The sequence below is a fragment of the Tachypleus tridentatus genome, chromosome 7, assembly GCF_004210375.1.
Source record: "Tachypleus tridentatus isolate NWPU-2018 chromosome 7, ASM421037v1, whole genome shotgun sequence".
In the NCBI taxonomy this organism is placed as follows: domain Eukaryota; kingdom Metazoa; phylum Arthropoda; class Merostomata; order Xiphosura; family Limulidae; genus Tachypleus; species Tachypleus tridentatus.
The window spans coordinates 12,251,511-12,373,406 of NC_134831.1; the positions used below are offsets into that span (position 1 = coordinate 12,251,511).

The 121,896-nt window shown below is 33.9% G+C and overlaps 2 protein-coding genes and 1 long non-coding RNA gene across 4 annotated transcripts; 2 read left to right on the top strand and 1 right to left on the bottom strand.

Moving 5' to 3' along the window:
* Positions 1-3,539: 3,539 nt before the first annotated feature.
* Positions 3,540-85,749, bottom strand: LOC143255125 (fasciclin-1-like). Its single transcript, XM_076510313.1, has 13 exons — positions 84,614-85,749; positions 29,758-29,905; positions 28,167-28,276; positions 25,604-25,785; positions 23,898-24,030; positions 22,216-22,366; positions 21,471-21,654; positions 16,170-16,320; positions 14,988-15,120; positions 12,490-12,637; positions 11,246-11,417; positions 10,067-10,181; positions 3,540-9,142 (listed from the first exon to the last, which is right to left on the bottom strand). The coding sequence occupies exons 1-13, from the start codon at positions 84,713-84,715 to the stop codon at positions 8,946-8,948; spliced, it is 1,926 nt and encodes a 641-aa protein (XP_076366428.1). The 5' UTR covers positions 84,716-85,749; the 3' UTR covers positions 3,540-8,945.
* Positions 59,733-62,893, top strand: LOC143255126 (uncharacterized). The gene is made up of 2 exons (XR_013030444.1): positions 59,733-62,158; positions 62,375-62,893. It is a non-coding gene; the product is annotated as an uncharacterized LOC143255126 (long non-coding RNA).
* A 5,690-nt stretch (positions 85,750-91,439) lies between the features above and the next one.
* Positions 91,440-121,506, top strand: LOC143255127 (disintegrin and metalloproteinase domain-containing protein 10-like). 2 transcript variants are annotated; one of them, XM_076510314.1, is made up of 14 exons: positions 91,440-91,656; positions 93,067-93,202; positions 98,414-98,535; positions 101,403-101,671; positions 102,499-102,831; positions 104,414-104,609; positions 107,372-107,556; positions 108,231-108,408; positions 109,917-110,091; positions 111,269-111,367; positions 112,274-112,464; positions 116,357-116,571; positions 118,078-118,242; positions 119,613-121,506. In XM_076510314.1, exons 1-14 carry the CDS (start codon positions 91,584-91,586, stop codon positions 119,898-119,900), a joined length of 2,625 nt encoding a protein of 874 aa, XP_076366429.1. In that variant the 5' UTR covers positions 91,440-91,583; the 3' UTR covers positions 119,901-121,506. The 2 variants fall into 2 exon arrangements, with proteins under 2 accessions (XP_076366429.1, XP_076366430.1); XM_076510315.1 differs by lacking the exon at positions 91,440-91,656 and having other exon boundaries at positions 93,069-93,202; positions 98,476-98,535.
* Positions 121,507-121,896: the final 390 nt, after the last annotated feature.

Here is a 121,896-nt window from a genome sequence, read left to right on the forward strand (position 1 = left end):
ACGAAGACTATTTGTGCTATCTGTCTCTTATTTAGCAATGTAAGACTAGAGGGAAAGGCAGCTAGTCATCATCACCAACCGCCAACTCATGGGCTACTCTTTTACTAACGAATAGTGGGATTGACCGTAACATTATAACGCCCCCACGCCTAAAAGGGCGACCATGTTTGGTGTGACAAGGATTCGAACCGTCGACCCTCAGATTATGATTCGAGCGCCCAAATCGCCTGGCCATGCTGGGCCTGTGTACTAAGGATAATAATCAACAGTACCTTCCCCTCCCACCTCAGCTCATAGCAAGACTTGAACATCAGTCTTACAACTCATTCACGGGCCCTATGGGATCTAAAACCATAATCCTTCTAGGTCTTTCAATTAATCTTCTTTCCTCTCATCAAAATGAAACTTTGCCGTGGAATCTCATTGTTATATTTTGGAAAGTATGAGCTTTCAGTAACCTTGAAGTAGGTAATAGAACCTCAAGGTTTGTAGAATATATAAGCTGATAATTCAAAAACATGAATTGTACTTTTCTTGTAAAGTATCTGTAGTTAAACTGTAGAGGATTCGTGGTGGCAGTATGAAGAAATAATTGAAATTATAGGTATGAAAACTGGGATATTTTATACGAAATAATTCAAGTAAATATGTATTTGTATGATGAATGTGACACCATTTTCCCTAGCAGTAATATACAGATACTATTAATATAGCAGAAGAATATGTAAATGTATGTTCACATGAGTTGTATTCTCGTGACCTATTCAGTGAATAAATACCCCGTCAGAAGCTTCACTGCGAGAGAGAGTTACGAGATAATTAGTAAATTATTGCTCTTTATCACTCGATTTTTTAATAATAAAACGTATTTATGTTACTGTATTTTTCTTTAAGTTAGGTTTTTTTCTAATTCCTTTCTCTCATTCCATTTTTTTTTTAATTATATATTTTTCATTAACATTAGTATCAAGTTCTGACCAAACACGTGTTTTGGTAAGTGTTGTATTTATTTCTAAGTGTTGTTACAGTTGAATAATTGATATTTTGTTGGTGAACCCTGGTAGTAGCGGCATATATATTTTAGACTATTATAATTTATAAAAATGTGGAACTAAGTTTAGTTTTATCATGTATTTTACCCGTTCCGAACAAATTTCTTCTAAAAAAATCTACAAGCACATTTATATGGCATAGATTCTACTCGGACCTTAATGCAGCAAACTTTCATCCATAAAGCATTACAGAGAGAATTGTTATGTTTAAAGAATCTGTAGTATTTACAAGAAAGTTGTAGTAAGTTATAACTAGAGAACAACAAACACAGTTTGGAGAATAATGGTCAAAATCACACTACCGATTTGATATTCCGACAGATAGCGGTCGGAGCTGTTGACTGTCTTCTTGTTAATCTATTGGTTACAAATTAGAACAGGCTGGTGGAGACATAGTCCTTAAATAGCTTTAACCGAATATATCAAACAAACGTTTTGTAATCATGTGTGAAAAAAGTTGCATGGAATGCGTTTTCCCTGTCAATCAATGCTTTTAGCTTTAGCAAAAACGTTTTACGTTTCCATGTCTTAAAAAGTTCTCGAAAAACAAATAAACCTAAGCTAATAAAATTTGCAGCATTTAAATGCAAGTAAAAAAAAAAAAGACCCACAACATCGTGAAGACACCAGAATACATATTCAGATAATATTGCATAATACGTTTGATGTTTCAGACTGTCACAAAGCTCAATGAAATAGGCTTAGCCCCACGAATTTGTCATGGCAGTGTTACATTGGATACGTGTTTATGATTTTCAATACTGTAATATTCATGTGGAGTATACTAGAGTCCTCTTTTAGTGGTGCTTCAGTATGAGACGTTAAGTGTAACATTTTTGCAGAGTATACTAAAGTTCTCGTCTAATGGCACCTCAATAATGGACATCTAAAGTGTCAGCAACTTTTTAATGATACATTTGAGTAGCTTATTCAACATTAATGTCAAATAGTTTTCTCAAGTTTTCGTTTTAAACTTCCATTAAAACAAAATATTAGAGTTGGTGTTTCTTTGTGATTTTTGTTAGAGCATCATTTATACTTCCATCTTGCTCTGTTATCCACACAGCCTTGACCATCTGATTTGTTTGTTTGGTTTGAATTTCGCGCAAAACTACACGAGGGCTATCTGCTCTAGCAATCCTTAATTTAGCAGTGTAAAACTAAAGGGAAGACAGCTAGTCATCACCACCCATCGTCAGTTCTTGGACTACTTTTTTAACCAACGAACAGTGAGATTGATCGTCACATGATAACGCCCCATGGCTAAAAAAGCAAGCATGTTTGTTGTGACGGAGATGTGAATCCGTGATACTCAGATTACGAGTCGAGCGCCTCCTAATCACCTGGTTATACCTTGCCCAGTCTGATTTGTATCCAACCTCTATAGGCTAGTTTTGGATACGTCATAAGGTCTAGAAAATATTTTGAAAAAATATTGACAAACTAAATTTGTTCTTTCGCTGAAGTTTCGTTTTATTTACAACTCTGTAATTCCACTAACAACACATAAGAAAGTCAATAAAAACTTAGCAAACTACTTTGCTACTAAACATAAACTTCAACAACGTAGTAAACAATGCAAATTCGTTGACTTTACGATGATTTAACATTTCATTAACATACCCCCAAATCCAGGTTAAAAACAAATTAGCTAAATTTGATAAACTCTCCAAAATGCCTGAAACTAAACTAGATATGTTATCTTGAAAATGAAGAATGTACCGTCAGTTGCACGTTAAACAAAAATACTGCACGTCAACTCTTCCCTACCCCAAAACAAGCATTTTAATAACGTAAGATGTGCGTTTAAATAGCAAAGACTGTTTATAGAATATAAAATCAGTTTTTCATCACTCGGAATTATCATCACACTTAATGAAAGTTATCTTTCTAAAACGAGCTTTCCGGTTTGTTTTGAATTTCGGGCAAAGCTACACGAGGGCTATCTGCGCTAGCCGTCCCCAATTTATCAGTGTAAGACTAGAGGGAAGCTAGCTAGTCATCACCACCCACCGCTAACTCGTGGGCTACTCTTTTACCAACGAATAGTGGGATTGACCGTCACTTTATAACGCCCCCACGGCTGAAAGGGCGAGCATGTTTGGTATGACGGAGATTCGAACCCGCGACTCTCGAGTCGCGCATCTTAACCACCTGGCTATGCCGGACCGAGCTTTCCGGCGACTTGACTCAATAAAAACCAAAAGCTAGGATACAAAGGTTTGTTTCAATCTATTCCTGCTAATGTATTCTAAAAACATAGCACGTTTAATATATTTAAAGAAGTCAGTAACTACTTAAGTACATTTAGGAAAACAGAAAATGGTGTTCAATAAATGTAGAATATTTAGAAACTATTCCATCGTATGATAAATACGTGTTACTGAATTGTGATTTGTTGAAATGTTTTTCATAATACTTAACCTTTGTGGAATATTCTTGCATTTTTCAACCTGGAATTAAACATTTACTCAAATTATCTCTAAAGTGGATATATATAATGTTTGCCTTTATTACTGAACGTAGGTACATTTCAGATATCCAAATGGAAATATTACACATCCAAAGGTCTGAGTCTGTAAAACATGTCAAGCCAGAAAAACTTTAAGGGCCTTTTATTTAATTCCGAGAGTATAAATTTGGAAAAAGAAACAAGAGCCTCAAATTTCAGTTTATGAAGTGAGTTATGAGTATTTGGAGAAAATATTGGTTTTTATATTTAAGTAATACGGTTGGGAGTTTAGAATGTTACAAATGCATGCTTCAAGAGTCAGTCCAATTCCTTTTTGTTTTTTCAGTTCATTATTGTATTATAGTCCTGATTTTAATCGTCTATGAACAATTAATGTATTGCATAGCTTTAGGTATATTGATTTATACATAATATTACAATTCGGTTGGAATACGTAAAGACTCAGATCTTTGGAGATGTTTACATCATAAGTTTCTAAAAAGACGAATAGTTTAAGCAACAAACTAATACGTACATCAACCAATACTTAATAATCATAAGAAAGCAAATATTTGTGGTTTAGTTGGTTACGTCGTTTCATCTACTTCTATATAAACACTGATATAGGACAAAGAGAAAACTGTTATCCATTTAAATAATTTCCAAGGAGGAATTTTGATTGGTGAAATCCGAACCGTTTCAGGAATTAAGATACCATATTTGGTGATTTGATGATTAAGCAATCTATAAAAATGTCGGTCATTTTCTAATGTTTTTATATTTCAGTTAGTAGGCTAACGGAAGTAAATAGCTTCGAAACACTTAAAATGTTTTTTGCACTACAATCTCTTCGGGCCCATAAGATGCGCCTCGAATCCATTTCTAAGACTAAAACATTATTTTATTTGAAGACGTAATTCAACGTTGATTTGAAAGGGCAGAGTCATCGATCAAACTGTTGATTTAGGAAAATTACTGAATTGAAATAACACTTCAGTAAAATCGAAGCAGTTAAAAAAGAATATTGTTAAAAACAACATAAAATTCAGCGTTTCTTTAACGTTAACGTCATCATTACCGTTAAAATAAGACTCTGGATAACTTATACTTCGAAAGACATTTCTTTAGTTTCAATGTCATTTCATTTTAATACAATATACTTTCTATTGCTCTACTTAATAAATAAACATTTGTATGGATAAAATTAGCTCGATCGAAGCGACACCTTAAATTTTATATAAAAAACTGACTTATTTGGTATTTTAAAATGGTTCACGATAAAAAAATAAATAAAACTATAAGAGAAATTAAAAAAAACTTTGAATATCATACTGTTCTTTATGATTTCCCTGAATGAATAAAAACTTGCTCGTCAGAATAATGTGCCCGTTTTTTGTTCAAGATAACAGATCGTTAGTTCGAGTCTGGTATTAGACATTCACAATATTTCCTTTAACGTTGAAATTTGCAAGTTCTCTACGTAAACACTCGTTTTAGCTATTTTTTAAAACTTAGAATACTGTGTTAAGTAAAATACGAAAGAAAAACGTTCATTGAAATGATTCGAGATGAGAAAATAGTATCTTAAAACCATTACCAGTAAAATAAAATATCTGTGTTTCGTCTTAAATTAACTGTTATCTAAATCATTTTATGGGTTTTAAATCAATACGATTGTGAACATACACTGAAAGCCATACGAAAGCAACAAATTCCCTTCGTAAGCCCACTGTTTTCCTCGTTTTTCTTTTTGCACCTACTAGCCCTGTATTCGAAAACATTAGGGTTGCCAACTGTTCAATATTACAAGATACGTCCTTTGTTTAAATATAAAATTGCCTGCCCCGTACTAAATTAGTATGGAAAGCCTTTTATCCCGTATTTCAACATGTTAAGAATGTAATGATTATGCAACGTCAGTTTTATTGTTACCATACTTCCAATAATATAGTTTGTACAATTGGACAACGTAGTAATATAATATCGGTCCCCGAGTTATTGAGTCAATGAATCTAACCAAAGCTGCGTGAGTAATATTTGAAACTCCTATCATTAACAACTATTAAAGTTTGAAGACGTTTTGAATAAGTAGTGAAATAAACGTTATTACAATAGTTCAACGTTTCGGCAAGATTTTGTCGCGCGCTATCCAAACGAATCTTTATTACAAATGCTTAACGTTTTGGCAAGGTTTTGTCATGCGCTACCTAAAAGAAACTTTACTAGAAATGTACAACGTTTTGTCTCCAGACCTAATTTTCTAAAAAGTGGATTCCTCCTGATTCTATTAACGTCACATATTAGTTGTGTCACTGTTTTAGACGTATTATATATTTAAAAACGGCTGGTAGTGGTAGAGAAAGGTCCTCTATTAGTGCTTACTCTATCCGTACCAGCCGTTTTTAAATAATATAATATTCTCTACAAGTGGGTTTTCTCGTCATCACGGATTATTGTTTTAGACGTGATTAGGAAAGGTTACATTGAATTATATATTAACCAGACGTGATTAGGAAAGGTTACACTGAATTATGTATTAACCAGACGTGATTAGGAAAGGTTACATTGAATTATGTATTAACCAGACGTGATTAGGAAAGGTTACATTGAATTATGTATTAACCAGACGTGATTAGGAAAGGTTACATTGAATTATGTATTAACCAGACGAAACCTTATACAGTCCTTCCACACGTAAACAGAAAGCGACGAAGACATCGTGTAGGTATAAAAGTGAATAAGGAAAGAAGTATAACCGGGTAAAATATGTCAGTTGCGATTCTGATTACGTCTGTTGTATTTTGTGTTGGCGGAAATCCTCAATCGGACATGAAGGAGAAACTGACCGGAAGTTCTTAGGTGCTGAAAGAAGCGCTGGCGAATGTGGACGAGGAATGCTTATTATTAATAGTAGTGATGACGATAACGATTGTAATTTTACCAGGAAGAAGGGTGCGGTAGGGTGCTACGAAAACAATCCCTTATTTTTGGCAGTGTTGGCAACCCTAGAAACCACATGTACAAAATATACCACAGAGACTATAAACACAAGAATTTATACTTCCACGATACTTATCAATAGATAGAGATTCAATACAACTCAAAAATACTTGTATCCATGTATCACACAAAAACCCTGGATGCATCATACACGTTTCGTGGACTAGCATATTTTACACATTTTATGTGTGAGAGAGACGTAAATATAGAAGCCTGACTAACATAATAGTGATTTCAGCGATAAAGAAAGGTTGTCAGAATATATATTTTTTTATCGATTTCGAGGACAGTTCCAGTACTCTTTAGACACACTATTATTTAACACACTTCACTTGAAATCTGGATAGTGAAAAGTTGAGATGTATAGAAAGCCTGAGGTCCTGGAATTACTGTTGGAAAACAGCATAGCTGTAATATTAAATACTAAACTCTTTTAAGTGTTAGCACTTCTTAACAATCCTTTCTATAATGCATTATTTTTGTGGTGGTTCCAGCACTGCGTTTTCACTGAACAATAGTGATTGTAATTCCAGTTCTATTGGTCACTAACAAAATCAGTTAACTTTGATACACGGCTATGAAAACCAGCTTTATTGTTATTGTTCTCATCGAACATTGCACTTCAGATGTGCCATCTCTTAATTGTTTATGTAACATTAAAAACATTTGCCTTCAATAATATTCAAAAATTCACAAGAATAATAAAAAACGAAACAAAAAATCACTCTTCAATTCACCGTTCTTCATTCACAAAACTTTAAAAACGAGCTCAAAACTTACTGGGTTCTTAATCTAAATTACTTAAAATTCGATCTAAACTTAGGTCGATTTCTTTGGGTTTTTTAGCCCAAAACTACGAAATAGGCTATCTCCACTCTCTCTTCTGCAGCGAACTGAACCCGAAATTTAGCGCGTGAGTTCGAAATTAGGGCAAAGATAATTTTACTCACACTGACTAATACGTGTACGTCTCATAATGAAAACACGAAACATTTAATAAATCTACATTACCACTGGTAGCAGTACGAATACTTAGACCAATTCATGAAAATGTATAGATTTTCACACAAAAAACACTTAGAAGTATTAAAGCACAACACTGTTAGGAACAAAAACTTGAACTAAATAAAAGTTACACGTAAAAGGAAGACTACACATTTGTAGGAAAGCTTAAGGTAGCATATACCCTTTAAATGCCAAATGATATCGCAATTTACTTGTTTTTTTCATATTCTGAATCCTTAAAATCATTACTTTTAGTAATCAGTGCAAAACAAAATCTTGACTAAAGTAAAAACCCTTTAACCTTAAAAAAAATAGAAAGTTTTCCATTTAAATGCCTGTAAACATGTTATTCTCAAAATCTGAAAACTGACATCCTCATAGTGTTTAACTCGTAACTTCAGATCCATTGATGCTATAAACTTCAAAATTGATATACATATGCATCATTAACGTATCTATAGTGTGTACTGAGGTATAGTTGATGGAAGGTTTGGTTTTTATCAAGCGATCGTTAACGAGCCACTGTAGCACATGTTCTACTCAGTGTCGTAATTTGAGCTTCAATTAATTCTAAGAAATTATGTCAGTTCGGACTAATTTTTCACATCCCATTAAAGTCTGAATGCACTTTCAGGAGCATCCAATCATGTTTGTAGAACATATGAAGAACATAAAGCACAGGTTTTGTATTTCTTTATTTTTATAAATAAATTAGTCAGAATGGTAATATCGCACGTGCCAGAATATATCTTTGTACTCATTTCAATAATAACGCATAGTAAGATGATATATTTCGCGGATAAAAAGACCAAAAACCTAGATAACATTATATAAATAATATATGCTACCTTAAGTAAAACTATACACCTGATAATAGAATTGTATAGTTGTGCACCATGAGCAGATGTTTCTTGAAATTCCTTTTACAGATGCTACATTATAGAAACCTTACATATTATGAGGTAACTTTATAAATGAAAAACAAAGGTTGAATTATGAGTTTTCATAATCTGCAATTCTCTTACAATGTTCAATTACATTATAATTATATGATGATCACCAAATTACACTTTCTTTGTTTAACAGACATAAAGACATGCATTTTACCATAATATCATGTCTCTATGAAACAACAGAATCTGCTGATATAATTGAAATTAGCTCCTAACGTCGTTGCGAAAAACCAATGTTCTTAAAAATCCCCCCTTTTTTCAATTCCACAACAAGTTATATTCTGGTCTTACAATTATTAACATTGGGTTTTGGGATTATTTGGCTGGTTTCGGACGAAATTTTGAGTTATAAAACCAAGTTACTCGAATGTTCACACGTCCGAAAAGAACAGACAAATATCCTAGAACCAGAATGTTGTCAAATGAGATCTCGGTGACATTATCGTTTTGTTTGGAAAGAAGTGAAATGGAGGTTAGAATAGCCTATATTCCACGCAAAAGCGCCAAGCTAACCAGAACTGTAGCTACAGAAAATGACAAGGTTGCAGCGCCCCCTGTCCTCGAGAGATCTCGAGGCTTCATCATAATACGATCGATGACGTGGATGATGCCATTTGTTGCTTGAACATCGGGGCGAACAATTGTAGCTCTGATATTTTCCCATTCGACGGAGAGTTCTCCTATTAAAATAAATTTGAGAAATAGATAAATATGTCTAAATTTGGAAAAATATGTTTAAGACACGAAATGGTTAAACTGTCGCGTACGTCTTCGTAAGTTCCGTGTTTAAAATGCACAAGTTTCTTTATACTTTCATTAACTATTTAACAATCAATAATCAATGGTTTTGAAGAAAAAACTTAGCAATTTTCATGCACACATCCTCCGTTAAAAATATTTGCTTCTACCTCTTAAAATTGTTTGACATGATTTAATACTTTATCAGTGCTTAAAATAAAGACATCTGGTTGATCAATGAAACATGACCTATAGCAAAACTGCATTTAGATATTATACTATGCCACTACAAGTTGGCTTCAATCATCACCGAAATAGGTGAGCGTAGCTATTCGTGTTTTCATTGTGACAGATCGATATACGAGCCAAAAGTAAACTGATTAGACTAACAGTTACGTCTGAAAAATATACAAGATAGTAGTATTTGTTTTTATCAAGTTAAACACAAAGCAATACAACTGGATATCAGTGCTCTGCTCACAACGGGTAACGAAACCCGGTTTCTAGCGCTGAAAGTCTGTAGACATACCACTGTAGTACTTGGGATGGCCAGTAGTAAGTAAACTTGTTAGGCTAACAATTACGTCTGATAATTATACAGGCCAGTCGTGAACCGATTAGACTAACAATTACGTCTGATAAACATACAGGCAAATAGTAAACCGATTAGGCTAACACTTACGTTTGGTAAATATACAGGCCAGAAGCGAACCGATTATGCTAACAATCGTTTCTGACTTACAGTCATGACTAAACAAACTTGCTTTCCTACATGTTCAATTCACTAGTTATTATTTATCAAAATAAATATAATTTCGCAGCAAATAATCTTTGTGCTTTATATTATTATTACAAGAAATTCTTACCATAACCATATCCTCTTTCGATTTTGAAAACGCCGTAAACTGTTTCGACAACGTTACGTCTCTCTAGATCCTGAGATGACAGTTCCTGTCCTACAACAAGATGGCGGTCCAATATCTGGGGGGAAAGAAGGGAGAAAAGAAGAGCGAATTATTTATTTTAATTGTTTAATTTACTATAGAATGACCGTCACTATTATACACCAATATTTATCATGAAATGCACCATTTCACTGATATTTATGTAGTTATATTAATACCATTAGTCAAGCATCTAAATGCATTAACCTTAAACCCAAAATCCGATATACAAAGAAAATTATCTTAAATCGATTTTTTGTTAGCAGTTAAAATAAACAAACTGAAAGTTGTATTATTGTTGTTTTAGTGTAAAGCTACACAATGGGTTATCAACGTTCTGTCCACTGTGGTTAATCAAACCCCGGGTTTTAGAGTTGTAAGTCTGTAAACGTACTCTTAACTCACAAAAAGACGACTGAAAGTTACACCGAATCGTATCAGAAATATTAAAATCAAAAATAGAAGGCTGAATAAACTACGATAACATAGTATGAAATTTTAGGGAACAAAAGATGTCAAAAGTCATAATGTTGAAGTTAGACCCAGCATGACCAGGTGGTTAAGGCGCTCGACTCGTAATCTGAGGGTCGCGGGTTCAAATCCCCATAGTACCAAACATGTTTACCCTTTCAGTCGTGAGAGCGTTATTATGTAATGGTCAATCCAAATATTCGTTGGTGAAAGAGTAGCCCAAGAATTGGCAGTGGGTGGTGATGACTCGTTGCTTTCCCTCTGGTCTTACTTACACTGCTAAATTAGGAATGACTAGTGCAGCTTTGTGCGAATTTCAAAACAAACATGTTGTAGTTATTCAAACGTTCTGGCACACACACACACACACATTGTACTATTCACCTTTTAAACAGGATTTTTTTATATGATAATTAAGGCTTTGTCTATAAATTGTATAACAAAATAGCATACCTCTTAGAAGCAACGTAAGTACTTCGTTTTAATTATAATACACAGCTAAAACAAAAATGGAATTCATGTATCACAGATAACCAGTAGTAGATGTGTAAACTAATAAGCTGAAATTTCCAATTACTTCGTTGTGCTACCGAGTGATTAAAAAGCATTAGTGGAAAACCTTGCTGTTACCTTGTTCACTTGGTTACTGTACATCTCCATATGCATCTTCTTGTGTTCAGATAAATGATCTGTTTTCAACCTCTCCCACGCCTCCTGGCTAGGCACAAAGAAACTAAAGTTCTGTTTCTTGTTCGCTAACTTTTCATTCCAGTTGTTCATCAGACTCAACTTGTAGGTTTCTCTAAAACAGTAAACAACGACACAGCTTTCACGTTATATTCACAGTATCACTCTTTCTTTTATCAGTACAGAGAAGCGAATATAAGTAGGTAAATAGAATTAATCCTAAATTAATAAACTAAATGCTACTTCATACAAATATATTTTTTTGTTAAATACCGTAGAATGAAGCCAGATTTTTTTTTCACGTTTTCGTTTTACTGATGTTTGAAAGGCAATTAAATTATATGCAAATGATATTAGAAATCACATGTAACTGTGTGAATTACAAATAATTTGCAGTAATACATTCAAAATTAGACTGTTTTAAATCTCTTGATTAAAAAAAAAACTTTGTTCAAGCACACTTTATTTGCATTTGGTAAAAGGTATGCGTACTATAGTTGTCACGAAAATGATACTAATTCTAATGTAAAAATATACTGTCAAGTCGGAAATACAAAACAAAAGACGTTACAGCTTAAAGCTTTACTTATAACTGAACCATCAAAACTAGAAGTAGATTAAAGTAAACTTTTACACAGTAAAATACATGTGACGCTTCAAAGCCATATGCTAAACTCTAGCTTTAATAAAATGGTTTAGAAAGGTATGATATTTCATGATAAAAAACACCTAAAGTTTAAAATATATTTACACTTGGTTGTTTTGTGGCATCCACATGAAAATTATAAGTCACAACATACGTGGAAAAACAAAATGGTGTATATCGTTCGATATTCTGTTCCAAAATTACAGGATTTATTTCTAATCAACACGACAGGTAAATAACTTCAAAAGAAAGTCTCTTTCACACCAGGTGTCACTTCTAAAATCACTGTTCCAGTAGAATTATGATCGAAAATCGCTCGAGCGCCTAGAAAAATGGTCTTTGTCTCATTTTTGCTCCAACTGAAGAAAAGGAGACTTAAGTCCACAGCGTTTAGCTTATGTCTTTTTTTTTTTTTAGTTTTCAGGTACTTCACAGAGACATGCGATACTATTTAAAATTCGAAACTTAGTAGGTTTTTTTTTGTAAGTTTCAATATATGTTACTCAGAAGTAGTGATAAAAATACACCAAAAAATATTTACCTCAGATCGGGATCCGCTGCCAGTTTTTCGTTCAGAGTCTGATATGGCATGCCTAGTACTCGATCGATTATATGGACAATACCGTTGGTGGCGCCAATGTCTGCTTGAACGGCAGTTGCGTTGACACCTCCTCCCTCTACCGTCAGGGCTGGAAAATATAAAATTATTTACTTTTAATAAACATATTAATTGTACTTACGTATCATTATTCATCTTCTCAACCTCAGTGATGCTACACAAGTTAGCACAAAGCTCACCGGTATATGAAAAGACAGAATCGATTTTGTAAATTAAACAGAAATCCTATATTATCACTTGCACAAAACTCAAAAATGGTTCTCTAACACTCATGATTTTAGCCATAATAACAGAAATACAATCAATATAAGTTGTATGTGTTTACAAGACAACTAAGTCAATGTTAATAAAAGTATATACTAGAAACCGAATTTCTTAAATTCAATATCGTCTGTCAGTTCGTTCATTCCTGAATAGAAGTTTTGGCTCAAAAACCAGAGACGTTCAGACATCGACAGATCTCTCTTCGCGACGTTCGTGGCTTGAAATGGTTTAATACGTCACCATGAAAGAGTGACCAATAAAATTAAACACGTGCCACCTCAAGTCTCAGTCTAGTAACCAGTAGACTTGTTTAGATTGAGGTTTAAGTTTATTGAATATTTTAACATAACTGGAAAATGAAATGAAGTTAAACTTGGTCGTGAGGTTGTTTCTTCTAATGACGTTAATTAAGTAAAACAAGATCAATCCTAAGCCTAATGCTGTACGTTGTTTGTCCACAAATCATTCTGCTAATGAACGAATTCCAACAATAGTTTAATCAGATCAAATGTTTAAATAATTTATTTTCATTCGTGAGTTGTGGCAATATTTATTCACTACATACAGTAAAGTGCTTTACTTAACACTAACTACAATCAGAAACATAAATTTGTTTTGAGGTTGTTGTATTTGACATTTGAATTAATACTAAAACAGTGAATAAGCAAGGTTTTGTTCAGTTTCTTCTAATAAATGCTTTATAAACGCCGTAACTCTTAATGAAATTAAAATATTAAAAACAAAATAGATACCTCGATAAAAATTTCAGATAAGAACCTCAAAACCAAACTTACAATCTGCTGCATATAATGATGGTGTAAAACATGGCTTTGATCAGTATTAATCATAATATAACGTGGTTATTAACTTATACAAGGAGATTAAGTAATGTAATACTGTAAAAAATATCGTTCACAGTTAGTGTACCAGCTGATGAAATAACATGTTCTAACCTTTATAAGTAGAAACGTAAGAGAAGTATATTCGATTAGCCATAATGATTCCCGGGTTAATTTTTAGTTGTGTTCTAAATACATGGCTTACTTTATTCGGAACTTAATACTATCATGAGCATTAATTTGCGTTGAGAGATTACGTAATACAACATGAATATCAACTTGTGTTAATAGAGCACATAATACAACATGAACATTGACTTATGTTAGTAGAGTACATAATACAACATGAACATTAACTTATGCTGAGCAAGTATAATCAAGTGCTAATTACTGAACGTTTTCCTTCCTCATGTTGCAACTTGAGTATTACTTTGGTAAGATATACTTTCCTACGAATAATGTAGTTATGTGTGTTGTTTTTTTAACTCACTCTCTAAACACAGAGATGATGACTCACGAAATCACCATGTCTGTTACGGGAAATCGTAGTGAGTTGATTTCCTTTTGACTTCCTTTAACAAACACGGCCAGCTTAACAAAAAAGGTGAGTAGTGTGGTAATGATTGTTTGGACTTAAGCATAAACTTACACAATGGACCATCTGAGCTCTGCAGACCACGGGTATCGAAACCAGTTTCTAGCAACGTGAGTTTAGCCATACCACTGTGCCACTGGGTGGGTAAGAATAGCAAGGGAGGCGAGCCACGAAATGAAGTACATCTAAGGCAAATAGAACCAGATTTCTTTCTCTCTCTGATTACAGGTATCGGGTGATGCAATACGAGTCATATTCTTATTAATACGGTTAAGCGATAAGTCTGAGGCTTGTAAAGCTATAACTTAGATTTCGATGCCCACGATTGGCAAGGCATAGATAGCCCATTATGTAGTTTTGCACTTAACACCAAACAACCCTATTATCGTTTCCCGATACTTTAAATATATAAATTTAAGATGCATTACTACAATATGAATATACCCTGGAGTCACGATTTGTTTTTTAGGAAAAGTCACACGTTATCAGTTAATGTCAAATCTAAACAAAACACTATTTATTAGAAAATTACTTGTGTTAATAATCACGTCTAAACACAATTTAAGATGTTTAGACAGTCTTTATTTTACCGTAAAGCTCAAATTTGACAAAAAAAACCGCATATTGAACGATATAATAACACAACCTGGTTCAAAGAATGGAATCAATGTAGAATTAACGAACACAAACAAAAGTACCATGTTTGGTTTAAAGACACTTACTTCTGTTTCTGTCTTCACCGACGACACGGAAGTACAGACTACGACGGTTGTCTGCCGCCAGGTGCTCTTTGACTCTTCCATTCCTTACGTCATCACTTGACACAGACTGCATCACCATGTGTAGTCGTAGCAACTAGTAATATGAACGACAAATCTGTGTCAAGTCGATCAAAAATGTAGCAACAAATAACAAGGATAACAGATCTGAGTCTAAGCAGTCTGAAACTTAGCAACTAATAACAAGAATAACAGATCTGAGTCAAAGCAGTCTGAAACTTAGCAACTAATAACAAGGATAACAGATCTAAGCCAAAGCAGTCTGAAACTTAGCAACTAATAATAAGGATAACAGATCTGAGCCAAAGCAGTCTGAACCTTAGCAAATATAAAGAAAATAATAAATCTGAGGCAAAGCAGTCTAAAACTTAGCTACTAGTAACAAGGATAGTAGATGCGAGTCAAAGCAGTCTGAACCTTAGCATCTATAAACTAGGATAACAGATCTGAGTCACAGAGGTCGTGAATCAATCACTCTACTTCTGAATACAGAGAACCACTCAATAGACATCTGAAAATGTGATTGATTATTCTCCCTGAACTTGTTATTCTAACACTGAATATGGTTAATTAGCTAACCTTTAAATTACCGACTTTTTTCCATATCATTCAGTACTGGTGGAGACCACATATTGCATCATAATGAATAAATTTATATTTTCGCCTATTAAACACTCAGTGTAAAGAACTGATCTCAAACAATTACGTGAAATCCATCAATTTCTATGTTAAAATATATAAAAAACCGAACATTAATTAACACAATTAATTGCAATACTGACAGAATTTTTTGCTGAAATTACTTTTTGTGGCACACGTGTTATTAGGGATTTTCCAACCATTAACAATTAACACGAATAAAAAAACATAAAAAGACACAACTACAGAGAATCAAATAACACGTAAGAATTTGCGCATCAAACATGAAAAATTAGAAAAAATTGCAATTATAACGAATTAATAATAATTTTAGTAATTTTGAGCGTACGTTTATTACATTAAGTTTTTGCTTCTGTATCCGTTTAATTTATGGTATTTTTATAACTATTCCAATAGAACAAGCTGCCCTCTAGTGACAAAGGAAAGAAAATATAATTAAAATAAAAGATAAATTAAAAGGCTGACATTTGTGATTGCCGTGATATTTCCCTTCAGAGACTGAACTTTCTCCAGTCGTTGTATAGCTTTATTTGTGGGCACAAAAACCGTCTTCTCCTGAGCATTGAACAGTTCGTATCGAAACTCTGGGGTACTGTTGACCAATCCCAAGAATTCACTGAAATTAGACAAGTTGTATTATGAACACAAACCAAAACATAAATTGCAATTCCCGCAAATTTCGTAAGAGAAAAATGAAACCAATTAATTTTCCAAAAACATATAACTTTGTGTAATTAAGCGATTGTCCTCGTGATTAGGGTGCTCGACCCAAAACCTGAGGGTCGCGGGTTCGAATATTCTACCAAACATGCTCGTCCTTTCAGCCGTAGGGACATTACAATGGTGCGGTCAGTCCCACTACTTGTTGGTAAAAAAATAGTAACCCAAGAACTGGTGGTAGTTGGTTATCACTAGTTGTCTTCCCTCTAGTCCTTCACTACTTAATTAGGGACGACTAGCATAGATAACTCGTGTGTAGCTTTGTGCAAAATTCTAAAACATACAAATCTAAACTTTATTTTTTCGGAACTAAACGCTGTAAGTAACAGAGAGATGAACTAAATGTACATGTCACATGGTATGGTTGATTTTTTGATTTTTTTTTGCAAATTCCTTTTACAGTTTAGACTCTTACATTTTTATTATTGAAGTTAAATGTAAGAAGTACCAATTTACGGAATTAAAATATAGAGTGCGCTTTGGCAAAGTTTTGATAGAAAAACCCGAAAACAGTAAACACCTTCACTATAAGTCTCCAAACGATTACCAATGTTCTACTTAAAGAATGCAGCTGTATTAAGAAAGTTTAGTCTCAATATCATAGATAGAGTTTTATTAAACTTCAGAACCGTAAGTGTTTTTACGCTAATACCAGCCGTTTCCCCGAACCCACTCCTAAAGGCACACCAGCGTGTCTGTAGACTTATGCTACAAGTAACCAGATTATGATTCCGGTGCTTTCTGCTCAATAACAAACAACAAAAAGTCTTTCCCCTATTGGAAACAAAATAAAACAAGTTTGCCTCATTTCCTTTTATGCTAGAAACTACCAATGAAAATATCGGTTTAATTTGCAACATTGACGTAAAAACTTCTTTCAAACCTTTACTCAAGATAACTGACAAAAATATATGTTGCAGATATGTATGTTTTCTTATAGCAAAGCCACATCGGGCTATCTGCTAAGTCCACCGAGGGAAATCGAACCCCTGATGCTAGCGTTGTAAATCCGTAGACTTACCGCTGTACCACAGAGGGGCTGTTGAAGATATGAAACAAGATGTATATACATATATATGTATGTATGATATTCTCTGTGAATGTACTAAGAAATATTATAAAGCAAACCCTATGTTTCTTGGAAATCACGTGTAAAACAACAGGGCAGAGGTTAAGATTTATCAGATTCAAAACTATGACACGATAAGTTTAGTATTATTGAAAATAATACGAAACTTATCGTGTCATAGTTTTGAATTATATTAGAATATACTCTGAAATATTTGGGATAAAGCCATTTGCATAAGCCAACCCCAAAAACAGAAATAAGAAAGACCATTTATTATATTATTAAAGCAAGCGAATTTCACTAAATAGATCCAATGTGGGGCATGTGCTCCTAAAATTATTAAATTTGGACACTTAAATATCGCCGACTTCCCGAAAACTCTTCCCTATTGATATTTTGCTAACAGTAATATCTGTTATTTAGTCGATTTCTATGCAGTCAGCTAACTTTACCGCCAACATCAGAGAAGAATACAGTTATTTGTCAATTTCTATACATTACGCTGTTAGTAATTTTTTCCGTATCTGTTTAATGTGGTTATTTATCTGAAACATTCGTATTGCTTATATGGATTACCTTTTTGTAGTACATAGAAAACTATCTAATTTGTATTTTTAAGTGTTTTTTTTATGCAAGCTTTAGTGACGTAGGACATAATTGCAAAGGGGGAATACTTGGCTAGACATTTAGGTAATATCTAACCAATTTAAAAGTTTGTGTGTGCCACGTCACTTCACGATTGATTTATAGAAAAAGGAGTCATAAAAGTTAAAATGCATTTATCCAGATAGAATAGTTCGATTACTGGCTGCCCATTATAATTTTAATGGCAGGGTGCAAAAAGGCCGTGCAGGAGGAACGTAAAACCTTACAAGTGTTGTGAGTGTTGGTATAATAAACGTAAAGAAAGAACGTAGTATGTGATCACCTGACTAGAGCCAAATGCATTACATTTATCATGAAAGTAAAAATATCAATTGAATTTTAAACTTAAATAGTTTCTGAATTAAGTTATTTTCTGTTACGCGACCAACGTTTTTAATATTAACAAACCTCTTTAATGAATCAAGACTCCAAATTAAGAAACTAACATTTTTTTTTCATTTTTGTGGTCTATACATTTCATTTTATACTTTCAGTGCATAGACTAAAAACATATTAGGTTATAGTTTTGTTAATAAACAACATGACATAAAAGCCATTATTGGAACCTAGTGTTACCAAAACACATTGACTTTTTGTGTATTGGAAGTTGTTATCTAAGTGATTTTTTACCAATAATTAATCTGAACACGCCACAAATTCATTTCATAAATGATCTTAATTTTGATAGGTCCATAAATGAATTTACTGCCTCTTTGTTTGTCAAGTTTGATTACACAAAATTCGTTTATTTCAGTTAGCTACCATGTATGAAATTAGGATAAACTCTCTTTAACGGTCTATACTCTAGTAATAATATAACTTGAAGTTAATATATGAGTAAAATATGAAGACACTGGGGCTATTACAGCAAATCCGGTTCCTTCGCCTTTGCATTAAGTACTTGTTATTGTACTTAATTACTGTTTGTTTGTTTTTTTTAGTTTCGCAAAAAGTTACACGAGGGCTATCTGCACTCTCTAATTACCGAATAATGTTTTAAAGTACTTTTATTGGTTGTTAAACATTGTTTACTTATTCAAGAGGGCTCTCTGCGCTAACCATCCCTAATTTAGCAGTGTAAAACTAGAGGAAAGGAAACTAATCATCACCACCAACTGCCAACTCTGGGGTTACTCTTACCACCAAATAGTGGAATTAACCGTCACATTATAATGCCCCCACGGTTGGAAGGGCGAGAATATTTGGTGTGACGAAGATTCGAACTCTCAACTCTCAGGTTACGAGTAGAGCGCTCTAGCCATGTAGCCATACCGAACCACCTGAAGAAGAGAGACCATTGTTCTTATCATATAGATAACATGTTCCGCTATATAGAATGTTATTCATACTTTTCTATGTTTGATGCTTTGTTTATTATTGTATTAGAATAAACAGGTATATTTTAGACGACAAATAAATTATTTTCTTAAAACAACCTTGTTTAAATTGATTGTTTAATTTTAAAGTGGTAACATTTTCAATAAAAATGTAATAGGGAATAAATTTTAACCGCTGATTTACAGTTTAACAAACCATATAATATACTTTCAGACCATAGACCAAAAAAATCGTTACTGAACATTTATTTAATGCATTAAAACAACAGTAGCATTTCATTAATTAATGATACAATCAAGTAATTGTTTTATTACATTACTTACAAAACGATATTTATTAGACATATATTTATTAAAACTTGTCTGTCATCGAATATACAACATTTCGCCAGGTTAATTTGGAACCATTGAATACAACAATTAATTACAGTTAACATCAACAGATGGCAGTAAAATAGTTGTATTTGTTTTTGGTGCAATGCACAACAATTAGCTTTCTTGGATCTTGCCCATCGCTGGCAATTTAATCCTCGTATTATGATGTTGCAAGTCCGTAAACTCGTAGTTGACCCATTACCAGGGAAAATCTATTTGTATAAAATCAGCCTTTAGAACGTATAGCTGCATTCGTAATTGAAAACGAGAAAAGTTCAACACCAATAATTATCCTACGGCCTATTGTATACTTAAAAATTACAACCGCTTCAGACGTTTGTCAGTAAATACATTACAGCTAAAAGAGGTGACTGAATGAAATATATACATACTCCCTATTTTATGAATTAATTTAGTTACGTTTTCGAACATTGAAGCAAAGATTCACTACATGAATTTTTATCATTGTTATCCTTTCGTGTAGTAGTATCATCATCATATATGATTATTAACACCGAGATGTTTAAAAAACTCTTTAACAATAAACATTTGTGAAATCTTTGATAAAGATACTGTGTTCACTTTTGTATGACATTTTCTTATCTCAAACTGCTGCGTTTTAAAATAAAGGATTACTTATCGAAACTTGGCTGTAGTTAAAATTTGTAATTTCGGTTCGTGACTTTAGTACATAGCCATCCTTTTATGGTCATTCGGAACGTAGCCGTCCCTAAATTAGCAGTTTAAAACTAGATAGAAGGCAACTAGTCATCACCACCCACCGCCAACTCTTGAGCTACTCTTTTACCAACAAATAGTGGGATTGATCATCACATTATAACACCCCCACAGCTGAAAGAGCAAGCATGTTTGGTGTGATAAGGTTTCGAACCCACGACCCTCAGATTGTCTGTCGAATGCCTTAATCACCTGGGCATGCATTGTTTCAGGATGGAAATGTATTCCGCTTTTCCAAATGGATATTTCATCAGATCGTTACAATGGTTAAGATATAATTTCTGAAATAACGTTTTTCGTTTCGAACATGCATACACAACCTTTGTGAGATTATTACAGGCATTATAAAAAATATATTTGCTTGAGAAAGCTGAAATGCAGACGTAAAATATTATTGTAATAAGTTTTTTTTTTTGCTTCTTAATAAACATTTGTACAAACAATTCGACTGGCTTGAGCAGCTGCTTAGTAGGCACGAAGTTTTACTGGTTATCATACTGTGAAACAACCCGGTGTTTTCAGTATGAGTTCAGCGCCATCTCCCTTAAAGGAAGAACCCTTGAATCTACACGAATCATTATTTACAATTTAGTTACAGTTGGTCTGAAAACGTTGGCCGTGACGGTACAGAAATTATCGGGTTTGTTTCATTTCATGGATTGTGTTGACATTTGCAAAATTTATGGAAGTATTAAATACAGAGGTCAATGATCAAACACAGTTCCGATTGCGTACGATTAAAATTAGCCACGGATGATGAAGACATTTTTAACCCTGGTAGAAAGAAACGTAACAACTACAATTAGTTCTTTGTGCTTCTGCATGAGTATCACAAATATCTCCCTCACTGCTTACATACTGAAGTTACTTTACATTACTTACGATAACCTCCCATCTTTCTCTCTTTGAATAAAGTCCCATATGGTGATGTTAATAATCATCAGAGGAGCTTCTATAAGATGCACGACACCATTTTTGACCGGAATGTTAGGTCGTACGATTTTGGACAGGACCACTCCTTTGCGATGTCGATGGTCGCTCTGGAGAGTATTGCTTTGGGCGTACACTGCCATTGAGAGTAAAAAAAACAAACAAATATCATGAGTTTTACAGGATATTAAATATTATAACCTCATTGTTTTACAGTAAAGCGATGTTATTTCTGTTTTGGGGAAATCATATTAATAATCAGTTTCAAGATAAAAACTGCTCGACTTTGTATATCCCCTCCTTTTACACTGCTATTCAAACAATATAAATATAGATTTAACATTTGTTTAATGATTTATACTGCATTATCTATTCAACCTGAAGGAATCTTCAAACAGTTAATTTTTCGAGGTCACTATCAAGTAAATAATTTCAACATTCTCTTAACAAACGTGTCATACACGTGTAAAAACGTTTCTAAGTTAAATGTTTAGTCCTACTTTCAAAATCCATCGATTTACAGGCTAAGATCCATACATAAATCCAAACTTGTAATCGATCCCTAGTTTCAACAGCCTACATGTTTCCGACTTTAACAAATTTACTTTATAAATAGCGATAGCGCCAGCACAGAAAATATATCTTACAAATGAAGCCGCGTTTTCACTTTTAGTCTAATCACATTCACTCAACTTACACACGTTTCCTTTGCCCAGGTTATCAGTCTGATTAACCAATGACAGTTCAACTCTTAGCTCTACTGGATCATAAGCATACGTTCGGTAAGGTTCTGACCCCATGGTTCGGGTGAAAAGTACCTTTTTTGGGATGATGTGACCCTTGATTACCTAGAATATAAACGAAACACGAAGTTTAATTAGAACGTCATGTGAGAATTTGCGTTTTTTCTTCTTCTAATGGACTAAACGATAATGTACAATAATAAACAACCTGAAGAGAAGAGAGAAGTGATTTAAACTAACATATTAGATATTGAAATTCGATTCGACGATAACTATCTTCCTGTTTTGTTAGAGCAACAGCAAAGCGTCAACTATTGAATATTGGTTTTTGGTTTCATTGAATATCAGATCCCAAATCAACAAAAAGAAAACCAGCACGTATTAAGATACGACATTCACTGAAGCCCTTCCTTTTATAACCAACTATCTAACGCGTCAAAATATTTCTAGTTTTTAGACAGTAACGAAGACATGTAAAATCATGAAAAAATTTGAAAGGATTTTTCATGCACAGTCAATAAATTGCCAGTGAAATGTTAAAACAGTTGATAACAATGTGTATGTGTGTTTTCTTATAGTAAAGTTACATCGGGCTTTCTACTGAGTCTACCGAGGGGAATCGAACGCTTGCTTTTTGCGTTGAAAATCCGTACACTTCAAAACAAACGAATAAATTTGTTAGTTTCTTTAGTCTATTATATGCTAATACTACTTATATTTATGAAAATCTAAAATAACTTCTTTATTATCCTTTTTGCACTTCAAAAAAGTCGAATTTAATTTGTTATTGCATATGTTATCTATAACTATCAGAACTGCTCTACAACGATAAACTGGTAGAACTAAGCCATATTAGCGATTGTAAGGTTCAAACTAATTTTACGTAAGGTATTCAACAATATGTATGTGTGCGTGTTCTCTTATAGCAAAGCCACATCGGGCTATCTACTGAGTCTACCGAGGGGAAATGAACCCCTGATTTTAGCGTTGTAAGTCCGAAGGCATATCGCTGTACCAGAGGGGGACATATTTCACGGGAAAAATTAGGTTTGGTTTGTTTTGAATTTCGTACAAAGCTATACGAGAGCTAGCCGTCTCTAATTTAGCAGTGTAAGACTACAGGGAAGGCAGCTAGTCATCACCATCCACCGCCAACTCTTAGGCTACTCTTTTATCAACGAATAGCGAGATTGACCGTTACTTTATAACGTCCTGATGGCTAAAAGGGGCGAGGATGTTTGGTGCGATAGGGTTCGAACCCGCGACCGTCGGATAAGGAGTCGAGTGTCTTAACCACCAGGCAATAAGAAGAAAAGAATCACTTATTATTATTTTCTCTGTTTATTTTCGTTTAAATCACTTTAACAAAATAATGTTGTTAGTGAAGTTTTCATGCGACACAATTATCCTTAAATGATTGACATCAATATTAATAACACATTAAATAAATTATATCTCTGGGTCGTTTGAAACTATCGGAATAGAGTTTAATAGCTAATTTGTAAAATACAAGAGGTATTATAATTATTGATATATATATATATATATATATATATTCGGCTATTACAGAACATCACTCGAATGATATCTAAACTTCCCTTTTTGTTTCTTGCACATACACACACAAAATTCTTACTTTGCTGTCTATGTCACGTAGTCTGTTCAGGTTCTGGTCGTTTCCTTCTCCTACCGGAAGGAAGTAAGTGTGGTTTCCAACGTCGGTGAACAAATCAGTTACATCTTCAGATCGAACACGCGATGCGAAGGCTCTGGAAATTAAAATATTGCCACAATTCAGAAAAACTACGTATTACTGAAACTCCTACAGAAAACTGCTTTAGTATAAAAGTCCAGTTTGATAAATACACATTTGGAACGAACATTTCCCCATTCATGAAAACAACACAACTCATTTCTTACAAATCAACTTATTAAGAAAAATCAACTGCAATAATCAGCCGTAGTTTAATAATTATGTGAACTGATGTACTGGCTATTTTCACTATTAAGTCATAGTTTTATTCCAGAATGTCTTGTAAAATAACTACATGGTTTATTTAAAGAGAAGTGCATTAAAGGTAGACCACCTGAGAAAGACTGTTTAGTTTCTTGTTTCGAATTAAGCACAAAACTACACAATGGGCTATCTATGCTCTGCCTACCATGGATGTCGAAACTGTTTCTAGCGCTCTATGTCCGTAGACGTACCTCTGTGACTCTGGGTAGCACTGACAAAGAAACTAGTTTTGAACTCCAAGCAAGCTTGCGTATTTAAATAAATATTAATTTAAATATTTCGCTTTTGAGGCAAATTTTTGTATAGCGTATTATACCAGCTTAGAAAATGTAAGATATTTCAACAACAGACGGATTACATGAGATGTTCTATGATTAACACAACAAATGTATTACATATATCGTGCCACTTGAAAGAGATGCAACGGAGAATCGAAAGTGAGATAGCATATTAAACATTGTCGCCTCAGTGTTTACTATATAGACGTCTGTCGATAGGTCAGCGATTACATTTAGAGACTTACAACATTAAAATCCAGGGTTTGATACTCCGCAGTAGACAGAATGCAGGTAACACGTTGTGCAGTTTTGCACTAAAACGAGTAAACAAAAACAGCAACGACACTGAAATGCTCTTTCAAGATCTTTTAGTACGAAAATATTTTAAAAAGACTTAATTTGCTGTTAAAGACGTCTTCTCCATAGGTGCTTATAATGTGTTTTAATACCAACTTTACCTCGTGGGCCCGGCATGGCCAAGCGTGTTAAGGCGTTCGACTCGTAATCCGAGGGTTGCGGGTTCGAATCCCGGTCGCATCAAACATGCTCGCCCTTTCAGCCGTGGAGGCGTTATAAAGTGACGGTCAATCCCACTATTCGTTGGTAAAAGAGTAGCCCAAGAGTTGGCGGTGGATGGTGATGACTAGCTGCCTTCCATCTAGTCTTACACTGCTAAATTAAGGACGGCTAACACAGATAGCCCACGAGTAGCTTTGCGCGAATTTCAAAACAAACAAACTTTACCTCGTGTGTTTTTCAGTAAATCGAGGCTTGAAAAACAAAATGTATTTGCTTGGTTCACACACAGTTTATATAATGTGATTCGCAGATAACAATTGTGTTGGAGTTGCTCAGTTTACGTAATATTATCTTCAGATAAAGAATCGCAACCGAACGTTTCATCGTTCGTTATCGATTCATCCAGAATTTTATCTGTAATTTCAGTTTTATTTTCTAGTTCTTTCGATTTTATAGAACAATAAATAAAAGGAGTTCGAACATCGTCTGTGAACATATTTCTTTCTGTCCACAGCCATATATACTTACCCTAGATTTTCTGTGAGATTATAGGTAGTTGGCTGTATGAGGAACTCCCAGGCATTAGGTGGCAAGTGGGTGTTGGAGCTGTATGGTTCCAAGACTTCGTCGATAATATACAACACCTGTTTTCCATCGTTAACGCTGTAATGCCGTTCTTCTGTTATCTTGGCGTTATTAACAAAGTATTCCTAAAATACAATGTGAAAGTATATTAAAAACATACAGTTTCTTAGGATCACTGTCTGTCTTGGTTTGTGTCTAATAAATTACGAATATTGTTTGTCTCTGTATACTGAATAATTACTTATTTCTGCATATCGAATTATGAATCACTTCTTTTTATGTCTATCGAAGTGTGGATAATTCCCTATTTCCGTTTATCAAAGCATGAATAATTCCTTATTTATTTATTTATTAGGTTGTTCAAAAATAAATGTCAGAATTCTCACGATGACATTTAGACGTTGAATATTGAGTAACTTATCGTTAGTTGATTGGTTTAATCCAATATTTGTTGCTTACAAGGTGTCTTAATTGTCTACTGTTTCAACTCTAATCAGAGTAAGTTTTGCAAACCCCAAGGCAGTATGGACAGGAAAGACTTTCGTCTGATTTTCCTCTGCGACAGTGGTTCCCAACCAGGGGTGCTCGCACCACTTGGGGTTGCGAGATAGCGTTCCAGAGGGTGCGAGATAACATTTCAGTTTTTTTTGTTTATGTTAAGGGTACTGTCCTATATATTCAAAAGTTACGTTCGATTTTTATTATTTTTCTTGTTACAGACGTAGCTATTTACCTTGTTACGATAAACTATCGTTTCTACCGTCACCGACGCAGACCGAAATCTTCAAATTCAAAGAAATTTAATTTCATGCATGGATGAAAATTTATTTTTTGTAGACCATGTAGGGTTTATGCAACTTTTAATTTGTTGTAATATTTTTTCTTTTCCAAATGTTTCGTTTTTGTTTATATATCATTAAAAACTAATTATAAAAATTTGTTTGGACCACCTTCACCTTTATTCTTAAATAAATAATTACTGTGAGGGGTGCGAGAACATATTAACATTTTTTAGGGGTGCGGAGCATAAAAAAGGTTGAGAACCACTGCTCTACGACCTCAAACTTGGATTAAAAGCTTCTGAAACTACATGGAACATCAACCAGGCATTCGGCTATGGATCTGTTACTAAACATACAGTTTAGCGTTGGTTCCAAAGGCTTCGACATGGAGATGAAAGTCTTGAAGACCACGAAGGTTATGGAAGGAAACCATCCTTAGATGAAAACACATTAAGAGAAGCAGTTGAGACAGACCCTCGCACAACAGTGAGTTTGTAGAAAGCAAGGCACAAAAAAAACAAGAATTACAAACCACCTGAGTATGATTGGAAAGACGAACAAGTTGGATAAGTAGGTTCCGCATGACCTGACTGAAGATCAATAAAATCGGCATTATGAGAATCTGTCAAAGATGACGCTTCAAAAATTGAACGAACTGGGAATCGAAGTTCTGCCTCATTCACATTATTCCCCAGACCTTTCCCCTACAGATTTTCATTTTTTCAGCACTTTGACAACATTTGAATAATAATAGCTTTCAAAAGCAGGTAGCTGTAGAATAAACTTTCAGGGAGTTCATTAACCATAGAAACTCTGATTTCTACAGCAGGGCAATAAACAGCATCGTTACACGTTGGCAAAAGTGTGTTGAAGCAAATGGTGCTTACTTTGATTAAAGCATGTTTTACAACACTGATTTATACTTTCACAAACTACGCAGTTCAAAAACGACATTTATTTCCGGACAACCTAATATATTAGAGCATGAATAATTCATTATTTGTTTCTATTAGAGCATGAATAATTCTTAATTTCCATCTATCAAAACACAGATTTCTTACGCGTTCATCTTACAATATGAATAATTGTTTATTTCCGTCCATCAAAGTATAAATAATTCTTTGGTTCTTTCTATCAAAGTATAGATAATTCCTTATTTCTGTTCATCAAACTATGGATACTTTCTTATTTCCGTTTATCAAAGCATGAATAATTCATTATTTCTCTCTATTACGGTATGAATAATTCATCAGGTCTAGAAGTAATAAACTAGTCAGGAACAACTCTCGCCACAAACAAAAGAAATATCGTTTTTCTTTTAAATAGAAGCTCCAAGAAAGAAACTTGACCAGCAATTAAAGTCAAAAGTTTGTTTGTATTTGGAGGAGAGAGAAATCATTCAGTGTTTTTGTTTTATAACACTTTCGTGTTTGTAATAAATAACCTGGGATGTTGTCCGTTTCTTCTTTTAAAGGTATCTACATACACACGTGTATGCTAACCCTAGATAACAATAGATGTGTCCATCGTAAAGTAAGAGTTAGTTCTATATGAAAGCGAGTGCTAATATCAGACTGAGTAAAGTGAACTATAGTGATAACAGTAGCCGAATAGAATGTTTCTGTATAACTCTCGAACAACTGCATCGCATTTATAAACTTTTATCTTATACCAAAGATCTAGAAGTTTAAGCCTAAAGTTATAAACATTGTCATGAAACTTACTTTCTCGTCTTTGTCGATGCTATCTTTAGTCGTTAGGTAGAGGGGGGCGTTCACTTGGCTGTACGGGTTTACGACGTCAGGAAATATGCTTTTGGTGACAACAAAATTAACTGAAATTTGTAGAAAAAGAAATATATTGCAGGGTTAGAATAACACAATTATGACATATATTAGACCATTACAGAGCTGAAACAATGCAATTATGGCACGTATTAGACAATTAGAGAGCTGGAACAATACAATTATGGCACGTATTAGACAATTACAGAGCTGGAACAATACAATTATGGCACGTATTAGACAATTACAGAGCTGGAACAATACAATTATGGCACGTATTAGACAATTAAAGAGCTGGAACAATACAATTATAGCACGTGTTAGACAATTACAGAGCTGGAACAATACAATTATGGCACGTATTAGACAATTAAAGAGCTGGAACAATACAATTATAGCACGTGTTAGACAATTACAGAGCTGGAACAATACAATTACAGATGGCACGTATTAGACAATACGTATGGCACGTAGACAATTACAGAGCTGGAACAATACAATTATGGCACGTATTAGACAATTACAGAGCTGGAACAATACAATTATAGCACGTGTTAGACAATTAAAGAGCTGGAACAATACAATTATAGCACGTGTTAGACAATTAAAGAGCTGGAACAATACAATTATGGCACGTATTAGACAATTACAGTTAGAATAGCAAAATGTTCTAAACGCCAAACTTGTTTTTCAGTACCAGCTATAACCACGTAGAAAGACACACACCGTATATTATGTAACAAACTTTATACAAGACTTATTACGTTATTAGAGTATTCACAGACTCCTATCCTGATGAACAACATTCTAAACAACGAACTTACAGAGTAAGTTGTAGTTAAGTTATAATTGTTGCATTCAAATCAATAGAATTTAGAATAAACTTGAATGGTGTTATTTTGTGTTTCTTCCAGTATCTTTACACGTAGAATCAGAAATACATTTATTTGGTTTACCACTGACTCAGCATTAAAAATGAGTGCTTATGAGGCTAAAATTCGGGATTTGATCCCAGCAGCTGGTACAGCTCCTTGTGCAAGCTTTCAAATTACCATTCAAAGAGTAAAAGAAAAAATATATAAACGTCCACGAGATTTGTTCCACAATTTTTGCCTTTTTTGTTTTTTTGGTTTGAAAATTTCACTAGTTTCTGGAATGTTTCATTAAGCCTCATAAAACGGGGTCGCTTAAGGCATTTGAAGAGATGTTATGTTCTTTACATTGTATAGAATGACATTTTTCTATTATTGTTTTTTCGCAGAAAACACAAAAGAACGTCGAGCTAATTAAAAACAAACAAGCAGGTCCAATAGGGAGGAGCCCACAATTTAATTTCGCTGTAACAAAAGGAATAAATAGAAGGAGTCGAACAAAATTCCTCGTGTAATATGTGAGGGAATAAAAAGAATAATTATACTATTTGAATAAGAAGGGCGAATATAATTAAAGTTTCAATTATGAAGTACAGATTTCACAAAACGTTTGAGATTTCTTCCCCTCTCCTCAGGAAACGGTCCACGTCATTTCTTACCTACGTAAAAGGTGGCCAGTCTTCGCTGCTCTTCGTTGGTAAAGTCTCGTGATTTTTCGAATACGTCGTTTGTTGGTGCGAAAACTGTAACTTTTCTCTTCCTAAGTAACACTCGGATAACTTCGTCTTTTCTTACAAAGCTCAGAAACTGTAAAACAGGAAAGAACGTTAGAGTTTTGTCGGAGGAGAAAAAAAAAAAAGTTTCTTTTTTTTTTTAATTATTATACGAACTTAAAACGTGCATGAGTCAACAACAAAATGTCACTCTTATGACCGTAAACTCTAGACGTATTCAACATACGCCTTTCAATTTCTTACTACTGTTTCCAAAGGCTACTGTATTTATGTTTTGTTTTTTATCAATTTCATTTCTAATGCCCCATCTATTTTTGGTAAGTCTGAAGGCTTATATCGCTAAGAAACGGGTTTCGATACCCGTGATGGGCACAGCACAGATAGCTCATTGTGAAACGATCTTATTTATTTTGTTCAAGGTTTAAAGTTCAGTTGAATTTGAAACTCCACTTTGAGCGTAAGAAAAATGAATGAGCCTACAAATATTATTTCTTTCTTATTGAACATCTGCTCATCAGTCTCAAGAACCTTTTAAAATTTGTGGTAAAAGTCACGTGAACTGTAAATAATTTTTGTGTATATATTCCATTTAATTTGTCCATTTCGTTTTCAAAATCTGAGTTGTGTAAAAATAGATTTCAGATGTGTTGTTTCTTCATCTCCTATAAGTCTCTGTGATTTTTATCTTGATTGTTTGGTTTGCTTTAAATTTCGCGCAAAGCTACACGAGGGCTATCTACACTAGCTGTCCCTAATGTAGCAGTGTAAGGCAGCTAGTCATCAATACCCAACTCTTAGGCTACTCTTTTGTAAACGAATAGTGAGACTGACCGTACATTATAACGACCCCACGGCTGAAAGGGGATTCGAACCCGCAACCCTCGGATTACGAGTCAAGTGCCTTAACCACTTGGCCATGACGGACCTTTTACCTTGACTCTTAAATCTATTGATTTGTGATTCTTCGCCAATTTTTTAACGTTTAAAATGTAGCTCGAACTTTTCATGTGATCAACATGTAAAACTGGTAATAGATAAATCAACCAGACAAACTTTCAAATAAAAAGCACTTGATGATCTACTTATTTACTGTAAACGTAAGGATGATATATTAGAATACTCTTGCATTCTCAATTAATTTGTGAATTTTTTTGTTTCCCAAACTTCATATTTGACCTTTCGTGTTCCAAAATAAAAAATGCGTTTCAAGTGATAACTTAATACGCACTTCAGCGTAGCACCTGGCAACATTAGCACACTGTAGAAAAAAACTCTGGAAAGAACTCTGGTGACCATAAATGATGCACATTGTCATGCCTCGCATTTTAAACTCTTAAAACACCATTGTTTGGCCGAATAATATAATTTAATCGTAACACTTGTAACATCATCAATCGCATCAAAACACTTTTTCTTTTATGTGACTTGAGTGACGAGCCCATAGGTTCACATTCTGTGCAGGTTAGGTTACGTTTCACTGTAACACTGTGTGTATTGTTTAGTGTGTTACTCTGAAAGCAAAAAAAAAATATTAAGTTTTCATTCTTTAACTTATTTATTTACTTCAACCGTTTCTTCTTGCATCATTGTATCAGACATGTATTTCATAACGCAATGGTTGTGGGAACATGCTACATTATTGTTTTAAACATTTATTTCATAACATAACAGTTTTGTGGGCATGCTATGTAAGTAGTTCAAGTATGCATTTATAACACAATGGTTATATCGGCGTGTTACATCATTGTTTCTTATATCTATTTTATAAAGCAGTAGTTGTTATAGCATGCCATGTAACTGTTTAAAACATGTATTTCATAACACGATGGTAGTGTGAACTTGGCACAACATTGTTTCAGAAATTATCATTACAAGAAAGCACATACATTTCAAACGTTACTTAGACATTACAGTAACGTACATATTCATCTGACACATATTATGTCAAGGACTAAAAGATTTATGGTAATTATGGAAAAGACAATAAAGTAAACTGGTTAACCCAATGTACCGTTTGGAAAAAGTTTGTTTGTCATTGGTTAGGAAAGAGTGACCTCATTAACGTCACTATCACAAATAGACAACATATACGCAAAGTTTGTTTTTCCCTTCCCTGATTTACTGCTCATACACTTTCTCATGAGGTTTATGTATCATTCCTGTCATCTTACAAGGAATTCTCATATAGTCAACTTGTCAAAAGTCACGTCGTCCATATACCACACAGTAGCTGTTTTATAACGTCTTCTTGTATCAGATTCTGAAATGTCTTGCAATATACACCAGCTCTGCCACCTTACTAAATTTTATTGTGCAAAAATCATCCAATACAGAACACCATTCCAGTCGTTTCACAAGATTTTATTGTACAAAAGTCAAATACAGAACACCATTCCTGTCATTCTACAAGATTTTATAGTATAGAAGTCATCAAATACAGAACACCATTCCTGCTATTTTTCAAGATATTCTGGTACAAAAGTCATCCAATACAGAACACCATTTCTGCCGTATTTCAAGATGTTCTGGTACAAAAGTCATCCAATAAAGACACCATTCCAGCTATTTTACAAGATATTATTGTACCAAAGTCATCCAATACAGAACACTATTCCTGCTATTTTACAAGATATTATTGTACCGAATTCATCCAATACAGAACACTATTCCTGCTATTTTACAAGATATTATTGTACCGAATTCATCCAAAACAGAATACCATTCCTGCTATTTTAGAAGATATTATTGTACCGAATTCATCCAAAACAGAATACCATTCCTGCTATTTTAGAAGATATTATTGTACCAAAGTCATCCAATACAGAACACCATTCCTGCTATTTTACAAGATATTATTGTATCAAAGTCACCCAATACAGAACACCATTCCTGCTATTTTACAAGATATTATTGCATAGAAGTCATCCAATATACATAAACCCTACGATCTTACAAGATTCCCTATAAGCCAGCGATGTAAACTGACGCACTTACAACACCATTGTCCAGGGTCCGATTCCATACTGTGAACAGAACACAGATGACCCATTGTGCAACTTTGAGCTAAAACAACAACAGCTGTCTCCCAAGTTATCGTGGAACCACGTCGTTAAAAGTCGTGTAATATATGATATCCTATCATAACCAGATGGTCAAATGTCACGCACTTAATGTGAATATTTTTTCTAAATTCCAGGTGCTTATAAATGTTTGTTTTCACTGTGTTATATAATTCATGAATAATTATAATACGTTTTCATCAGAATGAGCTGCAGTCATCAGTGAAAGTCTCTGACAACGCATCTAAAATCAACAGCACGGTGTGTTTTTTTTGTGTACAAACAGCAAATCAGCAACAGTTATTTAAATATCAAAACAAGTTTATTTTTGGCTAGCTGTCCGGTCATTAATCCGCTTTGGCATCGAGTCCACGAGTTGACTGTAATCTTCACTAATTTTTGGATCGCGGTACCACACCTCAATTATGGCCTCAATTAGCTTATCTTTCGTAGTACAGTCTTTTTCCCGTAGTCTTTCTTTATAAATCGCCCAAAGATTTTCAATAGGATTTAAGTCCGGAGAGTTTCCAAGCCAGTCCACCACCTTTATTCGCGTTGTAGTATAACATTCTTCACAAGTTTCGATGTGTGGCACGGAGCCAGATCTTGCTGAAAAATGCCAGATCCATCTAGAAATCTCTTTTTCAATTCTGAAACGACTCTTCTCTGCAAAATTTCGATGTACTGTGGTCCTCGCATCATACCTTCTACGATATGTAAGCCTCCGACGTCATAGTAGCTGAAAAGCCCCAAAACATCTTCAAGGGATGTTTTACGAACTGATTGATGTGAGATTCTCGAAGATTCTCACCTGGAGATCTGCAAACATACAGACTTCTTTGACCCTGTATGAAGAAATGAGTCTCATCACTGAATAACACCTTCCTCCATTGTTCTTGTGTCCAGTTCTTGTATTTCAGACCCCATTGATACCGTTTTTTCTTCATTGAGTTGGTAAGAAGTTGTTTTTGACTGGTCTCCTTGCCCTTCTAACGCAATTTCGAATGACGTAATATTCCTCAAAATTTCGTCATATATCCCAAAAATAGATCGGCCGTATTGCAAAACACAGCTAATGACGTCTGTGTGAAAAATGACTATTAAAGGAAATCAGTGGGTCCAGCGAGCCTACACTGGCCGCCATGCTGAAAATATTGCAAAATGACTATTTGTTTTAATTAATTTGCACAATGGTGCAGGCCATGTGATTTTCAAGTAGTAATTTCGTAAAACGAGAGCTCCTCTTATACAGAGAGCAAAACGTTTATTGTGAAAATAAAACTCAACTGTTTCCAGCAAAGATGACGTTTTACTGTTACGTAATTTTAAAACATATACCACAATTATCAACAGTTATTTTCACGGGTATGTTTAATTTTTTAAATTTGCATAATCAACACAAAGGTAGGCTGTAGACGCATACCCAAGTTACTCAAGTTACATGCAGTCAATAAAGATAACTATTCTTTCGTAGAACAGGGTTATGTCAGTCAACAATAAATAATTGTTCACGGTCGATAAAGCTATCTATTGTTCAGTGGATCAACATTAACGAATTCTGTATTGGTTATCAATTTACATATAATGTGTCATAATGTAACAATTAAAAGAAGTAAATATTTCTACTTCCTTAAATTTTGTTGAAAATCTGAATTTATTAGTGAAAGAAAATTCTGTTTATTTTTTATGAAAAGTAAAAAGACAATGAGCCTATAGAACTCAGAGCATTAGTTTTCTGTTGACAATTAAACTGGTCTTGTAACAAGACGTTAACACATGAAATAATTGAAGTCGTTTGCCGAGAAAATATTTCAACAAGTTAAGCCAGAAAACTGGCAATAGCTAGGTGGTTAGGGTGCTTGACTCGTAATTTGAGGGTCGCGGGTTCGAAACTCCGTCACAACAAACATGCTCGCCCTTTCAACTGTGGGGGTGTTATAATTCGACGGTCAATCCTGATACTGATTAGTAAAAGAGTAGCCCAAGAGCTCGCGGTGAGTGGTGATGACTAGCTGCCTTCCCTCTGGTCTTGCACTGCTAAAATAGGAACGGTTAGCGTAAATAGCTCTAGTGTAGCTTTGCGCGAAATTCAAAACAAAGAGACAAACGAAGCTAATCGGTTTTATTTTTAATAAATTCCTAACATATCGATCAAATTAAACTCAAATAGAAATGTTATTCATGTAGGAAAGTAAAATAAATTAATCGTTTCACATTTAAATCCAATAAAATTCAAACAGGTTAACGTTTTTTAAATTTAAATTACGTTTGTGAAAGAGACAGATATTACATTTCCGAATGACTTAGGTAAATATTATCAAGACTTTTGATACGAATATTAGAATCTGATAATTAGAACGTGAAAGTCAATTAAACCGGTTTCTATTTTTAACTTTAAGGCCTAAGGCTCAAGAAACGCTGTTTCTCATACCTGAAAAATAAAAATTTAAAAGTCCAAAATAACTGAAACAAAATACATTTGGGAAATTAGTAGCTCTTTACTCATCTGGTCTACTAGAAGTCGTTTTCTTTGTTCTGTTTTCGAAACCTCTTTTGTTTCTTTTCCTCATTTTTGACAAATAGAAAATAGGTACGTGGACTTGTTATGCATAAGAGATTTGGGGTGATATTAACGTAAAGTTTGTTTGTTTTAGAATTTCGCACAAAGCTACTCGAGGGCTCTCTGTGCTAGCCGTCTCTAATTTAGCAGTGTAAGACTAGAGGGAAGGCAGCTAGTCATCACCACCCACCGCCAACTCTTGGGCTACTCTTTTACCAACGAATAGTGGGATTGACCGTCACATTATACACCCCCACGACTGGGAGGGCGAGCATGTTTAGCGCGACGCGGTCGCGACCCGCCCTCAGATTACGAGTCGCACGCCTTACGCGCTTGGCCATGCCAGACCCATTTTCATAAAGAAATTGACCACAACATTTTATACAAGTTGATTGCGTTACATTACAACAACTTTGAATCCTCATAACGATCTGATCATATTCCTTCTGGGCCCGGAATAGCCAGGCGGTTAAGGCACTGGACTCGTAATCCGAAGGTCGCGGGCTCGAATCCTCGTTGCACCAAACATGCTTGCCATTTCAGCCGTGTTGGCATTATAATGTTACGGTTAATCCCACTATTCGTTGGTACAAAAGTAGCCCAAGAGTTGGCTGTGGGTGGGGATGACTAACTGCCTTCCCTCTTGTCTTACACTGCAAAAGTAGGGACAGCTAGTTTTGCGCGAAATTCAAAACAAACCAAACCATATTCCTTGTGTCGACTGTGCATCCTGGCTGTAACCTTGAAGTGTAATTTCTATTCCAAAAGGTTTTGTAGTGAGACTACCATTCTCTTGTAATGGGATGACAGCTCTCAATCTTTAAGCTTCGCAGTCCAATCGCAATAAAAAAACACGATAAACGCTTGCGTATGGTGACTTGACTGGTATGCCTTCGTATAGTATAGTATGAATACCTATTTCATTCTCTAGTTCAGTGGTTCTTAACCTGGGTTCAATCAAACTCCAAGGGTTCGGCGGAGGTCAAGACACACACACTTTGTGTGTGTCCGTTCCGTTCACCCCACTTGTATGATTCGTGACGTCATGCTCCACCTGACCATCATTGGCTGCGGCTGATCCCGTCACATCACTTGGCCTTAATATCTGTGCTGCAGGGAACTTCGTGCGCTTAGCAGTCAACTTGTGACTGTAGTAATCGTGCGTCATTTGTTTTGTTTTCCTAATCTTTCAATCCCTTCACACTATGTCGAGCAAAAACAGAAAGTGGTCGGACGAATACGTACAATATGGATTCATGTGTATAAAGGAACATAATGAGACAGCGTCCTCAATGCATGATTTGCAATGCCAAGTTGAGCAATTCTAGTCTAGCACCTTATAAACTAAAAAAACACTCCCTAAAGTTGCATGGAGATGGGAAATACAAAAACACAACGCTTGCTGAATTCAAGGTAAAGATAGCCAGGTTCGATGAAAGACTACTTTGCCTGTTCTCGGCTTTGTACCCATCAACAAACAGATAATCACAGCATCGTATGAAGTTGCGTACTTGATCGCAAAGCAGGGTAAACCACACACCATTGGTGAAGCACTTGTAAAACCAGCTGCGTTGAAGATGGCGGATATCATGCTGGGAAAAGCTGCCGAAAATTAGTTATCCCAAATTCCTCTTTCAAATGACACCATCAGCAGCAGAATAGATGACATTAGCGATAACATCTTGGCTCAAGTAGTTGCAGATCTGATTTCAAGTCCAGCAAAATTCAGCCTTCAACTCGACGAGACCACCGACCTTTCCAATCTAAGCCAGCTTGTTGTATTCGTGCGCTATGTGAAGAACGACAAGCCTCTTACAACAACAACTAAGGCAGCCAACGTGAAGAAGCTTGTGGATGACTTCTTCAGAGACAACGATCTTTCGTGGGATATGGATTCTGCAGTTTGTTCGGACGGAGCTCCAGTCATGCTGGGACGAAACTCTGGTTTTGGTGCACTAGTGAAAGCCGATGCACCACACATCATTGTAACGCACTGTGTTCTGCACAGGCATGCGTTGGCAACAAAAACCTTCCCTTCAAAACTGGCAGAAGTATTAAATATTGTAGTGGAATGTGTGAACTTCGTGCGAAATAGTGCCATGAAGCACCGCATCTTCAAAAGCTGTGTAATGAAATGGGCTCTAAATTCGAGGTACTTCTGTACCATTCTAACGTTCGGTGGTTATCCCAGGGAAAGGTGCTGAATCGTGTTTTTGCCATGCGTGACCTGTTTTTGCGAGAGCACCAACATTGTCATGCAGATTGCTTCGAAAAATCTGAGTTCATCCTTATTTTGACGTACATAGCCGATATCTTCAATGCTTTCAATCATCTCAATCAACAGATGCAGGGCGGTGGAGTCAACATCATCAAAGCGGAAGAAAACCTGAAGGCTTTTCAAAAAAGCTACCGTTATGGAAACGACGAACAGAGAATGATAACTTTGCAAACATTCCCCTGCTGGACGACTGTGTAAGTAAGATCGAAGATGTGTCTGAAATCGGAGACATTTCTGTACCCGGGGAACTGAAGCAAGCAATTGCCATGCACTTAGATGAGCTCGCAAAGTCTCTCGACGGATACTTCCTCACCAGAGAGTCATATCCAGCATGGGTGAGACAGCCGTTCACGTTTAGTGTTGCGACAGCAGATGTCAATGATGAATACCTCGACGAAATCATTGAACTTCAGCAGAGCCAGGTTCAACAGCAACTTTTCAAAACAACAACGCTCTCAACGTTTTGGTGTCACCAAATCGTAGCGTATCCTCTTATTGCTAAGAAAGCCTTTAGATACTCATACCGTTTGTTACAACGTATCTTTGCGAGCAATCCTTTTCGAGGATGGTAGACATAAAAAGGAAGAAAAGGAACAGACTTTGTTGCGAAAATGATATGAGAGTGGTACTTGTCAAGGTGAAGCCGCGCATTTCTGAACTTGTCTCTGAAAGGCAACAGCAAAAGTCACATTGATTTGCAGTAAATATTCATTGAGTTATGTTTTTGTTTTTGTGTAAAATTCATGTTTTGTTGGTTTTGTTCTTTGAACACAGTGATATTGTGTGTAACTGATGCATGGTTCATTTTCTGCACTAATAAAATATCTACTTATGTTTTGAATTTGAAAAAAATCATATTTTACTTTTCCAATTACGAAGGGTTCAGTAAATGCAAGTACGAAACTTCCGGGTTCAATACCTCCAACAAGGTTAAGAACCACTGTTTTAGTTGCTTGAGTTTGCGAGACTCTTGTGGGAACAAACTATGTACGTGTGGCTTGTGTTGCTTTTCCAAACAATTATCCTTCCTGGTTATATTGTGTATTGTTGCTTAATGTAAATAAACGTTTTTTTCCCAATGATTCTTACATACTCTACAGTCTTTAGTTTTACCATGGCCTGAAAATAATTTGTTTGCGAATCGGTTTCTAGTTCATTCTATTTCTTTATTTCTCGATACAAACATCTCCAGAGGGTATCCAAATCTCGTTAATTCCAAATCATAGATATGAACACAACTATGTAATCTATGTCAGGATTAACTGGTACATAAGTTTTTCTCTTACGTTTTAGTTGCGTCACACTATTTGCGAAACGCCAGACGATGTCAAAATAAAGTTCTGATACATTCCTTTCCACCGTGACTTAATATCGGCATAGTTGTCACGTTCTTACAAGATTTGCTAATCTTTATATTACAAATAGTTTTGGTGTTATGTAATCATCCCTCTGTAAAGGTTAGAATGGCTTATAATTCTACCAATATTTTCTTTCTTAATACGTCGGCCTTCAGCCTTAGCTTGTTTCTACATAACTATCATTTTTCTAACTAATTTCGAAATCAGCACACAAGTACATTTTAATGCACACGGAAGATAATATAATATTGTAAATCTATTAAATTGTAGAATGTCTGTTTACAAGTCGATGCCATTAGTATTTATTTGATTTGTTTTTTCAATACTTAGATTTTGGGCGTAAAACAAAAGCCTTAAATGATTTAAAAGCATAATTTATTTTATGTTGTATAGATCACGAAGTGAACAATAGATTATGAAATACAATAATAATACGGAAATCTTTTGCGGATGTAGAATAAAGTCTTGAGAAGATAAATTCTAGCGGTTCTTCAATATACTTTGGAAATTGTTTTAATGAGATAATGAAGAAAAGATAATAGCAAAATCGACTCACAACCATTAAAATAGATGTTTGGACGTTCTGAACCGTTGCTTTGTGCAGCAAATGTCTGATTTAATGGCTGCTGGCTTCTCTAAAACAAAGCACGAGCTTTACACGAACGAGGGGCAGGTGGAGCAGTTGAATGGTTGTCGTTCAATACAGTTACTTGCACTGACAACATGAATAGAAGTATTTCTCATAAATATTTATAACATAAAGAGGCACTGTTTTAAAGATTTATATTCTCTTAATTGAGGAAAAAATAATATAATTAACTATATTTTCAAAAATATCATTTGGTATTAGTGTAATAAAGACAAAATTCTGTTCAAAAGTAATCTCTTTCCTCGGAAGTACCAAATCTGGTCTTATAACTTATTCGACCGAGTCTGAATTAGTCGTTTTTATAATTTTAAAAAACAACACGTAAATGCAGTATGTTTATTCATTCAGTTAATAGTTATCACTCTTTTGTTTGGTGTATTTGAAATTAAGCACAAAGCTACACAATGGGCTATCTATGCTATGCCCACAACGGGTATCGAAACCCGGTTTCTAGCTGTGTGAGTCCACATACATGCCGATGTGCCACTGGGGGCGCCACTATTTAAATCTAGAAAAATTAATGCGTGTTCCATACATCATGACATAATTGTTTACACTATTTAAGCCTACATAAGGTATTGCCTAGTCTACGTAAATGTACTCTGCACTGTAGGGCCGTGGTGCATTATAAAGTGATCGAATAAACCTCATTACCCGATCAAATAAGAGAGCCCAGTACTTGGCTATGCTCGCTGTTGACTAGCAGTCTTACCTCTAACATATCAGATCAAAGTTAGGGAAGACTTGTTCTTGAATAAGTTCGAGCTGAAATCTAAAAACAAACAAACTGATGTAATTGCTTATGTTGTAAATTTGTAAACATCGCTGTTGACTAGCAGTCTTCCCTCTAACATATCAGATCAAAGTTAGGGAAGGCTTGTTCTTGAGTAAGTTCGAGCTGAAATCTAAAAACAAACAAACTGATGTAATTGCTTATGCTGTAAATTTGTAAACATCGAATACAATTTCGTAGTGGAACGATGAAAACAGTTTGTCACGTACTTTATTAGAACGATATTGTGACATTCCGTAATGGAATGTAAGCAATAAAGGCGTCATAAAAACTTTCAATCAAATCCCCATTGTGAAATACAATAGTCCCCTAATATCTGAGGAATTAGCTGTTGTGATGTCATGACCATGACATTGCACTCTTCATGTTGTTCGCTATTGTGGTTTTCATCAAGTCTGCTCTATTCATATGTTGTCAGTATGAAAATAGCTATACCCGCAACGCTCTGTAGTTCTATCCACTCGTATTCAGTTTCGTTAAATAAATGACAAATGTTTGGGAAAACTGACACATGTAGTGGTAATCTCAAACGTTACGAGTTTTCATTACTCTTCTGAAGTTACATGACGACGTTACGTTTCTCAGCAGATCGAGAGAATATCGATTAGGCTTGTTTATCCAACGATTTATAACAACTAAACAAAGGAATCAAAAATACAATTTCTGTTAAGTAACAGGACTTCCGAGCTCACAAAATAGGGCTTGAAAACAGCGACTTAATAAAATACCAAGAGAACCAAACACAAGAACAAATCAGAGTAAACAATCTAAATATGTTTTTAAGTACACAAGTACGAACCAAAAATATTAATAATTTACCTACTCTTTTATATATACATATAGATATACGAAGTTATACAGATAAGGCTTATCACAGCATACGCACTAATTCGCTTTTGATAACAGTACGTAAATCACAACTTAATTTTCTATTATAAAGATTTCTCTCTCTCTCTTTTCCTCTCCCCTCTCTAGTTTTATTCATGATGCCTGATGCCTCAAAATCTATTTGAATGTTAGTGTCTGTGAACGAAAAAAATCAACTTGTTCAAATTTCCTTTAAAGATAAAAAGGCAAAAAAAAGGAAATGAACTGTACTCGCTAGCGTACTTCATACTTCATAGAGTAATAACGCACCAGTAGAACTTGAAGTAAGATATGGGAGTATATCGTATTTTTCGGAGCTTTTTTTATAATTAAAGCAATGAGAGGATAATTTAAGGACCCATTGTAGGCCATCTTGTTTCAGGATATATTACAGTTATCCGTTCTCCAAAACATAAGCTTCATAAAGTTTCCAATTACGTATGCAAATATATTTGTGAGAGGTTTACAGATAAATGGTATTTGTTGTTTCTCTATGGGAAACAAAGCAGATGTAAATGAACGTCCCAATTATACACCCAGTTCTTTGCCATTTATCGGACAGAAAATGAAATGATAAAACCACTAAACGTGCCCTCAAGCACGCGCGCACAGAGAATAAGAGCACATTTTAACCACTAATTTCTTGCTTATCCTTTTGATTATATATATGTTTTTTCAGTTGATTTTTTTGTCCCAACCGGTGTGGCTCCGAGTTCCTATTATTGCCCTAATCAACTATAATGACAACTTTAACTCAATACTAAATTACTTCAGGTTTCCTATAGTAAAGAAATGTTGTTTAAATGTAACTTAATACTCCTTGTAAAAATAAATTATCTGTTAATTACCAATGACGTAATATTTTAAACTTGGCACTCCAATAAACATAAAGTGTTTATTTCTTTATCAACTTAGTGGCTTGACGTCATATTTGAGCACCTTCCTACTCATTTAGTGTAGAATCCGACACTTTATATAAACTGAAATCTCAAAATGAAAATCGTCTAAAATTATACTAAAATTATATGGTGTTCTCACATTTCTGTTTAAGGCCTGGCATGGCCAAGCGCGTAAGGCGTGCGACTCGTAATCCGAGGGTCGCGGGTTTGCGCCCGCGTCGCGCTAAACATGCTCGCCCTCCCAGCCGTGGGGGTGTATAATGTAACGGTCAATCCCACTATTCGTTGGTAAAAGAGTAGCCCAAGAGTTGGCGGTGGGTGGTGATGACTAGCTGCCTTCCCTCTAGTCTTACACTGCTAAATTAGGGACGGCTAGCAGAGATAGCTCTCGAGTAGCTTTGTGCGAAATTCCAAAACAAACAAATAAACATTTCTGTTTAAAGACTGGTTATCTCTGTAAATTCTAAATTTCAAGATAATTTCTGCTAAACTAAAAAAACCTTTATTAATATTATAATCTTTATAAATTATCATTAGAAAATCATCAGAAACCCTATATGAGATATTTAGGTGTAGAGCGGGTATTCAACTTACGTTGAGCAGGGTATAGTCTAATATTTGATATCCCTAGGTTCCTGACACTGAACATAAGCCTTTTTTACTGTAGCGTGCCCAGACTTTGAACCCCAGGATTCATGGTCCACGACCCATTGTTATGAAAAAACATTCCTACTATTGGGGAACACTGATAGGTATACTATAAGAGTGACAGGCAAAGAGCATCCGAATAGTTGGCGCTGTTGACTAGTTTCCTTTCCTCCAGTTTGTCAACTCAAAATTTAAATGGTTAAGTACAAGTAGCTTTTTGCCCTTTGAAAATCTTAGGAACCATTTATCGTTATTTTTTTGAAGAAGCTCAAAACTACATGAAAGTTTATATATTTTGTCTCGAAATGTATAAACCACGAAAAAGATCTCCAAGTGGAAATTTAATTGACGTTTTAAATCGAACGCGCTCCAATGTGTAGAATTAAAAAATAAATACAATACATGTGCTATGGTTTCTCCGTGTCAGTCTAGTCAGGGCCGAGAATTTTATGAATACCGCATTTATTAAAAATTAGAGAAATTTTTTGTCAAATCACAGAATAAATTACTGTTCCATCAACGTACTCGGAAAGAGGAAATCAGTATTGATCTACATCGTAATGAACAGAAAACTACATGTTTGCATGTGCTCCACATACATGACTCAATGCAATTACTTCTCGAAAATTCACGATTTGTGATGACACATACGTAAGGGAAACGCGCCCTTATTTTGACTAGTTTTGCAATGCATAATCAAGCACGAACTCTCAATAAACTGTTGTTATTGGTTTATTAATGAGAAAATACAGAAGGTTCTTTCTTTCTAGCTCTGTTCATCGACGGGTATTCGAGCCCCGTATTTTAGTGTTGCAAGTTCGTAAAATTACTAATGACCGAGTGATGAATGATCATCTGCGCATAATAGTCCTTAATTTCGAATTGAAAGTGTAAAACTCTAGAGGAAAAAAAAGAAGATTATCAATAGCACCCTCCGCCAATTCTTTGGCTTCTTTTGTCTATTCAAATAACAATATTTGATATTTACTCTCAGAGCACGCTCGCGTTCCCAAATTGATGGGAAAGATTTTGCAGCAAGCAATCGCGAACCATGTATCCTTGGATTCAAAGTCTGGACATTTTAATCGCTAAGTTATGCCTATGGACAAAAACAGAAGTATATAAAAAACAGAAAAAATAAGATGCAGTTATTGATTGCGATAATAAATGTTGATTTATTTTGAATTTCGCGCAAAGTAATACGAGGACTATCTCGACTAGCCGTCCTTAATTTATTAGTGAAAGACTACATAATTAGTCATCACCACTCATCGCCAACTCTTGGGCTATTCTTTTACTAACGAACACTGGAACTGAGCATAATATATAACGCCTCCATGGCTGAAAGGACAAGCATGTTTAGTGAAACGAGGATTCGAACCCGCGACCTCCAAATTACGAGTCGAACGTCCTAGCCACCTGGCAATGCCGAGCCAATTTTTTTTTTTTTATTTCGCGCAAAGCTATATGAGGGTTATCTGTGCTAGCCGTCCCTAATTTAGCAGTGTAAGACTAGAGGGAAGGAAGCTAGTCATCACCACCCACCGCCAATTCTTGGGCTAGTCTTTTATCTACAATAGTGGGATTGATCGTCACATTATAAGTCCTCACGGCTGAAAGAGCGAATATGTTTGGTGAAACGAGGATTCGAGCCCGCGACTTTCAGATTACGAGTCGAGCGTCCTAACCACCTGGCCAAATAGTGCTGGAAGGGAATATTTGTTCGATATGACTTAACTGAGGCGATTCATGTGTCAATATGTTATGTAAGTAAAATCAGTAACTTGTGTATTTACTTGAGCACAGAATACAAATTATTTACTTAACTACAAATTCCAGTAAAAAATGGTTCATTTTGGTGTTCGTGACCTTTCTGATGATATTTGTTTTTACACCAAAACAAACGTGTAATTGGAATTCTGTAACTTGTTTAATACAGAATAGAATCTTTATAAATGGTTACATGTATATTTCTATGCGTAACCTATATGAAAATTAGACAACAAATGACTTTTGATAAGGTCGTGATTTTATGAATTAGTCTCGTTTTTGAAAGCTCAAAATAACATAGAAATGGAAATAATTAATTCTAAGAAGTTAAAATTACCAATATAACTTCTGTTTTTCATTAACGATTATAATATGTATTCATAAATATGGAAAAAGAACAGACTGTTGTTGCAACAAAACAGTAACACTTGATTTTAAGAAACTGTTTTCAAATTCCTTATCTTGTCTTAATACGAAAATATTCCTTCCCATGGTGTTTCCAGTTTCATCAGATCTTACACTGAAGGTTTGATTACATTACCTTTGTCACCTACTTTGATATTATCTTTCTACGTTACCGTACGGTGCATTCTAACGTCAAGAAGTTTGACTTGAAATGTATTTTGAGAATTTTAAAACTTATCCATAAAAAATTACATATTCGCTGATACACGTAACGTATAAAACAAGTAATAACCATATAAAATATTTATCGCTTCCAACAAATTATTTAACTCGTTTGCTGTTGTTTTTACAATCGTGAGGTAAAGATTTATTTGTGAATGTTTACATGACGCGAAACAAAAAGAAATGTTTTTAGGACATAACGATCTACTTATAAACGATATGCAATTTTAAGGATAGATAGTTTGAGTATTTGTTGCAAGTGTGGCCTATAGGATTAAACCAAGCTTAACGTGAGCATGGATAGTTTGAGTACGTGTTGCAAATTTGGCCTACAGGATTAAACATGGTTTTAAAGTGAGAGACAATATTTAATTATACCAGTCTGTTAATGTAAACAGTTTGTTACGAGGCACGATTTGCGATTTCAGTAGACATGTATGGATACTAGTTAAATTTTACGTACATGTGATTCTGTGGTTGACCACAAATTGTGAGATTTTTACAACTTAGCGCCAAAATCTCGAAACATTTCATAACTTTTTTCTAAAGTTTTATGTACGTTGATTGTCATGATTATCATGAAACACACTCATCCAAATAAAATCCTCCTGAAAATCCTCTAGGAACTAATATCTGTAACAATAACTAACAGTTAATGCAAATTTTCTATCATACAAATCTGGACACGTTTTATGTATTGGTTACAGTAGTTTCTAGTGATGTGTGTTTTCTTATAGCAAAGCCACATCGAGCTATCTGCTGAGCCCACCGAGGGGAATCGAACCCCTGCTTTTAGCATTGTAAATCCGTAGACTTACCGCTGTACCAGCGGGAAGCACTTACAGTGATGACTTAAACACTTTGGTTCAAAGGGAATCTGAAACAGTTGCTAGACAAAAAAATAAATTCACTGAACACTAAAAAAACTTTTACTAGTATCCTACCCAGTGTAACTAACTGATTTTTCAATTTAGGGTATTAAAAAATATTAATACAAACGCATCCACGCCTGAAGCGAGAGAGATGGACAAAACTTTCTTGACTGCGGTATATTCTCGACTTGATGTGTCTTTTTATAATTTATCCGTGTTTCACAGAACATCATTTCAAGGAGGCTATAAATATTACATTTCAGGACCATAAGCTGGGTATATAAAATTCAGAAAGAATACGTTAAAAACTCACTGAATAAATGAAATAGGACTTTCATGTACTGAGTAACAGTGATAACTAATATTACTTCACATGCGTTTGACTTAAAATAACATTAGCTCTTTCAGAACTGTCGCCCAAAGTTGCGCATAGCCATTCATAATTTAGAACTAACAGGCTACAACGAAAGCCGCCCACGATAACCTCTTGGGCTATTTACACTTTTCAGGCTATCGTTCTTAATTATAGTGTAACCACGACTACAAATTTTGGAGTGTGCTTTTGAGCAAGGGATAAGAGCCACGAATCTTCAAATTTACGTTTGAGCCAGAAAAGTATTTGAAACCTACGAGAGAACATAGGATCTACCACGAGCTATGGCTAGAGATAAAATTAAAAATGCCTAGATTTAAGATACAGGGGCCTCAAGGGTAAGTAAATTTTGCTCTACAAACAACAAAAAGTAGAGCATACAATGATCATGTGATATACATTGACCATAACCATGGATACTGTTATAAGCCTTCTTCATATCTCGGAAGGTGGTCATAAGTAAGTCACAACTAATCAAATCTCCACGGATCTGAACTGTTCGATTTTATCTTCCACGTTATTTCTACTAAATATTACAACTTCTTATATTAAACACCTGCACTACATAACGAACACATATTGCTCCTTTGGTTGTTTTTCCATCCGATCCGGAAGACAAAATACAAGTAACACCCGTTTACGTGTCTTGTTCATCTCACTAACGCAAAATAATCACTCATCTTATATTTATCAGTTCCTGAGGCACACCCAGAGGGCGTTTTGTCACAAAACTTTTGTTTCCACGACACTATGCACACCATTCCTGCTCCTTAATTTCCAACAAAGGTTTGATTATTTGTTTCAGAATTTTACACAAAGCTACACAAAGGCTTTTGGTCCATATAGCCATTCCCGTATGTTATCTGATAGCCTAAAGAGAAGGCAGCAAGTCAATGGACACCAACTCATCAGCACTCTTTATCGATTATTGTCTGACGGAAGAGAAGATTTAACTGTCACTCTTATAGCGCATCCATACCCCAAAGTACTGAGCGCATTTTTACATCAAAGAACACGAACCACGAATCTTCGAAATCATATTCTGGACATGCTTAAAACTAGGATCTACTCAGCCTTTCCTACAAAGGATGAATCAAATTGATTAGTGTGTATGTGTATGTATATATATGTATATGTCAATAAAGTTATTCCCTAAAACAAAGAAGTCAAATGAAAAATCTTCGTTTGTCATTCGCTAGCCTAACATGACGACATTCATACGTCACTACAAACTTCTCGTTTTTTACTTGCTTTCTTGGCTTATAGCGTGAAATCCTAGAATGAAAGTTGAAGTTCATATTACCGTTAACATGAACACTGTCTGACAAATCGTGTAATTAAATTAGACACAGATTAGACACGAGAGTTTGCGCCCTCTTTAGGGTTATCTTCAGTAAAGTTCTGAGAGAACGCAGATAATGCACCATGAAATGTTCCAGCTTTAGGCAGTAATTTATAAATTCCACAAAACAATTAGTTTTTACGTAACAATTTTATTACACGTATCACCCTTATACTCATATACATACCTCTGTGTGTTTATAAACTTAATCAGAATTTTGAAGGGCTGAAATACATCTAATTTCTCCTTAGCTATGCATATTAAACCAATTAAATGGTAGCGACACATGGAATAATAATTTATTACAAAGTGTGCAAGTTCAAGCGAACACAGACAGACAAACAAATGGTCCAGATGCTAAAGTTCCTAAACCTCTTAGAGTTATTGCTGTTTCCTGAGTAACCAGATACGAAAGAGAGATGTGGCAGAGAAACCAGATACATAGGAATATCTGGTACTTTCCTGAACATAATCATAAAACATAAAATATTGGTAATTTTATAGTTAATAAACACGTACAATGTGTTTACGTTCTGGTGAAACAGTTGGATTTAACAACACCGTGTGTCAACTGTTACAAGTGACAGTTATTATTTGTAAAATTATTATAAATACTAAAAGGAAGGGAGTAAAGCATTGATAAATAAGAGAAAATTGAACTTCCACTTGTATTGTTTGTTTTGAATTTTGCACAAAAGTACATGGAAGGCAGCTAGTCATCACCACCCATCGCACACTCTTGGGTTACTCTTTTACCAACGAATAATGGAATTGATCGTCACATTATAATGACCCCACGACTGAAAGGGCGAACATGTTTGGCGTGACGAGGAATCGACCCGTAACCCTTAGATTACGAGTCAAGCGCCCTAACGACTTGACCATTCTCGGCCTGCCTGTGACTTAGAGAGGTAGTTGATTCTCAAGTGTTTATCAACGTGTCCATAAAGCTATCTCGAGCAAGTCATAACATCACACTCTGAGAAAAGTGTTTTTTTTTTCCATTGTTGTTGTCGTTTTTCTCCAAAGTTATTTTATGAAATCAATTAACTATTATACATAGGTGCAGTTACAGTTCCAAATAACTTGTTGTTTTTTTTCAAAAGTATCTCAGTCGAAATCACAATAAGGCATTAAATGTTAGTTTAGTAATCAACCCGTACATTAGAGGCTGCTGAACATGTTCGTGCTTTTCCAATAACACATTATGTACGGGATTATTAGACATTAATGAAAAGTCGTTTTTAAGTGTAAACCTTTTAGCTTGAGCTATTTCATTTATTATTGAATTTGAAAGGAACGTAAATGATGGCTATACGTGTTGCAAAGTAACTCAGCATAAATATCTAAACCATTTATTATTAGGTAACTAGGACTTAAAACCTGTATCTATTGTAACGTAACTGGAGATATATCTAAACCGTATATTATAATGTAACTGGAAGTATATCGATTTTAAAGTAATTGATGATATACCGTATTACTTCGAATTTATGACGCTCTCTAAATAGAGACGGACCTCACTTTTAAAAAGGAATTTTTAGAAAAAAGAATTGGATGATCATTAGAAAGGAGTCAATATGATTTAAAAGAGTTTATTAATGAATCAGAAATGTTAATAATGTATTGAAAATGAAATATAATTAAAATATATACAGGAAATTTAAGTTTTTCATTACAATAGTGTTTCTTCCTGCTTTATTTAATCAGAATGTTACTCTGATGTTTCTTATGAGTCACTGTTACATTCTGAAGTTGAAGTATCTTCATCACTTGATTAACTATTGTCCCAAAGAATCTCATCTTGTGTTACACCTTAAGCATTGGATAAACAACATTTTAAAAACGATTTTCTAACAATATCGTCTGATATTTCTTTCCAAGTCTTCTAAAATCTACTCCACTATTATTGTTCCTGATACCATTTTTATTATACCACTTGGTATCAAAACATGATTGTCTTTATTCAGCCAAGCATTATAATGCTTACAGGTACAATCTTTGAATGACATATTAATGGACACATCAAGAGGTTATAACTGACCGGTCGTTCCGCCAGGAATTATCATCAGATCACTGTTTTTGTTCCTTAACCTACTCTTCATTTTATTGGATGGCCACGAAATACATTGATGACAAGCATGCTCCGTTGCTTTAATAACGCATTAGGCTGATACACATTCCAATACACATCCCAACCACTCTTCCCTTAACTGATGTCATCCAAGGCTGACGTTCCAATACACATCCCAACCACTCTTCCCTTAACTGATGTCATCCATGCATTTTTTGTGCACAAACTATTACATCTTTGCAAAAATTTTCTTTTGGCAATGTTTCTCTGTTTAATGTAACATACGGTGGTAATTTATTACCATCTGCAGTTACACATAGCAAAACACTAACCCTTAACTTTTCGTCACCAGTGGTTTTCATTGTCACCTGTTTATCTCCTTTGGCATTTACAGTGTAGTTGCGCAACACATCGAAAAAACTGCCGTTTCATCTGCGTTACCGATTTGGCTTAAGAAATATTGATTCCTTTGGTGTAAACCAATAATGTAACTTTGATATTCAGTAAGTTTTATTTCAAAATCTGACGACAATTTTTGACTAATTGTTGTCCTTCGCCGTAATGATCAATCTTCTCTTTTCATAAATTTCTCACACCAGCTGTGACTAGCCTTGATAGAAATACCAATATTTCTTACACATTCTTTTGCTTTTAACATTAAGACTTCTCTTTCGCAGTTCTGTGAAATAAGTTAAAACGACAACATCAATTTCAAGATGTCTTCTTTTTCTTGGGGCAGAAAATGACTTTGTACTTTTCTTGCAAAAAAACAACTTTCTTTTCATATCATGCCCACTACGAACATTTGCCTCATTCACTGTATACTTTTTACCGGCTGCACGATTCCCAATCTGTTCGTCGAACAAAATAACTTTCCTTTTAAAATCATTATCATATATAAAACGCTTTTCCATGTGTAAAACACACAACAAAATTGCGTCTGAACAACAAAAAATCAAACAAAGACTGGGAACGGTGATATCCAACTACATCGCTAGAGGCGCTGACATCGGCAAATTTGACGTTTTGTACGTGTTTTTTAGTTTTTCTATGCTAAGTTCTTTTTAAAATATAGTCCAATCTATTTGTTAATGCAGAATATTTTCGAAAATCTTTATTTTGCGAGACTTCTGAACAATGAAAAATAATACCTTGAATTTTAAGACGCACCCTACTTTTCAGTTCAGAAAAAAATGTCTTAAATTTGAATTTATACGGTATCTATACTACCTACTAGGTAGTAAATCAACTAGGGATGTATATATATAATCCAATGGGATTAACTGGATTGAGTAAGGAAAGTGATTCATTGGATATTGTATATCTGAATCGTCAATTTGCTTCAAAAACTACAAATCTTGTCCAAATAAAAGAGTTTAAATTAAATAAAAAATAAAAAAGATGGACATCCATAAAACATCAAAAGGATTGTCTCTTAACCTAGTCTTTAAAATATTTATTATTTTCATCCTTATATAAAGGAAAACATTGTAAAAATTCCTTTCTTAACATTCTTAAACCGTTGATTCTTTGAGTTGCTGTCGATCCCGAGATATGTCACTGACCACACTCCGCATCCTCAACTGTGACTTGTAAGAGTGACATTTAATCCCGCTATAAGGTTAAGAGTAGCCGTGTAAGCGGCGTATAACGCTGATTGATTGGATCTCCCTCTAATCAGCAGTTTTAATTTATATACGTCTATTCCTCAACCTTAAGATCTCCGACATGACAAGTTAATTCGGCGCCACTCTGGTTGTAAATAACAAATACAGAATATGTTAAAACAATATCAAAATACCTTTATTAATGGGGTCTTTACGATGCTCGATCCATTATTCGCTGAAAGTGTATCAACTCTCTTAAGCATAGTAAACACATCCTCTTTGAATCGAGTTTATAAGTCTTTAGATTATAATGTTTTAGATGTGTGTATTGAATTTACTGAAACACTCAAATGTCCTACCTCAACTCTTTAAAATGTTAAACCATTATAACAAGCCTTATCTTAATCGAGCCAATAAGGTTTTCAATCTAGGATTCTTTAAGACGTTAAAACACAGTAAAAAACTTAGTCGAGCCCATAAATCCTGTGCCAAGAGTGTTGAAGATGTCAAATTCTTACATTTCATAAAATAACAAAGTTCACTATCTTTTATTTGGTCTAAGTAGACGATTGCTTCTATAGGTTAAACCATCTCAAACGTGTAAACAAATCTAATTTCCAAAACCAATATTAAGAATCCTTATACGGAAGCAAATAATTTAAAAACGAAACAAAAAACAAATGAAAAACTCATTACAACAACCCTCCTTGACAATGAATGCTCCTGAAAACTGAATAAAAAAGACAAAGACAAAGAAAATTATACACATTCGTATTCCATTAGGTCAAAGGTCTCTCTGAAAACACGCAAAAGATACACAAGTATCATAAAGTCACAACAATGTTCAAAAGTTGTAACAAAATGACATCATAGCTGGTACACAGCAGACAAAAGAAAAAATATTGTTTACAAGATCCAGCTAACAACAGTCCTGAAACAAAAACACCAAAACAATCAGAAATTAGGGGTATGTTAGTTACAGAAGACTGTGTGATATGGATCTGGCTGTAGTCGATCGTCCACTATATCGCAGAAGACTACCATACAATAATAACTAATATTAAACACACCAGACACGCGCGCGTAATAACTCTAAAATAATATTAAACGCACTACACACGCACACACGCGTAATAACTCTAAAATAATATTAAACGGTCCACAAATGCACACACACGTAATAACTCTAAAATAATATTAAACGCACTACACACAAACACACACGTAATAACTTTAAAATAATATTAAACGAACCATACAAACTGAAGAGATATGATTTAATATAATTTATTATGTATAATATATATATATTATTATATTTAAATAATTTATTTAATATATGTCTTATAAACTTTTGCATACTAACTGTAATTAATCCAAATTATACTACGAATTTCAAAATCGAATGCAAAATTCTTGGGAAAGAAAAATTAAACGACAAATTCTTTGTAAACTAGAAAATCTTGGATTACACTTTTCTTAAAACTGTAGCACTTTTTATTATTATTATCACACTATGTTTCGTACTTTAACTTCTCATTATACTCTAGATTCACCAAATGTTTAAAAAAGAAACAGAATATATAACAGAAGTATGAAAGACAAATAATCCTTAATTATGTTTAGACGAAGAATTTTGTGTTTTTTTGTTGTTGTTTTATTTGTATATATTGTGCCGAATAAACAATCGCAAGATTAATGAACATAGTCATTTAAAAAAAGAATGTTTTGCTTAAGTACGCTATCGCTTCTGAGCTATAAGCCAGAGTTTCTCAAACTGGTCACTGGTAGGGTAACTCCAGGAGGCCCGCTTATCATGTTCAAAATTTTCTGTAAAATATTTTAAAATATAATTTAAAGAAAAAATATTTTTCGTAAAATTTATGTGAATTAAGAAAAAATAATTTTGGAATACAACTTTTCACATACATGAAATATTTTCTTTTGAAACAAAAAATATTTGTTTTCGGGGCGGGAGTTTAAATTACATTGAGTTTTCGGGTTACTAAGGTTTGAAAACCACAGGTATAAAATATAGTATGCCAAGCAAATAATAGGAAATTAATTACAGCGTTTACTAAACGTTACCCAAGAGGTAATTCGTTGTGTTATATGCAATGAGACTGAACAGCTCACCTGTAAGGTAATTTTTTATATGAAGTATTAAAATATTATTTATTATCTTATAGTTTTCAGATTCATTTACGTAAACTCTAGAGCCTCGTAAATAAATATCAAAGTTTTTCAAAGTAAATGTTTATATTTTATTTTCCATTTATTCTACCAAAATACTAACCCTACTTATTATAATCAACAAACTACAGTGAAATGGTTAAGGTTAACAAATGGAAACATGTACATACCTTTTGACCCTTCGTAGAATAGTCCACATCCTCTTCTTTGTGTCATATGCATAGCTTCACGTCTTTATTTTTACGCTTAGAGTTTATTTTCAAGTTTTATTTTTAATGTCCGATTATTTTGTTTTATTTTTTATGGCGAAATATCATCTGGTGCCCGATAGCCATTATTACATTTGTTAGGGAGAGACGCGCCTTGTTAGGGGCGAGTAAAACGATTTGCACTCGTCCTGTGTTCAGAATTCTTGGCGAGAATGGAGATGAATCAGTAAATAAACTTGTACAAATATTTAAACCTTTCAAATGTGAATTTTAAAATAAAAATAATACACAGTTAACTAAACTATAAAATAAGGCACCAAATACAGTTTAATTCTCTATCAAATTGATACATATAACTAGAAAAAAGTACCAAGCGCTAAGGACCTGTCTCAGTAATGTGGTTGATTCATCTCAGTTGGAAGAACGTATGTAAGTAAAGATTTCTCGTAACGGTAAAGATCTTCAAGTGCGAGATCTGCTCTTTGTATTAGTTATAATAACCACAAATTACACTCACAGACAATAGATTTCCAGTTTTCTAACAAACGGAACAGCTAAATTCGAAATAAATAACAGCCTAACAACACCTTTTAACTAAAAAGCTGGATTCTCATAAGGCCCAGTTTTAAGCCTCTTATTGTATATAATATCTGCTAATAGCATTAACTTAACCTAAACTTAATATGCAGACGACGTGTCTGTATGGAGTCATACACTTGACCCTTCCCTAGCAGTTCAATATTTACTAGATCACATAAAGACGTAGTGAAACACATGAAACCCACTAAAGCCACAAGCAATAGCATTTAGAAAAATAATTAAAAGAAATAAGGAAAAAGTCAACCATGTCCAGCTCACACTTTTATGATATGCGAATCAAGTTTACCATATCAGTTGTTGGGTATAACCTATGACAAAAGACTTTCGTTAAACTTTTAAAGAAAGCAGTTCAAAGAATAAATTGTCTCAGGAAAATAAGTGGTTACGAAAAAGAATGCATTGACAAAACCCTCATAATCTATAAAGTGTACATCAGACAAGTAACAGAATATGGAAACGCCATTACATATGACATGTCCAAACAATCTGTATAAGTCACTCGAAGCACCACAATTAACAGCAATAAAAAATTTATATCACATCCCTGTTTACACATCAAGGACATATATTCATAAAATACCCTGTTTATATACTAGAGACATATCTTCCTAAAATACCCTATTTACACACTAGAGACATATCTTCCTAAAATACCCTGTTTATATACTAGAGACATATCTTCCTAAAATACCCTATTTACACACTAGAGACATATCTTCCTAAAATACCCTATTTACACACTAGAGACATATCTTCCTAAAGTACCATGTTTATACACCTGGGACGTACCTTCATAAAATACCCTGTTTATATACTAGAGACATATCTTCCTAAAATACCCTATTTACACACTAGAGACATATCTTCCTAAAATACCCTGTTTATATACTAGAGACATATCTTCCTAAAATACCCTATTTACACACTAGAGACATATCTTCCTAAAGTACCATGTTTATACACCTGGGACGTACCTTCATAAAATACCCTGTTTATATACTAGAGACATATATTCATAAAGTACCCTGTTTATACACCAGCTGACATTGTTAATATCCTTCAATTGTTTGTTTTGTTTGTTTGTTTTTGGAATTTCGCACAAAGCTACTCGAGGGCTATCTGTGCTAGCCGTCCCTAATTTAGCAGTGTAAGACTAGAGGGAAGGCAGCTAGTCATCACTACCCACCGCCAACTCTTGGGCTACTCTTTTACCAACGAATAGTGGGATTGACCGTAACATTATAACGCCCCCACGGCTGGGAGGGCGAGCATGTTTTGGCGCGACTCGGGCGCGAACCCGCGACCCTCAGATTACGAAGCGCACGCCTTAACGCGCTAGGCCATGCCAGGCTACTATTTTTCAATTGGCGGTATTTGTAAAGATAAGATAAACGATGATATCCTTTGTCCACTTGCTGTTCTTTATCTATTTTTATGTGGTTTTGCCAAGTCTTTTTTTTCACCCAGACCCGAACGTTCCGATCTTTAATAGAAGCTGACCTTAACCTACTAGACCGTGAAGGTCACTCGAATAACGTCTTTTCATATGCCCTTTCAGACGAACCGATGATAAATAAATAGTTACGTGGATGAGGTATAAGGAGGGTGTAGCTCATATATAGTGCTCCATATTCGCAGTGGAAGTAGAAACGAAGCCGTTTTTCCATGGCCGGGAATTGTTCCAGACTTTTGGTAACCTTTAACATGGACGTGATCAGCTCACGACAGTGGTGCTGTAAGTGTTTATCTAAACTGAAAACGGCGTTTCAAATCTACAACTTTTGTGTCAAATAATAAAGAATGGAATGTTTGAGTGTATATCAAGACCCAGTAAGAAGTTTAAGATCACAGAATAAGGGGAATTAACAGATTGACATCTTTGGGATAAGGACCAGATATGCAATCTTCCTTATTCTGCACGTACAAGACAAGCTAATTTGGAATTACATGGGAACTCTTTTGATAGTCTGGTCAAGCTATGCCTTTAGGACCTTCAATGTCCTGTCTTTCACCCAATGGCCCGACATGGCCAGGTGGGTTAAGGCGTTAGACTCGTAATCCGAGATTCGAATCCCCGTCGCACCAAACATTCTCGCCCTTTCAGCCGTGGTGGCGTTATAATGTGACGGTTAATCCCACTATTAGTTGGTAAAAGAGTTGGCTGTAGGTGGTGATGACTAGCTGCCTTCCCTCTAGTCTTACACTGCAAATTACGTTAATGTAAGCCTCTCGTGTGTGATTATTGACTTTTATATACGTTCTCCGAGGACATGTTACCATAACAACCATTCAATACGTAGTTACATTCAGCATGCATTAATTTGTCCAATTAACATCTATGTTCACAATTAATATCAATCTCCTTGCCCTTAGTCCTAGTGTTAAGGGTCAGCCAAAGTTCAGATCACAACCTTAAAACCTGTTTTAATTTTTTCTTTCAGTAAAATCTAACGCACTATGAACCTTCAGACACATTTATTGTACTCTTATTCTAGTCCTCTCAAAAATATCTTTATTAGAAAACTGTTTCATAATTAGCTCAAATTTCAAATGCCATGATATTTGAACAATTTGCTCCTTAATGTATATTTCATCGTGCAATTTTTTAAGGTAAGTCAAGGTGGTTCTACATTTAACGAAACGACATTGTAGCCTAACTACATCCTAACTTCGTTTCATACCTTTAAGTTTATGCTTCAAAAGTTACTTCCATTTATTAACCCGAGATGGGCGCTTATACATTAACGGTGGACTACAGGAATGGGTAACGCAGGTTTTCTTCCTGTACAAAATGTTCTGGTTTCTTATCTCTGTCTCCTTCCCGCCAGTTCTAGAATAAACTTTTGTTACTAGGCTTTGCACGTTTTTTACAATTATCATCATGTGTTAATGATTGATTCACGCGCGTATTGGGAAATATTAAACAATTTGTACCATTGCATACACTTTTGGTCTGTAACTAACCTGTTGTGGTCACTTGGGGCTCTAGGTACGAATATACGCATCTTGAGGAGTAGAGACATGTTTTCGTACGCAGAGTAGGCAAAGTGTGGTTTACGATGTTATAGCTGACGGAAATGAAGAAAATGGGCGTTCTTACGTCCGTTTTCTAGATGTCAAGAACTTCTAGCTAATTTTAGAGGCAGTTTTGTACTTGATTAATGAAAGATCTTTCCTCTCAATCTTTATGGCTCAATTTTGTCATCATTCTAGCCTACGCACTACCAGACATGTACAGGCCATCGTTTTTAACCGGACTCATAAGGATATCTACTGTGTTTTGTGTGTGTGTGTTTATACACACACACACACATACATACATACATACATACATACACAGAGGGAGGAGTAGTACTTTTGTTATTTTTAGGTTAAGAACTCACTTCGTTCAAGAGTATGGATGCCGGTTGAATGAATGCAGTTTATTTATTAAGAAGCGCAAAGTAAAACAATGGGCTATCTGTGCTATTTCCAACACGGTATCAAAACCTGATTTTTAGCGAGGTGAGCTCTCGGACTTAACGTCCAGCCAATGGTGAGGCGTGTACTTGAATAAAATTTATCGTATCTGTACTTAATGTTTACCAGTTATAGAAAAAATAAAATAAACGTATAAGAATATTTTATAGATAAAAAACTTTCGTCAGTTAAATAAACATCTGAGTTGAAAATAGAAAATATTTTAGGAACACAACATTTCTTACACTAAACACACTTCACTAACAACATAGCCTTACATTGAACACACTTCACTGACAACATAGAGCCTTACACTGAACACACTTCACTGACAACATAGAGCCTTACACTGAACACACTTCACTGACAACATAGCCTTACACTGAACACACTTCACTGACAACATAGAGCCTTACACTGAAACACTCCACTGACAACATAGAGCCTTACACTGAACATACTCCACTGACAACATAGAGCCTTACACTGAACATACTCCACTAACAACATAGAGCCTTACACTGAAAACACTTCACTGACAACATAGAGCCTTACACTGAAAACACTTCACTGACAACATAGAGCCTTACACTGAACACACTTCACTGACAACATAGAGCCTTACACTGAACACACTCCACTGACAACATAGAGCCTTACACTGAACACACTCCACTGACAACATAGAGCCTTACACTGAACATACTCCACTGACAACATAGAGCCTTACACTGAACACACTCCACTGACAACATAGAGCCTTACACTGAACATACTCCACTGACAACATAGAGCCTTACACTGGAACATACTCCACTGACAAACATAGAGCCTTACACTGGAACACACTCCACTAACAACATAGAGCCTTACACTGAAAACACTTCACTGACAACATAGAGCCTTACACTGAAAACACTTCACTGACAACATAGAGCCTTACACTGAACACACTTCACTGACAACATAGAGCCTTACACTGAACACACTTCACTGACAACATAGAGCCTTACACTGAACATACTCCACTGACAACATAGAGCCTTACACTGAACATACTCCACTGACAACATAGAGCCTTACACTGAACACACTCCACTGACAACATAGAGCCTTACACTGAAAACACTTCACTGACAACATAGAGCCTTACACTGAAAACACTTCACTGACAACATAGAGCCTTACACTGAACACACTCCATTAACAACATAGAGCTTGAAATAATCAACGAATAATTCTGGTATACGACTTCAAGTGTTGGCACTCAACCGGCACTGTCTTAGTAAGGGTATGGCTCACTTTCAATGCATTGGTTATTATATAGATCTGTAAGAGATGTATACCACCTGTATACATTATAACGGTCACAAAACAAGTACTTGTTTTAAAGCAGTTCACATTATAACTATTTAAGTTTGACATTTTCTAATATATTTTTCAAAAACTTCAAATGTTTATAGCCAAGGGAAAGACTAAAGACAATTCTAACTTAGTAAGAAACTACTCAGTAAAGAGTATTCACCCACCAGTCACTGATAAAGAATGTCTTATTCCTTGGGTGCTACTTCTAACGAACCACTGAGTAGTTCCAAGCCAGTTGCCCAACAGTACGTCTACAACCTAGTCACTACAGTACTGTAAGAACCAGCTGTCTAAAAGTACGTCTATAACCTAGTCATTACAGTACTGTAAGGATCAGCTGTGTAATAGCACGTCTGTTACCTAGTCACTACAGTATTGTAAGAACCAGTTATCTAACAGTACGTCTGCAACCTAAGCACTACAGTACTTGAACGACCAGTTGTCTAATAACGTGCACAACCTCATTGCTATGACCCTAGATATGCTGAAATCAACTGTCAGTTGTCTTTCTGTCACTCGGGTGCCCCGCTGATACAGCGGTAAGTCTACGGATTTACAACGCTAAAATCAGGGATTCGATTCCCTTCGGTGGACTCAGCAGATAGCCCTATGTGGCTTTGCAACAAGAAAGCACGCACACACACGTCATTCGGTTATTCTGAAAACTAGCCAAAATTAAACTGTTACGAAAACATTAACTGATGAGGTAGGTATCTAATATGAAGATACTTTTTTATTCGCGTCAGTGTGTGTGTGTGTGTTTCTTATAGCAAAGCCACATCAGGCCATCTGCTGGCTGAGTCAATGCCGCGTGAGTAACACATGCTAAATGTGTCAAAAGAGAATTTATATATGAAAGGTCTCCATAACAATGGCATGGCGATTTTTGGAGTTGTTTTCAGGTGTTCTTTTCCAGACAGCATAAAATATTTGTAATTTTTATTCTTTCGCGTAGTACAGGGTGTCCGGAAAGTCACTGTGCACTTATATAATTATTAACAGATATGTTTCAATATAAAATACAGGAGGTAAATATAAATGACACTTATAAACAATGTTGAAAGTGACCCCCCATTGGCATCAATACAGGCTCAGATCCTTCTTATTTTGTTTCTAAACACCGCTATCAGTTGGTGGCTTGAAATAGACTGAATAAAATATGATTACAAAACTGCACAGTGACTTTCCGAACACCCTGTATAATGTCTCTACCTCAGAATTTGTTACACCGATGAATTTCTAATTTTTTTTCAATCATAAGTGACTTTTAATATATTCTAGCAACGTTTTATAAAGCTGTATAAGCTAATATATTCAGTATAGTAACTGTGGGTAGATATTCATTAAAAAAAAGATTCAGTGTGTATCTATTTTGATTTTGATTCCCTCATTCATTGCGTTATTTAATCACTCCTCCCCCCCCCCGGTATCAACAACGTATGGAGTAAACCGTTGAAGCTGTTAGTAACAAGTCACGTAGATTTTCTCTCCGACCGTTTATCGAGTAGGTTCTCCTGGAAAGATGCAAGTTCCTTACATTATGGCGGTAGCGATCAATGTCGACCTTTCTCAGCCTTTTTCAACCAACAGGACTCGCTGACGCTTGGAGGCTGAGTCCTGAATCAAGTACAGTGTGCTGTGCTTTCGTACATTCCAAACGTTCAACCCCTTAAAATCGTCGTAGTAGAATAACATTTTTTGCGCTTCTTTTATTAGTGCCAATTGGTTCACTTCATCCCTAGTTTGACTAAATTAAAGCTCTTTATTCTGTTAATTAAAAAGCCCAATCTTTCTTGAAGGGCTTTCTATAACCTCCCATTCAGTAGCATATCTTCTTCCTCCGCCTCCTTCCCCAGGTTGTTATTGAAATCGTCGCGTGAACAATGCATGAATGAGTTATTAATATTAATTCAATGTATATTTGATGGATTGTTAGCTTCTTGGCTGATACTACATTTCAACGTACTTAGTGCTTAAGTCAGGATTTTCTTTAATAATAACTAACCCTAAAAGATTTTAGGATATTCGCTGTTGGTTAAGCGTCTTTTATTTTATTTTTTAAAACGAATTAAATCGTGTATGTTTTTTTTATGCCTGTGTCCCTCTACTTGCTGGTTTATAATTATAACACTGTAACAAAATTTTTACTTTTTCTTGTTCCTGGGCAAAAAGTGTTATTTCTCAATTGCTTATGCCTAAAGTAAATGAAAAATGCCTATTTTTCTCTTAAAACTTTGCTTTTGTGACCTGGACAATGAAATTTTCAAATGTACCCATTTTCCTGAACATTTCAGGTAGATTCAGTGTTGAGTAGCTGATAGAAAATTTTCTCAAACTTACAAAAATTGTCAAGAACTTTCTAAAATGTTGTAGAACTTAGGAGAATTTTCAAGAACCTTTCAGAATTTTCTAGAATTTTCCATAGTAATATATATATACAGTGGCTCACCACTTACCGTTCAGTTTAGTTCTAGCTGTCTAAGTGAACACATAGACCTATCTGAGTTTATCAGAGATGGCATCAAAATAGCTGCAAGCATTCTCCAGACGCATTCTGCTACCTATGTGGTCAATTTATCAAGACAAGAGCGAAAATGTACTCTGTGACAGCATCTGCTAAAATGTGTGAAGCCTACAAGGCATATTTCGGCATGCCTGTCGGAAATCAAGACAAACCCTGGGCACCTCATTTTACCTGTGAGCACTGCAAAAAAATTCTAGAAGGTAAGACGAACAAATTTTGCTTGTTTGAATAGCAAGACTTTATATTATACAAATTTTACACCTTTTAAAATTTAAATATCTTTTAATTTATTGTTTTAATTTCCAATAGTATAAAAATATCACATATAAAATATTTTGCATGAACCTCTTACATATTAATTGTAGATGAAATAAATTTATTCTTCATAATAACAATTGTATTTTGCTCTATTGCAGGATGGTACAGAGGGGAAAAGAAAGTCATGAAGTTCACTATTCCAAAATTATGACGTGAACCCACTGACCACTCAAGCAATTGCTACTTCTTCATGGTGGACCCTTCCAAACGTCGGGCTGGCAAGAATGCATCTCCTATGATGTATCCGGACCTTCATTCCATCATCTATCGCTCCAGTGCCACACTGCCCTGAGCTCCCTGAACCCACTCCGCCAGAGTGAAAGCAACCATCCTCAGAAGAAAGCAGCAAATCAGAAGAGGAGGTAGACGTTGAAAATCCAGATTACAATTTCAGACGCACAGCTGGTGAGAGACACCCATACTACCCCAAGCAAAGAAACATCAATGACTTCATCAGAGATCTTGGTCTAACAAAGTTGAATGCTGAGACTATATTTGGGGGCTGTTACGTGAAAGTGATTTACACTACAGACGCAAATCTCGAAAACTACTCACTTCTAAACATTTTTGTTCATTTTTGTATAACTTCAGTGTAAATACATGTAAATCTTAATTCATATGTTGTTTTATTCAGACCTTTTGTGAATGAAAATGTGCAAATTTGCACGTTTTTTACATAGAAAATAGGTTAATTTCTAAATTTCATTATTCAGGTTACAAAAGCAAAGTTTGAAAGAAATAATTCCCGTTTTTGAACTTTTACAACATAAGCAATTAAGAAATAACACATAATATCCAGAAACAAAATTTGTGTTGCATAGTGTAATGACCTTGATCTTAGAAAATGTTCGGTTTGTGTTTTTAGCACTCAGGCGACATACAGGATTTAAGCAACTGATAAATAAAAGAAAATTATAAGAACATATAAAAATTAAAATATCTGTTTTGTGCATTTAGCATCGAGGACTGTTTTGTTATTCTATAACAAAAACATTTACTTACGCGTACGTGTTTGCTTATTTGAAATTCGTATTTTATTATATTAAGATTTGTAATTACTTTCTGAAGAAAATTAGTCACTAACGCTTCGTAACTTGTTAGGCTTAACGCTAGTAGTGTGTAAAACATACGGCTTGTTTAAACTCGACAAAACGGAAACTAATATTGGTACATTAACGAGCGCATGCCATGAGAATGGTGTTGTGAATATTTATTGACGAACTGAACTTCTTGTTAATATTGGTTTTCAGTCTGTTTCTAGGGGTCTTAATATAAAAGTAGGCCTGACTGCTTTACGATGGGTTCAACTAGTATTTGCCCTTTATTTCGTTAAACACTTTTCCATGCGACCAGTTGTCTATAACGTATATAATATTAATTTAATTAATATCTAACACAGCTATCATTGTTTTATAATACTCATGTGTATTTTATAAAACACTGACCGAACGTCTCCAATAACGTCAAACTCAGACTGTCGGGATCATACATACAGTTAAGCCTATATTACGTCTTGAAAAGCTACAATCAAAGGTTAAGAGGTGATGCATTGTGTGCACGTTGCAAGAGCAATCGAATATTCAGTTGTTTAAATCAACGAGCGAGGTGATCATTGCATCCTTATTAAATGCTTGTTCATAGTGGTAATTTATTGACATAGAAAAAAAACTACAGTTAACTTGAAGATGACCTTGGAAAGTCGAAACATTGTTCTCTACTTATCAATAAAAGCGTTAATGCCCATACCAGCCGTTCTGAGATACATTTTTATTTCAAGTGGGTTTCTCGTCATTAAGAAGTTCAATGGTAGGCCTTTTTCTATTAGTTTGAAGTACAAACAATATCACTACCTATCGTTAGTTTTTACAACTTCTCTTTCCTTCCAAGACAGTCGATTACGTTTTAATACAGTCATATATTTGTTTGGATGTTGTTAAACGCAAAAATACATTATAGGCTATCTGTGCTCTGCTTGTATGGGTACATGGGTACTGAAACTCGGTTTTTACTGCCATAAATAAGCTTGCAGACTTGCCATTGATCAACTGGGGGTGGAACTGGAAGGGTGAATACAGATTGATGGGAATGAGTGAACTGATGTCGACTTATCGCCATCAGTATTTTGTTTATTTGTTTTGTGTTTAAGTGTAAAACTACACATTTGCCTACACATCAGTGGTCTGCACATCAGGGATGCCGAAACCAGCCATCACACTAATGAACATCATAAGGTTTTTCGTGTTTTTTCCGGTGCGTTTTGTTCTGGATTATATATCTAAATATTGTTGCAAAGTGCATTTTAGAACATTTGAAGCCTCTAGACTCCAAATTATATGAATTGAATTCCTGAATGAAAAGTTTCGACAAATAGAAAAATAAGTCCAAATTTATATTTGAAGAGTAAAGTTGGACTTCCATACATTTAAGTATTTGAGTTTTTTTCAGAGGATCTTGTTTTTACTAAGACCTCTTTAGTTACAATGCATTTCTTTCTTTTTTTTTCAATGCCGATAAATAAACAACACGCAAACTGTTTAATCTTGCAATAAGACATATTTTCCTTAGTAGCATTTCCTATGGGTATTGAAAGTGTAATCATATAAGTAAAACAGAACATGTATATATATACCAACGAAAGATTTCATGTATTTATCAGTAAAACGTGTATTTTTAGTTGAAGTAATGAGAACACAAGACAAAATATATATACTTTTTCTAGGACATACCAGAAAAAAAATTGTATTTATTTTAGTGTTTGTTTTTTTAATTTCGCGCAAAGCTACACGAGGGCTATCTGCGCTAATTTAGCAGTGTAAGACTAGAGGGAAGGCAGTTAGTCATCAACGCCCACCGTCAACTCTTGGGCTACTCTTTTACCAACTAATAGTGGGATTGACCGTCACTTATAACGCCCTCACGGCTGAAAGGGCGAGCATGTTTGGTGTGACGGGGATTCGAACCCGAGACCCTCGGATTACGAGTCGAATGCCTTAACCCATCTGGCCATGCAGAGCCATATTTTAGTCTAACCGATTTGTTTTTTTTACTAAGCCTATAATTTAGTTTTTCTTTTTCGAAATACCTCCAACGAAATATAAAGAGATAAGAAGACAAGAAGAAAAACATTGTCAGTTTATTAGTGATTTTTATATCCTGATTTTCTAATGAATTTTTGTACAACGAACATTGTAATCATTGTACCTACTGTTCTGTCTAACACTTTATTGTGTTTCGTTTTTTCTTCACCGTCATGTTACTTTTTTTATTCAATTTATCTTTTTTATTATTTTTATCTAAAGTCTCTTGCTAGCTCAGCGATAAATCTGAAGACGTATAACGCTAAAATTCTGAAATCAATCTGGGGCAGACACGTGAGAGTAAGTCATTGTGTAGCCTTGTGCTACAACACACGTTTTACTTTAAATGATCTAAAGTATCATATTGTTGTAAGTGTCCACTGAAGAAGAACCAAACTCCAAATTTCATTGAATGTACGCCACTGTCTGTTGTTCAAAATGTGTAAAATCTATTACCATGAAACGTAGAATATTAGTATTAAACACATAAAACATGTATGTAAAAGCAAACCATATTTCTAAACAGGAACAAAGGTTAGATCGCTATATGTTTGTTTGTTTTTTATGTGTGCATTTCAAATTTCCTCGAGTGACAATATTTTAGTTTGACTTGTTTCTGACCGTAATGCACATATTTTCAGAATTATAACGCAAACATAGTTGCATGTTATTTCAATTTAATAATGTTAAGGCAAGACCGTTTGGGGTCACAAACGGTTATATTATTGAAATCCAGATATATCAAGGAAAACGTGTGTATCTAGTAATTTAAATTTATAATAACACAATTTTGAAGTTTCAACACTATCATAATGCAGTTCTGAAGTTTCAACAGTCTATAATAACGCGTGCGTTTGTGTTTTTCTCATAGCAAAACTACATCGGACTATTTGTTGAGCCCATCGAGGGGAACCAAACCCCTCATTTTAGTGTTGTAGATCCGTAAACTTACTGCTATACTGGCGGGGTGGTGCTATCATAACGCAGTTCAAACGTTTTAACAGTTTATAATAACGCAGTTCAAAAGTTTCAACAGTTTACAACAACGCAGTTCTGAAGTTTCAACAGTTTACAATAATGCAGTTTTAAAGTTTTAACAATTTACAATAATGCAGTTTAAAAGTTATAACAGTCTATAATAACGCAGTTCTGAAGTTTTAACAGTCTATAATAACGCAGTTCAGAAGTTTCAGGAACTTATGATACTGTGGTCCTGAAGCTCAAAGAATTTGAAGAGTCCACGGTAAAAAGAATATATGGTTCCAGATAGTAATTTGAAGAACGTGCTTAGCGAGTTGTATACATGTGTGTCATACACATGAATAGTGAAAAATTAGCAATCTGTGAAATACATCGCCCAAAAGACCCTGTATGGCCTGGTGGTTAAGGCACTCGACTCGTAATCTACCGTCCATAATTTAGCAGTGTAAGACTAGAGGGAAGGCAGCTAGTAATCACCACCCACCGCAAACCTTTGGGCTACTCTTTACCAACGAATAGCGGGATTGACGGTCACATTATAACGCCCCCACAGCTGAAAAGGAGAGCATGTTTGGTGTGACAAGGATTCGAACCCGCGACCCTTGGATTATGAGTGAAGCGCCCTAACCACCTGGCCGTGCCCGATCGAAACATAGTACAAACTTACTAAATAGCATGGCTCCGCATTTCGCGCAAAGCTACACGAGGGCTATCTGCGCTAACCGTCCCAAATTTAGCAGTGTAAGACTAAAGGGAAGGCAGCTAGTCATTTCCACCCACCGCCAACTCTTGGGCTACTCTTTTACCAACGAATAATGAGATCAACCGAAACATTATAATGCCCCCTCGGTTGAAAGGGGGAGCATATTTGATATGACAGGGATTCGAACCCGCGACCCTCGGATTACAAGTCATGTGCCTTAACCACCTGGCCATGCCAGGCCAACTGTTCGATTATAGGTATTGTTTTTTTTTGTTTTTCTGCTAGAAGCATTATTTTGCAAGATCAATTGATAACTAATAGACATAATTCTTTTCAATAAACAGTAAGGTAATTTATTTTTAAGAGTTATTTGAATAAGAAAAATTTAAACAAGTATTCAATAAATAAATACTTGAATAATCACAATCATTTTCCATGGTCGATTATACTCGTTAAATAGGCCTAATTGTATTTATCAGATGCCTTGTCATAGAAGAAAATTTCTATAACTTTAAAATAAATATAATCTAACATTAACGTATTTTCAAGAACGGTTTGAATTTCGCACAAAACTACACGAGACCTGTCCCTAATTTAATGACTTAAGTTAAAGACTTTGGGGTTACTGTTTTACCAACAAATAGTGAGATTGATCGCCCATTATAACGCCCCCACGGTTGAAAGGGCGAGCATGCTTGGTGGGAAGGGGATTGGAAGCCGCAACCCTCAGACTATGAAACGGGCGCCCTAATCGCCAAGTGTTTAAAGAAACGTTTAAAACATTTCATTATTTGTGGTTTGTTTTAACTGTTCTAAAATTTTCATTAGTTTTCTTTATTCACACGAACACCTTTTAGTAAATATCTCAAGAAACTAGAAATTACTGCTCACACCACCTTAAGTATTTTACTTTGACATAAATAGCTTAACATCTGCTTTGTCTACGGCATTTAAACGTATATATCTATTTTCAAAGTTGAGCTGCATTGTAATTGTTCAGACTAGACGTTGAAGAGAGCGGAAAGGAAGGCCTGCAGTTATAAAGCTGTTAGGTAAAAAAGGAAATAGACTGAGAAACAATAACGAGTTACTAACTTTTCAAGAGACGGTAATTTCTAAACAATCATAAGCCTATATTTTGGGGCCTCCCAGTGAAACCACTATGTGTCTGCGCAAGGAAGGCCTATTGTAATAAAACTATTAGATATAAAAGTAAATAGCCTGAGAAACAATACACGAATTACTAACTTTTCAAGAGACGATAATTTCTTAACAATCATAAGCCTATATTTCGAGGCTCCCCAGTGACATAATAATGTGTCTACGTACTCTTAACGCTAGAAATCTGATTGTGTTACCCTTGGTAGGCGGAGCACAGATAGCCATTGTGTAGCTTTGTGCTTAATTTCAAACAAAGATACTATATTTTGGGATAGATAAAAATATTTTAAAAACGATTAATGCGTGTGTTTTAACAGACAAGAAATTGGGAGTTCCGCAGAATTGAAACTTGAAACTTAGTTAAATTTCTCTGTCCCAATTGCACTTAATAAATGTCATAATAAGACAAAATTTTCATTCTAAATAATTTTGAATTAAAAATTATCTAAATATGGAGGAATTATTACTTTTATTTTAAAACTGATATTTTATAGACAGATGCTCAGCTTTTCTGTTAGGGTTAGAATAGATGTACTTTTATTTATGGCAAAGAGATACTACGTCCATCTGCTGTCACTTGTAATCTTAAGATTCTGACCAACGTAAAAATAACCTTTTTGTTATTATCCTACCAATTACCATACATGCTAGAGGTTTACTGTCAATACTTATTATACATCTATAGCTTAAAGTGTGGAGAATATTTTTTGGTATTGCACGGATTAGAACCCGGCTGGCCAGCTTCAAAAAGTCAGACACTTATGGCAATGCTTACCTGTACCGTTTAATAAAGGACTCACCACAGAAACTGTTACACATGTCTATTAATTCATTCTCGGTAGTGAGTACAGTAGATTGGCTACACATGTTAAAATCAGTTTAAGGTCTACATGACTTGGTTCTGACTTGTGTGTATGAAATTGAACACGATGTGAACTGTCATGCTTATAGCTCAGAATCACAGAAAATACGATTTGGATTTCAACTGAATTAAATAATCACATTTCTCTTAATCTTTGATGTCGTCAACTTGGAGAACAAACAATAAATACACAATAAAGAGTTTCAAATTTGTTCCTTACTGTTGAGAGACGAAAACATAAGCTTAGCTTTTACTAAAATATGAAAGTTTGCGTAAGAGAATGATGTTTATGTACAAAACATATACAGGATACAATGACATTTTAACAAAATCTTGACTAGTATTAAGGAAATACCCCCCCAGTGGCTCAGCGGTATGTCCGTGGACTTACAATGCTAAAACCGGGTTTCCGTGATGGGCAGAGTTCATAGTGTATTGTGTAGCTATGTGCTTAATTCAAAAACAACAACAACAAAAAACAGTTAAGGAAATCGTTCCAGCATAGTTTTAAATATATTACTTGTAGACGTTTGTTGTTCACGTACAAGAGTAAAAAAAATAAACTTAAACGGCATGAGTTCACTTAAGCAAATTAACTCAGAGGTGAGGATAATCACTTCGGCAAATATCTGGAAGGAGGAATATGCAATTAATCTCGTGCTTGTGCTTCCAGTATTAAATCAGTTTGTATTGTTTGTTTGTTTTTGAATTTCGCGCAAAGCTAATTTAGCAGTGTAAGACCAGAGGGAAAGGAGCTAGTCATCACCACCCACCGCCAACTCTTGGGCTACTCTTTCACCAGCGAATTAGTGGGATTGACCTAACATTATAACGCCCCTACAGCTGAAAGAAAGAGCATGTTTGCTGTGACCGGGATTCGAACCCGCCACGCTCAAATTACGAGTCAAGTACCTCAACCACCTGGCCATGCCGGACATCAGTTTGTAATAAACTTTAATTTAAATACGACCAGTGAAAACCTTAGTCTCACCTCTTGTCAGCCAATATATAGGTACATAACAAAATATACAACATGATGTTGAAGCAAGTAAGTGTTAGAACACATAATGCAGTTTATTTTATTAATGATGTATGGTCATATTGGTTAATACACGCTTGCTTGGTAGTACTTAACATGGTCCATCCAAAATTTACTCAAACATTATTCATAGTTAACGTATAATTCTTAACTCATTGTGATATTTGGAAGTTAAGGAAGAAACTTTACAAAACAAAAATGTTACACACAGTTTTCCATATACTTATTCAGTTTCATATCTACGAGCAGAAAATTATAATTATTTTCTATAAATTTTCTCCCTGATAATCACTGCTGTTACAGAGAGAATTTTCGCGTTTATAACGCATTCCCAAGCTCGGCGCAAGACACAACGCAAGAAGGCGTAAAAAAACTACTGCAGCACGAATATCATAAACGTGTACCGGAAATAAATGATGTAATTATAATTCTGCTCTCACAAACTGCTCTGATGATAAATCAATGTATTTCAGTACCGCATTACTGTGACGAATGTTCCGAAATTAGCAATTCCTTTTCATATCTTCTGGAAGCTAATAAGAACTGAATACATTTCCTTCCTGTATTAAACTTAAGACCAGTTCATTTAAAATATTTCTGTAAAAAAAATAAAAAGTTCATTGAACCGATAAATTATAAGTTCATATCATCCCTCAACAAAACAAACTCGATGGTGTATGTTTTAATCAGTGAAAGTATGTTTGTCTCAAATTGAATACCATAATACATTTGGCTTTTCGATATGGACAGATAACCAATCACCTTTCCTCTGATTACACAACTCGTATTAATTTCGACCAATGAAAACCTTAGTCTCACCTCTTATCAGCCAATATAGGTGCGTAACATAATATACGTTGTGATGTTGAAGAAAGAAAGTATGTGTCACAACACATAATGCGATTTATTACGTAAGTTTTAAAAACGAGATATTCTGAGCATTGAATATGCATTTCCTTGATGTAACATTTCCAAATAAAATTTTGATAACCTTAATTTGTACCTATAAATAATTAATATACATTAATATACTAAGAGAGGCCTGGAAAACGATTTAAGATAAAATTAGTATATTTACTGCAACATTGCTTCTTCATATACATGAGTTTTAGATATAATACAAAAGCGTTTTAATCACAGACACCGAAATATACAAGTTCACTAATCATTGGCCTAACATTAGTCAAGCCTTTATTAAGCACAGCTTATATTCGATAAAGAGATAAGTTAACACCGCGACTTCTGTACATTTTTATTTTAATTTAGTTAGGGCTCAACGATACCGTACTTAATACTCTCAATACACAAACTTTAACATTATTCTACAACCTAATGTTAGACCTTTTTACAAACTTTTTAAAACTCTTAATATGTTGTTATATAAATGTCGACAAAAGTATATTTCATCCGCTGAAATTAGGTGCGCGCCCATGTGCATTTAGATAGTAAGGTGCACACGCATTTTCGGGACATCGAACACTGAGTATCATACAGTATTGGAAATAATTATGGAAATGCACACAAAAAAATCACAAACAATGAGCACTAAATGATAAATTTATCATTAGTATAAAACGTTATTACAAAAAAAATACAAAAGAAATAACGAATAAATTGTAAAATGCTCTCTGGTATTTTCTATTTGCTTCAAACAGAGTAGTATACGTTGCTTTTATATTGTTATAGTTTTATCAAGATTGTGGAACATTGTTCTAAGCGTCCTGTATCACTCTTCACAATTCAACCAAGTATTTTGGTAATCGTTTGACCTTCTCAGGTTACACAAGTTCGTACAACCCTAATGAATATCGCACTGGAATTTTGTGTGGGCTAATCCAAGGTTGCGAGTGTGTCACCATATAAATCCCTACCCAACAAGAGTTATTCTCGAGAGAAAGACATGACGGTTTTCAGTAACCATTGGCTGAAATGAAACCCAAATCTTATCTTTTCACCGATAACACCAGCATGATTCACCGTAAATGTTGACCTTGGTGTCTTCTTACTTATATGCTATCGAACAAACTATCATGACAAACAATTTAAATCGTGATTTGTCTGTAAGGAACACAACCCATCAATTTCATTCATCGACTTAACTGAAGTTTGATACGCATTTCAACATTTTAATTTGGTTACCTATTTTAAACGTTAGTTTAATATACTTATTGAGATCACTTCGCATTTTTGTGTATATCACCGTTCTGGAGGTAACATTGTTACCTGTACTTGAAGCTAGATCATTGGCGAGATCCTTGCTGGATTACTGTATATCAGGTAAAGAGAATATCTTGAAGGGTTTGAGTTCCTGGCATGGCCAGGTGGGTTAAGGCGTGCTACTCGTAATCTGAGGGTCGCGGGTTCGCATCACTGTCGTACAAAACATGCTCGCCTTTACAGCCCTGGGGGCGTCATAATGTGACGGTCAATCCCACTATTCGTTGGTAAAAGAGTAGCAAACAGTTGGCGGTGGATGGTGATGACTAGTTGACTTCCCTCTGGTCTATCACTGCTGACTTAGGAATGGCTAGCGAAAATAGCCTTCGTGTAATTTTACGCGAAATTCACAACAAACCAAAACCGCCCTGTGTATGTTTTCACATGTGTCTAAAGAACTTGTCGTCATATAGTTTCACCCATTGGGCATCATTTTCACACAGTAAGAATTTATCTCTTGGTGTTGCGATGCTGAGACAGCTGGCATTTACAAACCTTTTGTTGTTTCTAGTTGTACATTTTCGTTAATTATTACGAAAGAGCAACATGGCGATCAGTAACAAAACAGACTTACGATTGGGATATTTAAAGAAACCCTTTGGATTTTTTCTTTTCTGTAACGTTCGAAGCCCTTTTTTTCCACGAGGTTGTGCTAAGATGATTACACTCACTGGTTCGATAGGACCAAAGCAATTTTTAACCCGTTTTAGGGTTAAGGGAAACCTCTGTCTGAATATGATGCTGTTTTATTTTTAAGGAATTGATATTTGTTTGTTTGTATATGAATTTCGCGCAAAGCTACACGAGGGCTATCTGCGCTAGCCGTTCCTAATTTAGCAGTTAGTCATCAACACCCACCGTCAACTCTTGGGCTACTCTTTTACCAACTAATAGTGGGATTGACCGTCACGTTATAACGCTCCCGTGGCTGAAAGGGCGAACATGTTTGGTGCGATGGGGATTCGAATCCGCGACCCTCAGATTACGAGTCGAACGCCTTAACCCACCTGGCCATGCCGAGCCCTAGGAATTGATGAGAATAACCTTAGTGAGGGGAGCACAATGAAGTATTCTTTGAAAGTGGGGTAAAAATTAGTAATTGTATGACAAACGCAACGGTCTATCACAGTAAAGCTGATGTTTACTGGATACATAAAATAGTACTTGAGTTCATGAACGTTTATAATGATGGCTTTTAGTTTAACACCAAAAACTGTATAAAATATGTTACTGAACTTTTGTACTCAAAAAGTTCAAAATGTACTAAAGTTTTATAGAAAGATCTATTTCATTCCATTTATTTCCCATGAGAGTTTAGTAGTAAGCTAGTGGGCTTATAATGCTAGAATTTTGGGATCGATACTCGCAGTAGATACGGTACAGGGAACCTATTGTGTAGATTTGCATTTAAAAACGAAGACGTGTTTCATTTACTTCTGTTCGTTTTGTCTTATAGAACAAATCTTCACAATGTACTATATGTGCAGATTCGCTATGGAGATCAATCCATGAATTCTAGTTCAAACATCAGAAAGAAAATGATTTGGGGCAAGTTATTGTGTGATAATATTATTTTATACGAAAGGCTCTCACATAGCGTTAGTAATCATACTTAGGACCTGAAATAGTTTTTAATTTTCTCTGATGTTTAAAGATTCATCTTTGTTCTCTGCGTCTAGTTATCTTTGTTCTCTATGTGTACTTTATCGCTTTTGTTTATATATATATTTTTAACTAATACTTCCTTTGATGATGTATTTTCTATTGCTTAAAAAGAAAAAGAAATAATGCCGCATGGATATAACGTTTACGTAACATGATCTTTCATGTATATGAAGTCCAAGTCAATCTACGAACTCGAAACTGACACTAAAGCAGTTACACTAGCTGGAACTGCAATTGATGCAGCCATTAGACAGAGAAAAAAACTAAGATGGCGTTTGCTCCGAACCAATAAGCAATCCTTTTAAGATATCTCCAGATGGTAAAAGTAATATGGTTAGAGTGGTGCATATATATAAAGAAGTACCATGCACTGAAAGGTAAACATTCAGAATGGAAGCCCGAGTATAACATATGAGATATAACATAAATAAAACATTTTACGTACTATTTTCTATTCGATTGGTGTTATCTTATCTTTCTCAAGGCAACTCTGACCCAGATCAATTCAGTAGTACAATCACAATAATTACAGGTGGTGAAAGCCTTCAGAGTGACATCAGTGAGAACGGAGCTCGAGGTTATGGAACGGAAATCCACATTTTAACCACTCCTTTAGACTGTTATTACTCTGCACTCCCGATAAGATCCTGAAAGCTACTCAAAACATCAAACTATTCTATCGAAATTCAAAACCACATAACCATTTTCTGTAAGACTTGATCAGAACGAAAGATAACAGGTTTCTTTTTATTGGCTAGAGATGGAAAGAAATCAGTTTAGTAAAGCATTTTTTGAGAGTGGGAATTAGATTTATTAATTGTTATTGCCGTAACTTTTGTTTATATTATCACAACAGACATTTATCTTCATAAACGGCTAATTATACCAAGATTCATAGGAACGATCATACGTTTCCTTGAAGCTAAAAAGAAGGAAAAAAACAAAACTTTTATTGAATTAGATAAAATAAGGCAGTGATCGTCTAAAAACATACAGAAAGACACACCATCACTAATTGATATTATTATTGCAAAATTACACTACCAAACAGCTTTATCCTAGCTTCATCTCGCAAATTTTTTAAAGACTACTATAGGTATATCCAAGGGGAGGACTCGACTCCTTAAAATCAAGGCATGCTGATCACATATTATTTTTCAGCTTTTATTTATAATTGTTTGTTTGTTTTTTGAATTAAGCACAAAGCTACACAATGGGCTGTCTGTGCTCTGCCCACCACGGGTATCGAAACCCGGTTTCCAGCGGTGTGAGTCCGCAGACGTACCACTGTGACACTGGAGGGCTTTATATATAATAAACTCATTTACTTCTATAAACACTATTACATTTTATTTAATTTATTTTAACGACCATTTTATTAAAAATTTAATTCAATTTCTTCTTTATAAATTACTGATCCCCACTCCATCTGCAGTGAAAAACCTAATTGCGCCGTTGAAAACTACGCTGTTTTATTTTCTGGCTACCACAACTAAAAATAGGTTCATACTAAACTTACATTTTGTGTCAGCAATAACGTACTTAAATGGACGGGTATATTCATGTACTTTGTATTATTATAATAATAATATTTATCGCTCGTTATTTTCTCTTATCCAAGAGTATTTAAAGATGAGCAAGGTCACGAAAAGACCCAAACTTAAGCCAAACCAACATCTTACAACTGTGCAACCTTCACCGATATGGTCAAAGGTTTGCATCATAATGCGTTATACATTTGAAAATATTACGTGGAGAGAAACTAAATTTCTTCTTGTCACTTTTATAGGCAATTTCACTGGTTCTTCACAATCAATATAGTGATTAATTATATTTTTTGGCTCTTTTATGTTATTCAAATAAAAAAGTCTCACTTAGAGTTTACCTTCAGTTTTCGTAATTTTTTGCAACAATTCTGAATGGGTAAAGTACATTTAAGGTGTAGTCGGTAAGTTTCTTTTAAACAAAAATGAATTGAGTGTGTTTATAGTTTATTTCATAACATATTTTAAACAATATTACGTTCAGTATATTCAATATCTATTTGGTAATAATTTCAAACAATATTGGGATAAATCTGTTTAAAACATTTTTTCTATAAATCTTACTAGGCACCACTATGTTTAAAACTCATTTGGTAAATGGCCCAGCTTGGCCAGGTGGTTAAAACTCTTAATCAGAGGGTTGCAGTTTCGAATCCCCATCACACCAAACATGATCGCCCTTTCAGCCGTGGGGGCGTTATTATTGATGGTCAATCTCACTATTCGTTACTAAAAGAGTAGCCCAAAAGTTGGCGGTAGGTTGTACTGACTAGTTGCTTTCCCTGTGGTCTTACATTGCTAAATTAGGGACGGCTAGCGCAGATAGCCTTCGTGCAGCTTTGTGCGAAATTAAAAAAAAATAATAATTTGGTAAATCCATTTAAACAATGTCGTGTTAAACACATGCGGTTGAATACATATAATTTATACTCGGTAAAAGAATTTTAAGCAATACAGGATTGAATGTATGTAACACACAAGCAACTAGAAGGTAATAATTATACATGTTTGGCAATAGTGTTGAAAACAATCTTTAGCCTCGATATAATAATAAAAAAAACGTTTTATTTTTGCCAACGTTTCGCCATTGGGCCTCATTAGGTTTTTGTTTATTGTAAATTGTAGTTTCATACAGTAAATTCTTAACTGATTTTTTGTAGATAAATGATGAGAGTAAAACGAACACCCACATTTAAACAAATGTTGTTATACATATATAACCCCTATCCGAGTTGATTTTTCACGTGAATAGATGTTTCTCGGTTGAACTAACTACGTTAAAGTTCGGGATTTGATTCTTCGTGGTGGATATAGTAGATAACCCAATATGACTCTGCTCTAAAAACAAACGTGAATTTATCAGAAAAAGACTGCATATCCTTCATACACAAATAAAATACTGAATATGAAAGAAGTGTTATTATTGGCAAAGTTAACGCACTCATAAAAATAATTTTAAAATAATTCTAAATTTTCGCGTAATTTGTAACATGTTCACAACAAACTAACATTTTTTTGTTACTGAACTGAACATATCCTCGGTAATCTCTTTGCTACAAAGATACGTGCATATATATATATTCCGAATTATAAAAAAAAATGTCAGATACTCTTAATATCTTTTAACCTAAATATCTGTTTAGACGTAATTTTAAAGAATAAAGGTGCTGCCCCAACATGGTCAGGTGGTTAGGGCGCTCGGCTCGCTATTCTGAGAGTCGCGGCTTGGAATCCCGTCCCCCCAAGCATGCTCGCCCTTTCCGCCGTGAGGGCGTTATAATGTGGTGGTTAATCTCACAATTCGTTGTTAAAAGAATAGTCCAAAAGTTGGCAGTCGGTGGCGATAACTAGCTGCCTTTCCTCTATTCTTACACTACTAAATTGGGGACGGCTAGCACAGATAGCCCTTGTGTAGCTTTTCGCGAAAGTAAAAACTAACAAACATGTTGCTGTGTATAAGTCTGTAGCTTGAGATAAATTAGTAACGACTAACGCAGAGAGCACTCGCGTAATTTCTCGCGAAATTCGAAACCAATCAATAAATAACATACTCGTTAATATCAACAATAATTCATGAATAACTTTGTGTCTTGTTTTTATGGAATTTGTTTCTCAGACGTTTCTTATTATCTTATTTATGATTTGGCAAAATTTTGCCTGTTTGTGTTTTCTCTTACAACTGGCAAACCTGCACCGATTATCACCAAACCTCATATATACCTTTAAAGTTATCCGGGGAGTGACGTAAAAGAGAAAAAGTTCCGACCTGGCCTCTACTTCCTCTTAGTACGTTATGTCCAGTTATATCTGGCGAACTTTTAAACTGATTGTTACTAAACTGCACCTCGGTTGGACGGCGGCAAATCTTCGGACTTGCAACACTAAAATCATAGGTTCGAATCTCTTCGGTGGACACAGCAGATAGCCTCACGTGGCTTTGCTATAAGAAAACACACAGGTTAACAAACTTGGCATGTGCACTACTACAACCATTCCTCGGAGTGATATATGAAGTCCGAGTTTTAATGCAGCTTCAATTTCATACACATACACACACGCACGCACACCCCTTGCAATCTTCATCGTGCGTTGTATAACGACGTCAACGAGTAATCGATAAATGATACTATACTATCAAGTTCATTAAAAACAAAGCATTGAAGAAGGTCACTACTCTTAAGTTTGTTGTTTGATCTTTACTAATATATTTAAGGGAAAGAATGTTTGGCAAGAATTTACATTTATATTATAAAAGAGAAGTTGTGTTGTTGTTTTTTTACTTTGTAAGTTTATTTACTTAATGGGCCAGGCGTTGTTTAGTTGAAGCGTACCAGTTTCATGATAATATGGAACTTTTGCTTATATGATACCGGAAAAACATTTTTATTACGCGATGTGCAGCTCACAACTTTGCGAACTTTTTATCCTTCGTACATGTAGATTTGCAGTAGGGGTCACGATTTTCATAATTCGCCTCAGATTTTCTTCACGGATAACTTTATTTTTCTCCATTCTTAGGATAGAGATATGACATGATGAATAGGTCACACAGTTTTAATGCACTGGAGCCACAAGTAATCGACCAGTAGGAATAAAAAGTTCGACAATATTCATCGAGATTTCAACATTTCAATCTTCCTCTCTTGTTAACTTCAAGAAATAAATATTAAATTATCTACGAGTTAACCATGAAGAACTAAAGTTTGTCTGTTATTAAGCAGAAAGCTACAGAGTGAGCTATTTGTGCTATAACCATCGAACCCCAGGTTTTATTGTTGTAATTCTACTGGCTTACCGCTGAGCCGCGAGATGGAAGAATCGAATTGTTGTTCTTGTAATAAGCACAAAGCTACACAGAGGGCTATCTGTGTTCTGTCCACTACGGGTATCTGAATCCAGCTTCTAGCAGCACGAGTCCCTAGACATACCGCTGTGGTAGTGGAGGCGGGGGATTAAATAATTAAACTATACTAGTCTTTACCTTAGCGTGGTTACAATTTGCCATCTTCTCGCTAAGGCAAGGAATATTATATACCTTTTCGTTTAAAGTGGAGGCGTGACGAGCTATAACTCCCAATATTCGATTACAATGACCCGAAATATGGCGGTGGGTGCTCTTTACCAGGCTACTGTTTTCCTTATGTTAGTGCAAATTTAGAAGAAACTTCAGAGTAGCTATTCGTGAATGTCCGAAACAATTAATCTTCATATGAAAAAGCCCCCAGTGGCTCAGCGATATGTCTGCGGACTTACAACGCTATAAACCGGGTTTCGATACCCGTGGTGGGCAGAGCACAGATAGCCCATTGTGTAGCTTTGTGCTTAATTCAAAACAACAACATCTGAAAATGCTCTTTGTGAGCGTCTGCCATTTTAACAGATTTGCAGGTATAAGGTTTTAGTGTTTTTTTAAGCGAAAAGCAACATTTCGAGCGCTGTTGCCATCCGTGGAAATAAGTCTTCAATCAAACTTTTCTCTGAGGCACGGGGGATGGTTTGGTTTGTTTTGAATTTCTCGCAAAGCTACTCGAGGGCTATCTGCGCTAGTCGTCCCTAATTTAGCAGCGTAAGACAAGAGGGAAGGCAGCTAGTCATCACCATCCACTATCAATTCTTGGGCTACTCTTTTATTAACGAATAGTGGGATTGACCGTCACATTATAACGCCCCCACACTACTAAATTAGGTACGGCTAGCGTAGATAGTCCTCGTGTAGCTTTGCCCAAAATTCAAAAACAAACAAACTGTATCTTCAATTCTCAGGAGTTACCTTCGAAACTCCGGAATAGCAAACTGTAATTTCAATACAAGGATTATTCTTAATCCGCATATTACCTGGATTGAAAATGTTCGGATAAACTGGATATATTGACATCATTTTCTGTGCTCGTTCCTTCAGTTTTAAGTGTTTGGTTAAGCATTATTGCGTAGTCACAGGGTAGTAATAACTTCGTCTGGAATGTCGCTTAATCCTTTAGAATTGTGTTTTGTGTGTGTTTGTTTTGTGTTTTTTCATAGCAAATCCACATCTGGCTATCTGCTGAGTCTACCGAAGGGAGACGAACCCCTAATTTTAGCGTTGTAAACCTGTAGACTAACCGCTCTACCAGCGGGGGACGTCGTATAGAATTATCACTACCTACACGGTAAACTTTATTTCTAATTTAGAATCTAATGTCTAACGAAAACAAAACTTACGGTCCGGCATGGCCAAGTGGATTAATGCGTTTGATTCGTAATTCGAGGGTGTCGGGTTCGAATCCCCGTCGCACCAAACATGTTCGCCCTTTCAGCCGTGGAGGCATTATAATGTGACGGTCAATCCCACTCTTCATCGGTAAAAGAGTAGCCAAAGAGTTGGCAGTGGGTGGTGATGACTAGCTTACTTCCCTCTAGTCTTACACTGCTAAATTAGGGACGGCCAGCGCAAATAGCCCTTCAGCAGCTTTGCGCGAAATTCAACAAAGACAATTAACTCTTGGTTAAAAAAATTAATGAAGTAAGTGAACGGGAACTGAAGTTGTGGTCAATTATATTAATTATTTATAATTAACGTAATTTATATATATTATATTCGGGATAATCCAAATTCTATTTTTATAAACATAATAACTTCAACATAATACATTCCAAACCACAAAATCATAAATATTATTTATTCCGTTTGAAGTACGTCCTTTGAATGCATATTCCAAACATTGAGACACTTTCTATAATATTTCCAAATTCTCTAAATATTTATCCTTTATTTCTGTAGGCATTTTAGTTTGCTCTCATTCAAAATGAGGTTCGCGCTTACTAATAACACGAACACGAATGTTGTTATTTTGCGTTGTAATTAGAAGGTGGCCCAGGGATGTCCACGTGATTTGGGGGCATTGAACTCGCAATCTGAGGGTCGCGGAATCGAATTCCCGTCCCACCAAGCATGCTCGCCATTTCAAACGTGAGGGAGTTACAATTTTACAGTCAATCCCACTTTTCGTTGATATAAAGGAGCTACGAGTGGGCGGTGAATGGTGATCGCTAGCTTCCTTCTCTGTGGTCATGTACTACTAAATTAGAGACATCTAGCGCAGATAGCTTTGCGCGAAATCCAAAGTAATTAAACACAGCTAGAACGATAAACGAAACAGCGCAGACAGGATATATTTTTAGAATGTTGTCTAGTTTTTTGTTTTTGAATTTCGCGCAAAGCTATACGAGGGCTATCTGCGCTAGCCGTCCCTAATTTAGCAGCGTAAGACTAGAGGGAAGGCAGCTAGTCGTCATCACCCATCGCCAACTCGCTGCTCTTTTACCAATAAATAGTTGGATTGATTGTAACATTATAACACCCCCACAGTTGAAAGGACGAGCATGTTTCGTGTGATTAATTTGTTAATAAACACTTACATACGCACGAGGATAAATGTTCAAGCTACTGCAATAATGAGGGTTTTAAAATCAATGTAAAGTATTTAACAGTTTATATTATGAAGTGAGTGTTACATGGTGTTGAGCATAAATTATTTTAAACATTTTAATACCAAACGTGTATTTAACATTCAATGTAAAAGTTTTAGCATTTTTCGTCAGAAAAAAAAAGTGCTTGCTACAAATTCAGTGGTAATATTGACTAATTCCTTGTAAGGTTACTTTTTATATGCAGTGTAAAATGTTTACTAGTTTTGTTTAAACATTATTTTGTTTAAAGTCCCTATGAAATGTTTAGTAATTTCCATTAAAAATTATCCTTTTCTAAAGTCACTTTGGTACATTTAGTAATTTCCATTAAAATTATCTTTTTAAAGTCACTGTGAAATGTTCAGGAGCTTTCATTAAAAATGATATTTTTTAAAGTCACTACAAAATATTCAGTAGCTTTCATTAAAAATGATCTTTTTTAAAGTCGCTATGAAATGTTTAATAGTTTCCATTTCAAAAAGTACGTGTTTTTTTTAATATTCAGTGTTACATTTTGTCCAATGTAAAATGCTTAATATTTTCGATTACAAAAAGTTATGTTTACATTAAGTGTAAGAAGGTTTATTACTTCCATTTTAAAAATGGTTTTATATTAGCTGTAAACTATTCAGTGGCTGAAATCATAAAAGTGTATTTTTTATTTTCAGTGCAAAACAATCTCTATCTTATTTTAAATTTTCATGGTTCCCAAAGTACAAAATTTAGCATAAAATGTATAATAGTTTATATTAAAAATGGTTTATTTCATAGCATTTAGTAATAATATTTAATAGCTTCTATTACAAACTGTCCCCCAGTGGCTCAGCGGTATGTCTGCGGACTTACGACGCTAGAAACCGGCTTTCGATACCCGTGGTGAGCAGAGCTCAGGTAGCTCATTGTGTAGCTTTGTGCTTAATTCAAAACAACGACTATTACATACTATTTATTTTTATATTACGTGAACATTTAATAGTTTATCTAACAAATATATGTCATGTGTTATTTAGTGTGAAAAGCTCAGTAGCTTATTTTACAAAATGTACATATATTGTGATATTCAATTTAAATATTTAGTAGTTTATATTGTAAAACGTGTGTATTAAAATTGTTACCTGACCGTTGTACGTTAAAACATTCCATTTCTGCGCATCTTTCTTTCTTACATACTTTACTCAAACTTATATTCAGTGTTTAAACTCTCCAAGTCATGCATAAATACGCTTCCTTTCACAACAAGTAGACATAGAAAGAAATATTTTAAAATATTTAAGACTGAATAGACGGAACAGCAGCTGCTAACTAGTTCCCCTCACTCTGGTCAGGAATTCAAAATTATAGCCCGCTAAACCTCGAGGGCGGGGAGTTTCTTTCCTGGCCAGTCAACCCATATGTCACATAAGATGTCTAGCGTTAAGGCTGTAAATGCCAAGTACTACACTGAATAAAAAACCATATGGTTATTTTGTATCTTTTAGTGCTATAAGTCCAAAATAGTCCCATTTCATGTCAGTCAGTCGCTTTCACTTCATCTTATATGCCTATCTGTACCTTATTTTTATTAGTTTTAAGTTTTCGGAAAATAATAAGTCCTCAATGTATTATATAATTCGTTCACTGATAAAGTTCCTGTTTAAAAGCAGAGAAAACTTTTATTTAAGTCAAGCTAAATCGTTCAACCTGTAGCCTGAAAACAGAGATAGTGATCTCCCCTTCTTATTATTATTATTTTTCATCTGTCAAACTACTGTATTCGACTCGAAAATATAAGGACTGACTTTGACCACGAAATGCTTTTCTCGCCTTTTTTGTTTCTAGTATGAAAAATTGGCATACATGATATTTTCAACATATTTTGTTCGAATAAATGTGTGCTCCTTGCAAGAGTTTCACCTTGCACCCTTATTCCACAGTGTCCGACCTGTTCGTGTATTGTATCATTGTGTTCAGGAGCCGCCAAAACCTTTCTATTAGAAAGGCTTACATCCCCGTAGGCAGGAAATAATGGCGGGAACTGGTCTATAGACGTCGCTGATTGGTGAGCGAGTACCAAATAAGATCATATTGATCCAACTGTAACGCTTCTTTTATATTTTTTTCCTGAAAGAAGAAGAGGGGAGGAAACGTTGATATGGGATTAAAGCAGTTTTCTCAGGCAACAAGAATTTGAAAAATAAAGGAAAAAATCGCTGCGTTATATTGTACTCATTGTAGGACTTAAAACATACAATAAACCATCAGATAAACTCTGAAGGCTTAAGTTAGGAAGGTTGTATATTGGTAGTCTGGTGTTACAAATAAGTCAATAGGTATACATACACTGTACAGTTGTTTTAAATGAACATTCAGTTGATTATTTGTACTGTTCCTTACGTGTATATATATTTTTTAAATATTATCACGTCAAATAATCAATTTTGGGTATGATTATTTGAAGTAAGAAACAAATATTCTTGCTACCAAACATTGCTTTTATCAAATCCTAACAAATGTATATTTGAGATGTGAAAAATAACCCCACTTTATTACCCTTTATTTTTACTCTATAGAATTCAAGTTTTATTACACCCCTACCACAACCTCATGTAACGGAAGGGCCTCCACATTTATAAGTCCCTAAATCAGGTTAAAACCAAAGCAGTCTCGTAAATAATATTTTTCAATGCTATGTACCTGGCCCACAAGGATCAGCCAGTGACACAACATAACGCTTCTACTGGTTTTCGTTCAAACCGCTTATTAACATAAAATGGCGGTTACCTGAGTGGCGGGAACTGTAGATGAAGTAAGCGTTCCTGCCGGTAATAAAAGACACTACGAAAAGTAAGTATATAGCTTTGAGTTGTGAAGTTGTAATAATAGATACATATTATTAATACACACCAGGTAACCAGATAAATTAAAAGGAACCCCTAGTAGACACATCAAAGAATTTAATATTTTAATAATTTAGTCAACAAATGATATAAAATACATATTAAAGAGAAAGAAAAAGTTCACAACCACGGCATTCTCAGTGGCATTATTTCAAACGCTTATAGACTCATTCGTTGTTATTTTATATTGAACAAAATGCACAGAATATGCAAACTTGAGGTTAACATTCATTTATAGCATGATATATAACTAAGAATACTCTTACCTTGGAGAGACTGGGATCGTTTTCAAGTGCTTCGAACACGCTCTCCGTTGAAGCTATGGCAGTCCAGCAGCATAAGAACCCTAAGATTAGCATTAATTCCATTTTTACCTCACCGACAGAAGAAAGGTGACCTTTTCAAGAATGTAAATGTTGTATAGGAGTTATCGTTTCTTTATACATATAACTACCTAGTACTTGTAAATACTGCAGTGGTCGCTATGGAGGTCGCTTTTAGAAGCTCCGTAGCAATACGGTATTTCATAAACTTGTAGGTGCTCGATTTCTTTACTTCCCACTCTTTTAGTGCGATAACCTGAGGAAAGAACACAGCGTCACTCAGTTGAATACAGCTAAATGTAGTTGACGTGATGAGGAGAGACCAGTCGGTTAGGTCATCAAAGAAGGAAGTTTCCGGAAGACTTGTCGATAGCGCCTGAACCTTTCTCTTCCTCTACACAGTAGCTCGTATTTGTCATCCAAATACAGGTGGCGCCACCGACAGGGGTGAAACGTGGAGTTAAGCGTACCTTAGACTTAATGATCTTGGCATACCCTTCCAGATTTTGTTTTAGTTTTTTTTGTTGCAGGTGTTAAGATAATCGGAAATATGTTTGGTATTAAGGCTAAGTACCAAAACAACTAAGTTTAGACAACTTCCTAAGTAGTGTTTCTTTTTCGAATTTCGCGAAAAGCTAGATGAGAGATATTTGCGTTAGTCGTCCCTAATTTACCAGTGTAAAACTAGAGGGAAGGCAGTTAGTTATCACCACCCAACGCCAAATCTTAGGATACTCTTTTACCAACGACTAATAGGATTGAACTAACATTATAACGCTCCCAAGACTGAAAGGGCGAACAATTTTGGTGTTACGGGGATTCGAACCTTCAACTCTCAGATTACTAGTCGAGCGCCCTAACCACCCGGCCATCCTGGGCCGCCTTATAACTAAGAAAAGCTTTTTTGATGTTTTGTTTTTGTTCAATTGGCAGTCTGTACCGCTCCCCCGCTGGTACAGCGGTAAGTCTACGGGTTTACAACGTTAAAATCAGGAGTTCGATCGCCCTCGATGGACTCAGCAAATAGCCTGATGTGGCTTTGCTATAAGAAGAAACACACACAGTCTGTACTGTGTCCACCATGGATAATCAAACCCGGTTTTTAATTTAACAAACCTTATGACTTACCTTTGTGCCACCAAGAGCTCTAGGTTGAGAAAAAAAAAAAACAACACTCCCATGTTGAAATAAATTGAATTCAAGAATTCATACTTGAGAACTTCCAAGAACTCACGAGCGACAGGAAATAAAAACGTGTTGCATCAGCCATACTACACGTGCTCTATCCAGTAGTTGTTATAGGATCGAGGCATGTATAGCATTACAAAATCACGTTTCCAAATTCATATTTTCCTCATTTCCTTTTCCCTCTTCATCACAAACACACGTTAGGAACTTCGGTTTTTTTTATACTGTACACCAGTTATAAAATACAACCACTGAAGAAATTCCACATACAGAACTATTCAAATTTAGCTCGAATTTACCGGAAAAATACGAGTCAGACAACTAGAACTTTAGATAGGAATATAAAACAATTGCTCAGGCCAAGATAATTTAGTACTAGAATTCTGAGAATTTAGTGAGTGAAAACAAATAAGAAACATCTATATCTCGTGCTGACGAGAAATTATAAATATATACTAAATATATTTCACATATACATTGTAATATTGTGCTAAACTAAATATATTTCAAAATTTCATTGTAATACTGTGTTATACCAAACATATATCACATATACATTGTAATGTTGTGCTATACGAAAGATATTTCACACCTTCATTGTATAATAAAGATATTTCACACCTTCATTGTATAATAAAGATATTTCAGAACTTCATTGTAATGCTGTGCTACACTAAATATATTTCACACCTTTATTGTAATGCTGGTCTATTCTAAAGGTATTTCACACCTTCATTGTAATGATGTGCTATAGTAAAGAAATTTCAGAACTTCATTGTAATATTGTGCTGTAGTAAATATGTTTCACATCTTCATTGTAATGCTGTGCTATACTAAACATATTTCACATCTTCATTGTAATGCTGTGCTATATTAAAGATATTTCACATCTTCATTATATTGTCGTGCTATATTAAATATATTTTACATCTTCATTGTAATGCTTTGCTATACTAAAGATATTTCACACCTTCATTGTAATGCTGTGCTATAATAAAGATATTTCAAAACTTCATTGTAATACTGTGCTATACTAAATATGTTTCACATCTTCATTGTAATGCTGTGCTATACTAAATATATTTCACATCTTCATTGTAATGCTGTGCTATATTAAACATATTTCACTCCTTCATTGTAATGCTGTGCTATACTAAATATATTCAACATTTATAAATTTAATAACGAGGAACCCACGTTTTGAAAATTAAATTTGGAGACGGCATGAATGGGTAATGAAAGAAACTTTATTACAAATGTCCAGTGTTTCGACATTTCATCATCATAGAAACACAAATACAAAATACACAGTATGGAAGAAAGATGTCACATGAGATTGCTTAATATCTTAGTAAAGATATCTGGATAGGTACTGATTCAACTCACAAACAGAATTAACACTAATATATCACACAACAACACAAATAACAAAATGTGTAAAACCGCACAATACCGGCATCATTAACTGTCCCGAATTCTATATCAGAGAAATCGGAATAAAATTGGAAACCAGATACATAATAAAAAAACGTTCCATGTTTACCATCATTACAACTCAAAAAAACACAATATAACAATACAAGGTACTTTACTTTTAAACAAAATCCAAATATTGACAAACTAAAAATAAAGAAGCTATCTTAATTGAACAAAATATCCCCCATCTAAACCAATAACCTGAGGTAACAAAATAACTTTACTTAGATGTCAAGCAGTCTCCATTTGTGTTCCATACTCTATATATATCATGTGTGTTCTTATACATGGCCATGACATGATCTTGTCGAAACATTGGACATTTGTAATAAAGTTTCTTTGATTAACTATTTAAGCCGTCTCCAGACTTTGTACTTCACATTCAGGCCTGACGAGAGGGGTTCAGGGGTCTACTGTCCTGGAGCCCGACGTCAATTAGGGGCCGGGAAAATATGGGGTAAAAAGTAACGCATTCTCATTTTCATAATATACTCAAGAAAATATTGCAATGATGCGGGAAATCATTTTGCCCCCAAAGAAACGTAAATTCTCAACACATTTGGCTTTCGCCCACAAAAAAAAAAAAAAAAAATTCATACGCCCATGTATGTACCACGAATTTATGAAGACTACAAAAAGGGGGCCGGGAACAAAACTGTCCCCCAGGCCCGACCTACCTCTCGACGCCCATGTTTGCATTTATAGTATAAGATTGTTATATGAAACCTTTTGATAAAATTAAGAAAAAACGATCTTATACAAAATAATATATTTTTATTTGAATCAACGTTTCACCTTTGTGGCTTCTTCAGGCTTAATATACATGACTATTTGATAGCTCTTTTTATTTTATATTTATCTTTAGTGTAAAGGTCGTTTTTTTGTTAATTTATATCGAATCGTTTGTTTCTTTGTTTTAGAAGTTAAGCACAAAGTAATACAATGGACTCTGCCCACCACGGGTATCAAACCCCTGATTCTAGCGTGGTAAGTCCGCAGACATACCGCTGTGCCACTGGAAGGCATATCAAAACGTGTAAATCCTTCCAGTATGCACTACAAATTTTGAAAGACTATATGAAAGATATTTAACATCTACGTTGTACATTTATGAATGTTTATATTCTACAATTTTAATTAACACGCTAAGAGGTTTTCCCAGTAAAAATCATTGCTAAATTATGGACAGCTAGCTAAGATATCTCTCGTACAGCTTAGCGAGAAATTCAAAACAAGCAAAACTAAATTCAGTTAAAAAGAGTATAGAAAAGACGGAATGACAGTACAAATATGACGTCATCAACTTTAAAATAAAGTATCTTTCTTTTGGACGTCATGTTTGAAACTTATTTCGACGAGTATTTTGTAAGCTATCCAAAACTTGTTTAGGGATTTTTTTCTCAAGTGGTAAGACACCAAAAGATACAATCATACCGGCGTTTGAGAGCTTCTAAGCATAGATTCAGTGGCGGCGCCAAGGGGGGCTTGAACCCCCAAATGAACCAAGCTCCCCTCAAACCCCCCCCCAAATATTGTTACCTACATATATTCATAAAATATGGAAAACACAATAGTCGTTGTTGCTTAACATCAAAGAGACATTGATCTGTAGAACTCAACGTCTTTATTAACACGAAAGTATGTGTCATGCGTCCCATAGCAACGTACTGAATGCACTGAAACTCATGCACTGTATTGCCGCTTCCTGTGTAATGCCATTCTACCTTGAGCTTTGATGAAGAGTAGACAACCACGTTGATTTCAAGTTACAACAGATAATCAGCGATTTTGCTTGATAAAATAAAGGTTTCACACGTATTTACCCATTAATTTCATTTATCTTTTATTGAAAAGTAAAACATAACATGCATGTATAAGTGTATTGTGTATAGGTCAAAACTATGAAGCATTTATGTTGTGTCCTCTGTGAGATCATTTTGCATCGTGTATCAGCTATCCAAAATTGTACTGATGATTGTGGCATGCACTTAAAATTGTGACTTACAATCCAATTAATGTTATACTTATGATTAGATAATAACCTTACATGTTAACTGACCAAATAATATTTCTAAACAATTCTAAAATGAATTTTGAAATTGTCATTGGGCTATTTAGAAGTGCCCAATTTAATGTAATGTAGTAGTTACATTATTGTAACAGGTGCTTGTCATACTCATGATAGTAAGAACAATATCACAATCACAATTTGGCCTGTATGAATAATGTGAACTTATGAAGAAACCAGCCTTTTGTGAAGGTCAACTGGGTGGAATTTAGGTGAGCTTCCTCTTTTACATATACGCATATTTTCATAAACAGATTATTTCTAATTTGTAATAATGAATTATTAATCAGAGTATGAGTTTCCAATGAAAACTGCGTTGAAAACGCAGTTCAAAATAGTACACCTTTCTGAAATGTACCTTTGTATTTACATTATTATAATTTACCATCTATACTTCATGTTGATGGCATTTTGGGAAGCCCCTCCACAGTTTACCTCAGCCCCCCTCACCTCCCCCAACGAAAATATCCTGGCGCCGCCACTGCATAGATTGTATGCTAATAAAGACAATACAAACAAAACAAAGAGCTACTTTTAGATTAAACGATAAATTTAGAGCATGTTAACTGTATTTTAGATCTCTTTGAAACGTTTTCCTAGTATTGTTATAAAACACAAGTTAAAGTATATTAAAGGTAACTTACAACGCAGCGACAGATAGTAGAAAACCGATTGTGTACTTTAAGTAACAATATCTGTATTTCCTGTGCATAGGGCAAAGCTACCTTTAATATACTTTAACTTGTGTTTTATAACCATACTAGTCAAACGGAGGACTGATATATAAATAATAGAAGACGTTTGTTGAATAAAACACAAAGGTGTATGTTTTCTTATAGCTTGTTTGTTTTAGTTTGTTTTTAATTTCGCGCAAAGCTACACAAAGGCTATCTGCGATAGCCGTCCCTAATTTAGCAGTGTAAGACTAGAAGGAAGGCAGCTAGTCATCACCACTCACCGCCAACGTTTGGGTTACTCTTTTACCAACGATTAGTGGAATTGACCGTCACCTTATAACGCCCCCACGGCTGAAAGGGAGAGCACGTTTGGTGCGACCGGGATTCGAACTCGCGACCCTCAGATTACGAGTCGAACGCCTTAACCCACCTGGCCATGCCGGGACTCGATTATGAAACAGAATTGCTAAGAAATGAAAAATTATATTAGTTTAAAACGAGCAAATAATATTATAGGGTTAATTTTAATTTCTTTTTCTTTTATCTTTAGGCGTTGGTTCTTTAGTATGAATCCATTGCCAGTGTGAAAGTAATTTTGTATCAATTATTTTTTATTCAACCAATTTACGTGGCAAAAGTGTTAACTAGTTTGCTGTTAAGCGCAAAACTAAAATTACACAAGGGACTATCTGTGTTGTGCCCAACACAGGTATCTATGCCCGATCTTTATCGTTATATACCACTGAAGAGTAAATTGAATGGTATTGGTATTGTGTTAGGACATTTATACCAAAACATACATCGATCAATTAAATACACTAGAAACCAATATTCCTAAAATGACTAAGAAATTATGTGTGTGTGGGCTTTCTTATAGTAAAGCCATATCGGACTATCTACTGAGCTCATCTAGGAGAATCGAACCGCTGATTTTGCGTTGTAAATCCGTCGACATACCGCTGTACTAACGGAGGGCCGACTGAGAAAGTAACGTTAACTGCTAAATTTTTCCCACACTCTTCTAAATTTGTAACTCGGTTTCAATTTTGTTTGTTTGGAATCAAGCACAAAGCTACACGATGAGCTCTCTGTATTCTTTCCGCCACGGGTATCAAAACTCGATTTCCAGCAGTGTGAGTCAACAGATATACCACTGTGCCACTGAGGGGCTTCATATTCAAAAATCGGATATTTGTAAAAATAACATTTTAGGTCTATTTTTGTCTTCTTGAACCATTAAGAAAATGGAATAGAAGTAAAACATCCGCATTTACGTAATTTTTATCACTGATTTTAGGTCTATTGATAAGTCGATTTGGTTTGCATTTCAATTGCTCTTTTCTACGTTAGGGCATGCGCTTTAATGATGGACAAAAATCAAAATTGCAGTTCAGTGGGTTTCGTTAGGGTTAATGACAGAAAAGGGGACTTTATATTAGTGAGTGGATGAATTTAAGAGGAGCAATTTCAAACCTCTTAATTTTTACAAGGACGGAAGAAAGTCATGAAGCAATTTGGGACATATTTAATATTTTGGCTTTATCTTATTTCTAATCTCATTACTCAAAGTGAAAATGGTAAGTAATGGGTGTTGTGTTAACTGTTATTGTTAGTATTATTATTCACTTATTGTTTTTGTTTGTACATTCTTATCATAATAGAATTCAAAATATTAAATTATTATTATTAACATTACAGTAAGATTGACAACAAATATTATTCGACTTTAAAATTAAACGACAGCGCTTAAACCTTAACTTAAGAAGTGAAGCAAAAATTTGTAAATTTTACGCTAGGAGATGTATAGTACTTTTAAGTGTGACTAATACTACTATTACTGGCATAGTTATAACGTAAAAGTAATTAATTAAACACTTTATTATTGTTAGAATTAGTTTGGTGAAATGGTGAGAAAAGTTAAATAATACGCTTATATCATTCATGATAATTAGATAATTTTAAAATCGTGTTTTATTTTTAGAAATTAATTTAATTAATACATTTAATAGGTAAAATAATTTTACACAGTTCAGCCTCTAGGGCAATATGATGTTCTACTTTTCTTCTATTAAACTGAGTACAGTAAAAAGTATTTAATAAATTGTATTCCATGACCCTACATGATAAAGCATAAAACAGTGAGTTTCATAAGTATTAAATTCAGCTGTTTATTGGCTTGGACATTTTGAAATATTCACTATCTCTTTTTACAAGTTAAGAAAATCCTTCAAACTAAAACTTGTTTGCAGTGTGCTTGAGATAGAAGTTAAAGGCCTTCTGGTACTGAAATATTTCAAAAGTTATGAATTTTATTTATATTATACATGTTTATTTCATTGAACACAACGTGTTAAGTTCATCTGTTCTAAAGAAAAGTATTTATCGGCTGCTTTGTCAATACATGAATATTTTTAAACGTGTGCTGATGTAAAGCATAAAGTCTTGTTGGAATTGCATTTTATTAAGTATAGTTTGCTATATGTTGGAAGAGAGTATTGGTTTTGAAACATTACTCAAGTGTATAATTTATAAGAATTCATATTACTGTGTGAAACTTAATTGTGTTGAGAGGTTTGATTTATAAATTTTCCAATACTGGTAAACATTTTTATGTTTTTATTTTTGCTTTACTACTATTGATTATTTCTTGTGCTTATTTATCAAATGATGAAGTCTTAACTCTATATTAACAAAGGGTAATTAATTCATAAAAAATGTATTTTTTTACAGAGTAATTATTTGAATATGAAATATTTTATTGTAAATACATTTTTATAGCTTATTGCATGTACAATAAGTTGTTAGTTCCGTACTTTTGTAAAATAAAAAACAACAAAGAAATATAAATATCAAACTGATAATTTAGTGCCAATATTTACATCATCGAATTGTCATATTATGTAAATAAAAGTAGTGTCGATTTGTATGAAAGAAAGTGGTGAGATGTTATCAATAATGTATAAATCTTGTTTTACTTGTGTGTTTAGCTCATCAGCTAAATGATTATATTCAGCTTTATGAAACTTTGTCCTACAATTCAGATGAAGTACATAACAGTCACCTTCGTGACAAACGTTCTGCAAACCATTCTCCTATTTCAATAAGATTTTTTGCACATGGCAGGTAGGTTGCATTTATAAGCCCATTAGAAGTTTATATATATATATATGTGTGTGGTGATATGAATTAGCAACACTTAGGAAGGTAATTTAGCCCATTGAGTTTACCTAAGTGGTGAGAATCAAATAGCAGCCTATCTGAATGTAAGTTTTTTACATTCAGAAAAAATTAAAAATAATCATATGGTAATATGTTTTAATGAATTATTTCAGAAATCAATAAAATTGTTTACAGTTAATTGTATATTTGTGACTGATATAAGTTAATAGATTCACGTATCATTATGCTATTCACATATGAATAATATTTTATGTTTAATCTCAAATGGACATCAGAGGCAGGCAATTAGCTTGATTAATCAATATAATTGATTATCTCTGAGTATCATTTAGCACCACATAAAGTAACTGATTAATTGAAATTATGATTAAATTAACTGATATTACAAAAATAATTAACTAACTAAAATTATTGTTTCTGATTATATTATTTTAAATTGTTTTATCCTTCCCAGTTTCATGAGCATAATCAGTTAGTTAAATTTAATAGATTAATAAACTCAACAATTAATCAGTTAGCAAATTCCTGTTATCCCCAGCTGTAGTTGACACAATTGTGTGTCAATTCAAAATTCATAAAGCCTTGATTCACTTTATAATGATGACACTAAAATAACAGCAGTAGGTGTTTCTTTGTCTTATGATTCTTTCCATTAAAGTGAATCTGTAATTTCTGACATTATTTGTACTATGAAAATAGTTTACTCGTGGGAATAATAAAGACTAATTATTTCATGACAAGGTTAAATAAGCGTTCACACAATATGTATGGTTATAAGTACTAGGAGTTAATGTATAATTTTCTTGTAAAACTGAAAGATATGGTTTAGACTACGCTGTTGTATGTTGTATAAGTAACTGTTGTTGACTTAACTGTATATATAGCTTATACATAAAGTTTTGAGATTCAAAATTTTAAGCTTTAGGTGTAGTCATCCATTATATATGCTGTACCACTACATATCAGCTATAAATCATCCATGTTGTTGATGTGTTTACAGATTGTTGCTTGAATTTATTGATGTGAATGATGTTGTAGTTTTGTGGGATCTTGAGTAAGCTTTGACCCCTTACTTCAAGTGCAGGGGAAGCACTGCTCCTGTATTCAAGTGTATATTATTCCCTGTGTTACTTTCTTATACATTTGAATGTGGATTGCTGAGACTGTTATTGTCTTTAATATGGAATGCTATATGTAAAATGAAGTTTTCAACATTAACTGAAAGCTCCACTGATCTTAAGTATATTATTGCTTTAAAGTGATATACCTCGAGCATTAATTTTGTATATTAGTAAATTAATCACAACTAAATATAGCTTCTTATACCATATCTTAGATATGTTTGCTTATGAAAAGCTTTCTTAACAAGTAACTGCACTTTATTTGCACAATTTTTTTGCCATCACTAGCCTTACAACTCCCAATTCTTTTTGTATATTAACATGTAAGTAATCATGCAAGAACTCTCTACCAGTAGAAGTATGACATTACACCTGTCATAACCAGCACCCCATTTAATCCTACACTTCTTAATCACTTCAGGATTGGTAGTCCAACTGTTCAGAGGTATGTGTGTTTTTGCTCACACTTTACTTGTCATATTCATGTGTTTCTACTTTCTTGCATTTCTTTAATTCACTTTTTGATATTTTTCCATTTTTGTTCTGTTTTTGTTCAAATTTTTAACTTCATGACTTGCACTCTCACACTTTAAGGTGGTCACAACTACCAATCGATTTACCAATCATGTCTTTGAGATCAGTACCACAGCTGCCAGTTAGCTGCTGACTTGATAGCTATGATCCAAAGAGACTTGTATAATTTCAAGCAATATTCTGAATGTCTTATCAAACCAGTGCTTCGGTGTGCCTGTATGGATGGATTGACTTTGGACATTCCTTTCCCCCTATCCTGAATAGATATATCTGTTGCATGTCATTTCAGTGTTTTATCCAGTCTTCCTTCTACTTTGTAAACTTGATAAATTAGCTGTTTTGAATTTTGTCTTCTTTTAAGATTCTATGCATGCTATCCCAGGGATTAATCTTTGGGCCATCCTGTAGTTTTCTTCTTTATTCGGATACTGGTGTTCTTACTAGTTGGTTTCAGAAATAATTGTATTCGGGGGATCATATGTTTTGTTCCCCATGTATGTTGGTCTATCATGCTTTTGCTTTTATTGATCCAAATACCATTATGAAGAATTGTACTGTATGGAATTCTTCGTCTTGTGTGGTTCAGACATATTAAGGGTTTTCTGTTTATCACAGTAAACTTTTTTTTTTAGCTCCCATGGCACACCTTTCCTCATTTTACAGATGTGGCTGCTGTGTTGTTTGATTCTTCTTGGTTACAATACTGTTCTATCTAGGATTTGTTTACTCTTTTTCATTGTGTGAATTGTGGATGACATTTTTTGTACATTAAAAGGAGTTTGGGGAGTTTCCCCAAACTCTGAGATTAATTAAGCCTTTTTATATAACTCCCTTTTTATTTGCTCTCTTCATTCTCTCACTATCTGATTTCATTTTTCCCTCAGTGTGATCCCATTTCTTGCCAGTGTCAAGCGAAGACAACTCAAGTTTTAATTTCAAGGGTGCTATTGAAAAGGAGATCCTTCTCATCGTGGATATAGCCTTTTCTTTTTAATGTTCCCAAAACGATGGGAGATTAGCACCTAGTTTTGGAGTTACTGTGTTTGAGCCACTTCCTCACCATGGACTCTTACTTAACTCTCTGTTGTTTTTTCCTCTTATTTTGTGGATGAAGTAGTTCAGTGTGTCAGATGTATATTTATATATTTCCATCTCTTCAGTATCCAGACATTTTCTTTTTTCACTCACTGTTGGTATATGTTTTAGTTTCAGGCTTTTCTGTTCAGACTTGCCTCAACTCCCTACACATTCTGTTAAGTAGTTCAGACTTTTCCTCCACTGTTTCATTCTTGAGGACATTGTTTACATCATTACATGAACAACTGGCTACTTCTAGCTTCCTTGCAGGTTGTCTATGCCCTACACACTTAGTTTTTTAAGAAGAGGCCTGTGTGGGTTATCTTATCAAGGTGGAGAAGTCATTCCTCAGTTTTTAGCTTTTCTTGGTGTGTTTCTCATGTCATTCCTCTGTCAGGACCAGCCTTTTTCCTTTCAGATGGGAGCTACGGAACATCTTGTATGTGGCATCTCATATTTTCCCTATACTTCTGCATGTGAGGTTCTATCCCTTTTGGAGATGTGCTTCTCTTGAACCCTTCATTCCTCTTTTTTTTGCCCACATGTACCAGCTTCAGTGGGATTTGATCAACTAGTGTTGCATTTTTTTGGTTCTTTTAGATTTTTCTCTTGCCATTTCTTTTCAATTACAGTTATATTTACAGATTGAACCAATATTACTGCAAAGTTTTTTTCATCCCACTTGTGGAGATTGACACCTATTTAACAGATGCTTCTCCTTCCATTTAGGAGCATTTATTAACACTGATGGTTTCAGGATGGGTAATTTTGAAATCTGTACTCCATATCAATCTCTTGGAACTCCTCACTGTTTGTCTGGCAGTACTTGCTCCTTATGCCCAGATGGTGGTGGTGATCTACTCCAGTAATTTTACATTAGTGTCTCACATCACTAGGTAGGAAGCATCCTGTTGAGAGATATTTGTTTTCAAATTTTTGATCTTCTATAGTGTTATCACTTTGTTGATATGTTTTATTATGGGTGTCCTGAATCTGGTTAGAAGAACTCTTATTTCATACCAACAGGATTCTACTAATCCAGATTTTGAAACAGAGATGAACACCTTCTGAGTTCTCCTTGCCATTGGCTGGATACATTTTCCCAGTGGATCCAGTGTTGGAGATGTAGACATGAGAAGTGAGATGCTTGTATTCCTGCTCATTATCCTCTTTTTGAGGTGAAAGGTTGAGGACCCTCTTTCTACTGTGGACTTGATGTGCAATTCCAGATGCTGGCAGGTATTGGTTGAAGTCGAACTTCCATTTACAGTCTGTTATTTCCTGATTAATCAACACCTGGGGTTCCCTTTCTTGCTGGAAATTTCTGGGACTACGCCATGTTTCTGCCCTTTAGATTTAGTCAACAACACATTTCTGAAGGTCAAAGAGTATACTTGGCTCAAAAATGGTGCAGTCTTCCACTTGTGTGATGTTTTTCATTCCTTACCACACATTATAGTATTTCTTTTTTCAAAGAGGATCATATTCTCACCAATACTGCACCAGTTCGTTGTGGGAATCTAGCTTTTTTATGAGAGAAGATATCATATCAAAAATTAACAATTTCTTAAAGTGAAAATGGATTTCCAATAGATTCTTACTTCTTCTAACATTTCCAACCCATCCTTGTCATTTCTGGTGTAATTTGGTTCAATTAATTATGACAAAGTAATTAATAGGTACTTGATTAGTTATGATAGAGGTAGTTTTGCACTCCTGTTGACTTACATAAAGAAGCTGAAAATACATGGCTAGTGGTGAGCAAAAAATTTGTACTGATAGTGGGCAGTACAAGTTGAGAACACTTTTTTGAGGGGTTTAACTATCTATTGAAAATGTATTTTCAGTTAACATTATATCATATTGATAAAACACTTTGATAACTATGCAACTGTGTGTTTTTGGCCTTGACTGGTTGTACATGTTTGGACAATCATGAAGAAATATATTGTAATATTTATTTTATAGTTTTTTTAGTTGGCATATTTTTATGCTTGTTATAAAGTACTTCCTCTTTTATTCTTAAAATTCACATCACCTGCTATATCATAACATACACTGTGACTATAATATCACAATGTCTTTGAATGGTGCCTGTGTACTATTGGGAAATAAACGTATTATTAAGTTATTACAGCAAAACAGATTATGTACATGCAATTGTGTATTCGTTTTTCACGTCAGTGTTCTATTATTTAAAAGTGGTTTAATATTATAAATAAGATCATATTGTATTAAAATTTGAAAGTTTAGTATCACTACTCTCATTGATGATAACTACAGAAGATATTTTACCATGAAAATATTTATTAAACGGGCAGTTTTATTTACGTGTGTCCTTTATTTTTGTTTTTCTTGTAATTTATGTTGTAGTCTCTGATTAAAAGCAAATTTAATAGCTTTACTTATTTCTGTTTTGTAGGCATTTTAACTTAAAATTAAGAAGGGACACTTCAGTATTTTCATCAAATGTTCTGTTTGAAGATACAGATGGTTTTCCTGAAGAGTTAGATACATCTCATCTGTACAGTGGAATGTTATGGAGTAAGTTGTGACTTATTGTTTCATAGTTCGCTAATATGTGAAGGTGAACAATTTAATATGGTTATTTAGACATGATAGAGTTTTCATTTCAATTATAAAAAAGAAAAGAAAAATTCATCAGTTTGATGTTAGTCATGTAAATATATATCTATCATACTACAACCATCAAAAGTCTTAAATTCTCCCATTGAGTCACTGATTTGAAATAATAGTAATACCAGTTTCAGGGGAAGTGAGGGCAAACATTGATTGAATTTATACAGCATTCAAGAACTCAAGAATAAAGGCAGATAAAATTATCCACCCTTTCTTTTAAGTCATTTGTTAGGTATTGCACAACTGTCACTGGTGCAATGTTGAAGGTATCGAAATTGTTACAGAAAATATATTTGAAATCAGTTGTACCTGAGTAAGTGAACGTCGTTAACATACAAGTACATTTTTACTGTTACATTTAGAATAAAATAAATACTAAATTATTAAAGATTAATTCCACTATAGAAAAACAAACTAGAATATAAAAAAATGAAATTTCTAGAATTAGGCTATTGTTTCATATTTTTTGGGTTGTAAAAACAGGTTAACATGGCAATATCAGATTGGTAGGGCAGTTTTAATTATTTCATAACAATATGAAACTCAGGGTTGTAGAAAAAGGACTGTTTATAGGAAAAGGAAAAAGTTAAGTTTAAAAATAGTTTAAATAGTATTATCAAATACTGTTGAAGAGTCTCGAATATAAGTATAAAAAGTTCACCAATTTTCTGAGATGAATAAAAAACGAGAAAAAATTAAGCTTTCTAATGACATTTGTTGAGAAGTTAATTGTTATTGTACTTTTTAATAGCTTGTTATTGTAGGTAAACAGCATTTTTGTGATAATAATTTTCTTGCAGTATGAAACATGGTTATAGTAGTGAATAAACATTAATTATTACTGTCATAATAAGCTTGGCATGGCCAGGTGGTTAAGGCACTCAACTCGTAATCTGAGGGTCGCAGGTTCGAACCGCCGTCACACCAAACATGCTTGCCCTTTCAGTTGTGGGGACATTACAATGTGATGGTCAATCCCACTATTTTGGTAAAAAAGTAGCCAATGGGTTGGCAGTGGGTGGTGATGACTACCTTCCTTTCCTCTAGTCTTACACTGCTAGATTAGGGATGGCTAGCGCAAATAAGCCCTCAAGTAGTTTTGTGCGAAATTCAAAACAAACAAACTGTCATAAAATACATACAAACTGCTACATTGCAGAAAACCTTCCATCTTCTCTCGTGATTCACAAAGGCTCAAGTTGAATATTTGATTATTTTTGTGAGTCGTGGCACTGTTCACTTATTCTGAACAAAGTGGAATTCATCAAAAATAATTAAAAATCATAATGGCAATATTTTAATTACTGGACAGTTGGACTAACTGATAATACTAATAATTAGAAAAACTAATTTCAGTTAATTGATTATTTTTAAAATAATTGATTTAACGATGTTTTACATTAATATTATTTTGATTACTGGATATTTGGAGTAACTGGTAATAGATATAACCAGAAACATTAATTACAATTTGAGTTAACTGTTTCGCATAGAGTCACAGTTTAAAAGCCATGTCATTGCGTTTGTTCACTTGCATTAAAAATTTGAGAATGATCCCATATATATTCTTACAACAGTACATTATGTATGAATAACCAATCAACAATTCAGAATGTCTGCAGGGTGGTTTTCTCCATCTTTTTAAACTTTTGAAAGGCTTCCATCTTCTTTCAATCCAAGTTTTCAATGAGATAGGTTGTATAATTATATATTGTATAATAATTGAAATGTGACTATATTACAAAATACTATTCCACTAAAACACAGCTAAGACAGGGAAGACGAAAGGTCAGTTTTATATTACTGGATATGTGACAATAGTGCATGTGCACCATGTATATAAAAGTTATGTTATGTTAAGTAGACATGACTAGAAGGTCAATATAATAAAAAACTGATAAGTTTACGTGGTCATGTACAGCATTACAAGACTTAAGCTCCTTAGGCTAAACATTTGTATCTTTGTGTGATAATATGTAGTCATTCTATCACAGAAAAAGCATAATTTATTTTTATTTCGTAATTTATTTATGATGGTTATGAGGTTGGTCAAGTGACAGACCCCACATAGAGTATGGAAAAAAGCATAAACTATAAAGTCTTACTGAAAACAAACTTGTGAAATGCATTTAGGAGGTTTTAAAAATTATGGAAGTAATATTTGAAATTTTTGGGACAAAGAATAGTTTTTTTAATCATAACCAGAAATCACATTGCACTCAGACCAGTAATGAAACAGACTATCTTCACAAACTGATTTTTAGCATACAAAATACTTATAAGTTTTACTAAAAGTCTACCAAATTTTATGAAGATACACATGCTGTATTAAAAGTTATAGTGCAAATACTTAAACTCTATAAATATGTAGACAAACTCGTATGTTATAACGAGTTTGTTGTGAAAGGGTTAATTGATGATTTTAATTTTTAGGATAATCGATTTAAATACGTCTTACTTAAATTATTTTAGGAGACACTAGTTTGTGATATTGATGCTCTTAGGTAATTGATTAATTAAGTTAATTGCCAAGCTCTAATGCCAAATTTTTTTCTAGTTTGTGAGGGGGGTTATACATAGATTCATACATGGTACTGTCAGAGTTCCAAGTGGGATAGAAAGACAGACAATAACAGCATACTGAAAACATGCTAACTGCTAATAGGTTCATGCATTAAGTTGATGTGTTAGTTTTGATTCTAATAATTAATTTTATGAATGAAAGCAAAGAAAATTATGTGAACCACACTATCTTTGTTTTTAATCACCAGGTGCACCCAATACATCTGTTTATGGTTCTTTAAAGGAAGGAGTATTTGAAGGGAAAATCCACACACCGGAACAAACTTATTATATTGAGCGGGCACATAAATATTTTGGGAACATTTCAAAACCATTTCATTCCATCATTTACTTATCCACTGATGTTAAAGATCCTTTTGCTTCTAAACGAGAAGGTCATGTTCCTGGCTGTGGTGTTACTGATGGTGTGTTGCAGTGGATGCAAGATGTTGGTAATGCTGCTGTTCAAGAAGCCAGAGTAAGTTATTTCTCAGAAGTAAGTGCAATTGAGAAAAAGAAAATTTAAACAATGTTAATTTTGATTCAGGGTTATAACTGAACAACTGAGAGCATACAAGAATATTAATACAAAGGAGTAGCTAGAGTACCTATTCAATGGATGGGTGAAACAAAACTTGTTTCTAAGAAAGGAAGGATAGGAAAATGTGCATCTGTTTTATTTTGTAACACAATAAATATTAAAAGTGCAATACAAATACATAAATATTCCAATACTGAAAAGAAAGATCTGCTGTTTTCAAGAATCTGTCGACATGAAATTAGATGGAGGGTCTACCCCCTTCCCCATCCTTTGATGACCCTTCTCATGTCACCTTGTATCATTGTCAAGTTTGTGCTGAATTAGTAGTTTTTCGAAAATAAAATATGTAATTAAATGGAGGGTTTACTTTCCCGTCAAGACCTTTCTCCTGTCATCATGTATCATTAAGTGTCATGATGATTAATTATGAATGATAGAAATATATAATGAACAAGTACACACCTTTATTCATGTTTATTTATGTAGAAGATCCAACCTTCATTAATGACCTTTCTTGTATTGTCCGATATCACTGTCAAATTTGATTTTGATTGATAAAGAAATTTATGAGGAATAGATAAGAAATGATAGATATATGATTGTGAATTTTTGTACTGGACACACTTTGTTTAACATAGTAGATAAGGGAATAACACTTTGTGTGCAACTTTGTCTTTCCTTTAAGTCACAGAAATTACCATTGATTATAATTTGACATGTTGAATACTTTCATTTCTTTTGTGTGTTTTTTTTCTTATCCACAGGCTCACACTAAAGCCAAAGAAAATAAAAGATCAAAAAGGTCATCTTTTGAAAAGCACATGCATCACCATAATCTATACACCAGAGAAGCATCATGGAATGTATTACCATCTTCTAAGGCCTCAGTGACTCCTATCAGAAGGGCATGCTCCTTATACATACAAACGGACTCTCTGTTGTGGGAGCACATGAAGCGACATGAATCGACAGATACAAAAGTTAAAGAAGAAATTATTTCTCTTATAGCTCAGCATGTCAATGCAGTAAATCGTATATATGAAAATACAAACTTTAATGGATATAAGGGAATAAAGTTTGTTGTCCAGAGAGTAAAGGTAAATCTTAGTTTAAGAATTGGTAAATAAGTCACATTTCTAGGTCTGTTGAACTTTGAGCAATTTCATTCTTTTCATAATGCACAGTTTTTGATACAGTTGAGTAGAATTAATCATAGTGATTTTAGCTGACAGGCATCTCTTGTTTTGTAAGATATCCATGTTTGCTGGTTGAACAATTTCTTTCTTTTCATAATAAACAGTTTTTGATACAGTTGAGTAGAATTAATTGTAGTGGTTTTAGCTGACAGGCATCTCTTGTTGTTTTGTAAGATATCCATGCTTGCTGGTTGAAATATGTTATATAGGTGTGGTATTTTATTTAATTCCTTTTGGACTGTAGGGATATCTCTGGACTGATTTCCTTCTTGCAGTGGAAGTACTTAAACTGTCTTAAATATAGAAGAGCTTACTAAGTATTATCTAGTTAAACTTATAAATAAAATATAAATTGATTTTGATTAGCTTTATCTGTCGTTTTTATATTTTGAAATTTCCAAAATTTTGATATGAGAGACATTTTTGAAACAAAAACAAATCCTTTGTTTCAACTTAGAATTTCAATTTTTCTTTAACTTTCTTCACCAAATTTCATTTTAGACATTCAGTTTATTTCAACATGATTAATTTTCATTAATATGTTTCTTTTGAAATTGATTTTCTGGTTGTAGTAGTCAATACTTTTAGTTACACGTTAAATATGAAACATGATAACTGTATTCTGAAGGAATTTTAGTTCATTAAAAATACAAACATTTGCTTTGAGGTTAATAGAAAAACTCAAGAGATGTGATAAACATGTTGTTTATAGGCAAGACTGTTCAGAGTTTGTATCTGCACAAGAGTGTGTGTTTGAACCCTTCTTTGTTTGTGTCTACAAACTGTATAGAGAAAGTATACAAAATAGTAATATGCTTTTTTGAGTTAAAAATTGTTAAAGATAGAATTATTATTTTAAATTAATTTTAAAAATAAATTTTACATGAAGTTGTCCATTGAACACTCAAAAGGTGTTCATGAATGTCTACAGGTTGTGATTAGCTTAATACTGAAAATATACCTTGACATTAATGTATAATTGCTGTTTTTTTAATTTACAAGCAAAATCATTTATTATTGTATCATATAGTTAAGGCATAACTCTCAATCAAATATTATAGCCACTTTTAGTGAAGTATTGTATATTTTGTGTGATAGTGAGAATAAATTGAAATAATCTAGTGACATCTTAAAGAATGTATTTTTTTGTAGTTTTTAGAAGTTAACAAGTTAGGAGTAGTCTGTTATGTTGTAGGTGACATATTTTTCAAACCTGTGATCGTTCTTTGTGGGTTTTGTATGAAAACCATTTAACGATATCTCTGTAAAACTGATTATTTTTGCAATAAATTATTAAGTTTTAACTTTCTTTGACTTGCCTCTCTGTCTTTTAAGTATCAGTAAAAAAAGACTAGTGTTAAATTTTATTTGTTTTAATTCGTAGTAATGTGTGGTGATAAAATACATATTTCTATTTTTATGCTGTAGTTATGGTTTGCCTGTTTCATAGCATTTAAAGTAACTCTTCACTCATGTTTTTCAGATCAACGATTCGTCTGCGTGTGATACATCTGTTGAGAGGAAGAGTAACTTGTATTGTATTCCTAATATTGATGTATCCAACTTTCTCAACCTCAACTCTCAGACTAATCATGATGAATTTTGTCTTGCCTATGTTTTTACATACAGAGATTTTGCTGGAGGGACCTTGGGTCTGGCATGGGTGGCTTCTGCCTCAGGTGAGGCTATTAAATGTTGAAATGGGAAATATGTTACTTTGTCAAGCTTGTTTTCTCAATATTTCTAAACAAATGTGCTTTGGGAAAGGTTTATCAAAAGTACCTAAAGTATTCCATTTATCATATGTTTTTGATGTAACTTAGTGTGTGTGCATGTGTGTGTGTGTATATATATGTGTGTGAGTTTTTTTGTAAATAGGAGATAATTTGTTTTAATAACTTTGCATAGCATCAATTGCAACATGAAACAGTTTTGTAAATCAGTTTGAAAAATTTGTGTAGCATGCTGTCTTAATTACAGGCTTCTTCTTGGTCTCAAAAAAACACCATTAAAAAGGCTGATTTATTTTCTGCAGAATATTTAGTGCTGTATACCAGTGGTTATAATTATGGGTTTGTAAACTCTCTTCCTGTTTTCTCTCTTTGTGTTGATTTGTGTTACATGTAAGAAATGCCAATATTAGCACATTTAAATGCATGCAATTTTTACATAGACACCACAAACAAACATTTTTCATAGATCAGTGAAGAATTATCTTCATAAGAATAATTTAATCATGAAAAGAAATATTTATTCATCATATATAAGGAGTCCAAATACAGTAAATCCATTAGGGCCCGTAAGAAGGAAATTGACCAGAAATTTCATAAGCTGCATGTTACACAAACAAGATGTCTGGAAGTGAAGTCTTCAGAGAAAATAAAAGCCTGTTCACTAATATTAGTCAAATCACGTGCAATAGAAAATTTGGTTTTAATTCTTAAAAATGCCTTTGATTGTTGTTATTCAAAGTAGTGTCAATTGTTGGTAGTAGGTGGCAAGGCTCATGTTATAAAAATTGTGTTACAGTTTTTCTTATGCAACACTGAATTTAAGATGAGGCCAATGTGTGATGTAATACTGGACATGCTATTCCCCAGTGTGTATGTGATATGATTTTTATATTAATTTAGCTGTAGTAAGTTTTTGGTTTTATTAATTTGGAATATCCCAGAAGAATATTAACAATGTTTGTTTTTAGTTTCCTCTCACATGATAAGCATACTGTAGTGTAAATTTTTCAGAAGCATTGCACTCAAAAATGAAGTGACTATATGAATAAATATAATATTGTAATTTAAAAGCAATTAAATATTTTACGGAGCTTGGAACTACACCTATTCATAGTGAAGGCTCATGGTGATATGATTAACTTGTTTCTTGTTTTAGTATCAATTAAAATACTTCATTATGCTTACAGATCATTGTGTCTTGTATATGTAAGACACAAGGATGTGTAAACATAATGAAATCTTTTAATATAATATATACACAAACCAAATATATGTTTATGAAAATAATTTACTTACTTTTTTGTAACAAAAATCTATAAATGTGACTTTTTACCAACCTTTCCCCTGTTTATCAAGTTTTCAACTTGTTGGTGGCATTGTTTTTTGGTTTTTTTTGTAACACTCAGTTATTTCTTTATTTCTGTGTGTGTGTGTGTGTGTGTGTAAGTGAAATTTATGCTGTTTTAAGTTCATGTATGTAAGATGTTTAACAATTTTAACTTTTTAAGATAAATTTGAAGTTTATTTCTTTATACAAATCCAATTTTAATTTTTTTGGATTTCACATTTACTAATTTTTTACACTAATTCTTCACTTTCTCTTGGTCCTGAAGGTGACCTTGAAATCCACTTTATGAATTTTACATTAATACATTAATTTTTTCTTTGATAATTGTTCAAATTAAGTTCTGATATTTACCAACCATAAGCTGTAAATATTGCGTGTGTGCACGTGATGTACATGAAGGGTGTAGGTTGATGGAATCATAAAGTATGTGTGTTGTGGAATCAGCTTCTGTGACTGTTTAGTGTCAGTGAGCAAAAGAATGTAGTTAAACTTTGAAGAATGTATACAGAAATATATTCTCAAACATTAAGAAACAAACTTAGAACTTCAGTTTTCTGTTGCTGTTTTTACTTGTATTGGGTCTGTGTATTAAATTCTTGAAATGATAACCATTCTGTATCACAGCTGTGCTAATATTTGTTGTGAAAGTTAAGTCCATTTCTGTTAAATAATATTTTCATGATTTTAGTGGAAATGTTCTTGAATTAAGTAAAATGCATAAATCCAAGATGGCATTCTTCAACAGTTGTAAATTATGTCTGTGTTTTAAAGTGATTAGAACACTTTTCATTCATTGATATTTGCTTCATTTTATATGTCTTAAAAGTGTCTTGAATGAAATTATTATGAGACCTAAAATTAAATTTTAACACATTTCTAACTACTTTTGTATGTGCAGATGGTACTATGAATTAAAACTATTTAATATTTGTCAGATGACTTTTACAGAATGGAGAACAAAAAAGTTAAACAAAAGTTTAGTTAGGGTGCTTGACTCATAATTTGAGGGTAATGGGTTTGAATCCCCATTACACCAAATATGTTTGCCCTATTAGCCATGGGGATATTATAATGTGACAGTCAATCCCAGTGTTCATTGGTAAAAGAGTAGCCCAAGAGTTGGCAGTGGGTGGTGATGAGTGGCTGCTTTCCTTTTAACTTATGAATGGCTATTGCAGATAGCTCCTGGGTAGCTTTGCACAAAACTCAAGAACAAACAAACAGACTAACTGGTGACTTTATCAAAATACTTGTAAGTCAAAGATTTTTTAAAATTAATGCTAAAAGCATTACAAAAAAAGTAGTTTCTGTAAACAACCAAGGAATTAGAATATGCAACGTTTCTTTTTTTTTCCTTTAGGAGCATCAGGAGGCATCTGTGAGAAATACAAATCTTATACCGAAAACATTGGTGGACGGCAGGTGCAGAACAAAAGAAGTCTGAATACTGGTGTAATTACTTTTGTTAACTATAACAGCAGAGTTCCTCCTAAAGTTTCTGAGCTAACATTAGCTCATGAAATAGGCCACAATTTTGGATCACCAGTAAGTTACAGTTCTACTGTATATATGAATACCACTTCACTGTACTGTAACTCATAACCTCAATGGATAAGGTTAAATGTCATTGTGATGATGTGTACTTGAGAGGCTATACATAAAGAGTATTTGTAAATCATTTGTAAGATGGAAGGTATAAGTACTTTGCCTGGTTGATTTTCTCCATGTTTTCAATTTGAATCTTATGTTAATGAGTACTGTTATTAAAGTAGTTATGTTCATAGCTGACTAAAGATAAAAGTTTTTCTTGGCAATAGAACATTAGGGATCTCGTATTCCTCTTGAACAAGTAATATTGTATAACTAATATTAAGCCACTTGGTGATGAGCTGGTTAATCGGGAATTAATGAGTCACCATCTTTCTTGAAAGCTGTTTTTAATACACATCTATGATAAAGGTCCCTTAAATATATAGCTGGTTTTAAAAAAAGGCATTGGGAAACTAAGACGTAAGGTCATTAACAACAATACCATAATAACAGAAGCCTAACTTGTTTTTTAGAATAAAAACTTACCAGGTAGGCAATTTATATTTGAATTTGTTCAAAAGAGAAATTAAAAGTGTAAATGTAAGTGAATTTGTGTCTTGGTTTATTTTGAATAAAAGAAAATCCAAACTTAGTTCTTGTTTAAATGTTATTTTAACTTTGTTTCCTAGCATGACTATCCAGAGGAGTGTCGTCCTGGTGGTAGTAGAGGGAACTACATAATGTATGCTAGTGCCACATCTGGAGATAGATACAATAATAATAAATTCTCTCCATGTAGTATTCGAAACATTAGTGCTGTCATTCAAGCTGTTTATACCAGCAGTGGAAAAGAAAATTGTTTTTTGGGTATGTGTGTGTGTGTGTATATCGTATTAGAAAGATTTATTACTTATCCTTGTTTGATTAGACCAGAGTTCTAACCAAAATAAATTTTATACTTTTTTTTTTACAACTATAACTTTTAAAATTTCTTTTTAATAATACAGAATTGTTAGTTTTTGTATCCAACTGCATCAGCATGTAACTAAAGTTTAACTAATGTAACCAAAGCTGAAGACTTCATGCTAAATATTTAAAATTGGTGCTCATTTGCAAGACAATTTTTGCTTTAAACTTTCCTTATTGTGTCCTAATTTAACTTTTTAAATTGTATTACTGTTGGTTTTGCAAGGTCATTCCAGATTTAATAAACTAACAGTACATATATAGTTATACATACATTTTATTAGTGACAAAGATGGATTAGAATTAGATTTTTGTCAATAAAATTTCTCTGACGCGTGTGCTTGTTGTATAATGATATTTTAATTTTAATTTATGATTACACCATTGTTTGTCAAACTTTTTTTAAACATTTAATTTACTCATAAATATAAGTCGATGATTTTAATTATCAGGACAAAATTTTATTGGTAACAGATTTAAATCATTGTGCATTTATAAAAGGAAATTTAAGCATTAATTTCAATACAGTTTAGATTCATTTCAAATTTATTTAGTTACACAAAGGAATTTAAATCTATAAAATATTCTACAAGATTAAAAATGTTTATTAAATGTTTTTCTAAATTATCACTGCACAATACATCAATGACAGCACTTTTTAGCATGATTTTACACAAAAGGATTAATTATGTACTTACTAGGTTTAATTTTGTGCTAACATTCAGTATTATGTTTTAGTATCAGTGTACCTTAAGGAAATGTACAGTTGCATACAGACTTTGCATCCAAGTATCTTTTGGAACAAATAGATGCTATTCATGTTGTTAACACTAGAAAATAACATTGAATGGAAAACATATCATTATAATTGTTATTTTTTGCCTTAAGGCTTCATTGTGATGTACAGAAAATAAATGTCATAATTTTGTTTTAATTCACCTAAATTTTGCAATGTAGCTTGGAGTGGAGAATATATCATGATGTTTAATATTTTAATTCATCTTAGGGTCTTACTTGACTTGCGGTAGGGAGAGTGTCATAATTTTTAATGTATCAGTTAATAATAGGATCTCATTCTGACTTGCAGTAGAGAACAAGTCATTATAATTTTAGTTCACTTTAGAGTTTCATCATAGCTTGAAGTAATGAACACATCATAGTTTATAACATCTAAAATCATCTCAAAATTCTTTAAGGAAAAAAACAACTTTGACTAAAATTATGTTAAAAACAAAAACGGTACTTTAGATTGATAAAGTCCGAGAGAAATTAAAATTAACTAATGTTTACTCCAATGTTTGCCAAAATGTGCTATTTGAGACTGATGTTGATTAAATCAACTGTTGGGAAAAAAAAAAGGTATTTCATTTTATTTTTTATATTAACACTTGTATTTCAATATACTACAGAGGATGGAGGACCTTTTTGTGGAAACAAGATTGTTGAGGAAGGAGAGGAATGTGACTGTGGCTGGGACATTAACGAGTGCAAAGAAATGTGTTGTTATCCCAAGGAAGTAGAGCCATATAAAAAAATAGATGCAAGAGCAAAACCTTGTACGCGACGTCCGAATACTCAGTGCAGGTCAGTTGACAGCTGTACATTTGAAATAAAATACTTCAATTAGCATAGCTAACATATTTAAATGTTAAAAATTTTAAAGTTTTATAAAAAAAGTAGAACAAGAAATAAAGATGTCTAATGAAGGCTTTATATTTGTGCTATAAGAGTTGGTGTGACCTAGTGGTTAACACATCAGACTGTTGATCTGAGGGTTTATCATTTACATCATTTTAATTAAAATTGTGCACCTTAGTCATAGGTCATTTATGTGGTCTAAAAGTGATGGTAAAATACCAGTATTCAGTCTTAAAATTTGGCAGTGTGCTGTAGTCTAGTTGCTTTCTTTCTAGTCTGTCAGAGATGGCTATCATAATTACTTGTTCTGTGTCTCTGTAGGTAAAATTCAGCTATATGCTTTTACATTACATAACCAAAGAAAAGTATTAAGGGAATTTCACTGAAACAATAAGGAAACAATTGTTTTAAGTTAAAAAAAAAGTTTTTCACCAGTTCACTAATAGAATAAACTTGGACGCTTTAAACTGTTTCAAACAAATGGTAGTACTTGGAGTTTTCATGTGTAATTTACAATATAACATGAATAACTTGTAATTGAAAACATAAACATCAAACAAAACAAAAGCTTCAAGGGTAAAATTCAGAACTCTTCTCACACTTTGTTGTACAGCAACTACTATTTTAATGTAAAATTACTTTATTATAATTATTAATAATCGTATTACTCTACAACAAAATCTTAAATTGTTTATTAATTGTTTTGTTTTATTTTGATAGAAATATTTAAAGATACAAGTACGGAACTTTGCTCCAAATTTCTTACTTTAAACCAAATATTTAGTTCAAAATTATTATTTTTCTCAATAGTATTACAGTGCATTTCTTTTTTGAACTATGTATGAATTTAATTTTTTTTTATGTGTTAATTCCACCACTGCCCTTAATTTATATTGAGATGAAAATATAAAGAAATTTCAAATTAAATTTGACTGCTGTATTGTTTTAATGATTTTGTCAGTAGGTGTCACTGTACAATTTTTAATACAATTACTGAAAATAAAAACATCCTTGAAAAATTAAGAACTTTGGTTAAATATCACAGAAGTAACCATCACATATTTAGGTAAGCTATGGAATTATAAAAGGTATGTGCTACATAATAACGATTCCATTATTTCAGTCCAAGCCAAGGTCCCTGTTGCACTGACAGCTGCCGATTTGAAAATGATAACAAGCTGTGTCGAGAGAAATCAGATTGTAGCTTTAGTTCTGTGTGTAGATATCCTTTTGATGTAGATAGTATTATATATGACATTTCTTCAACAAAATTGTTTGGTAGGAGTGTTTGAGTAAACAATAAACATGTTTACTTTTAATATTTATCTAATGGAGAAAGGAAGGGTTATGTTGATGTACAAAAGCTAAGACTTTTATTCCTGTGATATGGAATAAAAGTTGTTGAACCTAGGCAAAGAAAGGTGTACTATACATGTTGGTTAATGAGTGAAAATTGATTAATCCAGGTCTAGAAGTTTTACTTGAAATTATGTAACTGTCAGTTTTAATTTTATTCAGTTCATCAATAGCATATTTAGCTCTAAAAAGTTTACTTCATATTATGTAACTGTCAGTTTTAATTCAGTTTAACATGAGACTATTCATGTCATTGCAGCACATGGTATGCTACTAAATAAATAAAAAAAGCAGAATATCAATTTAATCTTAGACTTGTAACACAAAGGTGTGTGTGACGAGATGCTGAATAAGAGATTATAGAAAATATATTTAAACATTTCTTTTTTCATATGTATTGAACTTTTATGGAGTTATAAAAATTATAATTTAAGTTTGAATCCAATGAGTAAAAGGTAATATTAAAGTATAATAGTTCCATTATTTTGAGTGGATTAAATATTTTTCCATTAAAATTTGATTACAAAGTTATTAAGAAACAAAACAGATTTGACTATGTTCATTAGATGTTACAATAGATATATTTTTTAAATATTTTATTGTTCATTAAAGAAGATATGCCTTATTTCACAGTAATAAAATTGTGAATTTGCATTTCATTAATTATAATACAATACAGATTCCAGTTCTCTTTGTTATGAGCAGTGTAATTACATATTTGATGTTTCAGCTACAGCTTTACTATATAAAATGTTATCCTTAACTTAATTACTGGTAGAAGTGCTTTATGTCCAACTCCTCCTCCTAAACCAAACAAAACTGTATGTAATGAAGGCACCCAAGTATGCTGGGATGGACAATGTACTGGTTCTATTTGTGAAAAGTATGGATTGAAAGAATGCTTCTTGTCTGGTGATGAAATTAAGCCAGAGAAGATGTGTGAAGTTGCCTGCCAGGAGGATGGTAAGTTTGAAGATGCGTGTGGAGTTGCTTGTTAGGAGAATGGTAATATAAACAAGTGTGAAGTTGCCTGTGAGGAGTGTGGTAAGTATGAAGATGTGTAAGCATTTGTTGCTACTAATGTGCTTTGTTTTATTTAGTGTTTGTGAGTAATTAAATTTATAGAAGTTTTAGAAACATGTTGGTTATGACAGCCTTATAATGAAGTTCTTAAATAAAATAGTGAATAAACTCATGATTTTTCTTCATTGAGGCTCAAGTGTAATTAATCAGTACAATAACCTGGGAAAGTAACAAAGTAACCAAAATTAGTTTTTATTATTGCTATTTTTTTATTATTTCAACTATCCAAGTCTTGTGTGAAAATAATTGGATAGTTGAATGCAACTTATTAACAAGCCTTAATTAGTTAACACTAATAGCTTCATTCTATTCAGATTATAAATGCAATGCTAGTTTGATTAATAAGTTTTATGGTACGGACCTGCTTTTATTAATATATTTCACTTTTGATCATGTAAGTATAATTTATAAAACATGAGAAAATGTATATTTTAGTTTTTTAACTGTATTCTTCTATTACCTAACCCTTTTGCAACAGGCTTAGTATAATGCACATGAGTTTGTCTACATATTTATACAGTTTAAACTACAACTTTTGATACAACATGTCGATCTTTGCAAAAGTTGATAGACGTTTAGTAAAGATTACTTTTATTTTGTATGCTAAAAATCAGATTTTTTAATGAAATATTTTTACTAAAGATTTATTTGTGAAAATAGTTTGTTTTGTTACTAGGCTGAGAGCAAAATTATTTCATGATATGATTAAAAACTATTCTTCATCCCAAAAATCCAAAATATTATTTCTGTAATTTATATAATCTCCTAAATATGTTTCAAATGCTTGTTTTCAGTGAGACTTTATATTTTATGCTATTTTCTATGCTCTAACTATGTGGGGTCTGTCACTTGACCAACATCATAACTAAATTAGTAAATAATTTTTTTTTTCATACTGAAATAACTACATCTTATAACACAAAAATACATATATTTAGTCTAAGTAGCTTAAGTCGTATAATGCTATATATTTATTATTTTTTATTATATTGATCTTCTAGTAATGTCTACTTAACATTACATAAGTCATTGACATGGTGCACATATATATATATGTGTACAGATTATTACTTTTTAGAAATAAATTATTAAACTTGTTTATTTTAAAATATAGAATAATAAATCAACAAGTAAAGCAAACAATTATCTCTTGGTACAAATTTTGTACTATGTAGTTGCTGGAGATATGTTGTTAAGCCTTTTTAAAACTTAGCACACAGAAGATATGAAACAAAATTTTTTCAGTTTTTTTATATACACTGCTGGCAAAAATCTTAAGGACAATGAACATAAAGAAAAAATATGCAGTTTGTGTTGTTAGACTCAACCATGTATTTGAGTAGAACTTGGAGAAATGAAAATAAGAAAAGGAAAAATAAAAAACTTTTAGCATTTAATAGGTTAAATGTGAACACTATGAAATTAGCTTAAATACTAGTTGGTCAAAAGTTTAAGACCATACTAAAAAAAAAGTCCTAAACAGGGTAGGAAATGCCCAACAAGAGGTCTCAGTAGTGAGTTGCATGGCCGTCATTTCAAATAACTGCAAACATTCGCTTTGGCATGGTCGATATAAGTATTTGCAGAAGGCTGTCTGGAATGTTATTCCAAGTGGTGAAGATGGCTTCACAAAGATCATGCACTATTTGGAATTGACATCCATTTTTATAGACTTCCCTTGCCATCAACCTCCAAACATTCTCAGTGGGGTTTAGTTTGGGTGAACATGTTGGATGGTCTAAAAGAATACTGTTATTTGCCATGAAAATGTCCTTTGTTCTGCAGGCATTGTGGATTGCAGCATTGTCCTGCTGAAAGATCCAGCTGTTTCCATACAAGCGAGGGCCTTCAATCAATAAGGATGCTCTGCCCCACATGCCAGTGTAACCAGCTGCTGTTTGCCCCTGTATAACCTGAAGCTTCATTGTTCCATGGAAGGAGAAAGCACCCGAGATCATGATGGAACCTCCTCCACTGTGTTGTGTACAAAATGTCTCTGGTGGCATATCCTTATCATGCCAGTAACACTGGAAGCCATCTGGACCATCCAGATTAAATTGTTTCTCATCAGAGAACAAAACCTTCCATTTTTCCACGTCCTATGTTTGATGCTTCTCAGCAAAGTTTAATTGAACTGTTTTGTGGTGTGGAAGGAGGCATGGCCTTTGAAGACGTTTATGGTTTTTAAAGCCTTTCTCTTGTAGATGCCATCTTATTGTTTTTGAGCTGTATTCTGCATCCGTAAGGGCCTTAACTGGTTCAACAATCACTTGGTGTCTTGCTGGACAACCCATCAAATCCTCCTGCTCAACACTGGCAAAATTTTCTTGAGCCAGTCACTTAAAATTCTCATTCAGAATTCCTCAGGGTCTTTTATAAAACTTGAAACAGCAGTTTTACTATCCCAATCTCACCAGCAATGGCATGCTGAGAGAGACCTTGCTTTTGCAGCTCGATAATTCTCCCATGTTCAAACTCTGTCAACTTTTTAGCCTTTGCCATGTTTTTACCCAGTGTAACACAGGAGATGTCGGTGGGAGATGTAGGCAACGCTAACGCTTGAACACAAATGACTAAATTTTATTACTTGTTTACTGATTAACACTTCATTTCAGTATAGTCTTAAACTTTTGACCAGCTAGTATTTAGGCTAATTTCATAGTGTTCACATTTTCCCTATTAAATGCTAAAAAAGTTTATTTTTATTTTCATTTTTCAAAGCTCTATTCAAATAAGTGGTTGAGTCTAATAATGCAAAATGCATATTTTTTCTTTGTGTTCATTGGCCTTAAGATTTTGGCCAGCAGTGTATACAGTTGAATAACTAAAAAATCATAAATAACTACATTGATACCATAGAATTCTACTATAATTTATTGAGCTCATTAACTAAGATGTATTTATGCTTTAAAAATGTGAGACTTTGAGCAGTCCAAAGATACAACCTACCTTCTTGAAAACTTGGATTGAAAGAGTGCAATAGCTTTCTCAAAGATTAAAATGGCTGAGAAAGCCACTTTTTCAACATTCTAAACTGTTGATTGGTTATTCACTTATGATATACTGTAGTAAGAGTATATAAGGTACCGTTTCAAAAGAGTAGGAAGATTTGAACAGGGACACCTTATTTGAATTAGTACATAAGCAGTATCTCAGAAAAATAAAAATATATTAGGTTCATATATTATATTCTAGCTTGTCAGTATTAGTAATTTGAGTTGTAATTTGTACAAAATTATAGACTTAGCTCTTTGACATCACAAACAGCTAATTTTAAACAGTGCTGTATTCAACATTCCATGTGACTCACTAAAATCTATATTTAAATATGTTCTTCTAATATTTATTTTTAAGTAAAGAAATTAACTCATATATAATATTATAGTTTGAATTATAATCTACAATTTGTTTCCAAACTTATTGGCATAGATTCATAAGATAGTAGTTCAATAAAAATTTGAATTAAGTCAACAAATGAGATGACATGGCCTCTGAACCTTGACCAGTTGCAGAAGGGTTAATAAAAGTATTTTAAGATAAAATAGTAACATATGTGTAAATTAAAAGTGATCTTTCACAGTGTATAAAAACAACACCTCATTGTCCCTGTTTTCTGTGTGTTGGGACTCTTCCTTGCTCAGGACTGTTAAGATATGTAATGATTATGTGAAACAAAATTTGACTGTGGAATATATGGTATCAGGTGTAAGTTCTGTAACTTATTACTTTATGTTTTATGGAAATTTACTGACACTATATCTGCTCTGTTTAGATCGATCAGAAACTTGTAAAAGCACGTATGAAATTGAAAAAATGAAAGAAATTAAAGGCATTAAGTTGCGACCAGGATCACCGTGCAATGACTTTAAAGGCTACTGTGACGTCTTTCAGAAATGTCGGGCAGTAGATGCAGAAGGTCCTCTAGCTCGATTGAAAAATCTTCTTTTTAATCAGAAGACACTGATGGATATAAGGCAGTGGATCACAGTAAGATGTTTTTTGTTGTTTTTTTAAATAAAATTAAGTCCTGTAATTCAGTGATATACGGGTGTTAAGAATGGAGTGTTACATTTACATATTACTTATTTTCAAAACTTTCTTGTGAATGGTATTATCATGTGGCACAGTTATTTTTGCTGATAGTAGCTGAGTGTTTTGAGAGGCACTTTAATCACACAAAATTGCATATGCTAAAAAAAACTGACTGAGGTGATTCCTGTATGTGTTAAAGTTTTTGTACTGCTTTTATTATTTTCCCATGTTTCTTAGAAAGCCTAAATGCGGTTAGTAACATGTTACTGTTAGTTTTATTCCTGCAATACAATTTATTGGAAACATTGAAAAAAATTTCATTGAAGAGAAAATGTGGGATCTCTTTTGATTTTCAATAATAGAATTTCACAACTTTCATTCACATTCATGTATTTAAAAGATAGATTATGTGAAAATTACAAAACTGAATAAAAACAACGTTACTTCTTATGACATATGAATTGTGCATGTTTTTTTCTGAATATTAGTAATGGGCTAGTTAAGAAAATTGTGACTAAAATGATTACCAATAAATGTTTTTAATATATAAAATAACTTAATCCCAATAACTCACATGCTTGCAAAAGGTCTACCTTTTGAAAATGCTCGGGTTATAGGAATTTTATAATTTCTTATTATAACTTCTTAAACCTGCATGTTTCTCTAACATTGTATTGTTGATTTATGTTATTCAACATATATCTAATATTTCACTTTTGTATGTGAAAAATGAAAAAAGAAACTTCTGTTGTAGCATTTTCTAAGATAGGAAGCAGGAGTATAAACTTTGGTACATTCTCCTTATTTTCCAGTTCTGAAATGGCAAATAGTAAGTTTAATGAGTAAAATGACATTGGATGTAGCTGTAATGACGTTGGATGTGTCTTGGCTTATTCAGTATGTATGTCCATGTTATGTAGTCCAGATAAAGGAGTTAATTTTTGAGTTGCACTTGTGAAACAAAATAATTGTGAAAGCTTTCTTCTGCAGATATAGTTTCTAAAAAAGAAAAAAACAAAAGGCATAACTTACTATTAATGTTGTTTAATTATAAACTGAAACATATGGCCTGGCATGGCCAGGTGGTTAAGGCACTCAACTCATAATCTGAGGGTCACAGGTTCAAATCCCCATTGTACCAAACATGCTCGCTCTTTCAGCCATGGTGGTATTATAGTGTTGTGATCAATCCCACTATTCATTGGTAAAAGAGTAGCCCAAGAGTTGGCAATGGGTGGTGATGACTAGCTGCCTTTCCTCTAGTCTTACACTGCAAAATTAGGGACAGCTAGTGCAGATAACCATTGAGTAGCTTTGCACAAAATTAAAAATCAAACAAGCAAATAGACATAACATTCCATAATTGAATCAGAAATTAAAAAACAAAATAAAAACTGAAACATACACAAATTATAAATTTAACAGTAAAATTATAGATTTTTTTCTTTTTCTCTTCTTCAGACACACTGGTGGGGGGTGATGCTGATGTTGATTGGTTTAGCTATTTTTATGAGTGTGTTCATTAAGTGTTGTGCTGTCCACACACCAAGCAGTAACCCACGAAAAGCTCCACCACTCCGTATCATAGACACACTTCGCAGGCCGGCTGATACTCTTAGAAGGAAGGTATGAAAGTCATAGTGGAATTATTAATTAATTAGAAGTGTGAGTGGCAATGCTAAAACATGGTTAACAAAATTAACTAAAATCTGTATACTTAGAGGATTAAGAAAAAAAAAGATTCTGTTTTGAAGAGAAAGAAGAAAACTGATTTTTTAGAAATTACTTTATGATTGGAAAGTTTTAAAAAAAATAATTTTTACCTCTTTAGTAGTTAGAAAGTTGGTGCTGCACAAAGAGATTGGTAGTATATGCTTTTAGATGATCTATAACCTCTTTTGGGGGAATGCTATATTTTTTTTATCCTGTAAATATTGTAGCAAACAAAATGGAAAACGTTACACCGTTATTAAAATTTTGGAAAAAACTTTAGTACAGAGTAATGTGATGTACGTATAACATATTTTGATAAGCTTTGAGAAGTTGTATTAAAGGGATTTTTTACTTTAAATATAAAGTTGAGTTGAACAAGCAATTACACACACAGTAAACATTTTTTCTTAATATGCTATAGACTATAGATCAGCATTTTTGTTTAATTATTTTACATTTATGATCACAGGTAGCTAAGTATGGTCTTTACCCTGAACTTCATTGATTTATGAACCTTAGATTTTAGTTTTTCTTTTAAACTTACAGGACTTTATGATTACTTATAACAGAAACATTAGTCATTTAATTTTTTTTACTTGTCCACTACCTTGTGAAGTAGAGTTGAGACTATTGGTTTACACCTGTTCTTGTGGACAAGATGTCTCAAAATTGGATGAATCTCTTTTACCAAACTTATAAAGCAGATATTTTGTACAGTTTGTTCAGGGTTTATTAATTTATTAATATCATGGGTCAAAAGTCAGATGGTTACTGGCACACAGATTTTGCCCATCCTTTTGGACATACTTCAGTGCAGAATGAATAGATATTGGCTAAGCTTATACATCAGGAGCTATACACAAAGTTATAAACCTGATTAAATTTTCAAGGTCATGGGTTAAAATCAATCAAATTGAGGGACTTAAATATACAATCTAACATAAATGGGGGCAAAGGAGTTCCATAAACACAATAGCATTTTTTTTCTTTTCCTTTTGAAAAGGTATTACAAACTTAACAATCATAAATGTGTTTTTATATATCTTTTAGAATATTGATAGCCAAGACTGTGTTGTTAAGGAGACTTATATTATGAAATAATATAATACATCTTATATGTAGTTAGATTTTTGTTGGTTTTATGCTTTTGAGCATTGTCTGTAAGTTTAACACATTTAAAAATGAAACAACAGTTTTCAGTCTGTTTCATTACTCCATCCTTATGGAAAACATTTGTAAAGAATGAATGTTGTTAAGTCCTGTTAACTTTGTGTTTTCTTCAGAGATACCAACAAGGAAGAGCCATGCAAGGTTGCCCAGCAACCCAAGCTCAATTAATTCAGCAAGCTCCTCCTAATGAACCTCCTCCTCCTTATTCTGGACCAACTCCATCTGCTCCCCCTGCCATTCCTGGACCTTCATGGGGCTATGGAGAAGGGCGAGGACATTACAACAGAAGAAACAGCCAACAACTAACAGTTCAAGCCGGTCACATGGAAGAAAATCTTTACGGTCGTACTCGTTCTAGAAGAAGTAACATGATGGAAATGAAACCCAAAAGTCGTGTCTGACCTTGGTTACTTGTAGTTTTTACACTGAATTTAAGACACCAAGAAAGTGAAAGATAAACCAAATGATAAAGCTGTATTATTCCAATATAATTAGTGGAAGGTAAGAGGCAGTGTATTAACTTTAGGGTTGTTCCTGATTAGTCATGCTCAGCACTGCACTTTCATGTATGCCATCATCTCTAAACATGACTTATCTAGAAAAATATATCTCCATCACAGTACATCGACTAAAAAAAAAAAGATTTATTTTCATTCTGATCAGACAATACTCTATGACTTTATGACTTTTCACTTTGCCAGTCTCCCCACGAAAATTTATAAACTATGTATTTCAGACAACAGTTTCTATCATATGAAAACTACATCATAGATATACTTCAGCAATATAAATTCTTATATTGGAGTTTTCATTGTGTGCAAAAACTTTGCAACTGTTTCAAACAAAATGCATTTAAACTATTGTTTTGAATTGTATTATCACAATTTCATTTTAATGGTTTTAATGTTTATGGTAATTTTAAAATCTCACTGTTTTTAAGTTCAGTATGGGAAATTAACCATTTACATACACATTTTGGAAGAGATATTTTAAAGTTATTAACCATTTTTGTGTCCAAGCTTTTGATAAGACCGTCCAAATTTTACCAGGTTTTTGTTTTTTTTATATCAAGAGATCTACATGCAAAGTGAAATTCTAACAAGAAACTCAAATTTGACTGTTATTTAGTTTTTCAAGATTGTTGATGTAAGTTGATTTAGTTAGTAGACTTTTACAAAGATGAAATTTGGATGGCCTGAACCAGAATTGACTGTGTGTGTGCGTGCAGACATTTGAATGTGCTGTATATCAAATGGAATGTGACAGTCTTTTCTTTTATAGTAGAAAGTACAATGAAATGTCACAGTAAAGAAAAATCAGTGTTTGAAATATTTGAATCATTTTTTTCATATGGACCAATGTCACTTTTCAATTAGAAGAATTCCTCCTAGAACCTTGAAATTTAATTAAAGGCTAACATTAATAGATGTATGGAATCACTTGAGTTTATTGATTATGTTATTTATTTATCTGTAGTGAAAGAGACACTAACAAGTTTGTATGGTGTATGTTGCTTACAGATACTGCATACTTATGCTATTGTGTTTATGGAACTCCTTTGCCCCCATTAATGTTAGATTGTATATCTCATCTGAACCTGTGATATGTAAAGTTACTGGTTTATTTTTAGTTGTTTTATGTTTAAAAGGCTTTTAGAAGAGTGTTGTATAAAATATAATTAGTGATATAAAGGCAGAGATAAAATGAGAGAACATCTCTAAGTGTTAAAATGTATGAAATGTATTGTGTTCATGGTAGAAACCATTACATTTGTAAATAGGTTATTTAATTAATTATACTTTTTTAATGTTTACTTTGTCTATCAAGAATCAGTTTTGTACTGTTGCTGTATCAGCTGGATATTTGGTTTTGTTATTGAGTCATTTCTATTTTTAATATTTTGTGTTAGTTTGTTCAAACTGCAGAGCCCGAGAGCTCTTAAAACAAGAAGCAACTTGTGTAAAACAGGGAGCAAAAAATGAATTGTAAAAAGGGAAATAAAAAAAATGTCACCAGTAGTCACTAAAGTGAGAGGACAACTGGTATTTTGTACTACTACTGTTTAAAGATTACCACATCGTTTTCCACTGGTTAATTTAAATAACATGACTTAATCCCAGGATAATATGTTTTATTTCCAATAATATGATTTAACTCCAAAATAATGTTTTATTTTCCAAGAAGTAAGAACTTTTGAAGGTGGTTTCCATTGGTTAGGCAGTTCCATGAAAAGAAACTCATTCACTTAGAGGTCAGATATAAAAATAAATACATTATTTCAAGTTATATATGTCATTAGCAGGATGATTTCTACTCTTATGTATTTAGTTCAATCTTCCAATTTAATATTTTGAATCACTTATGCAAACATAATTGGTAGGTGTAAACATGAATAGA

What these genes read in the sequence shown, in the direction of transcription:
- LOC143255125 (XM_076510313.1), bottom strand. Translation starts at nt 84,715, where the DNA reads ATGGAATTAATGCTAATCTTAGGGTTCTTATGCTGCTGGACTGCCATA. An exon ending in GAGAAAGATGGGAGGTTATC is followed by an intron (nt 16,321 to 21,470) that starts GTAAGTAATGTA and finishes GTCTAATTTCAG; the next exon opens with TGAATTCTTGGGATTGGTCA. An exon ending in CGGTGAAGACAGAAACAGAA is followed by an intron (nt 12,638 to 14,987) that starts GTAAGTGTCTTT and finishes TATATTTTCCAG; the next exon opens with CCCTGACGGTAGAGGGAGGA.
- LOC143255127 (XM_076510314.1), top strand. Translation starts at nt 91,584, where the DNA reads ATGAAGCAATTTGGGACATATTTAATATTTTGGCTTTATCTTATTTCT. An exon ending in GTACAGTGGAATGTTATGGA is followed by an intron (nt 98,536 to 101,402) that starts GTAAGTTGTGAC and finishes TTTAATCACCAG; the next exon opens with GTGCACCCAATACATCTGTT. An exon ending in AGCTTTAGTTCTGTGTGTAG is followed by an intron (nt 111,368 to 112,273) that starts ATATCCTTTTGA and finishes TAACTTAATTAC; the next exon opens with TGGTAGAAGTGCTTTATGTC.